This window comes from Enoplosus armatus, chromosome 9 (genome assembly GCF_043641665.1).
Source record: "Enoplosus armatus isolate fEnoArm2 chromosome 9, fEnoArm2.hap1, whole genome shotgun sequence".
Taxonomy (NCBI): Eukaryota; Metazoa; Chordata; class Actinopteri; order Centrarchiformes; family Enoplosidae; genus Enoplosus; species Enoplosus armatus.
The window spans coordinates 5,461,887-5,588,062 of NC_092188.1; the positions used below are offsets into that span (position 1 = coordinate 5,461,887).

At 40.6% G+C, this 126,176-nt stretch overlaps 7 protein-coding genes across 12 annotated transcripts; 4 read left to right on the forward strand and 3 right to left on the reverse strand.

The window, feature by feature from the left end:
- The first annotated feature begins 5,722 nt into the window (after positions 1 to 5,722).
- On the forward strand, positions 5,723 to 35,260 carry LOC139290743 (lamin-A-like). Of its 2 annotated transcripts, none has more exons than XM_070912598.1 (13): positions 5,723 to 5,801; positions 7,603 to 7,985; positions 26,092 to 26,248; positions 26,941 to 27,066; positions 27,739 to 27,909; positions 28,481 to 28,606; positions 28,949 to 29,169; positions 29,832 to 30,138; positions 30,252 to 30,359; positions 30,783 to 30,902; positions 30,998 to 31,057; positions 31,191 to 31,364; positions 33,066 to 35,260. In XM_070912598.1, the coding sequence occupies exons 2-13, from the start codon at positions 7,648 to 7,650 to the stop codon at positions 33,099 to 33,101; spliced, it is 1,944 nt and encodes a 647-aa protein (XP_070768699.1). In that variant the 5' UTR covers positions 5,723 to 5,801; positions 7,603 to 7,647; the 3' UTR covers positions 33,102 to 35,260. The 2 variants fall into 2 exon arrangements, with proteins under 2 accessions (XP_070768699.1, XP_070768700.1); XM_070912599.1 differs by lacking the exon at positions 5,723 to 5,801 and adding an exon at positions 5,865 to 5,928.
- A 2,326-nt stretch (positions 35,261 to 37,586) lies between these two features.
- Positions 37,587 to 61,180, reverse strand: pear1 (platelet endothelial aggregation receptor 1). The gene is made up of 22 exons (XM_070912597.1): positions 61,074 to 61,180; positions 59,400 to 59,501; positions 59,202 to 59,302; positions 55,520 to 55,612; positions 51,121 to 51,367; positions 48,925 to 49,027; positions 48,374 to 48,510; positions 47,865 to 48,077; positions 46,755 to 46,929; positions 46,495 to 46,615; positions 46,201 to 46,364; positions 45,387 to 45,489; positions 44,665 to 44,817; positions 44,409 to 44,540; positions 44,156 to 44,287; positions 43,430 to 43,552; positions 42,983 to 43,201; positions 41,634 to 41,743; positions 41,214 to 41,340; positions 40,416 to 40,478; positions 39,246 to 39,440; positions 37,587 to 37,726 (listed from the first exon to the last, which is right to left on the reverse strand). Exons 1-22 carry the CDS (start codon positions 61,178 to 61,180, stop codon positions 37,587 to 37,589), a joined length of 3,060 nt encoding a protein of 1,019 aa, XP_070768698.1.
- Positions 61,181 to 85,988: 24,808 nt separating this feature from the next.
- On the forward strand, positions 85,989 to 90,264 carry gpatch4 (G patch domain containing 4). The gene is made up of 8 exons (XM_070912284.1): positions 85,989 to 86,101; positions 87,298 to 87,376; positions 87,452 to 87,525; positions 87,643 to 87,735; positions 88,088 to 88,204; positions 88,512 to 88,627; positions 88,786 to 88,836; positions 88,923 to 90,264. The coding sequence occupies exons 2-8, from the start codon at positions 87,298 to 87,300 to the stop codon at positions 89,686 to 89,688; spliced, it is 1,296 nt and encodes a 431-aa protein (XP_070768385.1). The 5' UTR covers positions 85,989 to 86,101; the 3' UTR covers positions 89,689 to 90,264.
- Positions 90,265 to 91,856: 1,592 nt separating this feature from the next.
- On the reverse strand, positions 91,857 to 97,052 carry LOC139290089 (C-type lectin domain family 7 member A-like). The gene is made up of 8 exons (XM_070911783.1): positions 96,992 to 97,052; positions 96,360 to 96,425; positions 96,171 to 96,236; positions 95,679 to 95,777; positions 94,668 to 94,862; positions 94,218 to 94,372; positions 93,904 to 94,019; positions 91,857 to 92,022 (listed from the first exon to the last, which is right to left on the reverse strand). The coding sequence occupies exons 1-8, from the start codon at positions 97,050 to 97,052 to the stop codon at positions 91,857 to 91,859; spliced, it is 924 nt and encodes a 307-aa protein (XP_070767884.1).
- Positions 97,053 to 98,713: 1,661 nt separating this feature from the next.
- Positions 98,714 to 102,869, forward strand: tspan13a (tetraspanin 13a). The gene is made up of 6 exons (XM_070912032.1): positions 98,714 to 98,878; positions 100,712 to 100,879; positions 101,117 to 101,197; positions 101,345 to 101,458; positions 101,558 to 101,674; positions 101,812 to 102,869. Exons 1-6 carry the CDS (start codon positions 98,816 to 98,818, stop codon positions 101,884 to 101,886), a joined length of 618 nt encoding a protein of 205 aa, XP_070768133.1. The 5' UTR covers positions 98,714 to 98,815; the 3' UTR covers positions 101,887 to 102,869.
- A 3,723-nt stretch (positions 102,870 to 106,592) lies between these two features.
- bag6 (BCL2 associated athanogene 6) lies at positions 106,593 to 120,232 on the reverse strand. Of its 5 annotated transcripts, none has more exons than XM_070911279.1 (25): positions 120,122 to 120,232; positions 118,431 to 118,518; positions 118,211 to 118,328; positions 117,559 to 117,773; positions 116,922 to 116,993; positions 116,716 to 116,838; positions 116,418 to 116,617; positions 115,923 to 116,055; positions 115,152 to 115,352; positions 114,977 to 115,067; positions 114,528 to 114,578; positions 113,919 to 114,271; positions 113,752 to 113,824; positions 113,304 to 113,656; positions 112,824 to 113,085; positions 112,490 to 112,659; positions 112,194 to 112,247; positions 111,445 to 111,553; positions 111,094 to 111,218; positions 110,147 to 110,281; positions 109,699 to 109,764; positions 109,375 to 109,599; positions 108,568 to 108,675; positions 108,314 to 108,460; positions 106,593 to 107,174 (listed from the first exon to the last, which is right to left on the reverse strand). In XM_070911279.1, exons 2-25 carry the CDS (start codon positions 118,509 to 118,511, stop codon positions 107,079 to 107,081), a joined length of 3,561 nt encoding a protein of 1,186 aa, XP_070767380.1. In that variant the 5' UTR covers positions 118,512 to 118,518; positions 120,122 to 120,232; the 3' UTR covers positions 106,593 to 107,078. The 5 variants fall into 5 exon arrangements, with proteins under 5 accessions (XP_070767380.1, XP_070767378.1, XP_070767376.1 ...); XM_070911277.1 differs by having other exon boundaries at positions 109,708 to 109,764; positions 114,845 to 115,067; XM_070911275.1 differs by having other exon boundaries at positions 114,845 to 115,067.
- Positions 120,233 to 120,291: 59 nt separating this feature from the next.
- glrx3 (glutaredoxin 3) lies at positions 120,292 to 121,907 on the forward strand. Its single transcript, XM_070912238.1, has one exon. It carries the CDS (start codon positions 120,292 to 120,294, stop codon positions 121,267 to 121,269), a length of 978 nt encoding a protein of 325 aa, XP_070768339.1. The 3' UTR covers positions 121,270 to 121,907.
- The last annotated feature ends 4,269 nt before the right edge of the window (positions 121,908 to 126,176 follow it).

Here is a 126,176-nt window from a genome sequence, read left to right on the forward strand (position 1 = left end):
TTTTTTGTTTGTATTTAGAATGAGTTTGGGATCACAGGGAATTAAACTGACTGCACTATTCAGCCGGGCCATCTGTACAGCTTGATAGTGGCAGTCCTGCTGCTATAGTTGCCTTGAGGAATGGTTGTATGACACTTCCTGGCTGCCAGTTTAATTAAATTATCAATTCATGTGAAACCCAGCTCAGGTCAGCGTATCAATCATTGCCAAAGTGGGGTCCATGGAGTCCATGGAGGGGGCCCCTGAGGGCTCTCCAGGGGAGGTCCCCTGCGAAATGAATACCACTTTTATTGTATTCACTTCAAAGCACTGACAGCCAAGTGTATTGATAATTGTTGTGATAGCAGGTATCTGAATTGTGATGTGAAATAAACACATTTTCCTCAGGATCTGTGACGAATATATTTAGATTTCTGTAGCCTTGAGATTACTCATACTCCAAGGAATATATATTTATATATAATTTTCTACAAACTTCACCTGCCTTTAATGCAAATCCTCAGCAGCTAAAAATAATCTCAATACGAAGCGGACCAAAGCGTTAATTATGGTCGCCAGGTGGCGCCTATAGGCTGCATTGTAATTAGCAGAGATTGGCAGCCTAATCAAGTGTGTTGATTTGCAGGTGGCTGCTGGCTGCTGGCTCAGCTCAGAGGAGCTCGCCCTCACCGATTTGTTCAAAGAAAACCGGCCCACCGGATAATATCATGATTAACTGGACTGTCGACATTTTGAAAGGTCAATAGTGACCGTGGAAAGAGGAGGGGGGGCGTGTTTTGAACGACTGCAAAAACGCTTAATTCTTTCCCAAAGCGAGAAGGTAAGATTGAGTCTGTGTGTCGCAGTGTAACTTTAAGCTGGTTCATGTTGTGTTTCGGGTCCTCGTTGTTTTAAAGGGGACCGGCAGGCAGGGTGTCAGACCAGTTCGTGAACTCTGTGACCCGTGTTGAGAGATATCACCCACAAGTTTTCATTCAGCGTGTCAGCCAGTGGATGGCGCTTCGCATCTTCTCTGTGCTTTGTGAATGACTTGACGTGAGACTGTGCAGCCAGACAGACAGGGGGCGCCAGACAGGCACCGCGCGAGGGCTGCAGCATCAGTCACGAGGAGGCAGACAGTTTGTCAGGTACACCCAGCCGGTGGTGCTGAGTAACGAAGTATGTTTACTTATGTTTACTTTACTTGAGTGTTTCCATTTTCTGCCACAATTAACTTCTGCTCCAGAGTTCTCAGAGGCAATTCTTGTACTGTTTACTCCACTACATGTATTTGATAACACTGTGGTGTTACTGTTTTTACTTAAGTAAAATATCAGTACTTCTTCCACCACTGCACCCAGCTAAATATAAAGCAGTCTAATATACTAAATCAAACATTCCTGCAGTTTATAATGATGCATTTTTGTTGAAACTGATTTAGAGAAATGTTGATTCAACTTTCATATCAACAAAGGTAGTTTACTGAGTGTATAGAAGCTTATAAAGGGAAAAATGTAATTAAAATAATTTAATATTTAGCTTGTGTTTTCTCTTAGGGTAGTGGTTCCCACTTTTTTTTTAGTTCCCTGAGTAAGTTTAAATGATATGCTCACATGTTTTCAAGTATGCTCAGATGTACATTGAAAGAGTTATTGGTCCCTGTAATTGTCCCCATAGTCCCCAAAGCAATTTCAATGAAAGTGATGTGGGACAAACATTCCTTATTTTGTATAAAATATATTATTAACTTATTTTGAGGCTTCAGCAGCATGAGTTAGTCAGTTCAAGTGGTTATTTTTTCAAACCTACATTCTTTACTTTACTATTACTATCCTTTCTCTGCAGCTCAGCAAGGAAACAAAAAGAGGGACGTTTACTAAACAGACAGTAGCTTTGGAATAGATTTGCAGAAGCTTCACATCAGTTGAACTTTAAAATGCAGTTTTGCATGACTGTGAATCTTGTTCCTTATCTCTGTCATTGGAGACTCGTTATGAAGGGATCTCTGTCAGTGTTGCGTATTATATATTTTACAGTTGGATTATTATTGTTGATGCATGATCATGCAAGAAGCATTTTAGTGTAGCTTGCTGTAATCAACCAATCAAACTTTATTTGTGTAACACTGTTTCTACAGGTTAGTACATTTCAAAGTGCTTCACAGATTACTGGCAAACTGACAATAAGACAGTAAAACAACTGGAGACTAATGCACACGAGAAATAAAAATGATGAAAATGTAATAATAACAAACAATAGAATAGATAAAAATAGATTTTAAAAACACACGGAGCTAATTCTACCGATTTTATAAACATTGTTGGGTGGTTGAATTGATCATTTATATGCTCATATGTTTTTAAAATCTTAATCTGAAAAGTAGCTGTGAAATAAATGTAGTGGAGTAAAACATACAGTATTTTATCTCTGAAATATAGTAGAGTAGAAGTATCAAAAAAATTAAATATTTAGGTAAACTACAAGTACTTAATTGTTGAGGTAAATGAGTTACTGTCCACCACTGATGGCAGCCACACTCAGTATTTACTTTCTTGAGACAACGGACAAAAGGTGCTGGTGCAAACAGGTGTGGCTCCACAGGTGAGATTGTTCACCACTGCAACATCTCACAAATACAACTTTCTAACACCACAGTAGTTGAGGATTATTCGGCCTGGATGTGGATGTCCCATCTACAGTTTCCTCAATTTCCCCCTGGGACAGACTTCCTGCTGATTTGCTGATTGAAGTAATGAGACAAGCTTCTGATCCGTCATGGTTTATATATCTGTTTAGACCCACCCAAGAAAACATCAAAGATAACACATTGTGCTGCCTGTCTCAGCAATATTTATTCCACATTTCCTGCCCATTATGAAAAATTATGAAATGGATTTGCATAAGATTGAAGGCTGCCGTCATCATGTTGAGAATAATTTGCATGTTAAGCAAAACAAAGGCTCACAAAGCAAAAACTGTTTGACGTTATAGTGCATGTTATACATGTAGAAATGGACAGAATATCAAACTAATATTTAGCTTTACTTTGAAAAACCAAACAAACAAAGAAAACACACAAGTATTTGTAGTTGCTACCCTTAACTATTTCCAAAGCAAATCAGGCTCTTGTGCGTTGCACGGTGATATGGTAACAGCCTTTTATTAATGATTAATGCACATGGGTGAACAATGGTCTCCCGAACACCAGAGATAAGACAGTGAGAGACTGCTTTAGAATTATAGCTGCTGCTGAGGTACAAAGCAAACGCAGACTCAAGGACAGTTAACATGTTTCTGAGTAACTGACTGTGGTGGTGTGTCAAATGAAGAATTAATGCTTCTGTGAATTGTTAAATTATACAAGTTAGTCATGGTTGTTTCGCCACGTTATCTGAAGTAATCAAGACTTGAGATATACTCTACGCCTGCGCAGGAAATGGAGGAAGAAGGTGATACGGGATGAAAAAGAGGAGCTTTTATATGCACTGCAGTGCATGTGTGAGCTGTTCCTCAGGTTTTGAATCTGGTATGGTGCACAGTTTATAGTAGCCTACTTGCCTCTGAAAAATTCTTATGAGTTCCCTCCCTCACCAAAATGTTCTCATGCTGAAATTCTTGTTTGTCTCTTTTCGTTCCCAGGAGAGCAGCAAGTCAGTTTCTCCTAATGGAGAAATAAAACCTCTATTGCTCAACGGGCACGCCTTGTTTTGTTTTTTTATGCCGTGAGGGCAGAAAGAAAGAGAAAGACGAGGAAGACAGGAAATAAGCTGACTGCTAACGTATTGTTCAGTACTTGTCTTGTCTGGTGAGTTGCATCACAGTCTGTCATGCCTGCTCCTGTCTTAGCACTTGATGATTACATCTGGGATTCAGACATGCGGCTGAAGACTTGAATGCATTGGTTGTAGTTTACTGGTTTTTATTGGTAAATTTGCCACATCTCATCATTTAAAGCAACCTCCAAATAATCGAGAACAATTATTAACTATCTATTTCAAAAACCTTTTGAATGTTTTATTCAGTGTATGTAGGTCACTGAAAAGTATTCTGGTTACTAAGAGCAGAGATCCTAGTTTGAAATACATCACTGTGCAAATTGCTGGAAAAAGTGAGAGCTGAATTAATTAGTCATTCCACAGAAAATTAATCTATTTCTAACTATTCTTATAATCGTTTAATCCTTTTCAAGCAAAAATGCTGAACATTTGCTTGTTTTACTATCATTGTAAACTGAATATCTTTGGATTGTGGGCTGTTGGTCGGACAAAACGAGCAATTTGAATATGTCACGCTGGGTTCTGAGAAATTGTGTTCATGGTTTTTAAACATTTTCTGACAACAAAATCATTCATGAAAATGATCATTAGTTGCAGTCGCAGGAACTTTTTTTTTCTTCATTTTGCGAACAAAGTTTTCTTAGACTTGAAATGTTTTTCTCCGGTAGTCCCTTGCTTATAGACGTGATGTGATTTTAATTATTGTTTGTTCACGCAGACAGCACAGGAAGGAAAGAAGATTTGAAGAGTTGTAGAAAAGCTTGTTGAAGAGAGATGTTTGGGCTGCCAGCCAGGCTCTCTTGTCTTAGTGTAACTCCCATGGAAACACAAAATGAGAAGGAGAGAGAAAGGGGGAGAGGTAGAGAAGAGGCGGAGGTTGAACAAGTGAGCTGTTTGTATAGGGATGTGTGACTCAGAGAGGCAGCTTTGGTGTCTGACTGCTCCTTTCCACTGGAAGGCCACACTGAAGCCAGGATACTCCCTTAGCCACTGGGCCTGCCCCATGCCCAAAAACAGAGACACTGTCTTGCCCCTTGTTTAACCACATGCACATACACAGACACACACACATGAATGGACCTAACCTCCATTTCCATGGTGAGGAGATGCATACACACACTGACACACACACACAGAAAACGTCTTTTTCCCCTGCATCAGAACTTGATTGGACCTGTGATTCCATTAACTCCACCCCGACGAAACAAATATAAGACCAGAATCAACTTGGTTCTGACTGTCAGACCTGTAGACTTTCAAGATGACTTGTGGGGATTATTCTGTCATTCACTGGGAATATAATGCGAAAGGTTTGTGGACTTTTTCCTCCCTGGATTCAGTGGACAAGTTTGCTGACAGGTTATTTTTCTGCCATGGATAACGGCTGAATCCTGCTATGAGGTGATGAATGATTTCTATGTACTTTGGACGTATTTGATTACCTTGCGATGTTGTGTGTTTGTGTGTGCCAAGGTCATCTCTGTTTCCTGCTGAAGCAGAGAGGATTTTCTTTTTGCTCTCTGAAATTGAAACAGAAATTCTTCTTCTATGTATTTGCTGTCACAGCCCTTTTCAACCAGAGAAGTGGGTTAAGAATGTATTCTTCATAGCAGCAGGGAGGAGCGGGGTGAGATCCGCACATTCACACACTTTCACCCACCTGGGAGCTGTTCAGTATCATCAGTGTCACAGCGTTTTATTGACAGACCACTTGCACCAGTCGCTGGGGTCAGTCGGTCTGCGAGGGCTCTGTCTGAGTGAAATGAGAAAGGAAAAGATAGGGCCAGAGCAGAGAGAGATAAAGCTCAGCAGCTGCTTTGTGTGTCCACACACACACACACAGTCTGTCTACTCTGACTCCTCCTCATGGCCCCACCCTCCCCTCTCTCTGCCCCCGCCCCCTCTCTCCCTCTTCAGCAGTAGGTACATGTGCAGTGAGCGACAGCTAGGAGAGCAGTTCAGGGCACGAGCCAAAGGCGCACACACCCACTAGCAGAGAGCAAGACTGCATTATTCAACGGATCCTCTTCTCTACGCTCCTCTGGGGTACGGCACACACACTCACAGCAGCTCTCACACACTCAAACCAGCAGATAAACTTCTAGAAAGGTCCTGTACACTCACTTTTAGTCCCTTCAGCAGGCTGCAGTCGAAAGGTTCTCACACAACCGAGGTAAGGTTCAGAGAGTTTCCATTTTTGTCTCCCAGTGAGACTTTTTATGTGGGTTACACTGACAGACAGAGTCACTGTTGTGCAAGGTATATGGTGAAAACGTGGTGTTTGTTTAACTTGTTCAGTCAGTTCAAAGTTATTTTCATTTTGTCAGGGAAAATGAATAACTTCAACTTTTAAAAGTTGTATCTCATTTGACTGCCTGCTTTTATTGAAGAGTGGAACATCAGACAGCACCTGTTAATGCTCGCCACATTTTAAATGGATGCTTCATTTATTCAAAGTTAGTCCAGAGAGTACTTGTGAGTGTATGGGCTTGATCCTGTGGGTGGGCGTGTGCATGCGTGTGCGCGCCATTCCCGCCCACATGGGCGTGCGTGTCCTTGCGTGCACTTTTGGTAAAGAGGCGGTGAGGGGATGGATGGCAAAGTTTGGTGCGTCCACCCACTGCTGAACCAAATTGGAGTAGGCTTTCCCGCCATTCAGTGGGAAAGGGCTGTCAGGTTGTGAGTGGAGCAGCTGCTGAGAAATAAAATAGATCTTAAGTCTCACCTGTTTGGCCACTGTTGATGATGCAGTTGATAATAACAATACTGATGCATTTATTAATATTAGTGATTTGTATGATTTAAAATGTTACATTTGCTATGTTGGAAGCATTGCCAATTAAAGATTTCAAGAAGGCAAATTCTCTTTCCCCTCTCTCATTTTCAAATATACAATAACATTTGATATTAGAAAATGAAAAAGAAAATTCTGGATTGTATCTTCAGTAACAGGAACGCAGCGCTCTATTATTCATTTCACTGTTAGCACACATTCAAACAGTGGATTTATGTCCTTATCAGGGCATCCTGCAGTATTTGTTTATATTATGAGTCAACACTTTGGTATCATGATCGGTGCTGGTGCATGAACTTCTGGGCGAGACGATCACTGCAGAACAATTGGAAGCTTTTTTTGTGGTTTGCCTCCATTTTTAGCAAAAACTCTATGGAGAGTTTGCAATTATAAAAGTGTTTCATTGCCTTGTGTGTGAGCCGAAGGTTGGGGGTTGGTGTTCGTGGGAAATATGTTTGCTCAGGAGTGAACTGCAGAAAGTGTCTTAACTACTCCTACAACAGTTTAATGGAGCCGAAGAAGAGAACAGCAAGGCGTATGTTATGACAGTGTGTTACACTTTGCCGCGAAAATACGAGTGTGAATAAGGGGCGTTATCAGGAGTACTAAAAGCAGAAAAAGGGCAGAAAAACTGTAACAAGTTCTTTTATACAATAATAGTGGTTTTATCTTTTATCTGAAGTCTTAAAAATCAAGAACCAAGAAAAACAGATAACATGTTCCTGTGAACGAGCTCTGCCTCCGCAAATTACTTTTAACCCCACACAATGCAAACACAGTAGAAGATAGTTATTAAATGAAGTTTTATGGATGTGCTTACTGACTGCGGAAAAAAGGATCCTTATTATCATGCAGGACTGTGAGCAGACCCAGCACTGAAGGCAGGCTGCACAGACAAGGATCAGGGTTATGCAAGACTCAAGCATTTCTTCAGTTTAAACCACATCAAACGTGTGATTCAGCCCATGATTGCGTTTCCAGGGAAGGTAGCTCTGTAGATAAAGATACTGTAGTTTTCATTAACTCTTTTTCTTTCGCCCTCCTCCCCCACAGCCAGTGACTCACCCCTTCTGCACGTCTTGCTGAGCCATTATTACCATGGAAACCCCGAGCCAGAAACGCACCAGCCGTGGTGCCACCACCTCCCCGGCCCGCATCACCAGGCTGCAGGAGAAGGAGGACCTGTGCAACCTCAATGACCGGCTGGCTGTCTACATCGACAAGGTGCGCTCGCTGGAGTCGGAGAACGCCGTACTGCGACTGCGCATCACTGAGTCTGAGTCCTCGTCCAGCCGCGATGTGTCGGGCATGAAGGCGGCGTATGAGGCGGAGCTTGCCGATGCCCGCAAGACCCTGGACCAGGTGGCCAAGGAGCGAGCACGCCTGCAGCTGGAGCTGGGCAAGATCAGGGAGGAGCACAAGGAGCTCAAAGCCAGGTAAGAGGAGCACATGGGGGGCGGAGCTTGAAAGGGAGTGGCTTTGTTACAATGTGATGTCACAAAGTGGATGTGGCTACTCACACAGTACATTTTATCATATTTCTCATGCATAATAATAAAACAGGCTTTCATGCAGTTGTACTTCACCACCAGGAGCAACCCATAAATCTTTCACGTTGTGTTGCAGTATTGAAGACATTTATTTGCTGTTGTCTGATTCCTTTGTGGGGGAATTCCCTGCTCTTTTTGGCAAGATCCCACAGAGTCTTGGGAATATTCCCGTGGCTCTGATGCATGACAATGATGTGCTTTTCCCATTATAGACCAATAGTGTTTACTTTGTGGCACAGTACAATATGATAATTCAGATAAATCGTCCATTTGGGGAACAGAGTGAAGCCGCAAAGGTAAGATAAGAATATTATATGGGACATAATTTCTGGTTACATTATTATGGCCTTACATTATGTCCCTGTACTTGCTGCGGCACATCAGCTTTCTTTTTTTAATGTTAATGTGTTTCCAAGACAATCATAGCAGTAGTTAAGGTGGCCCTTCAGTCAATACAGCTGAATATGTGGATCTGAATGCTGTAATTGTACCTTTTGTTTGCCTTGTGCCTCCAGTTCACACCTGCTGGTCAGTACAACACCTTAATATCCTGCCAGGAATGCAGTGTTGAGCCATACCCAACATTAACACTTTAGATGACATTCCTGGTGGTTAAGTTTGTATGACTCGTCAGTTAGCAAGTACAGTTATGTCACTTTAAGCCCCCAGGGATGTTGGAAATTACACACCTCTAGCCGAACGGGCTCCACCTTTAACACACAGCCTGCTAGAATAACTGCCCAAATGACAGAGTGTCTTTCATTACAGTGTTTGACACAACTCAACTGGTTAAAGCTCTGTGTGATAACTTATATCGGCACTATGGACAGAAGCTTAGAAATTCACGTGTAGTCTGTTGCTCTTTAGAGTTGGAGTTGGATAATAAATAATTGGGCCCACGCAGTCTCACTCTTTAGTACCACAGATGTTTTATTTTTGATCCTTTGTTACATCCTGTTACATCCTGAGTCAATTGCATCAATAAAGTTAATATTTTACTAAGAAAAAGTCACATCAAAGTCATCTACACCATAAAGCAAATTTGGCGCTGAGGGTGTGTGCGCACTTGTTGAGGGTGATAAATGATTGACTTCAGGAATTGTGGATTGTGAGTTAGTGGCAGATAATCTCTTATTGAAATGCTTTTGGCTGTGATTTTAGCTATGTAGGTGAATGTCTGCAGAACAGACTACTGCCGTAGGCCAGCCAGTGAGGGCTGTCGAGGAATGTGTCAACGTCTTGGCAAAGTGCAGCTCGGGTTAGAGGGGTCGGAGAAAATGAAACTAAGTATTTGTACGCCCCCCAGTTCATTACTTACATGTCAGACTGCATGTGCTCCTCCACAGTCTGCATTTGTACTATAAAAAAACAAACAGAATTTCAACATGGCATATTTTCAGTGTTGAAACAGCAGTATGTGTGTGCACAATAGGAACACCCATGGCAGGGAGTGCTTTCCCCCAGTTAGCGCTATTGTGCTCTTTTGGCTAAGTTGACATTACTATTGTATGTGAACTGTGAAGCATGTCCATGTTAATGTACGCAAACCTCAGTGGGTGTGGCTCAGGGCTGCGTGTAGACAGATGAATAAAAATCTGGCTCATTTGTACTCTGTAGATGTGTATTTGGGTGTTGACCTTCATTGTGGTGACACTGTCCCAAGCTCATCAATCTATGGTTTGTAAATTTGCTCTCACTGTAGGTGGATGAGAATGTTGACTTTGTTGTGAGCTCCAGTTGAAAGGCCATGTGTTAACCAGTAAGTGTTGAGAGAACGGTGTTATTAAATTTCGTATTCCCCTCCACATGTGATTGTGCCTGTTGTAATTCTCCAGCTACTTGGCAAGAAAAGCAGCAACGGCTCCCGCAGATATATTGTTTTCCAAAGGAAGCAGATCTTTTGACGCATGTGTGGTGGAAAAGCCTGGGCCGGCTTTATCTTTTATACTTTAGCCTGGGTGTTTGGTATTTGGTTGCCATGGTGCTCTGGGAGTCTTGGCTGGGCCGTGTGACGGGGTGGTGACTCAGAGGTTTTTCATGGCCTCTGGAATGGGCTTACTGTGGGCTGACTGTAACGGGAAGTCAGGTTTATTAATACACACTGAGCTGAGCTTCAGGTGGCGACAGCAGCAGACGGCAGCGCAGCAAACACTGGACAGCTACGTCTCACAATATGTTGACTTTTTTTCTGTGTCCTTGGTTATTCCTCTCAAGTTTGACAGAAAACACGGCAACAGGTGGAGCCGTCACTGCAGTTCAGTTGACTGGGCACACCTGTTTAGCCCAAAGGCATGACGCTGCGTCTCTTCATACACACGTCTTTGTATGCAGAACTACTACAAGCAACACATGCCCCCCCCCCGGGGGAAAACCTCAAGCTGTCGGGCCAGAATGCCAACCGTCCTCCCTACAGCAGTATTTGATTTATAAATAATTCAAAACTGAGAAAAGCAGGTGTGGGTCGAATGTGGTGCTGTAAAATGAATTCTAAACCTTAAACTTGGGGCCAGGTATGCATGTTGAGAGGAAAGAAAAACAGGTCAGAAAACACTAGATATGAGCCCGTGAGCTACAAAAGGAGCTACAGAACTGTGTTCGTCAAGACCTGGTTGAGTCATCTTTGCTTTAATACTGAACTAGTGTGTCTGTCTGGTGTCTCGTGCCCAGTCTAACCTCCAGCTGTGCCGCTGGCTGTGAAACATGAGCCTGTGTGTGTGTGTGTGTGTGTGTGTGTGTGGGCGGGGGGGGGGGCTCATCAGTTTCACTGGCTGGACTCGTTCTCCAAATCATAAGGAAGCTTAACACTCCACTCAGGCAGATGAGTAGGGAGTGTTTTGTGTGGTGAGAATATAATCCTACCATAGACTGTATAAAAGAAGTGTACGTAGCCACCGTGATGTCACCCATTGGTTTTTGGACTGCCGCTTTGAAGCCTCGAGTTTGGCATTTTGGCTGTCGCCATCTTGGTTTTTTGGAACCAGAAGTGAGCATATTTAGACGAGAGGGTGGAGCTGCGGATCTGAGAACCCGAAGACAAGCTGCAGCCTACCTATACTGGCAGCCTGACTGCACCTGACTCCTGGCTACACCCCTGAGTCAAAAATGCCAAAATTCACTGCTTCCAGCTTCTCAAATGTAAATACTTGCTGGTTTTCTATAGATATTAAACTAAATGTGTTTGTCTTGTGGACAGCAGGCTGGACAAAACAAGCCATTAGAATATGTCAACTTGGGCCTAATGATTAATTGGTAATGAAAGTTGTTAGCTCTAGCCCTAATAAACTATATCAATGTTAATATAGTATTATCTGTGGCGTGCACGTGTTTGTATACCTGCTGCACACACTGTCTAAAATCAAAAGCCAACGGCCCTTTTTCATTGAACGGCTTTTGATCAAAGTCTGATGAGGATGAGATTCATCTGTAGAGTTGTAAAGTAAACAGCCCAGCCCTTCTCTGGGTCAGATCTACATTGAATACATAGAAGCAGGGATTTACCTCGGCTGAGTTTGCCTCACCTGTCGGCACAGTGTGGTTTAGGGTGTGGCAGATAGGTAGATGAAGAGCTCAGACATTTTCCTGCAGTCAGTCAGGCACAATGCTTTCAGAAGTGGATTAAATAAATGCTGTGGTAGACACAACGTGGCAGAACATGTCCAGGTGAAGCACAGACTGCAACGATATAATACAAAGATCTAGTGCAAAATTGCGTGTTCTTATACTGCGTTTGTGGACTGATATGCAGTGTTGAAGCCAACTTGTGGCTCTCACAACTATCAGAGGACACAGCAGGAAGTGCACTTATCAAATAGCACATTCCCATTTCCTATTTGCTTTCAGTATCAGTAGCCCCAATTAAATAGGACCCATGTGTTTTTGTTGTTTGGAAGCAATGTCACTTATTTGTTTGTGTTTCTATGCTACAAAGAAAACAGATCTCATATACTAAGCAACGCATGTTAAACAGAGGCTTTTTAATTAATAGTTTGGCCAACCTGTGTCATGTGAGTAAAAAGGGGAAGTAAAAGCGATGGAGTGGTTGCAGAGGTGGACGTCATAAGAAGTGGTCTAATATTAGTCATAGCTTGAGTTTTAGTGAGTAAAGTTTCTATATTTAACACGAGGGAAACTTAAGATGTGTAACACATTACTCATTTAAAGTTTAGGTAACACATTATACATCCGTGCTATTACTGGGCCTTGTTATGGATAACAGGAGGACTCACTCAAGCTGCTCATGTCAAGTTTGTTGAGATAAAATGTTTGCCTTCAAAGTCTCTTCCTAAAATGGACAAGAGCAAGCCTGCACTAAAAGTGAAGCTTTCTTTCAATAGTCTGGTGGCAACAGTACATCATTATATACCTCTGACTGCATGGGAAGCTGTCAGTGTACCGGAGTATCTCAGACTAACTGTGCCTGTCATTATACTGAATAAGAAATCAGTTTGATGCACATAACATTTTAATTAATTTAGAAAGCTAAATTATCAAAATAGTTGCTGATTAATTTTCTGTTGATCAATTTAATACATTTTTTTTGTTTCAGCTCTACAAGAAATAAGTAAATGTAAATAGAGCAGAGAAAATGTGGGGTTGCTTATACTGTACACATCTTCCTTCCAACATCTAAAAGACTGATTATGCAGACTTGGTAAAACATTAATGATTGTAACGTGCTGTTATTAGGTCAGTGTAATTAGTGGGATGAAAAACGAAGCTTGCCAGGATCTTATCGTCCTGGTGTATCATTGTTTAAATGTCAAATACCCACCATGACTCTTCCTTAACACTCACTTGTGGAAGCTCAAAGTCTGACCACTTCATTCATAATTGACTGCATCACAGTAATACAATGCCAGCAGCCATTAGAAAACATCTCCCTCAACTTCAATAATCATTGCACCAATGGATCTTTTTCACAGCAGACATTTTGACTTGTCTTGTCAAGAAAAGCACACGTAGACCTAATTAAATGAACAATGGCTTAACTTCCCTAAGTGCCAGCATGCGCAATACCAGGAGCCTGGAACTGCCTTCATTAATGCTGTTAATTACACCTGTGTTTCCCCCGTAATGAATCAAAATGTCTGCTGTGAAAAATGTCCTTTTTTTTTTTGTTTTTGTTTCTCATCATTGGCACCGTCTCAGATCAAAATTAATCAATTTGCTCTCCAGAATGTTAGCATTTTGTGGGTTAAATTCAAACTCGGCATCATGAGCCTCTTACCCCCCCCACCCCCCCCCCCGAGTCCAGAAACCAAACCACGATCCACCACCAGCGGCAGATTTCACCGTGCTGCTGTACATCTTTTCTCATGCCGTTTGATCACGTTCTCCTCTGTTCGTCTGGCTGCCTCGGGGGGAAACCTACGATGATCTCAGCTTGTATTGTGTGACAGCAGACAATTGTCTGTCACATTGAGTCATGCCAGGGCAGATAAGAGCTCCGAGAAGAGCCCGTGATTTTGGGTGTTCTCCAGCAGTGATGTAAATTGGATCACTTATCTCTTTTCGAAGCGTCAAAATATTATTGAATAACTTGTTCAAAAGTACAAAAAGGAATCTTCTCTTTTTTTTTTCATATGAGAGCGATAAATAATTTATACCTGGATTATCTTGAAGACATACATTAATCATTTTTCTTACGTTTCTCTACAGTGCTTTGCGACGTTACACAGCAACAGTAGCTGTAAATATGCTATACCTATTTAAAAAAATACTAAAAGTAATTGTATGAAAACTAAAGGAGTAATGCACATGTCTTTTTTCCACAATGTGACAAATAAGAAAGTGAAAATCCTAAAACTAATAATTATCTTCATTGCCAATTAATCTGTAGATTATTTTCTTGATTAATCGTTATGTTAGAAAATTGTGAAAAGATGCCCATCATAATTTCCCAGAGCCCAGTGTTGAACCTTCAGCTTACTCTCTAGAAGGCTCTAGAACAGATAATATTATTTTATAGAATTATTATTATACCTTTTTCACAGTTAATTAGTCACGTTGAGGTATTGTATCTTAAGGGGCACACAGTTTGTTTAATGATCTAACTGTGACTGTTCACAGCAGCACCAGAGTTTACAGGTTTTTTTGTAAATGTATCTTCCTTTTGAACAGATATCCTATAGTTAATGTCAGTAGGTGCTATAAGGCCTGGTGATAGTATGGCTGGCTGGTCTGGTGACTATTTGTTCTCTTACCCCCTAACAGAATACTTTGCAATGGAAAACAGATGTGGCAGGCCTGTAAATGTGCTGGATGGCTGCTGTATGGAGCCGTCTCTGTTGGGTTTATTGGTGTGCGAGTAATGAGAGAGCTGGTCTTGGACTTCAGCGGACCAGAACTTGGTACAGAGCGAAGGTTTTGGCAGGCTGCTGTATTGTGTGTGTGTGTGTGTGTGTGTGTGTGTGTGTGTGTGTGTGTGTGTGTGTGTGTGTGTGTGTGTGTGTGTGTGTGTGTGTGTGTGTGTGTGTGTGTGTGTGTGTGTGTGTGTTAGAGTGGAGTTTATAGAATTGCAGTTTCCATAGAGCCCTCAGAGCCAGCCAAGCCCTTGATGACTCACTCGCACATGGACAGGGTAAATCACTCTAAGATGGTGGGACTCCACAGAGTCTCCCTCTCGCTCTGTTTCTTTCTCTCACTTGCTCTTTCTGCCCAAGGATCTTCCCGTTGGGAAGGGGGCAAGGTGGGTGTACTGTAACCTCAACTGATCCTGTCCCATCTGGTTAGTTATGCAACAATTGTTCAGTTTCCAGATATGTAAAGGCTAATTTCCTCTGAAATAAATGTAAGTTGAACTGGATGTTTGGAGCCATATTATATAATCTAAACGGGGCAGTGAGTTTATAAAGGAGCTCTTTCAACTTTGAATCAGTCAGAGACGTCTCAGATGTTCTGCATTAACTGTTGCTCTTGTTTATGAGGATGGAGGAGCCAAGTTTTTACATATTGTGGTTCCCCCTCAGCTACAGCACTGTAGTCTTTAGTTTTACTTTGGTAAAATAATTGGAGATGCTGGTTAGTTTAATTTAAAATCTTTATCACCTGTAGTTTGTGAGTTGTGCTGTTTTACTGTTGTGTAAATGTGTTTGTTATGCACAACTGTAATGCTAGTTCCCTTTTTTAAAAAGCCACACACACACTCTCTTCTGGCTCAGCAAGTATTTGGAAAATACTTTGCATGTTTGTTTTTTTTACTTGTTGCCAGCTGGGTGGGGTTTGCCACAGAGAACAGTACACAGAGTGCCAGAGTTTAGACAATCGCATGAAAGCATTGTAAAGTCAACGCAGCGTCATTTCCAGTGTTTTACAGCTCATCTGACACCACGAGAATTGCCCTGATGCAAAACCCACATTTAGCTCTGGATGTGTGCTGTTTGTCTTTCTGTGTTTCCTGTATTCTGTATTCAATGCCAGTCCGTTTGGACTATGCGTGAGAGCACCCGATCGTCAGGCTCGTCCCACAACCACAGCTTGGTTACACTCCAAGCATCAAATCCTTTTTTCCTCATAGGCTTGCGCACGCTAAAGAATGCTGACCGAAACTTATCCCAGTCTCATAAACTCCACATGGGTTTTGTTTAGCTTAAAGCTAACATTAGCAGCACTCACAGTTTTCTACCCGTGGAGTTTTCATTGTAACTCAGTGCCGCTGGAAAGAGCGCTGTGCCTCATTGGAGGGGAGGCTAGAACACAGTCTGTTGTTATATGGAGCATAAGTGAGGGTGGTGATACACCAGGGAGATTTCTTCTTAATGCAAATGAGAATTAAACTCTAGGATTGCCAACTTAAGAAGGACAATTGATGTGCAGCACCACATACGTGCAGAACGTCGACACTTATTGGCACAAGTCCCTTCTGGCAAAAGTATTTGGGCAATGCAGTTGAACCTGTTATCAATTTTTTTTTTAACACCTGCAGGCTCAGCAAGGTGGCATTCAGAACATAATTAGAGATGATTTATGTTTAATTGTCAGAATTGTACTCATGGAGGTTTGTCAGGTCTGATCAAGATATTTTTTTTTTAAACTCGGAAACTCGTAGTGGACATAGTAACGACTAACAGTAACAATTTGTATCTGAGTTTATCACTAGCATTCCTTACTTCTGATCATGTGTACTCTCACCTGTTATGACATCGTAAAATGGAAACTGAAATGGGTGAAGTGGCTGCCTCTGAGTTCTTGCGCTGCCGATAATCTGATTCAGTACCAGTTGAAAGTAGTTTATAAACTAACACAAAGACAACCAGGCAACCGGCGTCTGACTCACTCTCTGATGAATCATCAACTAATCATGCAGGGAGGAACAAGGGGGTTGTTTCATGTGCCTTTTTAGTGTCTGTGGACACGCACACACACACACACACACACACACACACAACAGGCATTGTCAACGGGCGGTACACCTTTTCCTTTTTCACTGACTGACACTGTGTTTGAAGAACTGTTTTAACAAATGCAAATTTTTGCAGGCATGAATGGGACAAAGACTACATGTAATTCTTTTCAGTTTGCAGAGTTTGTTTTGGAGACATCTTAAACAAAAACCATGAGTTTGACATGAGAGAACATTGCCTGTCCTCTCTGTCTCCCCCTCCCTCTGTGGTCGTCTTGTCAGAAGTCGGCTCCCTGAAACCCATCAGACACGGTCGGCGTTCGCTTTAAGGCTGAAAACACTAGAAGCTCTGTTCCCATCTGCCACATGTGGATGTGTACGGGTGGCCTCTGGCAAAGGTTGCGTTGTTGCCGGTTTCTGGTGATTTATCTCACGCGCATATAAACACACAACACTGTTTTTGTGTTCTTTATCCCTGAAGAGACACAGGAAACAGTCATGTGCCAGCCTGTGATGTTTATTTTACTGCACATTTTTGTGAGTTGCACAACACACTTGGAAAAGCGCAGTTGACTTGAACTAGCTGGCCTAAATGGCTTTTGCAAAAATCATAGTTTTGCAGTCTTTCGTTTTGACACTCCTCACATGTCTGTTTATCTAAGAGTGTGTGGATCAACTCTTACCTACTACATGTGTATATCGTCATTTTGTTTTCAGTTAGTAGACAGACAGTGCATCTTAGAGGTTGTCTGCAGACCTCTAATACATGTTTTATCTATAGGTTAAAGTATGTCAGAGAAACTGAAATGAATTTACAGGGGCACCTATTATTAATCCCTATTATAAATAATTGTAACTGTTTTCTTCTTCCTCCTCTCCGCCTATTAAGCGATTAGATGCCTTTGGTTCTTGGACGATTGGTTGTACAAAACAAGCAATTTGAAGACGTCAATTTTTTTACTTGTATAGACAAAACGATTAATGGATGAATAGGAAAAATAATAGCAGGATTAAATTATATTTGAAAAAGATCATTAATTGCAGCCAGCATCAATAAGGTGTTTTATTGTAATGGCCCATTAACACAGTGTTTTACTGTGCTCCACCATGTTTTCCTGGTGCCAGTTCTATTTCTGGGTCCCTGTGTTTGTTTACTAAAACCCCACTATTCAACAGCCTTCCTCTTTGTCACCTTTTCCCTCCAGTGTTCTCCACATAAAGCAGCTCTGTGAATGGCTGAACTGAATGCAGGGAGGATGTAAAGAGGAAAGGTCGACTATAATTGGAGAAGGGAACATTTTAGACAATCTATGGGGAATTTGGGAGAAGCCCTTTTTTCCTCTCCTCAGTGTTTGAGCAGTGAGTCACCGGGAAACCCCACCCACACGTGCCCACACACGCTTGCCAGACGGGGTGTGTGTGTGTGTTTGTATAGTAACATAACATATGGATCAATGAACACTTGAATTGTTTGAATAGTACTACAGGAAATGAACAAGGTAATGTATTGTTTGTGACTATAGCGGCCCCTTGCAGAAAATCACTGGTTTAAACACTTTGGCAGGGAAAACCTCATGGGTGAGACAAATGGGATGCACCCCCCTGTTCTTCCACAGCTTCCGCAGATGTGCCCATGTGCCAAGCGCTGAACCCCCTATTGCTGCAGGGGAGCTGCTCTGTGGTAAACAGCACAAGGCTGCAGCTGTAGTGGGCAGCTCCCAGGTGTCAGTGTGTACATGTAGGTATCTCAATCCCTTGCAGCTACTATTACCTTCGATGCAGCTGCCATAAATGGGAATATGTTAGTTTTCTTAAAAGATAAAAATAAAAAATCTCACATATATCAGAAACAATTAGCTTTATTTGTCCAGGGCTTGATTTCTCCTGCCGTCCCAGTGAAATGTTGGTGAATTGAATTTCATTTGTAATGTTCACAACATTGAAAATGTTTAAGAAATCAGAAATATTGTCCTTTTCACTTTGAATAAGCCAGAGAGCATGCTATCAACAGTTCCTACTCGTCGCTATGAAAACGGCTGACAGTAATGGGGACACTGTCTCTGGAAAGATGTTAAATGCAGTTACAAATGAAACAAATTAACCACTCACCTCAGTTTTTATTGGGGTTGGCAGCAGAAATCTCAGAGACAATTATCTCAAAGGCTGAGCAAAAAAATCTAGCAAGCTATCTGTATGGCACAGAAGGAAATATGTTTTATCGTAACATCGGTGAACTAACCTTTTTAAAACGGGATCTGGTGCAGCCAAGATTATGTCAGAAACAATGTGATCTGTGCAGGACAGACTAGCACACTATGAGCATGGATTCTTTCCTGCAAAGTAGGAAAAACAAGGCTGTTCCAACAGTGCAAAGGCCAGACGGTGAAGCTGTATAATCTCAAGTGTTTTAAATTTGGAAGTCTGGTAAAGTCATGAAAACTATTCTGCGCACATATTTAACTTTTTCGAGACTGTAGTTGTTTTGTAGTTTGCTTTCTTCGGCTCTAAAATTACTAAAGTTACGTTTCAAATTGAGGTTTTGTTTTAGTTCCCGATGCTGATTAACTACTTGGCATCAGTGTTGACAAGGTCTCATAAAGCCCTTTTTCTGGCTGCAGTAATTCGTCTGCCATATCTTGTTCGATAAAAATTATAGGTTAGAATTTCCTTCAGGAGTGCACAAAAAGAAACACCCTCTCAGTCCTGAGATATTTTGAAACACCTTTTTATTCCATTGCGTCCACAGCGTGGTAGAAATGGCATACTAGCAGGCCTGACGACAAGGCCTTGGTTGTCACGGAAACGGCATAGCAAAACAGGGGGTGGGGGGGAGTGGGCTTTTTTCTCTCTTTCACTCCACGAGGCGGGGTTCGCTTCTCGTTACTGGGGTGGACAAAGATAGCTGTGAGTCATCCTTGAGGCTGGGAGCCGAGCCAACACATTCCTCCTCCTACTCCTCAGATTTCTCGTCTCTATTATTCCCCCTCTTTCTCTTTTTGTCTCTTTCTTTTCGCATTTCCATTTCACACCCCCACCCCACCAGCCTCTCCTCTAGTCCTCTCCCCCATCTCACACTGTCTCCGTCCAATAGCTCCCATTTTGTCTCTGTGCCTCAAAATGTGTCATTTACTCTATTTGCTCTGTAACAAAATGCCTTTAAAAAGCTTTGATATTGCAGCTGAAGAGGGAGGAATGATGTGTAAACCTTTATTATTTTTCTGTAATATATTTGAGTGCAGACATTTGTGTGTGGGAGGAAAGAAGGCATGACGAATAAGACAAGTGGTCTAGACTCAAAAAATGAAGTTACTCTTCTTTGTCTGTTTTTAATTCCTTCTTTCAGTGTAGAATATAAAACGTGCAGCGCTGCCCTTTTGGCACAAAGGTCTTACTCAGTTTGCAAGCTTAGAAACAACTCTGCTGCCCTGTTTTACTTGCAAGAGATTTCCCTTATCTTGATCAAACAGGCTAGTATTTTTTCGCTTTATTTACCTAATTTCCCAAATGGAATCTGTGTTTCCTTGCTCATCTGTTGGCTCTCAGCCATTGTCAGTACCACAGTTTGTTAGTCTCATGCTGACCGTGTATTGTATTGTAAATATTAATAGTGTGATTCTTAAAAAGTAAGTGGAGAGTGACTCCACACACGTGTTGTGAGCCGCTGGCTGCGAGGCTTCAGAGCTTTGATGGAACAGAATGTAAACATAAAGTCAGAGGATATTTGTGCTGAGGCTCTCTAATTACACAATTTGTGCTAGATTATATAAACAGGTAGTCCCAAGCAAACGCCTGCATGAAGAACTCACACACACTTTGCACTGGATTATGTAAATAGTATACATGCACACGTACTGCATGTGTTTCGGCATACACATTTCATAACGAATTAAGAGCTGATGCCATATAAAACATAACACACACACACACATTCAGTACACAGATGCACTTAACTTACATGGTGGTACACACAGCCAATACTCCCACACATGTACAGTGCAGACAACAGACTCAAATACACAAATACACCCACATTATACACATGTACTTAAGAGAAATACACACACACTGCGGATTTCCAAGGTCCTTCTGCCACACACATCCAGGAGCTGCATCCCGGAGAAGCAGAAATAAAGACAACATGTTAAAGAACAGTACAGACCACGATACCTCTCTGAATGTGGAGTGAATGAACTATGTTGAACTGAAGTCCCGTTATTGTAGCCGTTGGTCACTGTTGTGATGTTTTATCCACTAAATTAATTTAAAACCATGACATTTAAAATATCCAGTTTAATTTATCACTATGTGTCAACAGCTTAATCAGTGTAAATATCTGCTAACAGACCCGCCTGGGATATTGTATCCCAGTAGCCATCAAGGCTGAATGGTCCTAAACTAGTACCTGCAAATAACCATATATGTTTATTTTATTTATCACAATTTTTAAATTGTGGCTTCAAATCTGGCCCACATCCACCCTTCATCGGTGTTAAATCCAGAGAGCCTAGAAAAATAAATGTGGTCACATCAAAGGGAGTCATTTTACAAGCCATTCAGAGATTGAACCGGCTTTATCAGCCCTTGTTTGGTCAGAAAATGTATGTCGTGCTTTGGTATTCACTTGATTCCAAGCTACTGTTGCTGTTAATTTGCCACAGATTTTTTTTTTCCTTTTGAAAGCTCAACCTGTTGGCACAAAAATGCTGTAATAGCAAAGTGTTGTTGAGAGACAAAAATACTGCTAGAATTCCTCACAAGATTTTGAAAATCGCTAAGCTGCTTCCTGATATGTGAATTCACAGCAGTCTGCACCACCTCTTCAGAGCCTGAAGAGCAGCTATCCAAGGCTGCAACTATACTCTAAACTCTACTCTATTTTGGTGTATTCAAACAGAAAATAATCCACATTTGTGACCAAATTTGTGCTCAGTAGCTGCATTGTTTGCAGGCTAGCCAGCTGATCTTTTCTACATTTTTACACAACCTTGTTCAAAGCCCCTGATAACACTCTTCTCACAAGGTGAAAGCTGTTACATATGAGAAAAAGAAATGATATAAAGAGTTGCTCTCAAGCAACAACCGTAATACAAATAACTACACTGGTACTCAGAGGATTTATTTTTCATCCACACTTTTCTACAGTTAAGGTCTGAGGTCAGGTGAAACTATGTAATAATAGTCTCTGTACAGAACAGAACCACAATACCCTAGCTCATCATACTGTACCTCCCTGCTGTACATTACTGCTTTGTTTTGTTTTTAGATTTGTTTCATCCTTTTGCATTTTTAGCCTGCTAGCAGCGCGGCTGTGGGATGGCAGTGTTTGTTGTTGGTTTGTTGGTTTGTTGGTTCACTCCTCTGGTCGAGACTGAAGTATCTCAACAACTGTTCGATGGATTGCCATGAAATTTTGTACAGACATCCGTGGTCCCCGGGGGTTGAACCCTCACAACTTCAGTGGTCCCCTGACTTTTCCTGTAGCGCCACCAGCAGGTCACAGTTTTCACTTGGGCTGTGAAATATCTCAACATCTACCAGATGGATTGGCAGACACAATTTGGTACAGACATTCATGGTCCCCAGAGGACGATGTCTTATGACTTTGGTGGTCCGCTTACTTTTCCTCTTCTGCCAACATGAGGTTGACATTTAAGTGAAGTGAAATGTTTTGGCAACGATTGGATTGATTACCGTGGAACTTGGTACAGACATTAATGTATGAAAACTTTTCATCCAGTGCCATCATCAGGTCAAAATTTAATTTGTCCAATACTTTGATTTTTGATCAAATACCTGCAAAACTGACATTCCCATCTGCCTCTGCTTTACTTCGTGTTTAGTGCTAATTAGCAAATGTTAGCTTGCTAACATGTTAAACTAAGATGGCGAACATGATTAACATTATACTTGCTGAACGTCTGCGTATTAGCATTGTCTTTATGACGTTAGCATTTAGCTGAAAGCACCATTGTGTACAATCTTACAGCACTGCTAGAATTGCATGGTACAATCTTTTTTTTTCTCAAATTGTTACACTGCATGACGTTCTGTTGTAAGGAACCCTCTCTGTCTTGCCATCATATTTGTGTATGAAGAGAATACAAATAGTCAAGCAGCATGTCAATATACCAACCCCACTTCTGTCCATTAATTCACTGCTGGAGCTGATCCACTGGGCCCATTAGCACTAATGAACGTCACAGCAGCCACCTACACACACTCAAGCATTCATCTGCAGAATCAGACTGTTGAAATGTCATTGAAAAAAGTATTAACATCTAGACAAAGAGCTGTATAGTTTCAAGTAATGTTTATCTCAAGTTGCAGACAAATGTGAAAAATGTGTATGTGTGCACACATCACTAATGCATTTACACTTTACCACCCAGTTAAATAAAAAGAAAACACGTCTCTCTTTGTCTGTCTTTCATTACACATACCTGTTTGGGTTGATTTGGGTTTATTATTTAAGTCCATGATATGTTAATGAGCAGCACTGTGGTGAATTTAAAATTCAGCAGCAGCCTTGGAAAATTAGTTTTCATCACACCTAGAGTTTTACAAGCCTCAGGGAACCAGAGGTGGTTAAACTGCATTGTCTCGTCCTTTTTGCACCAAGATAATAGTCATTTAAAACATTTTACAGCAGCAACCACGTCTCGTTTTACCCCAGTTACTAATCTGTCCGTCTTGTAGGCGTCTTAACACTTGATGGCTGACAGGTTTGTGTGGGGCGACTGTGTTGCTGTAGGCTCCAGTCTTTGTAGGTTCGACAATTCAGGGAATGTTTGAGGTATGCATATGTGTGCGTGTGTGTTCTTGACACAGTCGTGTCTTTCCCTGTGTATTTATAGCGATAATTTCAAGCACTTGTACACCTGGGTCATAACTGCGGTCACATTCTTGCGTCTCCTTTTATGAGTTGAAGTATTACAACAAAAAAGAATTTCCCCCAGCTCTGTGATCTACTCAGAATTCCTCCAATGTTTTCAACTTGTATGTAGAGAGAGGTGTTTCTGTTATTTATCCTGCAATCATTGATGTAAATGGGGTGGACAAAATAATAGAAACACATGTCAGTATAACACAATACAACTCCAACAGCACCACAAACTACATCCTCCAAAATGACCGTACAATTGGATCAACATCTCTTTCAAGCAGTTTAAACAAAAAATCGAACATTATATGATGATTTCATGATTTATTGGAGGACTGTTGTATTAGATGGTATTAGTTAGCTAGGTGTACCTAATAAACTGGTGTTTGCTTCACATTGTTCACTGAAAGTCAGTCAAACAACCTGCACTTGAGCAAGGCTTTTACAGCCAGCTCTTAAATAGTAGAAGACTGTATTTGAGTTACTTGTAAAGTTTAGAAACATGAATTGGTGCATTGCTGCAAAACAAGGAATGTATGAACATCTGGTCCCAACATCTGGTCATTTACATTTGGTTAAGGGCTCTGGAAAAGGTCATTGAGTTACCATAGAATATATACACTTAGTTGCCAGTTTATTAGGTACACCTAGAAAAAGCCAATGCAGTGTAATATACTGAGGGTAAGGTAAACTAACTATTGGAAACACCTCTCAATATAACACATACAACTCAACAGCATCACAAACTACCTCCAAGTGACCACACAGTTGGCTCCACACCTCTCTGAAACCGCTTCAACAAAAACTTCACATGGGTTTATTGTTTTAGCTTGGTGTCCCTAATAAAGTGGCAACTGTTTGTATGTATTCCACTGTAACATTTGGAAAACATGTCTGATCAAGACTGTGTAGATTCACATACAGTACCGTGGGTGGGGTTTTTGCGTCACTGCCATACGGGAGATTGATGTAGGACGTCTGTCCCTCCTTCCCAGAGCTTCTTGTATGTGTGTGTGTGCTTGTGTGCATGGGTGGCCATGATGCTTATTTGATTTGGACCCACTCAAACACCGGGCCATGCCTCTTTTCTTTTTTTCTTTTTAAATCTGAACAATGAGCCGTCTGGGAGGCTTTTATATAATTACCCATTCAAATTCTCTAAGCTTGATTGTACATCTGTAACGCATCATGGATCTGTTTTCTCTGGATTTAATTTCAGACTTTTTCTGGACATAATAGACTCATTCATTTTTCAGATTTTTCCCCTTTCTGCTTTTTCTGTTTGTCTGCCTGCTGCAGGGATGTAGTGTACTTCTGCTTCTCTGCCACTTTACCTCGTCTCTTTGTCCTAGCTCTTTTCAGGAAGCAGAATTGCATTTTCAAGCTCTTCTGAAGCCTTATTGGTGTTTATTGAATTCAGTGACAAAAGATATTGATTGCTGTATCATAAACCAATAAATTACAGTTTCACTTTTGAGGCAGTAGCTTGTGAATGGACTCGATCTGTCCTGTACATGTGTTGAGTAAGTCTCGCTGTGAGCGTGTTTGTGCCAGAGTTCAATTTAAAGTATCTGTAGCTCACTCTGCCTGCTCGTCCTAACACCCGGCTGGCAGTGACCGGTCTGTGTGACCAGCCTGGAAGCCATCTCCCCCAGCAGATGGCCATTATTAGTGACAATGAAGACTAGCCTGCAGGGCCAAATAGAATAACAGGGAGCCCATTTCCTTCTTGGCTGTGTATGAACCACCTATACTGCTAACAACCTCTCTCTCTCCCCTCCACTCTCTTCTTCTGCTGGGAATGTATTGTTTTTCCATCGCTGTATCCAAGTTTTTTTTTTTGTTCCAGCCACAACTCTAAATTGTTTCCTGTAGAGATGTTAGAGGAGGGGCGGTGCACACATGCGCAAGCACATGCGTAACAAACGTGAATTCTCTTAATTCAACACAGGTTCCCTGGAGATGGCGTTTAATGGGCTCTTATTCAGTACAGAGGGCTAATAACAGTACGTTGATGTGTTGGCCTGAAGTTCAGTTCACATCAACAGTGGGCAACTGTTGCACTCACTGCACTGTACAATGATAGTTTGTATCGTCCATAACGTCTGTCACTGCAGCACAGTTATCCACCGCTTATCAAGTTTCACTTTAAGCAGAAATAAAGGAACATGTTCTCATTATTATTATTAGCGCAACTTAGCAGATTTGAGACATAATTGGAGCTAAAAGTAAATCACGACTCAAAGTTACCAATAAAAACGCATTAACTGGGTGAAGAGAATAGACTGTCATGTAAACCTGTCACAGAAAACAACGTTTGTGTACAACACTGTATTAATCACATGTAAAAACATGCATGCTTTCAAGGCAACTTAATTTGTATAGCACCGTTCAAACACAGAGTTCAATTCAAAGTGCTCAACACGAGGCAAATAAATGCTTTTGAATGAAAGAGGTGGGTCATCTCAGGTTTAATCCCACCCAGCAACATGTATCAGCTATAATAGAAGTCTAGAAGTCAGCACTTTGAGTTTTTAAAGCCACATGAGATGACTTACACAGGTCCAAAGTGTTCAAACTGCAAAGTAAAAAAGAGCAAAATGATGTCAAAGAGAACAGTCCTGAAAAACAGAGACAAGCTGCATTGCCATAGAGGAAGAGAGGCCACAATTGAAACCCACCGACAGGGATATGATGACGTAATGACACATACAGTGTCGAAGGGGCCGCAAACTAACGTCTACATCTTCTCTGTCTCGTGTCTTTTACAGGAACAGTAAAAAGGAGTCTGATCTGGAGGGGGCTCTAGTCAGGCTGCGGGACCTGGAGGCCCTGCTCAACTCTAAAGATGCTTCCCTCAACACTGTCTTGGGGGAGAAGCGAGCCCTGGAAGCTGAGGTGAAGGACCTCAAGGCCCAGTTGGCCAAGGTAAAAACATTTTTATTGGTACTGAAGTCTTACATGGTTGTTGTGAGCAGGAAAGGCACGTTTCATGGCTCAGAGCAAACACAAACCCATTCAGAAACCATGGAAAAATCAGAAATGCATTTTTATTTATACAGAGGACCACTTCCCCATGACACATCACTCTGAATTGTATCCAGAAAACATTGTGTTTTCAACATCCTGTTGCTGTTTACATCTGGTTAAAGACTTCCCTTGATTGTAACAGGGGCACAAGTTGTAAAATCTTTGGTTGCTACCTTGCAGTAGTTGGAGTTGCAGGGTTAAGTAAAGTTGCAGTGAATGTCATTTGAAATAATTGTCTCAGTGTGTTTCTCTGCCTCCTGTGTGCAGAAAGGCCTCAATGGAAGTTGTGACTTTACGTTAACTCTCCATGCAGTTGATTATGAATGACGACAAGGTGGTGAGGCAGACAAGGTTGCATTCTCTGCTCTTTTGTTTTATCAATGAATTTTTCCATAGGACTGACATATGTACAGTTGTGGCTCTGCTCCACCTACTGGCCACACTTACAAACTGCAGGTTTTCTCTTAAAAGAATAGTTCATAGCTCAAACAAAGCTGCACCTTGAGCTGCGTTTGAAACATTAAAGAACATTTTTCTCATCTCATTTCTCTCATCTTGTCTTCCTCTTTCCTCCTCCTCCTCCCTCCCAGTTGGACGGTAACTTAGCCGATGCCAAGAGGCAGCTGCAGGATGAGATGCTGAGGAGAGTCGACGCTGAGAACCGCCTGCAGACCGTGAAGGAGGAACTTGAGTTCCAGAAGAACATCTACAACGAGGTTCCCACTCTTCACCTTAACCTCTCTATTTTTATTCATCTGTCCTACTTTTCATCTTTTCCACAGGATATTGATTCGCTCCCAAACACCTGCTTGTTTGTTTTGCATTCCTGATGCAGATCTGTCTCGCAGATGCCCTTTTTTGCTTCTCTACTCTTTTATTTTAGTTTATTCTCACAGAAATTATATAACGGTGCAAGTAGAAATATTTACAAATTGTAAATTAAGTGCTTTGATTTAAGAGAAGTCACAATTTTCACAATATTCTGGTCCTGACCAACACTGGCCACAGATGTGTGTTTTCCAAATGTAAACATAATGATTAGGAGTTGCTCAAAGGTCACCAGGGAGGTAGATTTCTCTGCTGGAGCTCTGTACTTCTAAACAAGCAATTACTGCACAGGGACTGACTAATCAATGCAATTAAGCTCATTGACCAGAGCAGGTTTCTACATGTGGAGTCTCTTTCAATTGTTTGTAGTGCCTGAAAGAAAATAAACCAAACATCAATACAAATGACTCTTTTTGTAGTCCAATAAAGAGTTGAGAAAGTCAAATTAGCTTCTAATCAACACAAATCCAAGTTAGACTAGTCATGTGACAAAGGCTAATACAGGAAACTAAAAGTAAGTGCTTTATGAGGCTGATAACCATCAACCTGTCTGTCTGTAGGAGCAGCGTGAGTCCAAGCGCCGGCATGAGTCTCGCATGGTGGAGATAGACAGCGGGCGTCAGCTGGAGTTTGAGAGCAAGCTGGCCGACGCCCTGACCGAGCTGAGAGCCCAACACGAGGAACAGGTCCGCCTCTACAAGGAGGAGATCGAGAAGACCTACAACTCTAAGGTACGTCCAGATGCTGCAGGAGACTCTGTCGACACCGAGAGTCCAAGTAGACTGTTACTCAGTTGTCTTTAATAGTAGTTCAGCTTTGTGTTTGGATGTTAACTTTAACAAGCTACAAATAGTCCCTTTTTTTTTATCAGTGTAAACATCCTTTCGTTAGCTTGTCTCTTGCCTTTTATCTATATACAGGAGGGAAATTAATTTAACATATATAACCACTGTCTTGTGGGAATGTAGCAGCAGTTTTTGTCATTGGAATTTACTTGTAAATGAAACCATCGCTAAACCAGTCTTTGTTTTACCAGACCCCTTGAGAAAATCTATTATGGGAATCACTGTTTCTAAATAGGAATGAACTTAATAGGAAGGATTGCAAGAAGTAACAAGCTGAAGAGTTATTTCTGTTTTGGTCTCAAAAGAGCGTTAATTCATTAAATGATGACGTCACCTGAAATACAGTAAACACAACTCTGTGTTGATAATCTGTATTTCGAGCAGCACCATTTTTAATCCGGTGGTTCAGTGCAGTAAACCACTGCTGGTAGCTGACTCTGCCATCTCTCTCTGTCAGTTGGAGAACGCACGTCATTCAGCTGACAGGAACAGCCACATGATGGGAGCCGCCCATGAAGAGCTGCAGCAGACCCGTGTTCGAATGGAGGGCATGTCAAGCCAGCTCGGCCTGCTGCAGAAACAGGTACACACACTCACAATCAGAATCAGATTTATTGCCAAGTAGGTTTTCACATACAAATTTGTTTTGGTGCAAAACAATAAACATAGTAAGAGAAAAGAAAAAAGAAAAACTACACAAGTCTAGAAGTATAAATATAAAGTATATATATAAAGTGTAAAACTTACATAACGATAACATGAAAATATTATAAAATGTATGTCCAAGGATTCAGCCAGTCAGTAGTTTTTTAACTTCACCAAGCACCAGTGATTCATTTGATATTAAGCTTCACCTGATTGAACAGTGATTGAACAGACTGCTCTTAATTTACTAACCTTTGCATGTGTGTTCTCTCTAAATCAGCTGTCAGCGAGCGAGGCCAAGGTGCGAGAGCTGGAGGAGTCTCTGTCGAGGGAGCGGGACCTGATGCGGCGGCGTCTGGAGGATAAAGAGCAGGAGATGGCTGAGATCCGAGCTCGGCTGATGCTGCAGCTGGAAGAGTACCAGGAGCTGCTGGACATCAAACTGGCCCTGGACATGGAGATTAATGCTTACAGGAAGCTGCTGGAGGGAGAGGAGGAGAGGTGAGGTTGTTGTAAAACAGAAGACGATTGAAAAACAGCCACCTTGAGACAAAGGAAGCAAGGGAGGAATCACTCACGAGTCAGAATACAAACAGCAAAGTCATTAATCTCTCTACTGACTTTGCTAATCAAGCACAGATCAGATGAAATTAGCAAACAGTGTAGCGAATAACCACCAGCCGCAAATGTCTGCATGAAGGGTAAAGCTCAAGTTATACTTTGTCAGTGTGGCATTAATTTCATCATCTGATTAAATTTCATCCTACCTGCTCTTTTACAGCAACGCCCTGTTAAGTACAAAAATACAAACAAAATAACAGGAAGAAACAGAGTCAGTTAATATCACAGAAAACAAGGTTCAGGCTCAGTGAAAGCACTCACAGGCAGAGAGCGGTTATTATGAATGGTCTGAAAGTTACAAAGACGTGTTTTGATGCAGAGACTGCTACAGTAACATCAAAGGCAGTTCTTCCTAGACTGGTTCTGGTTTGGGGCTCTTGGAGCATCACCCAATCACTGGAGCAGGTTGGTTACAATAGCTATCGGTAAAAGTGTCCGAGCAGTAGGGATGAGATATAAAAAGGCACTTCTGTATCTGTACGCTACACTGATTGCTCCGGTCTATATCTACCATCTAAATCTCCTCCTCCCTCTTTCCTCAGGCTGCGTCTGTCACCCAGCCCCCCACCCACCAAGGTCACAGTGACACGGACCTCGGGCTCAGGCCACAGTCACACCAGCCGCCTGGTCCAGTCCGCCGCCACCGCCTCCAGCAGCCGCAACTCCTCTGGCACGGGCAGCACCAAGAAGCGCCGCCTCAACGACAATGACAGCGAGACCTCCAGCGTGATGGGGGGCACTGTGACCAAGACTCGCATTAGTCAGCACGCCTCGGCCAGCGGCCGCATCACAGTGGACGAGGTCGACCTGGAGGGCAAGTTCATCCGTCTCAGCAACAAGGCCGACGAGGTAAGTGACTCTGTCTAACAGCTGGCTTTTCAAACCCTTGTGACCTGGTTGAAGGTGATTTCACAGCACTTTTTTTTCTGTCCTCCATCTCTCTTCCCATTTCTCTCCTGCAGGACCAAAATCTGGGCAACTGGCAGGTGAAGGGACAAGTAGGAAATGCCACACCCATCGTTTACAAGTTCCCCCACAAGTTCACTCTGAAGGCTGGAGGAACTGTCACTGTAAGTTACACCGTGTTCCTTTTGTTAATTTCACTATTGTTTCTCTATTCATAAAGGTGCTCTATGAGTTTTTCCACCACTAGTATTGCTGTGGAGCAATAGTTTGTGGCTCCCTGATTTGTTTGTATTGTGTGCAATGCGCACGAGCATGCAGGTGACGTAATGCACATTCCTGCCAATTTCTTCACACTTTCTCACTGATCGACAGGTGGCAGTAATGCGTCAAGAAAATAATCAATGTGCCAAAATGCAGGGAAGAAGACTCCCAGCTATTAAATAGGGATATAAATATTTCAAAAATCCGCAACACACAACGCTTTTTGATGAGATACACTGAATGTAAACACGAAAAAACAAGAAAACGCCACCTTTTTTACATTTTTAATCCTTTGCTTTTTTGTCTGTATGTCTTGACCTTTGCAGATCTGGGCTGCATCTGGCGGTGGAACCCACAACCCCCCCACTGACCTGGTGTGGAAGAACCAGAACTCCTGGGGCACCGGCGAGCTCCTGCAGACCAGCCTCATCAATGCCAACGGAGAGGTCTGACTCCATCTGTATTTGTTTGAGCTTGTCTTACATTGTGGTTCCTTTCAACGGCAATAAATTAATAATTATATTACTTTATTCACCATCAGGAAATGGCCATGAGGAAAGTGACCCGCACCCTGTTCCATGATGATGACGATGATGATATGGTGAATTCCTCTTCTGTTTAGGCAACTCTTGAATAATCCAGGAAATCTGAAAACACAACAATTTAACTGTGACTGCAGCATCTCCCTGTCGAGAGTTTAAGTAACTCACCCTGTTGTGTGTTGCCCCCTGCAGGGAGCTCACAGCACGAGCGGCGCAGAGAACGAGTACAACCTGCGGAGCCGCAAGGTGATATGCGACTCCTGTGGGCAGCCGTCGGAGCGCGGCACAGGTGTTTGCAGCAGCGGGGGTCTACCTGAAGGCCTCGTTGGACATTCCTTTTTCATGGGCACCAACGAGCCCAGACAGGTGATTACACAGCATAAAGCAGGACAGCGTTGTATTATATTTTATGACAAAATATTACTTTATATTGTTTTATTACTGATTAAAATAGTTTGCAAGATGACATCACTAAGTGTTGTAGAACAAAGTATACAAGAAGAAGATTGGCTTAAGACCTCTGCAGTTCATTACAAATCAAATGCAGTTAAAAATACAAACCATCAAATCAAAACCAAACAATCTTGTGCGACCATCTAATCCAAGGATGCCAATACTTCGTCCGTCTTTGCGAGCGTTCTTGATCAAATTGTTCTTCACAGAGAAACTTTCCTCCACATCTATATGTAGAAATGCATGTGATGTACTGTGAAAATGAATAAATAAATAAAAAACAATAATATCAACGACCACAGCGGAAACAACAAAGCCACGTTGCGTAGCTTGCTATAGCAATACACAAACAAACGTATAAAGTTATTCGAGGAATCCCACAGCCATGAACTGTAAGTCTGAGAGAGATGAGCCCCCCAACAACAAACTGAAAACACCACAGAGCAGCTTCACCGGAGTTCAACCTAACAAGACACCAAATGAAACGTTGTGTTGAACACTGACGGAGTGTCAGTACTCCTGAGGTTTAGACCAGCTTGTGCCTCACACACCTCAAAGGATTAAATATGACAAAACGAGCTCCATATTTAACTCTGTGTGTAACGTATTTGCAGCAAAGAGAGCGAGGGACTGTGAGATGTTTGCACTGTTGGATAATATGCATCAGTCTTGCAGTAAACTTTGGGGGTGCCCTGTTTGCTTTGATTGGCTAAGTCACCATCTGATGCTTCCTCTGCTTTCTGCGTTTCTTCAGCGTTGATTTGATTTTTAACTACTAGGAGGACGGACAAACGGCTTGATTGCTTGGTGATATGAAATTACAGACCTCTGACCAGTCAAACCAGTATTAGAAACACTGGTAACGCTTTGTTTTACAGGTCTATAATTTCTTGAGGAAGTTTCCTGGAACGAAAATAACTGTTTAATTTGATATTAATTATGGGGAACATAAGATTTCCTGGAAAGAACTGGTCCATTCAAACCCCAAACAAATATTTAATTGTCACTCATCTATTACTGGAAACTTTATCCTCCATTTATGTTGAATTGTATGCTTTAGCTGTAGTGTTTTTTGCTTGTACGGCTGACCTGCTGCGCACTGTTGGCTGCAACAGCAACTAATTGAAATGAATTGTGAATAATTTGTGTACCAATTGAGCAGTTTTATTTTTGTGTATAATTAGCACCAAATTACATCAATATTTTCAGGAAACTTAGGAAATTATCACAATATTTATTTGAAAATTATGAATCTTTAGAATAAAGCGTTTCTAAAAAAACTATTAAAAATGCAGATAGCATAGCATTAGCAGTATTTTTTATACTTAACTTACTTACTCACATTAATGTTCATTTATAGAAACCAAGCAATCCCCTGTATTTAAATATTTAGCTATATTTAGACACCAACAAGAAATAAGTTGCACTTTTCTGTTTATTATATAGTGTGTTGGTTTACTGAGGGAGAAAAAGTTATTACATTAAAAACTAAATAGAACTGCTAACCAGTGACCACCTTACAAAAGTCATCTCATCATTAGCCCAGTTTATTTGTCTGGTTTTGTGTGTTAATGTCCAGTTTTCTTATTTTCTCTGTGTCACTTCCTCCATCAGGGCCGTGTGAAGCCGGAGAACTGCTCCATCATGTGAAAACCAGACCTCACCTGAACCCACCACCTCCTGTAGCCCACAAAGGAGAACCGTTTTCTACTGTTGGGATGTTTGTCTTTATTTTTTTATATATGATCTCGTCTTATTTTGTATTCAGATTAATCTGCAGTTTGCTTCGAGGTTTTGGCAAAGGGCTCAGGATTTTTTCATATTCAGCTTTTGAGTTTTTTTTTGTATATTCCAGTTATGCTATTGCATGTGTGCCGTCGTGCTAATGCTTATACTGCATCCTGCTCTCCTTGCGCACACACACACACACACACACACACACGCACACACACTCTCACACAGCTCCAGTGACCAGTGCTTCGATCCGAGCCGGGTCATCACTCAACACGCACAGCTAGTGAACCCTGTCAGGAATAAGTCTCTGCAGCCATACAGACGACAGGAGAGCGAATCCTGTGGGGTTTGTTAATCATGTTTATCGCCCATCAAATAGATCAAATCTTTATGTAAGATGTTGGTGAAATTTTTGTATTTGTGACCTTTATATGCTACAGAGAAAATAAATTTGATTTGTTAGATTAGATTTTTTACATCTATGTTGGAAAAGTCAAGAAAAAATGCCAAAGTTCTGTAAGCTCAGGTTTTTTTCACCTTAGCCTTAGACATGTCGTAGTACATTTTCTATGTGGATTTAGATGGCTGGGCAGCTGTGGTGCACACAGAGAAAATAATTATTTGAGATGAATATATTTTTTCCTACAATTCACAGCTCAACCCCAGAGAAGTGCATTTGGTTATGTTTTTGAACGTGTGTAGAAATAAGGAATTGTTCTTTGCTGGATAAGTTGAATGTACCCGGTTAAACGAGTCACATGTGTATCTCAGGTTGATGTACATGTAGATGTGTTGCCTTATTTGTTTTAATTCCAAAGATTTTTTGTCGTGATGATAGGAAAATATGGAATTTTCCACCTGGGGACATATCAGGAATGGGTACTATATTTGTAGTCTTGGTGCCATATAGTCAGTATATATTTATAGGATTTCTCAGCTTATTCAACCCAATCAACACTCTTCTAATAGAGAACTGTAGCTGCTATTTACAACAGTGCAACAGTAGTTTTTGGAAACATTTTAATGCGTCTTTTTTTTTTTACAGATTATAAACACAAATGTGCCTTTTAGAATGCAGAAAAAAGAACAACAATCACTGTTCTTCGAGCACATGACTCCTATCGCAGTCTTGTGACTGTCAGCTGTCCTCTGGTTTGTGTTGCTCCTAAGAACTGGTCATAAGGGCTTTCTTCCCTCCACCCTCTTTCCTCTAAGCTTACTGGCTTTGCAAATCCCCCGGCATGATTTTGGGATCGGAGTAGGATTGTGGGGTTTTGTATACTTTCTGACTTTGGCTTCATGTGCTGCTTTTATTGAGGGCCTCGCCAAATACGCACAGCAGGTAGATTTGTACTGTAGTGTGGCAGCTTAAGTCATTTATACTCTAGTGAAAAGCATATCAAAGCATTTACGGAAATTACTTGATAGCTGTTTTTGGTATTTTGTTTTTTGTTTCTGATGTACTTAATAGATCATTTTTAAGTAGATGTCAAGTAGATGAAGTTGACACTAAGATCCCTAAAGTGCCTTAAAAAGTCCATGACAATTGTTAGTTAAAGAAATGGCCAGCTCCAAAGATGTTTAGTATTTGGCCTCTATGACACAGATTTATAATTAGCAAAGACATAGCATTTATCTAATATGTACATGTAAATTAAAGAGACATGATTACTGTATGTAATTGTGTAATTTCTGCAACTATTAACTGAATCATCCCTCTCCGAACAGGTTTTTCAGAGGGCTGTCTGACTGATTATAAATTATGAACCTGTTGTAGTGTTTTCTTCAGAAAGGGACAGCTGCTCTTTGACATTTGTGTGCAATGTTAGTTCAACCCTTTCTGTAAAAGTCTTCATGGAGGCCTCATGAATCATTTGAAGGACTTGAGGATTTAAAATATTACTGAAAGGGATTTCTTGTTTTGAGTCTTTAATGCCAAAGATGTCATTTGGTTTAAGTTGTCTCATTTCTATCATAACGATGCTGTTAACGTTATGGAAAAGCCATGCATTCAGTCGATGTAATGAATTGTTTTCTTTTCTAAAACAATGTTGAGTAAAAGTCTTTTTTTCCAATGACTGACTGCAGTTATTTCCTTTAAATACAGAACATTGTCATTCAAAACCACTGACGAAAAGTGCAGCCATTTTTTATTTACATTATATACACATGTTCCCATGGTTACATTCAAAAATATTTGGCCATACGTTAAAAAAAGCTGAAGCTCTACCCAAAACTATAGCATTTAAAGCGCAATGTACATTCTTTCTGGTACTCAGGGTTTCTATTATCTAATTGACAGGACAGTTAACTTAATTTTATCCAAATTTGATACAAAACAAACACATTAAAGCATTTCTAAAATTATTTAGAGGCAACACAAGACTTTGGTTGACAAAAACAATTTAGAAATAATGACTAACTTAAAGGTTGGCCTACAGATTAATTCCTCACTGTTTTAAAACATTTTGAACAGTTTACATAGTTTTACACACATTTGGCAATTAAACAGTCAATTCATCCACATTACAAAGAAAACCTTTTATCACCTTTAGCAGTATCTAGTGCCTCCACGCCAATAAAATGGAAGTGAATGGAATTTCATTTGTGGTGCTCACAGCACTGAAAATTAAATTTTATTTTACAGCAACCAGAAACAGTATCCCTGTTACTGTGGATAATCACCAGAACACACTGTCAACAGTTTTCATACAAAGTAGTTTAAAACCACTTCATGGTGACATGGGGTTGACAGCAGAAATTGCAGAGACAGATATCAGCATGTCTACAATATATACAACTAGGATTTACACATCAAAGTCTGTTTACAGTTCTTGGAGAGTACTACTGCATATGCGAAAAAGATTGTATAAAACCTTTTGTGGCTCCAGAGGGAGCCTCAAGTGAGGCTCAGACTCAAGAGTTGAGTCAGCGGTGGTTGGGGTTGAAGACTACAAATTTGAAAATGACAAAAAAAATGTGGGGGTGTGGAGTTAGAAAGAACCTCTAGCAGCTTGAGGCTACATTAGCAGCTACTAGCATAACACACCCGAATCTCCAAACAAACTGCAAACGGCGGTCTAGTTGCATTGTGGGTAATGTAGGCACAAAGTTTAGACAAGGAAGAAGAACACATTGACTCAAAAAGATGGTATCTCTGGTTCTGCTGCATCGATTTTGATGTTTTTTTAACTGTACATTGTGAGTCCCACAATGTTGTAGAGCTGCAATGTTGAATCGGTGGAGTACTCTTTTGTGTTTTGGGTGAACCGGCCCTTTAAATACCACGCAAAGACAAAAGTTGCTGTCGTACACTGCATTGACATTCATGGCGCTGCTTTGATTTGGTTTGTAATCGCCCATTTGATGAAGGTTTATTTACGCTGTGCTTTTGGTATCTATTATTGAGCAAATGCATATCTTTGGTCACACAAACCCCTTAAAAACATGATCATCTTAAATTCGGGCTGTTCTTCTACATTACTGTGAAGCTAACAATATATTCATTTCTATATTTACAAAGTTTTCATCTGACAGCAGCAACGAGTGAGCCACAATCAGGGGATACGTGTATCATTGTGTATCTAAATGCCACATTTGGAGAAGACGGTGATATGAATTATCATGAAAAATGCTCTTCATCTTGGCTTTCATGTGGTAAACAACCTGACTTCTCCAGAGTCCGGAAACACATTTTTTTAATAATGTGTCTTAAACAAAAGACTCAAACGCTGGCAGGATTCTTTTGCAGTACTTAGATTGCTGTACAAAGTGAACTCATATCTTAAGAAGGTCCCATGACCTTTGTCCAGCTATAATGAGTTCATCCACAGCTGCCTGTTAGAAATTTGGATTTTGAACATGTAATATCCCTAAATTTAACCAAAAAAAAGCAAAATAAAAACCTAAAACAATGTCTCCATTAGTTACTTTTGATGATGGAGACAGAAGGGGCATTTTAAACATGCACACCAGCTGATCAGTAGCAAGCAAAATGTGTGGAAAACTTCAATTACAGCATGTTAAGATGAGTTCAAACACATAAACATTCCCAAGTTGCTGGTTTTAACCGTGAAGTCTTCTGGGGTGTTTTTCCCATGGGACGTGAATGCAGCTGAAGCCCCGCTGGCGTCGCCACAGTCCAGCCTTCCTCACCGCAGCCTGCTGGCTCCCCAGTCTGGATGACAAGTCTGTCACGGTGAAGCAAGTACCACTTTAGCCCACAGAGGGGCAGTGTTGAGTTGAAAGGGGGTCATCCACAGTAAACAATAGCTCCTCGGTGGGACAGGTGCCTCGCTGCTGCTCTGTGGGAGCGTAAAGTTTGACTCTGTCTTTGCGAGCCCAGGCTTGAAATCATCCCCAAAGTGAGGAGGAGGGAAACTTGCTCTGCTGTTGTGACTGTCACTGAGGTGTTCTCCTGGGGGAGGGGGGTCTGCGGACCGGCGGCAGGTCGTAGTGTCCCGGGATGTGGCTGTTCACGGGGAGGTCGTAGTGGCTTTGGGGGTCCTCGTGTGGAGCGTGACCGAGGGAACTCTGACGCTCTGGGACAAAAGATGATAATCAGACACTGAGAGGTGCAGTTTTTATACGTCTAAAGGCAATAACCCACCTCTTATTCCACCACATTTATTGAAAAAAGGTCTCCTGATCATCTTTTGGGTGTTTTGGTTTTAGACTGGGCAAAATGATGACTTTGAAATTATGAAATTTTATGTTTCAACAACTGGTTCATCTTTGATTCTTTTTCTTTTTGGCGGATTACATCTGTGTGTTGTGTAGTAATGGTACTGAGACTTCTTTGCACTGGTTAGTTTGATGTTGCAGGGTGGTACTAGTATGAAAGGATTTCACATGTTTTAATATACAGATTTATAGTAGAAGGAGTACAAAGTGACGCCTCAGAAAAATAAATGTAGACATACATATTTTCATATCATTTGTTCTGCATTTAAAAGCAAATATCCTCCTTCTCACACAACAAATAAATTTGATTATCCTAAAACTACGATGACACACATCTCCCATCATCGTTTATTAGTCTGACCTCGTGTTGATGTATTACTGGTGTCTACATTCAATAAATACAATAACACGCAGGACTAATAAAAGAACAGCCATCCTCTCTCCTGCTATTCCTCTTCCCCTCACGGTCTTTTCTTCATTTCCATGTAAACAGTCGTTCATCTATCAGGCGTTTTCACGAGGAAGCCCATCCTTCCCATCTGTCAGAGCTCAAATCCCGCTGTTTGACTGATCGGGACTCTAAAAGAAACTTAACGAGTTTTTCATGGTGACGAGAACATTCTTTCTCAGATGCGTCGACAAATGTGTAGTCTGATTGTGATTAACGGTGGAAGGATGAGGCATTTTTTCATGTTCTGCTGTTCAAAGGAATTGCACCAACTGACCTGACAGGGTTCAGAGTTGTTCAGTCTATTTATTGATTAGTCCATCGACAGAAAGATATTCAGCAACTATTTGATAAACAGTCATTTTTCAAGTCAAAATTCAAAACGTTCCCTTATACCTGCCTCTGAATTGACAGGATTTGCTGCTTTTCTTTCTTATGTGATAGTAAATTAAATAACTTTGGGTTTTGGACTGCTGGTTGGACAAAACAAGAAATTTAATGACAGCCCCCCGGCCTTTTGGAAATTCTGATGGGCATAACGAAAATAATTGTTAAGTTGTAGCCCTACGAGGGTGCTACAATTATGAAACTCAACAACACGTTATTACTGAGGGCATGTTAACTTTTGTCTTGTTTCACCTCTCGTCATCTCTTTAAATTCTTCCTCATCGTGCTTGAATATTATTCTTTCTTGAGTCTTTATTGAGGTAAAAGTCTTAGTCCTCATACCTCCTTACATGTGATTGACTCACAGGAATATGAAATGTGACCCTGACTCTTCCTAACAACCTTTTTCTTGTAACACTGATGATGTAGAGGTAGATTTTTATTTACAGGCAACAGTAAAAACTTTCTAATGTGCTGCAGCCTTCGTCCCCACATTATAACAACTTTTTACATCACTGTAGGAGGTCTTAAGTATTGCTCACCTCTGCGTAAGGTGGCCGTGTTGAACGGTGGCGGGCTGATCTCAGTGTACGCTCGCTCTCTGGGCACGGCTGACTTCATCTCCATGTAGCTGCTCTCTGGGGGGCAGAAGGGCAGGCCGGGCAGGTCTTTGATGGTGGCGTAAGGATTCTCGCTGTTCAGAGAGCTGCTGCTCACCGCCACCGTGTCCTTCAGCTCTGTCACCACACAGGAAGCAAAGAGAGAGAGAGAAGTTTAAGCACATGAACATTTGAAGTATGGATGGAGAGTCAGAACGCAGCACAACAGCAGAATCAAAGGTTAAAGTATAACTTTAAAGCATTTTCCTGCACATGTTTTTTATGAGTTATGAGTTCCTGACTGAGGAAAGTTTAAGACATTTTCGTTTTATGGGTTGAGATGATTTAAAGAAAGTCAAATTCCAGTCAAATATTCATTTTTATGAAACCCAAATGTTACTTTGGCTGGTTTCAAAGGTCACTTTTTTTTCTTTTTTTTTTACAAAAGTGATGCTCGTCAACTGTCAATTATGGTGAAACACAAGATTAAAAATGAGAAAAGCGACTGTGAGGCACAGCAGTGCTTTGAGCTAAATGCTAACATTAGCATGTTAGCATGCTGATGTTAAGCAGGTGTAATGTTTACCACATTCATGATCTTAGTTTAGCATGTTGTCATGCTAACATTAGCTAATTAGCACCAAACACCAAGTACAGCTGAGGCTGATGGGAATGTACTTTGTTTTGCAGGTATTTAGTTTGAAACCATCAAGTATTGGACACATTTTGAGCTGATGATAGTTAGATAGCTAGATGAAAAGTACAGAGATGACCAAATTACTATAACTCATTGCAATGTTTAATGTGTGCACCAAAGTTAATGGCAATCCATCCAATAGTTGTTGAAATATTTCAGTCTGGACCAAAGTGGTGGACCGGCCGACCGACTTACTGGCAGACCATCATTGCCATCCAAAGAGATATAATGATGGGTTATAGTTTCCTTTATGGGTGTATGTCAAAATAAATACATTTTAAAAAGCTCAAAATCTTACTTTTTGACAATTTACAAAGCTTTATGTAGCAGCCCCTCGCTGATGTTGTTTTAATGTCCCTACTTCTCTACAGTCGGCCATAGGAGAGGAAAAGGGTGAAAATAGGGTGATAAACTACCTTTGTTGTAATATTTTCCGAGGCTGGCACTGTAGCTGTAGCTCCGGTCGATTCCAAAAGCTCCTGTAAACAATAAAAGACAAATCTGGCGTCTTCATTTTCATTTATGGCAAACTAATCAAAAGCAGATATGCCGCTTCGGAAACCTGCAAAATCAATACCAGGTGAGTAAAAGCTGGCAATGCAACTATAGCTTTTTATGAAGTACTTATTGTTTTTATACTCTTATATTAAATGTGCATTGCTGACTAGAACAATAACCTGTCCAAAAGAAATGTGATGGTCGATAAATTTTGGTGTTGACTATATAAAAAAGAACTTTCTAAGTTTTCTCCTCAGCTGTTGCTCTCTCAACATTTACAGTCTTTCTGTAGTTTTGTTACATGTGGTTTTGAAGGCGTTTATCCATGCAGGTATTTTTTCACTGGAGCCACTGAAAGCTGATATTTTCTGCCTGGTTTTCAATGCCTTTAAGAATGATTATTTTATTGTTAAACACTGTTGTTCTGTGCAGGTGATAAAACTCTTCTTTCCTCTGGCACTCAGAATGAGGAAATCCTTTTAGGTGTGTTAGCAGGAGGTTACATTAGCAGTAAGTTGCAGGTTTAACAGATTATTTTTTATGCAGCTGTGGTCAGGAGGTCAGGAAACCAACTCCTTGCTTTTATTGGCTTGTAAATGTTAATCCACTCATTTCATTTTAATCTACTGCGGCAGGTCTCTCTGCATCAGTGTCTCCTCTGAATGGATAAATTATCCTGAATGTGAATCACACAGTGGAGAGTCACCCAGACGGACCTGAGTCTTTGCGGGGCTCGTGGTGTTTCCAGTCTGCAGGTAGAGTGGCGTTGCTCTCAACCCCAAACAGGCCCCGCCGCTCCCTCTCCATGTTCTTCACACTGCAGAACAGCTGGTTGTTGGTGTTCTGTATGACAGACAGAATAACAAAGCAAGTCAGAAATCATCAATGCAAAGAAAATTAAATTCAAACATGCTTTTGACATGGAGTAACGGCAATTAAATGCAGCACTAATGAGCTGTGACTCACTGGGGCAACATTTTATGGTTTATGATTTCATGGCTCTGAAAAAAACAGCCAGCTGTTGTTGACCGGATGAATTATATATCTGTCCCAGTACTATACTACAGTTGCTATGAGGCCTGAAAACTGCTCAAAGTATCAGATCACTGAGATGACGTGACAGAGTTGACATTCACCTTGATGGTGCGGTCATGGTTGTTGGGGAGGTGCGGCAGTGGAGGCCTGTTCTGGCTCAGTGTGTGGTAGCTGGGGTTGGAGTAGTAGTGGTGGTAACTGTGAGGAACATCTGCAGGCCAAAACAAACACATGGAATCACGTCTGCTGCAGTTAAATTACCTCAAGGTCAATAAAATGCATCTCTGTGGAACGTTAATTACAAAAACCCAACAGTGAGATACAACCAAAACCACATTATGACCAAGAACAACTATAAAAACATCAAAATATAATGATAATTTCTTTTGTAAATGCTAAATATCCCCTGAAGAAAATTAATTGTTACCTAACATTCACTGCTTGGCATTTGGCAAATGATTTCACTCTTTTACATGTATATCAATCGGCATATTACCATTTAACAGTGCAACTTGCATCACAAAATAAGTCAATAACTCTGAAATAGCACCATGCTTTTGTGAAGCAATGAGATTCATAGAAATTGTGATCCACAATTTGAGACACACAGGCACTAAAGACACCACACGATTTGCCATGGTTTAACTTGTTGTTACATCTAATTTGTCATTAATATATAATGATATTATTTCCAGTTATTAAATGCCAGCATTGTACCTTTAGTCTCCTGAACTCTCCTATATCAACCAGTGAGTTCATCGTTACAGATACAGGCTGTGCAGACAAGCCTAGTCTAAATCCTAATGACTTTTTCTCTAGTCTTTGAGTCATTTTGGCAGTCAAAAATAATGTCAACATGTAGTTTCACATAATTAAAAGTAAGTAAAAAGGTTTTTGGAGAAATATCACAAATGCTCATTTTCCTCTTCACTGCTGGACGGGCGTGTGGCAGGCTGAGCTCTGGCAGGGGAACCAGAGACAAAGTAAACAAACTCAGCTGTAGTTAACAAGTCAAGAGAGTGTGTTTCTAGCAGTGGTATTGAAGAGTAAGAAACACACCACCATCGAAACTGACTGAAGTGACATTTGCAGGTTTATAATGCTGTTTAATGTGCTGCAGCTGAGCAGCTAACACGCTATCTAGCCAGCAAACTGTTGATGTTAGCAGTGCACTTTTCCCCGATGAATGTTTGTTTGATTGCTCGCTGACGTGTGTTCATGTTTGTGGTTAGATAAGAAGGAGACCTAACGTGGCTCTTGTGTTGTGTAGCAGGCTGCTGTCTGGCTGTTAGTCAGTGCAACCGTTTGTCTGATGGAAAGGTAAACAATAAAAAACCTTTTGGTGGGATTTACAGAGCAGATATATACATACAGCATGACGTTGTATTTTTTCTAACATAATACGTACTTAACACTGTATGCCCTGATGGAAATATCCTGTGTACTGTACCTGGAACAGCGTATTCAGAGTTCACCGTGCGGCTGGTGGAGAAGGAGACGGTCGGCGTGTTGTTCTGCTTGTCCTTCTGCCTGCGGCGGTAGAGCAGCAGCAGAGCCAGCAGCAAGACCACCAGGATGACGAGCACCACGATGCCGCCGATGGCTCCCCACGACTCCCTCTCACCAGGAGGAAGAGGAACCATAACGCTCCCTGAACGCTCAGACGAGTCTGTCAAACAGGAGGTGGAAAGAGAAATCAGTTTCCACCTCTGAGGTGGAACAAGGACAGCCATAGAAGTCACACGTTCTACAAGCGGAATATCAAGGCAGTGAAATTAAGTTTTCTTCACTTTTCAAGAAAAAGGCCGACTTCAAAAGAAGAGAGGCAGATTGCTGTGCGCGGCCAGTGAAAGTCAGTGCTCCCATATTAATGGGAACAACCTGTTTGTGTCTATACCTTGTTTACAGTCATCTCCTCCACTTTCACACACACAGTCTCCAGTAAATCGGTCACAGATGAGGTTGGTCGGACAGGAGCAGGTCTGAGTACAGAACGGGCCAAAGCGTCCTGGACTGCAGGCTGGAAAACACAAGGTACGTATCACATCCGTGCATTAGACACATGTAACAAGTATCTAACTATGGTGCAAACATAATGAAGCTCCACTTGTGTGGTCATATTTCACCAGGTTTGGGATAAATAGTGGAAGTGGGTGCAACGTAATACAATCACAACTTGTTTCATCTGTCTACATGAATTTTGGTTCAAGTTCTGGAGAAATATTAGACCGTAGAGCTGCATTATACAATTAGTTGACAAACATTGCTTCAATCACTTCTCAAGCAAAAATACTACGCTCTAATTTCACCTTCTCCAATGTGAGGATTTGATGCTTTTCTTTGTCAACTGACGAAGAACAGATAAAATGATAAATTGAGAAAATAATCAGCAGTTTGATGGATCGAATAATCGTTAGTTGCAGCCTTGTCAGACTGTCAATATCTGGGTAATAACAAGTTGCTTTTGCACCAGTAAGTTAATAACATGAGAGGACCCTCTTGGATGTTATGTTGTGACTGATGCAGCCGTATTCCTCTCTCAGCAGTCACATTTCATGTTAGTCACTGGGACATTTCCTGCAGAAGAAGCACTTTTCTAGCTGCTCTATGAAGTTGCACTCACGTATGGAGCAGTCGGTAGCAGTCCAGCCAGGCAAACATTCACAGTGACCGTCCCGGTGGTCGCATGTAGAGTTGTTGGCACAGTTAACACACACTTCAGAACACTGTTTGCCGTAGTAGCCAGCTGGACAAACTGTAAAACACACAAATGTAAAAGGACCTTCACTAGCTTACACTGACATTGTATGTAGAGGAGTTATGTAACATCTATGCCATGTGCCTATGGGTGTATGATTATTGATGTTAATGCCAACCTTGATCGCAGTTGGCTCCAGTGTGTCCAGGTAGGCAATCACACTCTCCTGTCACATGGTGGCAGCGGTAGGACTGGCCACAGGATGGGCACGACATACTGCACTGGTCACCATACATACCAGCTCTGCATTCTGGGAGACAAAGAGATAAAGAGTGAGCCGAGCCAGATGTCAGACTGCGAATCCAGTACACTTCTGCTTTTGATGGGATCATATTTTTTTTGCTCTCTGTCAGCTGGCTGACAACAACACTTACTGTTCTGACAGGTGACTCCCCAGTAGCCTGGGCGACAAACACATGCTCCAGTCTCCCTCAAGCACGTGTCACTGTTGGGGCAATGCTTGAAACAGGTCTGGTTACAGTGGCGCCCCCACAGGCCCTCTGAACATGGCTGGTTACAGCGAGAACCTTGAGGGAAAAAAGGGAGAGTGGATGAAAGAAGCAGTGCAGGCCTGCTCTCAGTGTGTTATAAGAAGTATTCATATCCTTTATGTAAGTAAAAGTAGTCAATGTGAAGAGCGGTTCCTTTAAGCGTTTAAAGTATTGATTCAATAATCTGTAAGTGTTCTGAAAGAAGAAGAAGAAGAAGAAGAAGAAGAAGAAGAAGAAGAAGAAGAAGAGGTTTTGCATGTTTCATTCAAAAAAAAAAAACCAAAACATAAAAATACTGTCCCTATACGTATAAGTTTTAAAAATTAAAACTAATAGCTGCAGGGGAAGTAGAAAATCAGACCGTAACACCTGTGGTATAGTATAAAAAATGGTTGCCAGTAAAGTGAAGTATATGTGATTTGAAGTTAATGGGCAAAAATATGCAAAGTCACTGGTGTTTCCTTTAAGTCAGAGAACAGAACAGTCAGAATCAAAGACAGACAGAGTGGTTTAAAACCTGTGGCTCACTTAGTCCTGTTGGACCAGACTTATCTGTGGTGCCAAAGCCAAGCTGGCAGCGACACCAGGAGGACGTCATCACTTACCCCACCAGCCTGGCAGACAGTGGCACTCCCCTGTGGTAGCTTGGCAGCCGTTGGCATGAACACAATCACACCTCTTCAGGCAGCCTGGCCCAAACGTGCCCATCTGCACATGTGAACAAATGCCAACGGGCAAAGAATTGTCAGGGGAATCTCTTCAACGTTCGGCCAGCTCAGTCAGAGTCAGACAAAATACTACAGTGGCAATGTGTTGTCGTAGAGACAGCCTGGTGGGTTGGCATGGCAAAGACAAGAGGGGCTCACGTCCAAAACACAGATTAAAGCATACAGAGGGTGAAGTAAGGGATGAAAAGCTGGACCGCATTTCTACAGACTGTCCAATCAGAACTGACATGTTAACTGTATAATTATCATCCTAATGATTTGTATATCAGCCTTATCAAAGATAGCAGATCATTTGTCTACTCAGTTTGACATAGAATAAACGTAAAGTTCATTTTTCTTATCTTCTACAGTTAGTTTTATTTTAAGTGGCATGTGTTTTCATGTACTGCTGTGACTTGAGTCCAGGATATTTATTGTTGCTTTGGGAGACAAACGGAGAAGAAGTTAAATATATTGATTATTGTCTGTATTTGTTATTTGTGGTTGTTTGCAATCTACTCCCTTTGCAGAGTGATACGTATAGTACAATTAGTAGGTCTCTAGACATATATATTGTTTTGTATTTGTATTCAAGGTTCAAGGTTTGCGACTGGTTTGACATTATCTGATGTTTCAATATCAGTGTGCCCACCTCTTTACCACTTCATTAACGAATAAATCAAGCTTTACAGCCTCATATCCAGGCATTTACCGGGCACGGTTGGTCACAGCGCGCCCCCTGCCAGCCGGCTGTGCAGGTGCAGGATCCATCTGCAGGATTACATTTTGCCCTGTTGGCGCAGTGGCAGGTGGCGTTGCATCCTGGGCCCCAGGTTCCCTCAGAGCAGGGGGTGGAACAGTCCGGCGCTCGCCAGCCTGCAGTCACAGGTAGGACATGGTAACATGAGAACATGGTTGATAGAAAATTATTGCACCAATTTTGCTCCAGTCATGCATTCGCCAGTCTGTCAACAGGTCAAGCGCTGTCTCTGTGTGAATCTTTTACCCTCTTTGCAGAAGCAAGTCCCGTCAATTGGCGAGCAGTCGACAAAGTTTTTACAGGAGCACTCCAGGGAGCAGTTCTTGCCGTAGGTGCCACTTTTACATGGACTCTCACAGTGAACACCCTGCAATAATAAAACAGGTCATTAGATCTGAGAGCTCCTGCATACCAGCACAGAAAAGAAAATCAAATTGATTGATAAACTTGATTTAGGAATTCATCCACTGATTCCTAGATAAATCATGCTAAACTCCACCACTCACCGTGAACCCGGGGGCACACTGGCAACGGCCGGTGGCACTATCACACACCCCTCCATTCACACACAGGCACGGCTCCAGGCAACCGTGACCGAAGAAACCGTGAGCGCAGGTCTCGTTACAGAACAGTCCTGCCCACCCTGGCTGGCATGTGCATTCTCCTTTCATTGGGTGGCAGCTGGACAATGAAAATAGAGGGAAATATGATGAAATTGCCACAAAAATTCATAGAATTCGGTTGATAAAGATTTGTTCATACATGTACTGAACACTTCTAATACGTTGGGTGTTCCCTCATTATTATCATTATTATTAGGATATGTGTTTTCACTTCTACCACATATTTTTATAGTAATTTTTGACCGGCAGAGCTCTTCTGAAATCAGAAATAATCTCACTGGTTGGAAAAGACATCCCTTCTGGTGGAGCCAATGAATGTGAGGACAATTTGCACACCCACACAGGTGTTTTCAATTATTCTGGTTGATTGGAGAATGATAAAGGTGTGAATGTCCCCACTTTAACTACCTATTAGCCAATCTAGTTAGCTAGCCTGCTGGTCTTCTGTATGACGAAGGAATGAAAATAATCTTAGAAGTCAGCGCTAAGTTTGACCACATTTAGCAAACATTAGCCCTGTCCAGAAGGGGGAAAACCACCCAAGACTGCGGCCTTCAGCAGTCCTTTTTCCAGACACAGGTGGCAGCAACTATAGTTCATCAGCCCCACCAGCATGAGGTGTTGAGGACTTGAGAACACACTTACGAAGGTAAGATTTAAGCTTTATTGGAAGCATCTTCACACAGTGTGCTTCACATTTACAAGAGAAAAGTCTTGATGAGTAACTGAATTTGTAAAACACCTTCAATAAAAAGTAGCACCAATCTGAAACCCTACACCGTGTAAACCATCCAGGACTGGCTTCTCAGGAGTGGATGAGCTAAGGTCTAGATGGAGCTACCAGTAGCAGCTAACATGCCCCAAATTGGCTCTGCTCTCACTGAGGTTTAGCTCAACCACAATTGGATTATTTCTGCCTCCACACAAATGTTTGCATAGCTTACACCCCTTCTTCTTCTTCTTCTTCTTCTTCTTCTGAGAACACCCACTCACCTGAGAGTGTGTTTGTCCTGGCAGAGACAGCTGCGTTCACAGTGCATGCCGTATTTCCCGGGTGCACACATCCTGTCCCTGCAGTGTGGACCACTGAAGCCCGGCTCGCATAGGCAGCCTCCATCGATGTTGTAGCAGCGCGCTCCGTTAGCACAGTCACACACACCTTTACAGTCCTGACCATAAGAGCCTGCAGCACACTCCTCATTACACCTGCGGGCCGGAACACAGACGGTTGCATAGTTGGACAAAAGGAAAGTAATGCATAAGTCTGTTGTTGATTTGCACATGAACCACGAATCTAAACTTCCATTTTGTATTGTGGTTAGTCATGATGTTCACCAACCCAGCTAGTCTGTGATTCTTTAATACCAAACGAGGAGGACAAAATACATAAACAAGGTTTCTCCAGACCGAGCAGTCACTGTCCTTTGGCATGAATCGAGCTATATGACGGCCCTGTGCACAATGATAGTGAAATGCGGCCACAAACACTTGCACATACACACCTGTTGCCAGTGAAACCTTTCGCACACTGGCACTGTCCAGTTTCAGGGTCACATTTGCCCCTGTTGTGGCAGACACACTCCTCAGCACAGTTTGGTCCGAACCTTCCCTCTGGACATCGCTCCGTGCAAACTGCACCCTGCAGTGTAACCAGGGAAAAAAATGTTCATGAGGCAGAAAGTAAACGCAGATGCATCATTGCAAAAACTGGAATGAGACACTAACATTACGACTTAACAATTTATGCAGTTATTCAGAAAAGAATCGGTCAATTTGCTCTCGGATGGGATCACAATCATGTCCCCTCACATTCCAGAAACAAAGAAACCTCCATGATGGATTTTTCCCATAAGTGGAAAAGCTTGCATCTGCATGTCTCCAGAGATGACATGTTGTCTTGAAAATGTCTTTAGAAATAAGTCAGTGTTAAGAAATAGAGACTGCTTGTCCAAAGTTTGGAGCCAGCGGGAACACAACACAAGAGATCATTTCAAATCTGGCAACCACCACGGATAACATAAAGGTTAGTGTCAGTGCAAACTTGAAAACATACCGTCCATCCATGGGGACAAGCGCAGATCCCTTTGCCCCTACAGATACCACCATTCTGGCAGGGGCATCGTGCCTGGCACTTCCGGGGACACGCCTTCTCACAGCTGGGGGGGAAAGGACAGAGTCGTTGCTTAATAACAGCTTAAAAAGACACTCTATGGGTCCTGGGATGAAATTGATTATTCAAGCATCAGCACAAACAGTGGTGTAAAGCAACAAAGTACTGCACTTAAGTACTTCTACTTAACTTGAGTATTTCCTTTTTCTTCTACTTTATATTTTTACTCCACTACAATTCAGAGGTAAATATTGTACTTTTTACTCCACTATATTTATTTGATTACGTAACTTTACTGACTAGTTACTTTAATCAATCAATAAATTATGATATATTATTACAGATTAAATGATGCAGCAGTATACGTAATTATAATTTTACCAGCTGCAAGTGATTAACACATTAATACATCAATAATTATAATGCAATAATATATGATACATTATTTTAAAATGGGCCATTTTGCATAATGAGTACTTTGGTACTTTAAGTATATTTCGATGCTAATACATTATGAATGCAGGACTTTTACTTGTAACACAGTATATCTACATTATGGTATATTAAGTTAAAGATCTGAGTACTTCTTCCACCCCTGAACACAAATATTGACATACTGATGTCACTACTTTCATAGCTTAAAACTGTGTAAATCTTGTAACTCTGGAGCAGTTATATACAGACACACTCGCCATATTATATTCTCTAAAACTACTCTGAAGAAAACTAGTAGAAAAAAGAAGAGAGCAAGAAGAAAACCCAACAGTAGCTCCCAGATTACTATAAAACTTGGCATAACAACAGCTTTGTGGGAGTCATCAGCACGGTTGGAACGTGTCTGCGACCAATCAGATTACTTGGCTGAAACTACCTGTTGTCCAATGTTGGGATATTACATTTTCTAATACACCCTCGAGGTGAAATAACATGGGCAGACATCAAATATACACAATTCATCAAGGAGCTTTAGCCCATAATCAGTATTGCCAAGCCCCCTTTTTATTTAGCTCAGAGCGGTGTGTTGTGCTTTCACATTGGCAGTATGAGAGTTTCCACTAATATGTAGTGGGGAGGAATTTTCATTGCTTACTCATCCTCAGGGGCATCTGAAAAACAGGGTGTAACAGATGACTCACGGATTATAATATAGTACAGCAGGGTCTTTTTTCCATCTTAAAATTAAGTTGTGGAAACAAATAACGAACTGACAGATCTGTGTCTGAAAGACCTCCTGAGACAAATTAAGATAATGAAGTAAAGCGTAATGAAGCGATGTGTTATGAAGTGAGGTATCAAGTGTCTCCTGAATTAAATAATTAACTGTACATACTGTACGTGACTGTAGGGATGGCAATGTCGGTCTGTTGGTTTGGTTCAGACTTAAATATCTGAAAAACTACAAGATGGATGGCCATGAACTTTTGTACAGACGTTCATGGTCTCCAGAGGATGAATCCTACTGACTCTGATGGCCCCGTCTTTTCCACTTGCACCAGCAAGATGTTAACATTTTTGTTTTTTTGTAAAATATCTAAATAACTGTTGCCATGACATTTAGTACAAACATTCATGTTCCTCCCAGGGATGAATTGTAATAACCTTGGTGACTGCTTGGCTTTTCATCTAGCGCCATCATCAGGTCAAAATTTTAATTTCTCGGATACTTGACCAAATACCTGGAAAACTAATGGCATTCCCATCAGCCTCAGCCTTACTTTGTGTTTAGTGCTAATTAGCAGATGTTAGCATGCTAACACGCTAAACTACAGGTGAACATGGTAAACATTATACTTGCTATACATCAGCATGTTACATTGTCATTGTGAGAATGTTAGCATGCTGATGTTAGCATTTAGCTAAAAGCACCACTGTGTAAGAAAAGCCTCACAGAGCTGCTAGCGTAGCATGACTCTCAGATAAGATTGTGTGTTTGTAAACCCGCTTATCTCAAATAGGCTCTTTGAGGGATGAAGAAAGTACTCTGACTTTAATTGAAAATAATCTGTATGTAATTTCAATTTCAGAAATATTAAAACTGTGAAAAGGGGAGCCGTTCCAAAATGCTATATTTATCGTTATTAATGTTTATCAGTGTCTTTCTATATTTACAAAAACAATACAGAATCTTTGTGCACTTACAAAGTCCCAGTGAATCCGTCCCGACATAAGCACTCTCCGGTTGCTTTATCGCAGGATCCTCCCGTCCCACACTTGCACCTCTGCGGGCAGCCCTTCCCGAAGGTTCCTGGTGGACAGGACTCCTCGCAGTAGCGTCCTATGAACCCCGGAGGACACTGACACCCCCCCTTGACAGGATCGCAGAGGGCTCCGTTCTCACACTTGCACTGCTGACTGCAGGTTGGCCCCCAGTGTTTGTCATCACAGGCTGAAAGGTAACAGGACAAACTGTTTATTGATTATGAAGAATACTGATCCAGACTATGTTTAGCTAAGACGTTGACACATATCCTCTAATTCTTCTGGTTTATTTGTGATAAATTGTCTTTCAAGAACATGAATTGGGACTTTAGACTTTTGATTTATGTGATTTGCTTTGTGTGTTTGTTTAATCTCAATCTCCAAATTTGCTTTGCTTTACTGGATTCAGTTTAATCTCAGTGACTACCTACCTACCTGCGGAAAAATGGATCCAATGAAATTCCACCTGAATTTTTAAAACTTATTTGTTCAGATTTTTTTTTTTTCAGTGACGCCACTACTCCTGCAGTTAAACAGCTACACACATTCACACCAGGGAGGTTCTCACTTTCATTGCCCACATTTTCCAACGACTCAAACCAGTCAGCTTCCAGTAAAACGCCTGCCTCTCTAAACATTGGGTCAAAACTACTCTGCAATGCTGGAAATAAAAACACTGAAGCAAAATAAGATTACACATGATTTTAGTAACTTGCAGACAGTGTATGTATGATCATTTTGTGACAGTTTAGTTTTTCTTTAATTAAATATAATTCCCAGACACTGTGGTGTACACTTACACTAGTATATGATGTCACCAAAAACAAATAAACAGCAACAAATCTGGTTAAATTCAATGCGTTCAGCAGCACAGGGAAGAATAACAGGACAGAAACAAGAGAGGAAGAGTGCATGGGGGAAGTACTGACTCTTCCACACATTACTGTGTATCCCCCCCCCATGCCTCCACATCCAAATCCTCCCCTTTAGCCCAGGAGTGTTATATTACCAACAAATAATGTCAAATGGGCAGGGAGATTTGCATGGAGCTCACAGGACGGAGGAGTTTTAAATGGTTAATTTTACAGAAGCCTGAGGGTCGGCTCCGGGGGGGTTAGCGTGCAGTGGAGATTCACACAAGGTTTGGATTTCAATTCACGATGAAGAGATCTCAGTCCACTGGGTCGTGTTATGAGAGCCCAAATTGGTCAAGGATGCATTCTTCAAATTTCTCATCAATAACTTGAACTGTCTTGGACGCTGGACAACATCGAGAAACTGTGATATCCAATAGCACCGACGTAACACATGCATGGGCTTCAGTTATCTCCTCAAGCTCAAAACGATTCCAACGATTTCATGCTGACCCCTCTGAATCTTCCTTTATGAGAACAGCAGATATTCATGCACAGAATCAACTGGCCTGAGCTACATGTCTTAAGTGTCCATGTTCCCAGTTTCTACCTTTGCCTCTGCTGCACATTAGGCCCTGCCACAGCTTTGAAAAGTACAAGGACTGCTTTGACATTAATTACACAGAGGGTAGAGTAGAGCCAAATTTGGCCTGGAGCAAAGCGCGCTGCCATGGACTGCAGTGTTTATTGCACTAACTTGGAGCAGGACCCTTGCCTCTTTTGTTTAAAGGAATCATAACTTCACTTGTGTTCTGTGTGGGCATGGGAGAGGGGGTTCTGCCGCAGTGTGTCACATTGAGTAATGAGAAACTCAGCTGGAGCAGCGATTATGTTTACACAGACATTCTCCAGGACAGCAGGGGAGATTTACTGAAGGGTCTGCGGGGTTGATACATCCAGACAGTACACGAGTGAATGGGTGAAATTTACCAGATTGGACTTTTTAGCAAACCAGCTGGCAGAGTCCAAGCCCTCCACTGACAAATATCAAAACTCTTCCCATCTGTTTGTTTATCTGCATGTAAACATACATCCTCAAGTACAAGACTTTCTCTAACAGTGTTGCTGAGTTTGGCCGCCTTCATTAGAAACACATACCGAAGCTTAAGTGTGTCTAACTTTGATTTAATAATTGTAATGGCAAACACGGATCAAACCCAAATTGCCAGAAGTTTGACATTTGACATCAAAGGAGCATTCATGGCCAATTTTCCCTCTAAGTGTTCTGCATCTGTGCATGATAGTTCAGTGACGTGTTTGATTCATGTTTGATTATTTGTCACAGTGACACAACAAAACACAGTGGTACGGAAGTGCAAACCATGACATTTCAGAAAGCATGACCTCTCTGAAAACTCTTTTTATGTTTATTTTACATAAAAAAAATTGACTAAACAAAAAACCTAAGTGATAGAAAACGAAACAAAAGCATAAAACCCAACAGAATGTAAGATTGTATTCCAGATAGGATATAAAGATCAATTAAAGACCCTGAAAACCCGTTTTCTCAATTAGCTTCCTGCTACACTTCAGTATGAGCAATGAGCGTCCTACATGAACACACAGTTTCTGCCAAAGTAAGATCAGTTTAGGTTGTTACACGTCTGTATTTGTGTTTTTGTCTGTGCTCTTCTTGCTGGCTTAGAGTAACACAGGCTCAGTTGGAATAAATGTCATCTACTTCCTTGCTCCAATCAGGATTTAGCATTTCAGCCAAAAATCCACTGAGTCTTAATATTTAACACTTTTCTCAAAACTTTGACTTATTTGTATATATTATATATTTAGTGTTCTTTATAAAAACTGATTGACACACGCTTTAGAACTGGCATCTCTTGACTGTCCTGTATGAGGAATGCACACTGATATGGTGGGAAAATTCTTCCTTTTCCCCTGAGAATTGTCAAAGCGGCGGTTTGGGTTTTGCTTTGCGTCCAAAGTCCACATAATCTCTTGGACATCTAACCGACCTCCAGCTCTCCGGGTCCCTCTTTCAAAATCTGTTCTGAAACGAGGCTTATTTAACGCATAAAACACTTTGACATGACATTTTTTAGCTCCCAATGAGCCACATTCCTGCCTTTCTCTTACCTCAATCATTGTCACTACCACCATATTCCCATTTTTCCATCCCTCCTCTCTTTTTGTCACCTTCTTTCATGTATAGAGCGAAGAGTATTGAGTATACTTGTCCCTCCTCTCTTCTATTCTCCATATTCAGTCCTAAGAGTGTTCAGTATGGAAACCTCAGGCCCCTCTCCTCTTTCCCATAGCTAGATAGCTAAACACACAGGCATCCAGGAAGTGTCAGGGCTTATTCTGCCAAAAAAGACTATTGGACGATACAGTGGAGCCAAGGCCGGAGAGAGGAGGAGGAGGAGTGGAAGAAGAGAAAAGAGCAGAGTGAACAAGTGAAAACAAAGGAAAAAAATTAAGTAAGGGTTAGGGAGTGTAAGGAGAGACGGAGAAAACTGAGCCATGCAAGAGAAAGAGAGTGGGGTAACATTTTCCATTTCCCCTTCCCATCGTCCCCCTGTCAAGACGTCAACCGCTACCCGTTAGAGCTAATTCCTCCTCTCTGCAGAGGAAAATGGAGGAGGGCTGTGTACTATTGACCCAGCTGACTGCGATGAAACCAGCTGAAGGTAGTGGAAAACTTCATTTTAGTGAGGGCAACAGCAGCCCCGCAAAATGTGGTTCTGGTTTCACACTCCACGTTTGTTTGGACGATCAAATTTAAGGAGATTTCAGACAAGACAAACTGGGTTAGACTCACTGCTCTGAGTTGGTGCCTTGAATAACTGTTATATAACCATTTCTGCTGACTTCAGTTTTGTAAAATAAGTCATAACGAGTGGAAGGAGCAGGTTTAATGTCTCTGTCTTAACTCTGTTTTATTGACTATGGCAACTTTCAGTATATCATACAGTATTACAGTATAACTTATTGCTATTTTGTTTCATGTTTGTTGGAGTATAACTTTTATTACACATGATTGTTTTATCCTTTTTACTTTAGAGCACCAAATATTGCTCAAAATTAAAGATATTATTGTTACTATTACTATTATTAATTTTGAATAGTAACTGTGAGTGAGAGGTGGAGGTGCAGCTCGGTGTCCCTCTGGTCTAGTGAACTGGTTTCTGGACTGAGGCTGACATCAATGACTCATTGCTGTGCATGCGGTAATGCTCCCTTGCTGTTTCCAGTGGAAAGGCTTTCTGCGTGTGATGGATTGGAGCATGTGAAGATCAGCCACTTGACTAATGGCCAGTTGTCATTTCCTGTTGTGTATGTGAAGTTTATTTGTGTGTGCGCACCTGTAGAGACAGGGGAAAGAGAGAAAGCGATGGGAGGGAAAAAAGCAAATGAGAGAGTGAGAGTGAGGAAATGTCTGTGAGTGAGAGGAAAAGGCTGATTCATACCGCTGGAACAGTCGTCGCCTCGCCAGCCTCCCTCACACTGGCAACGGTCTGGAGCGACACATCGACCGTGGACGCACTCCTTGGTGCAGCGGGCTGTTGATGAGAATCACACTTTATTAACTGACCAAGCTTGGTGGAGAATAGTCAGCTGAACATAAGAGTGAGGCGTGCAGTCGTGTGAAGCTGCTGCACAGCATAGAGTGCAGATCAGATTGGATAGGACAGTGGTTGCCAACTTTTTCTGTCATAGCCCAATAAGATCATCAACACGCACAAATAATTATATAAAAGTGGATATTGTTACAATAATTGTTTTTCACACAAGACATAGTGATTTTTTTTGTCTTTTTTTCAACAAGCCCTCCATATTAAATGAAAAAATACGTCTGCCACTATCAGCAGGACGAATTCGTCTGTCTGTTCCTTCCAAAACTGTAACAAATCACTGGTGACGAACTGTTTTATGATGGTTAAGGTTTGGTTTAGGCACAAAAAAACAACTTTGGTTAAAATAAGTACTTTGTTAAGGTTAGGGAAACATTGTGATTTGGGTTAAAATAATGTCTTCGTTAAGGCTGGGGACCTTCGTCGTCACGGTTACAACAATAACCACGTGGTTAAGGTTAGGCAACAAACGTGGTTATGCTTAAAATGTTGACTGTGGGTTGGAAATGGGAAGCGAACAGCAGTCTCCCATATTAAAGTCCAGTGTTTCGGTGTTTTGATGGTATTACTACCACTTAGTCCAAATGCTTTTAGCTTTGTATTTTAACGTCTTTGTTCATGTGTTAACTAGTTTCCACACAATCTCAAATGCAGCACAAAGTGTTCAGGTGTTCCCTCAAGTTGGAGGAGGTCCTTTGCAACTGACCCTAGCGTAGCTGGTAGTTTATTTGTTATTGTGACAATAAATTTCACCAATTTGTAATCCTATTTTTGTTTTTTTTGTTTTTTTACCAAATCCTACTTGTTATTTATTTTTGATTAGCTGAGCTTCTCCACAATCTTTCCACATACACACTGGTATCTGCAGAAGTACCCACTGGTTGGGAATCACTGGTATTGGACATATAAAACTATTATCACAGACTATAACACTTTGACTAAACTTCTCCTTTTCTGATATATAGAACACCAACTGAAAACTCATCAGCCAGCCATTAAAATATAATACATATTAAATATTAAAAGTCTCCTTTTACACAAACTATGTGTGAAATGTGAAGCACTTTGTATGGAAAGAGTGCTACAGAAATGTTCATTATTATTATTATTGTTTTTATTATTATAGTTATTATTAAAGACCAAGCGCCTGTTAAATCTATTTCAAAAGTGCACTATTTCAAGGGTGTTTTGTATTCTATCAAAAATCTATTTTTCCCTCTAAATGTTTCCACCCATCATAAAGAGAGCGACAGCTGGGCTCAGCCGTACAATAGAAAGCACTTGTGTTTGATGCCATTCATACTGTCAAGGAGCTTCCTCTTAGAAAGAGTGTCTTTGAGTTGTGTGCTGCTATTAATTAAGTTAATTCAAACATGCATTTATGGCTGACGATTAATAATTCTGCCAGAGATCTCTTTTCATCTGTTACACTAGACAAGTGTTTTCTAACCACATGCCACTGAGAACTACTTGTTTTTTTCTTTCCATCCAAACACAATAAACAATAATTTCCCTGATTATTTTCCTCTCTAGTTGAAGGTGTGTGAGGAGTGGAGGCTGGAAATGTGGGGGGATCTAAGAAAGGACTAACATGTCATCAAATGAAGGAGGTAAGTGTAATTATATCTAATTATATGTATTTAAAAAATCAAAAAAACATTGTATGGAAAGTGGGTTTAGGAGAAGTCATAGATGACATGTTGGAAGCAGAGATATTTCAATTATAAAACTCAAAACAGCGATCAGTGGGCTCCAGTTTGGCTTTTCTGATGTCAGTCAGTAAAATCAAAGGCTTTTGTGTTTGACAAGAAAAGAAAACCTACACACACTCACACATAAATACACACACAAAGGCAGTGTTGCATGAGACTGCTGCGAAAGGTGGCTCAATAACAAGTGACCAAAAATGCATATTATCTCTGCCGAACGCCAAACATTTATCTCCAAAATGTCAGTTTTTCAAGCACAAAGCACAGAAACCTTGTTATTACCATCATGCATGTCTGAGTTCATCCACTGATGTATGAGACGGTTTGTAAAGCTATGAGGCCATGTATGGTTTCACTTTATTTATATATGTCACCGCTGACTGTCAGCAATAACAGTCTGTCAGTTCGGTATTTTCAAATCTATCTGTCGTTTATCTTAACTACTGCACCCATACATTTACTGTGACCATAAATTGACAATTAACTTTACCGTAAAATGCTAAAAGTTAAGATTAGGTTGATGATTACTTAAGTCACATAAAAAGCTGAGTTTGTTAGGCTGATATCATGGTAGCTGAATCATGAATCAAACCCATATGTAGGAATGCTTCAAACATATTTGATTTTGATTTATTTATGGATCTACAAAACATACTGAATTCAAAGGATAATATGTTAAAGTGAGGACATTTATTTTTTTTATTTCCAGCATGGGCCAAAGATATTAGAAGACAGACACAAAACATGCAATGTAAAATTAAACAAGAAAAATCTGAAGATCCAAAATGATATCAGTCCAAACTAAACCAAAACTAAATAAATATCCACATCAAAACACCTAAAATACTACACAAAACCCACTGATGATATCCTTCATATGATGCAGTTTCTGTTGATCGACCCTGAGCAGTACAGGCAGCCGTGCCACACCTCTGAATCAGTAACAGATGTTTAGGTGATGAAATAATAGTTGCTGAAATGATGTGAAATCCTTGAACTGAAATGAAAATGTTAATGTTACTAAGACGAAGGGTTTTCATAGTGAGAGAAACAAACACTTCACAGTTTTTAATTCCAGCTAGCACAGCCTGTATATATTGTACATTTCAGCACGAGAAGCGGGAACAGAACCCATAATTGTGGTAATTCCAATGAAATGTGATGATTATATTCTCTCGTTGCTTCAATTGCAAACAGCCATTTTGGTTACTGCCAATAGGGTCTCCTTCACATGTGCACCCATGGCTGCACTGTGCAGTACAGGGCTTCAACATCAAACCTGCAAATGGATTGTTTTATATCTCCTAACAAAGAGCCATGTTTTCATGGTTTACATGGAACCAGAATACTGCTGTAACTGGGAAATAATCAGATTAAAGAGGAATCAAACAGAAAAATGCATATATCTGCATATTTCTTGACTTCATCTATATATTTTTCTTATATTTTTTGAGATAGCCCTTCATGATTCTGTTTATACACAGTGTTAGTTTTCAGTGTACTACTGATTCTGGCTTAGAGGTATGTATTGACCATGTGTGGTTATAGCTACACCCATGGGTGGGACCAGGGCCGTAGCTACCATTGAGGTAACTGATTTCATGTCCTCTGTATTTTTTCTGGGATTTTGGGCAACCAAGGAGAAAAGTACATTCTATAAATAAAAAGTAAGACTTTGTGGATATTTCACAGGCTCATTCCAATAATTAAAACATCACACTTTCACTTTCAGATTTCCTGCTGTCTGTCTCACCAATAAAAAAGTATGCAGGCAAGTGGATTGTTAAAAGGACTCCATAATTACTTACGGACACATTTGTCTCTGCTCTCGTAATAGCCTGGGCAGCACTGGTACCTCTTCCGGTAGTCTGTCTTCACCGCCTGCCTGTAGGCTGTCTTGTAGGTGATCCTGAAAGAATAACACAGTCAAACAGGACGCTTTGACCCTCCACTGACAGGAACAGGAAGTCAGCCCAACAGGAAATGAGTCATCACGCCGCTGCTACCTGTGGCGCGTGCATCTGTAGGAGGTCCGAGGGTCCGAGCAGGGCTCCTCTGTCACGTGGTCGTAAGGATGCGAGTAGGACTCTTTCACTGAAGTGGTGAAGCTGAAAAGCAGAACAACGCACACACTATAAATCATTCACAGTCAGAGGAAAGACATATCCAGCTCTAAGAGAGTAGTTTAACTTTTGAACAAGGACCATGTTATTTGCCTGAAAAGGGGGATTTTTTTTTAGCCATGCTAGCGGTGTTGTTCAGTCTGGTCCACCACTTTGGTCCCACTGAAATATCCCAATACTATTAGGTGTGCCTAGATAGCTATGATATTTTGAATGAACAGCCATGGTCCAGATTAATGGCTCCTGTCAACAATTAGTCGACCTCTATTGCCTCTACTCTACTGTTGATCATTTTGGACATTTTTTAAGCAAAAATACTGAACCTTCTGTGGCTTCAGCTTCTCAACTGTGAGGATTTGATGCTCTTCTTTGTCATATATGATAGTAAACTGAATATATTTAGGTTTCATGCATAAAACAATTAATCGATTGATTGAGAAAAGAGTCAGTCATGACAATTATCGTTATTTGCAACCCTAGATGACTTTGGCGATCCCCTGACTTTCATCTAGTGCCACCGTGAGGTCGACATTCCTGGTTTTGAGTGAAATGTCTAAACAACTATTGGAGGGATTGTCATGACATGCGGTGCAGGCATTCATGTCCCCCTCAGGATGAACTGTAATAACTCTGGTGATCCTCTGACTTTCTATACAGCGCCATCATCAGGTCACAATTTAAACTTGACAAACACTTTGGTTTGTGAACAACTACTTCATAACGTTCCCATCAGCCTCAGCTGTACTTTACTAAATGTTAGCATGCTAACACACTAAACTAAGAAGGTGAACATGGTAAACATTATAGGGCCTACCTGCTAAACATCAGCATGCTAGCATTGTAGCATGTTAGCATGCAGTCTCACAGAGCTGCTAGCATGGCTGTAGTCTCTCAGTCTTATTTCAAAATACATTAGTTACAAAAGTTATATCAGTTGTACTTTCTTTGTCCACTTGTTAGGAATTATGCAAATTCAAAAACATTCATAAAATTGGCTCAGATGAAAGTAAAAACCCCATCAACGCTACTAAGACATGCTAAGACATGTCCTTCCACTTTTCTTGGATTTGAAAAGTGGATTTGTGAGCTGTTGCAAATGATTTGACAGGTATGGATTTATGTCAATAGCTATATATATATATATATCGGGTTGTAAAATAGCAATGGCCACTAGGTGAGTGCTTTTGAATTTAGACTTTGGTGGGTGTGATAGTTTACTCTGATAGGCAGGTAACCAACTATCAATATCTATTCTGCAAACCAATTTCCGTGGTAAAGCAGCAAAAGTGGCTGTTGAATTTTGCATAGAGGTGATAGAGAAAGTTAGTTTCCTGCCACTACAGAGAAAGTTCACACTCACATAAACACAGTGATGTTATGTCAGTGTGTTTGTTATGATAAATGAATGTCTTGACCAACTGCTGACCCTCGTGAATCCTGTTAAAACCATAAAGTAAACTTTCAGCAGTATGTATGCAGCACTGTATGAGAAAATATGTTTAATTGGATACAACAACAGCGACATTTATTTGTTTGTCACAGTCAAACAGGCCTCACCTCTCCCACAGGCTGCACACATTGGGGTCTCTTGGGTTCAGAGAGTAGCTCAGACCAATCAGGAAGCTAAAAAGCAGCAAGACGGCGGAGCTCTGCAGAGTCGGCATGGTCCTGAGGGAAAAAAAAGACAAGACATTTACAGAGGGATGCAAAAACCCAAACATTACAACAAGGACGGCACAGAACCAAAACATATTTCATATTGTTATCAGGGGAAACAAATACAGAAGGCGGACACAATAAAAGCAACATTTGTACAATGCAAAGCGGCCTGGTTCTGCAACAAATACGTAAGCTTTTGATGCTTTGTTTAACTCTATGGGCATTTCTGAGGTTGTTTAATTGGATTTCATTATATTGGAAATTATTAACAGTATTCTGTTAACCTCAGGTAGATTCATATGCCTTCATATATATGTTTTTTTCACTCCGTGACAAATCTTGGCAGCCTTGAAACACAGAATAACCTCAGTAGTGCTCTGTGAGGCAAACGCACAGTGGAAAATGTTGCACACACATATACAAAAAAGTTCCATTCAAGCTCTCAACTAGAGATTTACATTCATTGTTTTTGTTTTTCATTTACTATAATTAACATTTCCCAGCAGGGCGGATTGAAAGATTCATTGAAAACTGGTTCTCAGTACCTATAAATTGCGGTTAAGATTTAACCTCTGACTGTAAAAGAGTTCATTAAACGCTCAGCAGAGGTGAGGCAAAGAGCCAGACTTGAAGTGTAACACTGTCTGCTCCCCGCCAAGCTCCCCACCGTCTCAACAGGGTACATAAAACACAGGCATCAGGAGACAACCTGACAGCAGACAGGATAGATGCGGTAGAGTGAGAGCATAAGAAGGAAAGAAAACGACAAAGAGGAGGATCAGAGTCAAGAAATGTGACTCCCAACTTCATCCTGACCCCTATCAATCAGTGCTGCTGTGAAGCCTCCACGCTCCTCTGCTGTCCCCTTCCACACTCCAGCAGCATCTGGATCCGATCAGTGCATCGGCCCAAGAGAGCGGCACAGGGTCGGCACGGGGACCCTGTTGGGCTCTCAGGGAGCAAAAGGGAGGCCATTTTTCCCCCTTAAAAATATCCCATGGAAATGAACAGAAGTTCAGCAGACCAGTGGTGTGAGCCCTCTGGTAAAAGCATCGTGGGAACAGCATTTCTAGAAAACGGGAACGTCATGTTGACACAGGATCGGTCAGGCCTCTTCCCCTCTGTTTTCTCAACAAGTCCCGTCTGACAGAATTACTGTACCGCAGCTTCTCATGTCATCTCCACACGGCCTTAGGGAGATTTCTGATATGTTGGGACAGTGACATGGCAGCCACGGATCAAGATTATCTTCTTCTGTCAAGCGACTCGTGAAAAAACATCTCAGGTCTCAGAAGAATAAGTAACAACAAATGTCTCTTTTTGTTTCACAACACGTTTCACAGATTGTGTCTTCTGAGAATTGTATGATCACTGTCACTTGGCTGTCATCACATCTAAATTTAGGCAAAAGTAAGATACACTTCAACCTAACTCAGCAGTCTGCAGCCCTACTAGCAGCTCTGTGAGGCTGTTCTCAGGCACAGCAGCATTTTGAGCTAAATACTAAAGTCAGCATGCTAAATGCTCACAATTACAATGCTAAAATGCTGATGGTTAGCAGGTAATGTTCACCATGTTTGCCATCTTAGTTTAGCATGTAAGCTTGCTAATATTTTGTAATTAGCAGTAAACACAGAGTACAGCTGAGGCTGGTGGGAATGTCATTAGTTTGGCCGGAATTAGGTCACAACCCATAGTCTGTATATAGGACAGAATAAAATTTTGACCTGATGATGGTGCAAGACAAAAGCCCTATAAACGTCAGAGGATCACCAAAGTCAATAGGATTCATCCTCCATGAATGTCTGTACAAAATGTAATGGCAATCCATCCAATAGTAGCAGCTACAGACTAAGAATTAGGGGTTTAGTTAAGGGATCGTAAGATAAACTCAAAACTAAATAAAAAAACAAAATAACTATGATTTGTAGATTTGACCCTAGTTGCTGGCAGTAGTCGCATCACTCCGCTGCCAAACTACATCCCTTGCCTGTTTCCATTTGTGGTGGAGAAACGTATTCCTTGCATTGCATTTCAAGAGACGCTCATTTTGGGGAACAGAACCTGAAACAATTGTAGGACCATTTTCACCAGCTGTTGTCACATGAAAAGGTTAGTAAGAGTTAAGGTCAGGTGACTAAAACTTTGGTAAGAATCAGGATATGATTTTGGTCAAGGTTAAGTAAGACAAACTAAATCAAAAACTTTGAATGATTTAGAGATTTGACCCTGGTTCCTGGCTGTAGTTTTCACTCATCATTCCACTGTCAAACGATTTTCTAGCCCTGTCTCCTTCATGTCATCTATTTGTGGCGGAGAAACATATTTCTCTCACTTTTCATGCACATATTTGCATTTTAAGTCACTGTGCTTTGGGAAATTTGGGGAAATTTCCTGAGATGAGGAAAAGATTTGCCTGTGGTTTGGTGAATAATGCATGCCTCTAATACTGCCAAGGTCAGCGGTTCAATTCCCATCAGAGCCACTTCATGTATGTTTACAAAATGTGCTCTTTATAGTGCTTTGCAGAAGGAACAGAATAAGGATTATTTGATGCGTTTGTAGGAGCCGTCCACCATAAACACCTCTGCGATCAATCAGAAGCTCATTTAACAGATTTACATCGACATTAACTCTGTCCAGTGGCTGGTTATCACTGCTGGAGATTTGGCATGGTGAGGACAGCAGCATACATCAGTGTGAGTGCACAGATCTTCTGCTTCTGATAAACTGCCTCTCACTACTCTCCTACCCACTGTCAGGAGTTAATTCACTTGTTGGCACAAACGCTAACGCCTAAGAAATCGTGCCACAAAAACAGAATTTTATGAGAACAGGCATATGGCTTTTATTAAGAGGAGTCATCAACTTCACCAGCCACTTCATTGGACTGGGGGTAAATATTTTTCATTACCTTCTTTTCATTTTAATTGTGCTTCATTAGAGAAAGGCTTCAAACCGCATGGGAATTCTTAAACGCTGAGAAAGAGAGCTTAATGAGTGCAGACGGAGTTGTTTTGAAGTCGGGTGCAGCCGTAGTTTGCATTGCATGTTTGGGTTACCTACAGCGGGGGGGGGGGGGGGGGGGGGGGGGGGGGGCAGGTAGACGTCTGGGGCTCCAGGTGGTAGTGTCATCATCCGGATACTGGATCCCCTGATTTTTAGTAGAATAAAGGTGGGGGGGGGGGTACTCTAAACTAAAAACATGAAATACCACAACTGTGGACTGATTGATTCGTCCCCTTTCCTCCGTTTCACCTAATAGCCTTCTACTCCGTTACATTCAGCCCAAAGCTATCATTATTTCCTTTGAGCTTTTTCCAGACTGCAGCTCTGAAGCTTTTCTCTTGGACAAGCAGCAGAAAAGCACAAGTTGCCTGATCTGTATCGCAACAGTTTTTTCCATTCAGTTATAATGTTTAGCTAACAGCTAACTGGCAGTAATGTATGCACACCTCCACAGCTCACACCCACTGACCATAGAGGTAAAGTCTGGACCAAGATCAGTGAAAAACCACAACAGTAGAGGTTGCTCCAGCATATTTTGGTCTTGTTTGTAATGAAAAAAGCAGACAATCTCTTTCAGTGCAAAGAAACTTTCATGTGGCTCTATAAACCAATAGAAAATAAGCAATACACCACACACCCAGGCAAACGTACACACACACACACACACACACACAAACACACACACATAACGTCCACATGCGTGCACATGCACACTCCAACACAGTTTGTAACTCTTTCAAGGACTGATCATGTGTTTTCATGTTCTGGAGACATTACACACACACATCAAATGAGTCCCACACGCTGAAACGAGTTCAGAGAGAAAGTATTTTTAGTATCTGAGGACATTTTGCTAATTCACTGAGCTCTTGAGTCATACTGTCAAGGCCCAAAGCAGCGGCCCACGCGTACATGCATCGTACCAACTGTGGAATGTTTAAGGGCCCCACAATGCTCTTTCCAGAACCGCACAGGGGCTTCAGTGAAAACAAAGCCCAAATGAAAACAGATGCCCTGGTTTTATATTAATCTCGCTAGACACTCGTACCCATGTTATTACCATATTCTGTTTCAATCAAGGGTCCTTCAGGACGCATAAGTGCTGACAACTAAAAAATTATTTTGATTCGATTTCATGCAAGAGAGCCATTTTCTTGACAGATTAGTATTCCCATCGAACTGCATGTTCATATTAGTTAAACGGTCAGGACAGAGGCTACACCCATGTAGAAACAGGACCTCCTTCTTTAATGTGATTATCAATAGTAAGTAACAACAACCTGTCAGGGGAACCGTTTCTCATTTTGGGAAATAGGATTATTTACTTTCTTGCTGAGAGTCAGATGAAAAGATTGATACCGCTCTCATGTTTGTATATTAAATATGTAGCTGGAGCCAGGAGACGTTCAGCTTAGCTTAGCATAGCATAAAGACTGGAAACAGGGGGAAACAGCTAGCCTGGCTTTGTCCAAAGGTAACAAAATCCGCCAGCGAGCACATCTAACTTGACTAATAACAACACGTTGTGATTTTACAGGGGATTATGTGTGGGACTATTTCTTTGCCGAGTACAGTGACTTCTGGAATATTTTGACCTGTTGGTGGTGCTAGAGGAAAAGTCAGCGGATTAGTCAGTACAATTCATCCGCTGGGGACCATGAATGTTTGTACAACATTTCTTGGCAATCCATTTCATAGTTTAGTCCAGGTTCCATAGAAAATATCCTTTTTTTTCATTCTGGTGAAATTTTAAGCAAAGCACATGGCACTGATCAAACTGTTTGCTTCCTTTTTTATTTCCATCTAACCTCAAATTTCTGTCTCTCTATGTATTTCTATGCTGTTGCAGTGCTAATTGAGGTAGAAAATATTAGTCACCCACTGGAAGGGAAAGTCACAGGGAAAAGAAAAATAAAATAGACGGAATAACATATTGGCCGGGTTGTTCAGGCAGACAGCGAGAGAGAGCGTGAGAGACGGTCCTGCCAAATACGAGTTCATTTTCATGTCGAGGTGTTCTGATGTCAGTCAGACGGAGAAACTACAGAATATGCCTCCATTTTCCAGACTCTTTTTCTGCTTTTTCAAAGCTATTTCTGAGCTTCTCTTGGTGTTGCAGACTCCAGCGTATTCTTCCAGAATCAATATCATGAAAAATTTAAATGCCTTTTTGCTGTGCATTATTTTAAAACTCCAACCAAAGTCAATGAGGCTACCAAAGAAAGGCAACATTGGGAAATACTGTAGGTTTTCTTCCAGACTTTCTGCTCTTGAGTTATGACACATGATCCTGCAGGTGCAATGCATTCTTGTGTGTCGTAGAAGTGTGAATCAAACTGCAGATCATTTATGTCTTGTTTCATGCTACCCTGGTAATAAGTAACTCTAACGTCTGATGTAAAAAAGTTCATAACAAGGTCTGTAATAAAACAGACTAACTTGACAATGATGGATGCGAGGTTAGAGCAGAAAGCTTGTTTTCTGTTGAGAGATTATTTTAATAGAAAACAAAACTGGAACTGGATATTGTTGTATATTGTAGAATAAGATGCATTCAATTATAAATGTTTTGAAAAACATTAAAGGAATTCTTCTGGGAATACTTTAAAATAAAATCAAGAAACTTGGAAGGCCGTTTAAATGAAGGCAGGTGTTCTTTATAAAATTGTGTTTTAAACATGATATCAATTTCCTGAACTTCGTCATAGCAGCGCAAATAAAAAAGTTAAAAAATTAAATGACAGTAATCAGAATACTTTTTTGAGTTTTTGTAATCCCTTGGATTACTGATTACAGTTTTAATGAGGTAATTAGTCAAACGTAGCCTTCCCAACCAGTCAGCAAACTGCTGAACTTTAGGGAGTGATTTAATCGACCCAAAGGGAGGGATAAGGAGTGGTTAAACTCTATTATAATGCCATTAAAACAATGAGAGAGCTGAAATTAAGAATCATTGCTCTTGTATCAGATTTTACTCCAAAGTGCTCTGCCCACCCAAGGTGAGCTTGGTACTATGTCAAATCTTCTGTGCTCCCTGACACATTAAGGGTCCTTTAAGGGGCCCTTGACGTGAAAGAGTAGATGGGAAACCAGTGCAAAATTGTGAGCATTGTAAATTGGCAAAACCTCCAGCAACAGACAAAGAAAGGGAGACCAAAGGACAAACTCAACTCAAATGTTTCCTGGCAACAAGATGGTCACAATGCACATGATTAAAGCATTGCTGTGCACCATTACACTTAAAAGTTGGCCTATAAAGTTGCGGTGTGTATCACAGCCTTAAGGAGATTTAAATGGTCACCCTCTGATTGTGATCATCACGGGTATCAAACATACCCTCCATAGGAGACTGGAGCCAAAAGTTTGCATCGCAAATTTACAGTTCAGCTCTTAGAATAACAAATCTATAAAACTGCTCGAGGGCAGAAACTGACAGAAACTGGGATAAATTAGCCCGAGTCCTCCATGTGACACATCGACCGCAGTCCCCTCTCCCCCTCCTCCCCATCCCACCCTCACATTAAACCAGAGTTACTGTAAACTGAATATAAAACCCATAATCCTTTGCATCTGGGTTCTCGTCTTGGCGCGCAGGACGAGTTCGGCTGCTAGACCACAGTTGGCTGGCACACACTCCCCAGTTGCTGCTATGCCTCAAGTCGGGTGGGTGGCTGTTTTTTTTCGGGGAGGGGTGGGGGGGCTTGACAACACACTGGGGACTTGGAGAAACAATTACATGCCACACCCAAAAACGTAATGTGAGAACACGCGTTAAACTCCAGAAAAACTCACCCACGTTTCATGGTGTTCATCAATTTTGCCACATTATCAACCTTATCCTGTGAAACATCACAACGCCTACATCAACACGTTTCACTCTGTTTACAGTAAAGACATCATATACGGTAAAAGGTGGTACTCTGCCACAAAAGCTGAACCCCCACACTGGAAAAAGGCTTCTGAGTGGAAAACTCTTGGCATCTCAAATGTAGTTGACGGTTCTCTGGGGAGTTGCGTGACAAAAGGATGATCTAGCGAGGGAGAGAGGAGGGGGAGGCCTTGCACACAATCTGAATTTCGCTGAGTGCGCTCTGCAGTGTTTGCTATCTGCAAGATTGATGCAAGTGAGGTTAGAATTCTTGAATTTTTGACCTTTTGAACTTTAAGCAAATCTGCACACCTTTGGTTTTTTTGTCTCCTTGTTCAGACAGTAAAATTGTCTTAATTTGAGCCCTCACTGCAACTGTATCTTATAATTATGTCGGCAGATCTGCCCGACAGTTTTGCAAGAATTTCCAGTAATAACATGGGAATAAATAATTTGGATCCTCCTCAACAAAAGACCTCTTACCAACAGGCTCCTGAATACAACGACAGATGCCCAGTGCAGCCTGCCAATCTGTCCTTGGGTTCGAGTCATTCGAAAGCTCTGTCAATTAGCGGAGCTGCAATGGAAAAACTAATGAAATCACCTCATGTCAACTCTATGTCATCTCTACGGCAACGTCAGGCCAGCTTTCATTTGGCAAACTCAGGCATTGTGGTCTGGGATTTTTCGTTTTAACTGAGAAAAACAGGATACAGTCTGTGCCCCCCCTTCCTGGTCCCCCTGTTACATTCATTCAAGTTTAGGTTCCAGGAGGAACCAATGACTGTGAGGAGTGCAGCTTCATCAGGCAGCAGATCTGAGGTCAGTTAGCTGTCTTACACATCAACTCACTTCCCTCCATTTCACTAATTGTCCCTTCATGTCACCTCACAGAGGTCAATAAAAATAAAACTTAAGACATGCAATCAAAATGTAAAATGCATACTTACACCCAAAACCTAAAAACACAGCAGCCATCAAAAAACAACAGACCAAAGACTCAAGAGAGGAGACAAAAAGCGAAACATAACAACCTAAAAATGTACTTTAACTACATGAACTTGAAAGCAGAATCCGGTTTAAGATGATGGGATCCAAGAGGATGTAATGTGCGATGTCCACACCTTTTCCTGTAGTGGTCGATAGCTAGTAGTTTGATAGCTGGAGCTTGTGTGTGTGTGTGTGTGTGTGTGTGTGTGTGTGACTGTTTATGTTGGAGAGTGTCTTTATGAGTGAGGTCAGAAGGTACTGGAGCTCTGTTCCCGCGGTGATGGAGAGCAGAGCCTGTGGATAACAGTGGCTGGAGTGATAAGGTCACCATGGTAACGCTGTTGTTTTGGACCGCATGAGGACATCAACATGAGTTCAACATAGAGCAGAGGTCAGGCGGATTTTGTATTGACTCCTATATGCAGCCAGTGGGAACGACAACAACACTGACAGAACTTGAACTGAACATGTTTCTGTTGCAAAATACTGGAATACTTTTTAGCTTCACAAATCCAGTTTAAGACTAGAAATAACCCCAGTTAATTTTTTTCCTGATACATTCGTTAGAAAACATCCACCAAGAATCAACTGAGATGGAAGATGGGCCAATCGGTGAGCTATGGGGAGTGGTTTGGATAATGTATTGTATCTTTAATTTGAATTTAGTTTATTATTAGTCATCTCTGTACTTTTGAACCTTGTGATTAAAATATGACATCTTAAATTATGCATGATTCCGCAACAGCATTACCTAGTTTTCACCCAACAAGTCCTCTGAATTACATGAGAAAATACATTATTTGTATTCGGAACAACACATAGAAGCGTTTTCTGATTTGACGCCACAATTTGGCAGGAAGACATAATGTGTCTGAGCCTTCCAAAACCATTAAAAAATAAATCTGTTTTATGGTTATGGTTTGGTTAGGTTTACGCACATAAACAACTTGGTTAGGGAAAGATCATCGTTTGAGTAAGAATAAGTCCTTTGTTAAGGTTGGAGGACCCTCAATGTCATGGCTATGATAACAACCACAGGGTTAAAGTTAGGGTCGCGGTCCCGGTTTACAAAAAATGTCACTTTTAGTTGGAAACAGGAAATGAACAGCAGTCTCCTGATGTTTTGTTGACCCAACCATCCTCTTCATCCTCCTTCCTACTTCAACTTTGTCGCTCTATACTGTCACCTGGCTTCCTCCTTTGCTCCAGACGGACAAGAGTCATAATTCCTATGGCCACTTGAGGACTTGAACGTAAACAGATGCCGTTTTTTGGGGTAAACAACTGATTCTGTAGTTTTGCTTGGGAGGCCTCTTTTCACTATACGTTGTAATTAAAACAGTTTTGGTCGATAATTTATGTGAAATTTGACAATGTTTGCCAAACAGGTGTGAGATTTGTCTACATTTCAACTATTAGTAGCCTTTTCAATCATCTGTCATTTAGTTGAAGCTTCATCCAATCGCCTGCAGTTCAGGTCTGCACCCATTAATGATGCCCCCCACCCTAACAAATGCCTACTGATCCATGACAAACCACAGTTACAGAAGACAAATTAGTGGTCTTGCTTGCTCTTAGCATTTGTCACAAAAATGTCTTGTGATGCAGGTCACTAATACTTAGCACCATCCTCCATCAATGAGCAGTTGTAAAAGCTTGTAGTGGCTAGAAACAAAGTTCAAGACGGAAACAACAAGCCCACTTTATAACCTCCCCATAAAGCACACAAACTTATTTTGTGCTGTCCTGAATTACCAATGATACTTTTATATCCTTTCATACTCAAGAACAATGTTATGCATTAAATATTTAACATGATACAACAGTATAACTTTCCAGGGAATAAAATTAAAACAAATGTTGTAACTGCAATCTGTGGGGACATAGATGAAAACAAATAAATAATCCTTGTTTTCTTCTTTCACGAAATGTTTACTTTTTGCAGATGTGTGCGATCTGATGTGGTTTACAGTGAAATTCTCTTGTTGAGCCGGGCTTGCTGCCAGTTAGAGGCCTCTGCTCTCCCTGTTGTATTACTGTGACACGTTTTAGGCTCGTGCTCCCTCACACACAGACCCACAGTGCAAACTGCTGCCTGGTCCTCCACACTCCAGACCAAAACCACAGGCAGGATGGCTGTGGCTTCGATGGTCAGAGAAAGCCAAGGGGTCCACAAAAACAAACTTAAACACCACGACACTGTGATAAATACGCCAACTCACCTCTCAGGAGCAGAACAAACAAAAACACAGACTTAAACACCTTGGATTGAAATCATGTCTGGTGTCTTTCAACAAGCGTTTTATACAAACTTTAGTGAGTGAAATGGTGGAAAACCCAAAATGGAGGCCCTGGCTGAGGTTTCAGAGGGACATGACCATACAGCACTGTAATTATATGTGCTGTAATGCTTTGTGGATCATACTGGTGCAGAGACACATAGAGTTCTTATAAAAAAACACAGCTTTTCCACAAACCGTGACCAGAAAACATAGCTTTGCATTGTAAACTCTCACAGTAAGGACACAGGCGAAAAACCTCTCAGTCCACAACATTAGAAGGCTGCAGCTCGTAAGAAACGTAAGTAGCGTTTCAAAATTCACAGCATGTAGAATCACCAGAAAATAGTTTTATGTTCAGTCATTTGTCAATTGAACCATCTGCGGCCATACTGTGGCTTTATCACATGGTGACAGGATAGTAGGATAAAACTTGTGAATGTCACGCTACCAGATTCAGAAAAATATCCACAAGAATTTAGCATTTTTCTGCCTATTTACTGGTCATACCAAATTAAAATTTTGAACTGATGATGGCAGCAGATGAAAAGTGAAGGGATCACCAAAGTTATTACAACTCATCCTGACGGGTGCATAAATGTCAAATGATGCAAATTTATGGGAACCCATCTAATTGTTGTTGAGACATTTCACTCAAATCCACAAATGTCAACCTCATGGTGGCACTGGAAGAAAAGTCACCAAAATCAGAAGGATACGTTGTCTGGGGGCCATAAATGTCTCGACAAAATTTTGTGCCAATCCACCTTGCAGATGTTGAGATATTACGCTGAATTAAGTGAAAATGTGGCCTGTTGGCGCCACTGAAGGAAAAGATCCATCCTCAAGGCACCATGAACGTCTGCACCAAATTTCATGCCAATTCATCGAATAGTTGTTGAAATATGGGCTAAAGTGTTGGACCAACCAACGGATGTTGCTGCTAGCGTGGCTAAAAATAAGAGCCAAGTTGTAATGAACTGCATGTATCCCTAAATGAAAAACACATTGACAACATAATAGCACAAGAATTTCAAACCTCGCTGAATCATGTTGTCACTATTTGATAAGACTTCTGCAATGGTTCTATAAGCAGGATATTTCTAACGTCTGCGACACTCGATTGATCTGCTGGAATGTCCTCTGTGCCATTGTTTCAGCATGACTCTCAGGCCAGTTGTTGATTCAGACGCACACTTCCTCCTCATCTCTTCCTGTGCTTTACTGTCTAGCTGCTTCTCCCCTGCCAGTCAGGAGGCTCTCTACGCTCTGACTGTGAATGTTTCTGTGAGGAAGTTATTCTCTTGAATTTGCAATGTCATTGTGTTACTCTATGATGAGGCCATGATGCTGGTAATCTGACTAAAACAGTGCTATGATATTGTTTAATTACTTCATAATCTCTCTGTGTTTTTTATATGGCATGGGAGGAAAGGCTCCCATTTAGGGCAATTATTTCCATTATCTCAATTTATCAGTTAATTGTTTGGTTTACAAAACATCAGAAAACAGTGAAAAATCACATTATATGTCACTCAAAAGACTGCAGCTCTACTCCAATGGTGGTACTGCAACTAATGATTGTTTTGATTATCAATTAATCTGCCAATAATTCTCTTGATTAATCAGTTAATCGTTTGGCCTATAAAATGACAGGGAGAAATCACAATATCCCTGATCCCTAGGTGACTTCAAGCTTCAAGCATCTTGTTTTCATCGAAACAACAGTCAAAATTCTATTCTTCTATTCTATTTTCTCTAATGTCAGACCAAGAAAAGCAGCAAAGTCTCCCATTTGAAAACTTGGAACCATCAAATGTTCAGCATTTTTGCTTGAAAAATTACTTAAATGATTAATCGATTTTCAAAAATAGTTGCAGATTAATTTTCTGTCAGTTGTCTAATCAATTAATAGACAAATGGTTGCAGAACTAACCTCAATCTATCCTAGCAATACGTTAAATTACTTATCGAAAAGCGGGTATTTTGGAAGAAAGAACATTAAAACTAGTTGTTTGCTCTTGCTAGAAATGGACAATGCACAGTCAAACAACACATCTAAACTGTATTGTGTACAGCAACAAACACACAGTGAAGTTTTTAAGTAAAAATAAATCACATTTCTTTAACAGTTTGTATTAAAAATACCCAGAAACATCGCTCAGAAAGAGATGCAGCTGTACAGTGACATTTGAGCCTGTGGTCTGCCCTTCAGCATGTCAGTAACATTTAATTACACCATTGACCTCTCTGATGTTTTGGTCCTAATTCTTTTTACACATCAGAGCATCATCCTCATGCTCATTTTCCCACCATGACAAGCTAATTTCTTTAATCATAATGTCTCTCTTTCTCTTTCCTTAATATCGCCTTAAAAACAAATTATTTCTGTCCTCCTCTTTCAGGGTCAGAAAGTTGTGGGAAACGCTTAAAAAAAAGATTAATAATGAACTTTAGTCGCTGTGTCTTTAGCTGATCTTCCCAGGATAAAAGTATGCAAAGGCCAACACTTATTCATCCATATTTATTAGTACGCAGAGTTCCCGAAACACATACAGAACAGGCCACGAGGTCAAGAGCCTTTGAAATCTTCAGAGGAGTTTAAGAAAACAGAAACAACCTCCACAGAACTCTTACAACAATCACAAACCGTTGATGTTATTGTTGTCTTTGAGCAGAATAAAAGTCAGTAATTATATTAAGCAAGCGCTTAATTGAATTAGATGAAAGACCGTTTCTGCAGTCTTGGTTTGGTATTTTCTCTAACATTTATTTTGTCTTAGACGTGTATTGATCTGCAATAGCATATGGGCCCCTGCATTGATATTTAATTTATATTGTCCCCATTAATGCAAACAACATGACATCTCACCTGTAGAAACCTCTGTGTGCAATGCAGTTGTGCAGAGTTCATATGCAGCTAGATTAATGTCACTGTTCAGCCTGAAGAAACAAAAATCAGGACTTTTTACTAATAGAAACTGTTCATGCTGCAACTGTAGCTGTGGTTTATTCTCTGTCTTCTTTCATTATTTGTTTTCTTGTGTCAGAATAGGTCAAATCGATTTAAGTAATTCTAGTTTTGTTCTAAAATTGATCTCGAAACCCTCAGGAACTCTGTTTGGACCTGATTTGTTTTTGAAGTTGCTTGCAATGACCGTTTGTATCATAGCCAGGGGGAAACGTAATTCCTGTTGGCTGAGGGGTTTCTATCATATTTCTATCTGCAAAGTCTGGCAATATTCTGTAAGTTCCTTATTGTTAACAAATCCCATGAAAAAAACAAAACCAGCAATGAGCAGTGTTCTCAAAGCCTGATATACAGAGGCTTATTTCTCTGTTCCATAGAGCTCCATTGTTGTTCAAAAACTGTTAAAAACACACACTGAGCCACACTGTTGCTCTGGCTGACATGTCCCTTTATGATGATGAACACGGGGACTGTAGTTTATTTTGAGTCAGATCCACACACACCGTCGTGCTGTCATAAATACTCACTGGCGCACCAAATGTGTATTAATCTGCGGCTGAAAATAGTTCCCAACTAATGCATTATTTACTTTCTTGAGTAACATTTGCTAAAAACTACAATGCCCAGCTGTTTTTTTAAAAATGAAATTAAATGTTTTTAAAGATTTGTCTGGTGGTGAAGTCAGACAGGATTCAGAGATGGACTAACACGTTGTTGGTTTTGGTCTTTTCAAGGAGAAGAGAAATAATCCAGCAAATACTTCACTAACATAATCATTCAGTCACACTATGATTATATATTGACTCACTGGTGCAAAGACTCATATATATAATGGCTGTAGGGTGTCATATATGCATTGTGCACATCTGGATGTACTTCAAGTGTGGTGACATATGCAAAAACAATCTGAATCTATCTCACAGCTTTGCCAAACTTTACAGTGCGTCCCTCACAGGCCGGTCGATCACTGGTGTGCAGTTCTCCAAGCGCTTGTTTGACTTGTAGTTTCTTACGAGGGGAAACAGGCGATCAGACTGCAGCCACTAAAGGGGAAACGCTGTACCACTGCAGGCAGCCAAAACTGCCAAGTCATCACAAAACTCTGCATCGAACATCGACATAAACACAGATGTGCACTCATAGACCTTGCCTGTTCCATGTACCTCAACACACATACACACACACAGGCATGCTGCTTTTCTTTTCTTTCCATTACAACCTTTGTTTTGGCTAAAGACTGTGCAGATTGCTTACTCTTGTGGTCTTGACCCTCGTGGTAGGGGGGGGGGCTGCTGTCCAAACTCTGTTGCAGAGGTGTGAAATCAAACCCCATCTGCCTTGGCAAAACCTACCACCAGCACAGAAGCTGAATGTGCTACAGTGTCCGCAAAACCTAATTATAAACTTATTGTAAATAATTTATGCTGCATTTTCCTTTCTGAATTGAGCAAGGCCTACCGTGTAAAAACAGTCACAGCAATTCAGTGTTTTGTTGGTAAATGTTGGGTAAAATATGGGCTTCTTGGGGGGTCTATGGCGACTAACAACATTGTACTGATCGTTCTGAATGTCTGCGGTGTCTGAATAATCGCACGGGAAGCATCATCCTTTACTGAGACACAAGGTTTAAGAGAGACATATTTCATACTGCGGATAACGTTCCCATGCAACAGCTTTAATGTGAGTCTTTAAGTCATGGTTGTATGAAAGAGAGAGCAATTTACAGTAACAGACTTTAACCACGCTGCATCTGGTTTCGATTAAGACAACACTTCTAATGTGACTGGATGGCAACTTTTTTTTTTCTCTCTTTGCAGCTGCTACGACACAGCGAGCTGGGAACGATTTGAGCTGGTGTGGCCATCTTTTTCTGTTGTTGATGTTTTTCTGTCATTTTTTTGCAGGATTAACCTATAGTACCATTTCTTTCTCCGAGGAAAAACAATGTGACACCCGGGTGATTTACCTAAGACTCAAGTGCTGCTTCCTGCAGGGTGGTACAGACATTATGCGAGGAGAGTGGGAGCTGGACACTGGGAGACAGATGTGCTTCTCAATTAATGCCATGTGGTCAAGCGTCTGCTGTAACTGAGGTACCTAGACAACTAGGAAAGGCTTGGCAAAACATTAACATAAGCAGCAGCAGCAGCAGAGTACCAGCAAGGCAGGTAGAGTTCACCAGAATAGTTATCAGTCATTATCTCTATTGGCTTTCCTTCTCTATCTCTATTTTCAGGAAGTCCAGCCTAGGCCAGTAAATTCCTAAAAGTTAAACCCCATTGATTTACAGGCCTACCTCTGGCACATGGTGTGCTGCCTTTCTGGAGGACGAGGTGGAAACCTGCAACTTATTAAAGTGATCATTTTAGAGCTTTTTTCTTTCTTTTTTTTTTTAGCCCCAAAAGCTCCTTCTCCTTCCCTCTCTCCAGATGGGCCTCATCCTGCAAGCATCTGGAAGTTAAAGCCTTATTTTCTTCACTCAAAAACTTCGGCCACGTGTGCTACCCTGAAGGTGAACCCTCAGTGATGTTCCTTTACTTAGCCTCATTCTCTATGCTTTTCCCAGCAGTGTCACTAGACTGAAACAGTTTCTAACCCCAAAGGTGGTGCCATTAATTTGTTTGTTGGAGCGCCGTGTGGCTTAAGAAAGATAAAAGTAGGCCCTGCAGAATGTGGTCAAGTTAATTGAAGACCCTGGCATGGTCGTTTGCATTGCACAACACATTAGCCTCTAGGGGCTTTTTGGTTTGACACCTGCATATCTGTCCAGCACAACAGGAAGACAGGGGAGCAACGAGGAGACATGAGCCAGATACAAGTCACCACACAGGACATCCTGGGCAACACTGTGGGAGGGCAAACACTGTCGAGGGTAGAAGGGAGAGAAATGGGTCCAGGGGCCTGTCATCTTGTTTGGGTATGATGTTCCAATTCAAGGAAACCAAGTGGAGGGGAAACTGTTAATACTTCTCTTTTTCTGGATGCCCGGAGGCAAACAGAAGCAACGGGAAACACAGCAGGTCTTCTGTGAGTCATGGAGGAATATTTTTTTTTATCACAGTGAGGCTTCTTTTCAAAAACTGCTGCAAATTAGTTTGAACTATTTACCACTTAATGAGCAAGTAAGCAATTTTGTTGTTAACACATTGCACAAGTTACCACAGAGTATCTTGTCAGCACTTTATTGATGATGTCTTTGAAGATAACATGCTTTTCTCATTACTTTTTAATTGATTACAACTCCCTGGTTCATTATCGTCTGTGTCTGACATTTTAAGCTTTTCAGCTGAGTGTCTTTCAGTTTTTTTTACTACAGGGCAAAAGAAAAAAAAAGTCAAACCCTGTCCCCACAATCCTTCAGGTCCACGCTGTCTCCTCTGTCGTCACTCATCTTTGCAGAGCACCAGTGGAACGAAAACTGGGACAAACAATAGGAAGCCGATAGGAAACATCTTGCATGTACATCCAGGTCTGCATCTCAACATGCTCTTCCTCTGACATGTAAACAGAAGTGTGTTGGGAATAAAATCAGGCGCGTAAAAGGAAAAGTCCTTCAACGATGCCATCAAGCCTATACTCGCTCTACTACTCCCATTTTTTCCAACAGCAAACCTCTTTTTGGCTTCTGTGTCCATTTTAACAAAGAATCCCTTTTTCCAAACAGAGCTTGTGTTGTTTTGAGTAATGGGGACGCTGACAAATAGTGATGATCTGTCATCCTGCCTTTCCTGAGCCTACGTTTGTCTTTCAGAAGTGGCCAGGAAAATGGAATACAAAAAAAGAGAATAAGTCCTCTCATAAAATGCAAGATGGACGACTCCGAGAGTCATAGCTTAACACAGCTGGTGGAGTGGATCTGGATCTGAGCTCAAGAAAAACATCAAGAGTTCTAGCAGTTCATGGCTGCGTGGTGCCAAGCATGACACAAAGGCCATTTGTTTTTCACATGCAAGACTCACATCTTGTATGGTAAACTCATGATATTTCATCTCATAACTGACAAAATAAACATTATGTGCTCCATCTGCACTACCAATTTCACTTGGGCAAGTATTAAAAACAAACAAAAACATAAACATAACCCCATTTTCATCACAGAGATGGAAACAAAAAGCGAGAATCCCTCTGGGCCTTGACTTTGGTGCTGTATTTCCTCTAATTCTACATATCAGGTTTCACTTGGTTCCAGTCATCCTGCATAGACACCACAGCGAGACATAGACATCAGTGAAAGCCCCTGAAATCTTAATGAACAATGTCTCCACTGCTGCTCCACCCACCACCCCAAACACCACCCACCAACCACCAACATAAGCAACTTCAGGAAAGACCCTCACCACAGTACAAGTAGTCTGTGGTTACTTCATCAACCCGCCACTGGCTCCTCCTTCTGTTCCAGCCCCAAACCCCCCGACCTCTGCTTTTTACGATTGGTTATTTGAGCCAGAGCCCAATGAAACTGTACATGTTCCACAGCCAAAGCAGAGCAAGCGACCCAAAACCCCCGAGCTGGAGGGCTGCAGTCGAATCTGCTCCAAATTACTTGCGCGGCTGCAGAGCACATGGGGTTGAAAGACTTATATAAGCCTGTGGTAGGAATATTCATCCCGTGTCACCTTCTTTTGAATTCCCTGTGCTCTTTGTCTTTTTCATCACGACTGTTTTAGCATCAAAAATAGAAGCTTGGGGAGTAGACAAAGGTCATATTTTACATCTACTTAACTTTCATAAGGAAAACTTTGTCGCTGATGTATAAAAAGTGTGGGAGAAAATAAATTGAATTTCCAGTGACATTATGCAACATTTTACACATAAATAAGTCAATTTTCCTGTGTGCCACCCAGTACCTCCTGCATGATTGACAAGTAAAATGCAGAAACACTACTGCAATGAGCACCAAAAGTCACCAAAACTAAAAGAAAACAGACAAGACTGCAGCTCCCAGCTACCACCAATCCTACTAAACAGCTATACCCTACCATGTACCACACACTACAGGCTGCTGCTGTCCACCTACCACAATCTCATCATGCTGCTAAATGGAGCAGGTTGTAGCTTAAAATACAGGAAATGGTTATCAATATAACAGAGTTAATATAGCATTAGTTTTGCTGATGATCAAACTTTGATGTTGAAGCTGATGTTGCTCATTTTCCCTCATTCATCTGTTTGTTCACTGCTGGTGAAGAGGTGTAGCCTGTATCAGGGAACTCGGCTAATAGTACAATCAACTCCTGTCTGGTTTCCTTCACTTTAGTGTCTGTGGTTGCCACACGGCAAGCCGCGGCGGCAAGTTGGAAAAAGTCGAACCAAATTCCATGTCAATCCATCCAATAATTGTTGAGACATTTCACTCAAAACCTCAAATTTGAACCTCGTGGATGTTTAGAGGAAAAGTCAGGGATTCATGAAAGTCTTGAGGATTCATCCTCAGGGAACCATAAATGTCTGTACCAAATTTTGTGCCAAACCGTCTTGTAGATGTTGAGATATTTCACTGGATAAGTGAAAACTTTGACCTAAGGTGCTACATGAAAAGTCACAGCATCACCAAAGTCAGTAGGCTTCATCCTCTGGTGACCATGACTGTCTGTACAAAAGTTCATGGCCATCCATTAGATCAATAAATGTGTTGAGATGTTTCAGCCTGGACCAAAGTGGTGGATCATTTGAGCCCAAGCTTCAAAGGATAACACAAACAAAGACCTCAGGCTGTGATTTCACTTAAATAACACACAAATGGTGTGTGGCCATCGGGTATAAACTTGTCAAGAAGAATTGTGGCCTTCAAAAGACAACATGCAGACACTCTGGGTGCCCTGTATGGGTTACAGTAAACTTAAAAAAATGTCCAGGCACTAGGGGATCAAGTTAACACTAATGCCTCTTACCTCAGTTCTACTTTTTTCTACTTCTGTCTCATCTCTTTGTGTCTCTGGCCAGTGTCATCTCCAACCAAAACATATCCAATAGGTCGCCTGAGCACAAGTCCTCTCCTGGACAAAGAGACGGTAAGTCAGCCAGATCTCCAGCTGTCAGAGAGAGAGACAGGCTCGGTTGCCCGACCGGCCCAAAAAAAATGGATCACCATTGCACCACTGATAGCTGTAACAGTCTGGAGGAGGGCAGACACATTTTCAAGGGGGAGATGCTATTTTCCACTAATTAGGATCTCATAAGAAGACACTGAAGAAAAAGAAAGATGGTTTCAGGGAGGCACAGTTGTGTTACTTTTCACATGCAGAATTCAACTCATGAAATCAATATATGTATAAAAATGGCACAAAATGCTTTCAGGAATACTTGGAGACGGACAAAGGAAAGTTCAGTCTGCAGTCAGAGAGACTTCCTGGCGATTTTTGGTTGCCAGAGCAGATGTGAGGTCAGGAGTCCAAACCAGGTGGCTGAGATTTACTCTGAGAATTCATCATATCTTGCCTTCCTCACAGATGTTTTTTTTATGCCTTAAATGGTGCCAGAGTCTCCTTAATCAAAAAGCCTTCATTCACAAGTCACAGACAATAAGTTCAAAAGTGCAAACAAATGCTGAATTTATGGGGTGATTTTACAGCTCCCCTGAGGAAAAGATATGAGGAGTTTGTGTCCAAAACAGTACTCTTCGCTATTTATTATTTAATGGCTCTAAACTTACAGAGGATCAAGGCTGTAAAAGTGTCAGTCAGTTTGTCAACAAGTGACTCTGAACAAACTGGTGACCTGCAGTAATTTCTCTTAAATCTGGTGCTTCTATTCAATTTGTCTTTTTACCAAAACTCACACAGTCAGTTCATGAAAGCATTTTTAGTTTATCATATTCCCTTTCATCAGTGGACCCTTACGTCTTGTACACAGCGTCACACTCGGTCCTCGTATGTGCAAAACAAGCGTGAAAGCATCAACAGCCCACTGGAGCCTCTCATATTAAAGAAGAAAGCACTCAATCTCCATCTGCTTCACCTGATTAACTTCACTGACAGGACATGGAAGTCGAGTCACACCATCACACACTCAGGATGTCACACAGTTTTATAGCTGCAGTCACCTCCCTGCCACGTTTTATTGGCTTGAGTCACAGCTCCCCAGTGACCTGAACACTAAGACTAAGAGATGGATCCAGAACTTGGATTAAATGAACAATTTAATGAAAATCAAACACAACAGAGGCGGAGGAGGAGGAGGAGGAGGAGGTAAGTACTGAGGAAACAACAGAACTACTCCCAGCAACTTCCTCTGCCATGAATCGATAGAGGAGACATGCCAGAGGAGCACAGCTTTTCTGAGTCATGCTCTCTTGATAGTAGCAGGAGAAGTTTTCAGAGCAGAGCCAGAGATGCCAAAACACTCAGTCAGTGCATAAAGTGGTGACACGATGCCAGGAACGCACTTGAACAAGTGGTTTAATTCACTCACTGACAAATGTCGGGTGTTATGTGTTTGTGTGCTGACTTATAGTAGTCTGTTCGCTGGTTGATGAACAAACAGATGATTTTAATGTCAGAGTGTGTTAACTGGACACCAAACTGTGTTGAGAAATCTGCCAAAAATGGTAATAAAATGTGATCCACACACTTTCACTAAGCACATTTACTCAAGAACGGTGCCTAATTGTGAAATACTTTACTTTATTATTTCCATTGTATGCTGCTTACCTTGTTATAATATGAATACTACTGTAATATAACTGTTTCATAGGGGCCATTCTGCATAATGAGCTCTTTTACTGTTAATACTTGAAGTACGTTTTGCTGATAATACTTCTGTACTTTTACTTAAGCAGTGGTGGATGAAGTATTCAGATCCTTTAATTACAGAGACGTGGCCGGACTGCAATATAAAAACACTCCATTACAAGTACGAGGTGCATTGAAAATGTCACAATTAGATTATCATTACTGATGGACTAATGTGCAAGTAGCATTTTACTGTTGTGGCTGGAGCTCATTTGAACTACTTTCTATATTGATGAGTAGTTTGATCTTTAACAGCATCAGATTTCATGAGCTCAGATGTCAAAGTATGTTATTTCCCTCTGAATTGTAGTGCAATAGAAGTATAAAGTAGTATAAAATGGAAATAATGAAGTAAAGTTGTGTTTACAGAACTTGAATAAATATACGTATAGTTACTTTCGACCACTGCTCTTTGGTAAAATTATGAATGTAAGACTTTTACTACTGATGGAGTAGATTTTACATTGTACTTTTTACTTAATCTGAATACTTCTTCCACTATTGTTCACAACTACGTGCAAAAGAAAAACACATTTAAAAGAACTGTTCCTATAGAGCCAGTACCTTTTACATGGATATTAATGTCAGAAGACGCGTTTTAGAAAATTAAACCCATAGCACATGAAAGCAACATTCATAACAGTAACTATAAACTCATAATAGATGACTACAGTTGCAATATAAATCCCTAAAAGGGAATTTTTCACAATGGTCGAAGTTGCATCTTTCACCATCCTGGGGACAACATGCGGCACTATTTTCCATAACAGCACATTCCCATACAGTACGCGAAGGATTACACAATAAAATGCATCTGTCGAGCCTATTAACCACAAACATGTGTCATCTTAATTATCATAAATAAGTTTGGCTTTCAAATAAACCGTCAAAGGCTCCGTTAGAATCCCGTTTTGTTTTGTTTTGTTTTTACACATTGACAGGGTTTTACTCACCTTGCCGGCCAAGAACTCCCGCAGTATTTGTCGCTCTAATATTGCAGTTAGAAACCAACTTCCCAAGGACGAAACTGAGAAGATAAAGCGGCGTTTGTTTTAAGGACTCACACAAAAATCTTCAAGCGGTATAAACATTTAGAAGAGCGTAAAGAGAGAGAAAGAGACCAGTTGCATCCAACGGGGGAGGGTCCTGAAGTGGAGCCAAATAAACTGGAAAAACTGTGACAGCGAGGGGACTGGAGGAGGAGGAGGAGGAGGAGGGGGAGGGAGGAAGAGAGAAAAAAGGAGGGATGGAGCAGAGAGGAGATTTAGGGAGGTCATGGGGGAGATTGAGTGTTGTTTTTGTCTTCAGCAGGCCTGCAGACCTTGATCTGTAAGTGTGTGTTTAGGATTTTTTGGGGGGGATAAATGGTCCAGTGGGATAATACCTGATGGAAAACAGAGGAACTTTTGTCTGAGTTTTGCAGGTGGAAAAATATGGCCCATTTCATCTCTATGGAGATAGATAGATTCTCTGATGATGAATAGCTGCAACAAATTTAAAGACATAGTTTGAAATTGTGGGAAATGTGCTTAATCGCATTCTTACCAAAAAAAAAAGCGAATAAGCGTTTTGACATGTATGTCTGTGCAGTAAATATGAAGCTACAGCAAGCAGCTGGTTAGCTTAGCTTAGCACAAAGACTGGAAACAGGGGGAAACTGCAAGCCTGGCTCTGTCTAAAAGGTAACAAAATCCTCCTACTGTAGCAGCACCTCTGAAGCTCCAAAATTGACACCTTATATCTCGTTTGTTAAAATCATACAACAACTGAAGTGAAAAACAGCAATTTGTGGTGTATTTCTGGACTATTTCTCGGCCGGGGGCAATGACTTCCTGGGGTCTCTGCTGGTTGCCTGGCAACTGTAGCCCTATATTGAACGGACATGATATGAGATATGAGAGTGGTATCAATCTTCACATCTAACTCTCAGCAAGAAAATAAATAAGCGTATTTCCCAAGATGTTGAACTGTCCCTTTAATGGCGATCAAGGCGTTAGCTGTTGAAATAACTTTAATGCACCAAAGTGTTTGTGTTTCTAACCTGATGATGGGACAAAGATTCAGAACAAGATCATTAGGTATCATTAATATCTACCAAATTTCATTTAAGTCTAGCCAGTAGCTGTTAGAAATATTGGCCAACATCTGCACGTTATTACGTATTGTTACTTTTCTGCTATTCTTTTTTTTGGCCAAAGGTATGTGGACGCCAGAACTTTACACCCGTTTGTGATTGTTGAACATAACATAACCAAAACCATGCACATTAATCTGCTGCTATACCAGCCTTCACTCTTCTGGTTTCAGGCTTTCCACACGATTTTGGAACCTGGATGCAAGGATTTGCTCCCATTCAGCCACAAGAGCCACTGATGTTGGGCGATGAGACCTGGCTCACACTTCCAGTTCCAGTTCATCCCAAAGGTGTTGGGTGGGGTTGAGGTCGGGGCCCTCTGCAGGCCAGTCTAGTTCTTCCACACCTAATTCGTGAGCACATTTCTTTATGGATTCGGATTTATGCATGTTGAAACAGGAAAGGGCCTTCTTCTTCAAACCGTTGGAAGTACACCATTATCTAAAATAGTTGCATGCTGTAGCGTGAAGATTTACCTTGAGATAACTGTCAGTCAGCCTTTGCAGCCAGCAGTTGGAGGGCTTCCTCCCAAACAGTACGCCAGCTATGATAACCAGCAAGTTCAGAACGGGCACCCCCCCCAACAACCCCTGCTGAGTGCTGACACAGATAAACAACTCATGGATGGAGGCCTGGTGGAGCAAACATCCTCACTGCACGGAAACCAAGAGCGGGGGGAAATAAAATAGTTTCCTGCAGGCCACATAGGGCCGACCAGCAGTCCCATGCTGAGGACACAGAGCGGGGGTGCCATCATTTTAGTGTTGCTTTTAGTTGTCCTCATAAGGTCAGAAAAAGTATTCAGTGAACAATCCAGGATGTCACTTTTTCTTACACCCAAAGAAACATCAAATCTTGATTTCTTCAACCTGGAAACATCATTATCATTTGCAAGTCTATCGACTGATTTATGTCTGAAATGTGACTGACTGCTGGTTGAAATGTCAGATCCAGATAAGCAGATTCATGTAATAAGAAGTAAGTGTGTTAATGAGTTTTTGGGAGAGCCTGCCGACTGACTAAAAGGTTGAAAACATCATCTATAAAATATAAAAGCGGTTATATTAAATTACTAATAATGCATAATGTTTGCTTTTTGGATAATTGTTCTTGAATTGTTTGGGAAGTCTGAACCTTCTAGCTATTTGTTGAATAATGCATCCATCAGATATGTTGTGATCAGAGAGGAGTACAGCCATTAGACCAGTAAAACTCCCCTTATTAACGCTACTTTTTGCAAATGGCTCATTTAGTGTATTTTAAGAGCTCATGCCGTTGATGAAAACAGCACTTCATGTTTGCACCTTGGATATTTTTGAGATAATCACTTGAATATTCAATATATTTTATTTTTCTTGTGTGAAATACTGCCACCTACTGACATCCTGGTGTTTTATATCTACTATGTCCTCTCATCCACCACCACTCCCAAATGTAGTGGAGTCGAAGTATACAAGCTTAAAATGGAAATACTCAAGTAAAGTACAAGTACCTCAAAACTGCACTTAATTAGGCTACAGTAGTTAATTATATTTCACAACTGGCCTACAGCATAACCAGCTCTTCTTGTTTTTTAGTGAGAATAATTTCCCATTATCTCAACCGAAAATAAGGTCACTTATTAGGCCTATGTTATTACAGTGCACCAGGGGAATATTATATAAAGTATATAAAGGCTTCAAACAGGATTTAATTCATAGACTACGATTGTTTTGCTCCTTTTGTTCTATGGAGAGAAACCACCAACACTCCGGCTGTACGCATCTGCTCTGCTGCAAAATTACACCGAGAAGAAGAAAAAGTTGCCATAGTGACGTATTTCCGGTGTCATGTCAGCCTTCTGCTGAATCCGCATGGCTAGCAGCCCCAAGCTAGCGACGTTGCCGCATTTAAATATATGTTTTTTCCCCCCGTCTGGTGATTTTAGTGAAGAAGACGTCAAGAGGTATATGAGACTTTTTATTTCTGATGTGTTGGCGTTGTGTGTAAAGTGGCTTTTATGTTAGCTGTTAGCATCAACTCAGTCCTGTCAACGTTAGAGTAGACAGACCGGAGAGAATTAAATTTAAAAGAAATGCAAGTCAGCACAGTTAACATGGCAGTAACATGTGTACACAGATCTTTGACTTGGCTGTTTACATGAAAGTGTTCAGAACAGTGTGTCTGTTTTTGATGGCACTGCAAAGATTATTGGCCATGATCATAACTTGTTTAAAAGCTATTGAAAACTAAGCAGCAGCTTAAAAGATAAATACTCACTACCCGCACACCTCTGGACATTACGTTTGACTTAAAAGTCGAAATACAGAGGTATAGAGCTGGCAAAAGTAAACTTGATATTAATTTAGTTTAAATAAAAGAAGTACGAGTTACTTTATTTGTCAAATGCATGACCCACGAGTTTTTACAGGGCGATTGTTTTCATTTCAAATAACTCGCCAATTATTTTCTTTTTAATTAATTTATAATTTAGTCTTTAAAATGGAAAAACGCACAACACAAGATCCCATAGTCCAAGGCGATGCCATCAAATAGATTCTTTTGTCTGAGAAAGTCCAAAGATATTCAGATGAAGAACAGCAGCAAATCCTCACATTGTACTCAAAGAAATTTGATGTACTTTTCTTTAAGTCCTGCTTTGACTTTGCAGCTTTCGTTCTTTCCACTTTTTTTTCCAATTTTATCAGGTTCTCCCACTTGTTTGCGCAGCACTATAAGATGTTCTAGCGGTGGTTCTCAATCTTTTTGGCTTGTGACCTCTTAACTTACAGTCCTTCTCACAGGTTGCATCAAGTTTCAAGCTCTTTATTGTCATTTGCACAATTACAGTGAAGCAGTCGTTGGCAATGAAAATCTTTGTTCTTAGGCTCCTTCCAACAATTCTCATACAAAATGTATAAAAAAGAAACACGCGCAAGTAAAGAAACAACTGTCCAAACACATAGTCAGATGTCAGTGTGTACCATACTCATACTGTTATTAGTAAAATATAATTTCAGATCCAAATGCTCAGTTTCCTGCCAAAATGCCCCTTTTGGTTTCCACACATTTAAATATATCATTGTGTTTTTGTACAAGAAAAGAAGTAAATTCAGTTGTGAGTGGTCCTGCCTAACATTCTACAAACTGCCCTTCATACAGATGGCAGAAGTTGTACAAGAGAAAAGTCGTGGCTTGAAGTTTGCAGAGCAGCAACTCCTGCGTCACGGCTGGGAACACGGTAGGATACTCTGGATTTCTCTGACATGCGTCAGACTCGGGCGCAGATTTCTTAATCAGTACACTCTGTCCTCAGGTAAAGGACTGGGGAGACGGGAAAATGGCATATCAGAAGCTATCAAGGTCAAAGTGAAATGTGACAAAGGAGGAGTGAGTGACATTTTGTTTTATGCAGCATTTGCTCTCATTTTAATAGATTAATGGTGCGCAGCTGTAACTGTTTGAAAGTTGTTGTTTGTAGACTCACATGTTGCTCTTCTCTACCAGGTTGGCCATAAAGAGGGGGATCAGTTCACCTTCCACTGGTGGGATCATGTCTTCAATAAGGCCTCTTCTAGTCTGCAGGTGGAATCTGATCAGGTAAGTCCCACCTTCACGAGGGATGATATCACACATTTGCAAAGGTTACCAGCTGATTCATGACTGGGAAAACTTCTCACTGATTCACCTCCTCCACTTGGGAATGTAGCTGTATTCTGCTACTCTGTTGGGTCGATGTGTATTTTTAGGAGCCGTTTGGTGTCAATTAAAGCTATGTTTAGGGCCTTAAACTCTGAACTAAAATTACCTTTTAAAATAACTTTTCAGTCACTAAAAACAACAATGCTTCGGCAGCTGATCACACTGATTAGTTCGGCCTGTCTTGTTAATGAGTGAAATCAGCTGGTTTAGTCTTTGACAGAAGTGTTTTCTGATTTTCTGTGTGACCCAGAACGGTATTCAGTTGAAGAAGACGGTGGAGGAAGATGAAGAAGGTGGCATGATCTCCAATAAAAAGCCACGGAAAGCCACGCTGGCTAAAGCCAAACTTTATGGATGCTTTGTCAAGGTAACCTGTTTATTTGTTTCTTATTTATTGGGTAAATATCAATGGATATTTGACAGTAGAGGTCTACGGCACAGAGAAACAAGGAGGAAAATGCTTGTTAGTAGGATCATTGATGGTTTTGGTCTTTTCATGGACGTAAGTAGAACATCACCAGACATATCCTTTTGATAGTTAAAATAAACTGCTCCAAACATGCTGAAAGAACCTGCGCCAGCAAGACACATTTCAAGACAAATAATTGTATTTTCAAATATGACTGCGGTCTGAACTGATGCTGACTGCCACTGTGTTTTGTTTTTATTTCTAGTCCGCCACACTGCTGTCTGGTCAGGAGCAGCCAGAGCCAAAGTCTTCCAGCTCAGAAGACAGCAGTAGCTCAGATGAGGAGGAGGACCAGAAATTGGATCTTTCCAGCACCATAAAGTAAGAACTTCATCTGATGCAGCTTTTTTTTTTTTTTAATCAAAAGCTGCATAACATTTTATCACCGTCATGACTAGTTGCTGATGTAATTATTCATATGCTTTGATTTATCTGTAACAGTGCTTTACAATTTTGAGTTATTCATTGATACTCAACAGGCTTTCTGATGCTGATATCATGAAGGCTTGTGGAGGACGCACGGCTCACAAGTAAGTTCATTCATTACAAGTATTTTGTAACATAAGTAAAGTTTGGAAAAAAGGATTTCTGATCCATTTCTGTTGTGTTTCTCTAGAGGAGCCAGGCATGGCTTGACCATGAGCGCCAAGTTAGCCAGGCTAGAGCAGCAGGAGGCTGAGTTCATGGCCAAGTATGGCAAGAAGAGCAAAACAGCAAGTGCTTCACCAGTTTGTGTCACAGCGACTCCACAGACCCCCCAGCAGGACGACACGGCCGAGGACTCTCAGAGAAAAAAGAAGAAGAAGAGATCAACTAGGAGCATTAATGAGCCAAATGGTGTTGAAGTGTCTGAAAGTCCTGAAACAGATGTTAAACCCAAAAAGAAAAAGAAGAAAGTGAAAGCCAACGAGGACACTGAGGAAATAACTGATGCTGTTTCCTCTGATGGGGACGTGATCTGTGTCGAAAACAGTGAAGCAGACCATTCTCACAAAACAAAGAAGAAACATAAAAAGAAGAAAAACAGTGCAGAAGAAAGCGTGACATCACCTGCAGCAGAGAGCGAGAGTCTGGAGGAGACTGCGGAGTTGCACACTGACACAAAAGTGAGGAAGAAGAAGAAGAAATCCTCCAAACACCACAGCGAACCTGCTGAGAAAGTGAAGAGTAATGGCACAGAATCAGAGCCAGTCCAGGACTGTGTCCAGAAAACCAAAAAGAAAGAAGCTGCGGTGACTTTGGAGGAAGCAGAAGTTACAGAGGAGGAATCAACATTAAAGCAGACAAGGAAAAAGAGTAAAAAGGACAAACCATCAATAGATGGCAATATAAACAAGGAGGCACTTCCTCCAAAGAAGAAAAAGAAGAAGTCTAAAGAGTAGTTTGTTTTTTAATGCTTCGGACATCATTAAACAGGTTGTTCTTGGCTGACTGGGAAGTTGAATCAGCTCTAGTGAGTTATGTGCCGAACATGGACTTTATGTCATGGCTGTGCTCTCTGATTTGACGGACCTGAATATCTTTAATTAGTAATTCAGACCAGAGAATTCAACAGTTGTGCCTCTTCTGTCTGTTAAACAACCTCACTTGTTTTTTAATCAATATTGTCTGAGTTCTTGAATTTCCACGGAATCAAATGTCCAAACCCAGCTTTTCTAAACTGAGACTAAAAGTCAAGTCAGTGTAGGTTAGGACATGTTGTCATATAATTATAGCTGGAGCCAATTAATAAGCAAGTTGCCTGTGTTGACCACTTTATGTGAAATATGCATTTTATTGGAAAATGAATATGAATTCAGCGTAGTTTCTGCATCATGAATAACTCTTCTTGAAGATGTTTGACTGTCATTTTATTGAAAGGAGGCAAAACATGGATGTGCATATAAGAGAGATGAACCACCCGGTATTACATGAAATTCTGAACTTTATGTGCAAATTAAATGATGTGATGCGTCAAACTGCACTTGTGTGATTCTTTCAGATGTACAGATTTTACTTTTCTTATCCTCTCTGTTAGAGGGGATCAAAGAAATACTGAAATTCTTTAAGTGGCACCTATTTATTTAACTTTTTTTGCTCTCAAACACGATGAACTTTCCTGAATGAGTCTGAAATGTCCTTGAATGAATAATGTGTAAAAAGGTGTCTCCTGACTGTTTGTGGGGAAGCACACGTCACATTTGTAACTCTGTCCTTTAGTTGTTTCATCAGTTCATAATCCAACTCTTTTACACAGAAAATGCTGAATAATGTTCTGTGTTGTAGCTCCACATTTAAAATATAGATGATTACCTCAGATCCTTAGCTTTCCCTCACTTTGAACCTGAGTTGCATCTGATGATCTCAACTGATACAAATGGAGAAATGAAGTTTATGACAGGAAGGGCAGAAGGTCATGAACCAACAGTTTGACTCAACTGATGTATTAAATGCATGAACTGTTTCTGGCTGTAAAATAACCTCCTCACAACACATGTTCCCTAATAGTTTTTAGACTACAGACTGGTGTACTTCCAGCCTAAAGTGAAGTTTTAAACTCAGGTAGAGTGAAAATGTAACAGGAGAGTTGTGCAATACCACCATCAGGCAGAATAAATACAAACTTTTACTGCCTATTGTATCAGCAAAAAAGTAATGAAAATAGTAATTTCATTTATATAGCTCAATTCATGCCATAAATGTAGCTCAAAGTGTTTTACACAAAAAATACGGAAAAGTATAATAATAATATATTTAGTAATAAGAAGAATAAATGAACAAGAGCGACACACGGGATAAAAACAAAAATACTTAACATACAACAATATCAAAAGTGACTAAAACATAGGTGAAAATAAAATGTCAAGGAGCGTAAAAGTCCTCCAAGTCATGCACAATACATTTCAACACACTGGTCATTACGTAACACCGAGATCTTCTGCACTTGAGTCACACAATATGCAACAACTCGGCCACAGAAACAGAAATTTGTTGTATCAGTTTGCAAATATTTGGGATAGATCTCGCAAGTCCACATGTTTAAGGGATTTTGAAATTTGAAAAACTGAGCAGTGATCAGATGTTTCATTGACTTACATTCAATGATACTACATTGAACAACGTTGATATTTGGGTATAATGTACAGTATCTTCCAGGCAAAGGTCACTGATATTTAGTTGCCATAAGATAAGACAAGATGCCCTCAACAAATCATCTTCTTATATTGTGAATCCTAATCTCCAGTGAAAATCAGTAGCATTTACAGGCTTAGGCTGCTCTTGTGAGAGTGAATGCAAACAACTGTAGAGGATATTATCATTATATATCATTTCACCTTTTCACCTTCAGTCCAACTAGATATCTGTTCAGAAAGACACCAAAATGTAGCTAATGAAATACATAAAACACAGTGATGAGCATTTACAAATTAATCCATCCGAAGGCTAATTCAGCAACATTATTAATATATTATATATTTGTTTGAATTTTCTTATTTTGCGCACAACATGAAGAGAACATGAACAAGAATTCTTGCAAACAAACAAAGCGCTAACTAATTAGACCCCAAAATCAGAATTCTGATTCTGATTCTGATTTTCTGATCAGAGCTTCACTCTCACAGATGAATTTGCTCTGCATGACACAGCCTGCTGGGTCCCAGCTGGCTGTAGGTATCTTCCCGGGGATCACCAGTGCACATGAACCAGGACTACCAAGGTCCTCCTTGATCCAGTACCTTCAACAGGAATATCAGCACCTTTAGTAACATTTCTACAGATGCTGATACAACTGATAAACCAGAACAAACACAATGAGAATAACACACAATTTTCCTCAGCAGATTCAATTTGCCCACCTGTCATGGAATTAGATATAATTAGATATAATTAGGAAGGGCCAGAGCCGTCTCTATTTTCTGAGGCGGCTGAGGTCCTTCAACATCTGCTGAAGATGTTCTATAAGTCTGTGGTGGCCAGTGTTATCCTCTATGCTGTTGCATGCTGGGGCAGCAGGCTGAGGGTGTCGGACTCCAAGACTCAATAAACTGATCCGCAAGGCCAGTGATGTTGTGGGGGGGGATGCTGTCTAAGCTGCGGGTCATCTTGGACAATGTCTCACATCCTCTCCATGACGTACTGGTCGGACACAAGAGCAGCTTCAGTGGGAGACTCATTCCTCCCAAATGTACAACGGAGCGCCACAGGAAATCATTCCTGCCTGACAAATTTATGCAGCTTTCTACTCTTGAATGGGAGCACCGGTACTGTACAATTTCCCCCCGGGGATCAATAAAGTGTTTCCGATTCTGATTCTGAAATTGTCATTATTTCTGAGCATTTCAAGGACTTCTTGTCCATGTTGGCTTAAAGCTTGAGATTGAAAGGATAAATCTCAAAAAAAGTAATTAAATCACTAAAAGTAAGGCGGACGTGTTTGTGGCATCTATACAGAAAATATACAGTTGTGGAAGAAGTACTACTTAGGTAAACATAGTAATAACACAATGTAGACTCTGCAAGTAAAAGTCTTGCATTCAAAAAGTGAAACTTGTATATCATTAACATTTTCTTAACGTATCAAAGGTAAAAGTACCCATTATGAAAATGATATGCTATAAAGTGGATTATTGTGATTTATGCAATAACATGAAAGCAGAATTTTAATGATGTAGCTGGTTGAGGTGGAGCTAATTTTAACTACTTACTATACTCTTTGTAGTCTCATCTGTAGCAATGTATCCTATCGTATAACATGATTTTATATATAAAACTAACTAGTAACTATAGCGGACAGGTAAATGTATCGGGGTAAAAAGTATAGTATTTCCTTATGAGTAGAAAGTAGCAGAAAATGTCTACTGACAGTACTTGAGTAAATGTAGTTAAGTTATTTTCCGCCACTGGCTAAACATCAATTCACAGTTTTAGGGGGAGGTTATGTACCAGACTATTTCTTGACCGGGACCAGTAACTTCCTGGAGTCTAAAGTTAACCTTTGTTTCCAGTCTTTGTGCTAAGCTAAGTTAGTTGGATAGCTGCCTAGCTGTCGCTTCATATTGAGCTCACAAACATGAGAGTGGTATCGATCTTCTCATCTAGATCTCGGCAAGAAAGCAAATAAGCGCATTTCCCAAAATGTCAAACCATTCCTAAAGGGACACTTTTATTGGGACTCTGTGGTTTTGGAAGACATAAAACTTGTGTTTCCCTTTTTAAATTTAGTACAATAAATCAGTTTTAAACTTATATTTTAGTATGCACGTTGTTTTGTTCTGCGGTAGAAGTTGTCCTCATTTTAAAAACATACTCCACTTATGTGACAAGTTATTAACTGACTGCACCTTTATTCACACTTGCTATTTTTCAGCAAAGCTCTACTTCTCATAGACACAGTCCCACAGGTTGTAGGTAGTTCACTGCTTTGCTTAAAAGGGCGCCAAACTTCATGTTCCTGAACAGCCTTTCATGTATTCAAAGTGTCTAAAAAAAACCAAAACAGTCTTGTTGCAGAGCTAACAAAACTGGGTTCATCGTATGTTTGTTGTCAAGTGAGGCCTGCTGGATGCTCTGGAGGCTGAGATGAGTTCGTTAAAATAATAAAATAAAGGCTTGCTCACTTTAGAGTGTCATTACGTCCATCAACCCAGAGCCACTCGTCGTCAGTTTCGTGCAACCCGAACCAGAATCCATGGAAGTGGTCGTAGTAGTACTCAGTATGATTACTGATGAATTCCTGTAAGTCATACCGTGGCAGATCATCAAAAACATGCACACTTTCACACTTCTAGGCATTAAAAACACTACCGAATAAATAAATGCATAAAATAACAATAGCATTGCATGAGGTTGGAATGTGAATGTATTTTTTATTTCTGAATTGTAATAATTCTGTAAATCTGAATCGAAACACAACAAAAAAAACAACTCTCGCCTGCTCTTGTAGACTATCAATAACAACCAGATCTGCAGTTCTTTGTTGGCAATACTTCTGGCTATTTCCCCATGTCTTCCAAGGAGCTAATTCATTGTAAAACAGGTAGCACTTCTCCTGGAACAGAATCCAGTCTTTCTGACACGGCTGACACTCTGCGTTCGTGAAAAACAAACACAAATATTGTGAAGAAAAGAACAGGTTAAAGTCCCAATGACAGAACAGCTTTCTCTACATCCAGTATACCAATACTCACACCAATTAAAGTTTGAGTCACAATTAAACAAGCCTGTTATAGAAGCTGAGGTTTAACATACATGCAGGGGCACTGTACCCTTAATCATCCCTATGGACACTTCTTTAAAACACATATATCTATACACAGTAAGCTTATATTTGTGGGTTAACAACTAGACATACTGTATTGTCAACATAGCAAGACACACTCACTCTTTTCTGGGCAGTATTCAGTTACTGGAAAGGTATCAAATGTCAGGATGAAACTCAGCATCCACGTGAGATTGCTTGTGGCTCTGCTCAGCTCCTCTGTCTGTCTCTCTAAGATGCTCTTCTCCATGATGAGCTGCTGTTTTTCTGCTGTGAGGTCCCTGAGGTTTGCTTTCTGCTCCGTCATTACCACTCCGACTATGGTGAGAATGAGAAGGAGACGGCCGTCAGTTAATCAGTCAGTGGTTGTATTATTTATCCGTAAGCCCACATGCTTTAGTCCTGATGTTTTTTAGACTGATTTCCTACCTACAGTAACATTTTATTGTCATGTGGTAGCCTGACATACTGTAGCGGCCGTCTTAAAAGCAGCCAAAAATTAAAAGTCAGCTGCTGAACAGCATCCATGAGTTAGATTATGTTGTCAGAAAATAAAGGAGCAGATGTAGATTCGGACTACATGTAGTTCAGGTTAGTTTCTTGCTTTAAGAAGGTTGCTCTTTAGCAGCCAACTCTCAATTCTCTGATGTCAGATTGTCCTTAAACACAACAGCAGGAAGAGCTTTTGAAAAGGTTTCTGCTCACTGCTGCATTACCATATGATGATAACCAAACTTTAAGCAAAAAGGTGATGAACTGACACCGTGACTGATTGATTATCTGTCTTAAGCAACTTTTAAATTTCTCTGTAAGTTGATTTAAATAGGTTACTGCAATCTAAAAACTTATAGTATCCTTTAGAAAATGTTTAGAAAGAATGTATCCTACAATAGGCTATACATGGCTTGTAGTTAGTAGATTAAGCATGTCGTATCTCCATTAATGTCAAATTGGATCATAAAATGTACTTAACCAACCAAAAAGTCAACCAATCAAAACTACAAGAATAAAATACAGACTGACTCCTAAATGGCAGCAAGAAGGCACAAATCACAGAAAGCTGAACTCACGTTACGTAACAAGCTGCTCAGATTGTTCACTGAAATGTGCTCAGTGTGTTGAAATGAAACTCACTGTAGACGATGGCACTGACGCACACCACCAGGAGGACGCAGAATATCCCCAAACACACAGCCAACACGCGGAAGTCAGAGTGCACAGCTGCTTCAACATCTGCTTGTAATGAGAAAGCTCATATTCAAATCGTGATTGTGATTATAATCAAGTTGTCAACATTATCATGGATGCAAGGAAAATGTATTGTTGTTAAGTGTTAATATTTTTTTCCTTTGGGATTAGATGACTGAAATGAACCACTGAACAACTGTGACTTCTTCCTTGTGACCAATCTACGTTCTGACATGCGTTATTTGGTTTTGTTTTCTCCTTTGTGAAGCACTTTGTAACTTTTTTGTTTATATATATTCTTAAAATAATAATAATTAATCATTTTCATAGTGTGAATTTGCAATTTTTCCATAAGTAAAGCATATTGTATGGTTTAACATGCTGGATATCTTCACTGATGAAATTAAATTAGGACACTCCACAGATTTTTTAACTTACCTGTCAAAGTAGAAGAAGGACCTTCAGGTTTTAGTTTGGAAGAAATTGCCGGATCCCCTTTTTTCTCTGTACGACAATAATAACAACATGAGGAAATGATATGAGACAACTGGATTAATAGAGATGATGAGAAAGCTCATATTCATTGTAATTATAATGAAGTCATTCATTATCAGTGTTATTATGTACCTGTCACAGTAGAAGCAGGATCTTTAGATTTGACTTCTGAATAAATTGTCGGGTCCTCTTTTTTCTCTGGACGACAGAAATACCAACATGGGGAAATGATATGAGACGTCCGGATTAACAGAGATGAAACTTCACAATGTCACAATGCAAAGTGGGAGTTTGGTGTAGACCACTTTGTGTTGAAACAGGAAGGGATGTAACATGATTAACATTTATGTGGAGGTCCATAAGGGTTATTGGATGGGAAGTTCAGAAGAGTCAAATATTATGAGGGTTTTTGTTTTGATGACGTAATCATTTCTCTCATTACTTGGATGCACGTCTGCTAACTGTGTGATGCATTGATCACAACCTCAAATGCATTTTACTCAACTTTTAATGATTTCTGGTTCTCTCCACACAGTTCTCTGCACACAACCATCACATAAAAACACATGCACAACTGTGTATATTATATCATCAGTATAATGGTACATGAGAAGGGACACAGGTTTGTTAGCTGATGTTTTCCAATAATACAGAAGCAAATAGAGTAGGTAATGTAGGTGTAGGATTGTGTGACTAAATGGAGGGACAGCAGTTGAATTCCAGTGAAAACAATGTTTAATATTAAAAAAGCCAGAGTCACTTACCTTGTGGAGCTGCACCACCACTTTTAAAAACCAAAGTAGAATAATTGATTTCTTCCTCCATCCTTAAAAGTCATACATCGCCGTACTCGCGTCAGTGTGGAGAACGAGAGCAGGCTTCAACAGACGCTGGTGCTGATGCCGATACAACGGTGTGACTGAATCAAATATTACAGCACTACTTCATGGAGATCAAACAAGAAGTTCCTCTTCCTCCTGACACAGTGATGCTGAAGGTGGTGCTGTGTTAGTGTTCACTGATTACACAAGAAGTTTGTTTCCTCTGTCTCTGGAAGTACGTCTGCTTCTGTTATGTGCACGTTACTGTAAAAAAGAAGAAGTGGACAAGCATTATCTAATAAAGACCCTTTAACCTGTCATGTTTATTTCCAGTGGGTTAACTCACATTTCGATTTCTTAGTTGAGGATCAGTCAAGTTTGAACACACTATTTCAGGTGAACAATCATCATTGTTGTGACGACATTGGGGACTATTTTCAGTGGTGGATGAATACACATTTGGTGCACTAGAGAGTATTTATGGCAACAGGACCGTGTATGTGGAATTGCCTCAAAATAAGCTATAGTGCCCATGTTCCCTGTAACGAGAGAACCCAGGGCTCAATGATGTGTTTTATATGTAATAGTTGTAACGGTTTGCAACTACATTTATAGCAGAGCTGTTGTATTGCATTAGATTGTGTGCTTTCTTGTCTCATAGTACATTCAAACCTGCTATGTATAACTCAAAGGTGATGGTGTACTCTGCAACATTTGTAGAAATGGACACTTGCAATAAATTAGACAATTATCTTTAGTTGTGAATTCTCCTGGAAGTCACAGCCAAAAAACACTACCACACATAACCTCCCATACAATCACAACTCGTTGGTTTTACTCTTTGGTTTTTGTGAACTTTGTGAGGTGCTGGTAGGTGGATTTGTTACCTTTGCACAGAGCCATGCTTGCTGTTTACTGTTCCCAGTCTTTATGCTAAGCTAAGATAACTGTGTGAGCGTGTGAGTGGTATTGATCTTCTAATCTAACTCTCAGCAGGAACGCAAATATGCTTATTTCCCTGAAAGTAAACGGTTCCCTTAATCTTAATGTACAATTAGCTGTGTGTCAGTTGTTTTCTGACTAATTCCATGGTTACAGTTAACAAATAGACCAACCTTGCTTCCTCCATCTCAGCCATATTTGCTCCTTTTGGCAAAGTTTCTGTCTTTGGCGTTACTGAGGGGGATGGATAAATTAAATGCAGGATATAATACAGTTTATGAGGCATCTATAATATCTATATCCACAAGGGGGAACTATAGAGCACAGTCATACTGTGTGAAGAATGGTTTGATCTTGGGCTGTACTTTAATTTGGAAATCCATCTTTAATGAAGTAAACAAGTGAAGTAATGAAGTAAACACAAACACTTTGAAAGACATTCAAACTAATGTGAATACTTGTTATTCAGTTGTGTTGTGAAATTATTTGATATCCAGTGTTTTCACGTCTCGATCCAATTAATCTGTTATATTTATAATAAAAATGGAAAAAGTAGAATCAAAACGAAGACGTAATGTTACCTTTTACCTATACTGACCCAATGATCTGGGTTCATTGCTCTCTGATTATCAGCATGAAGAGCAATGAGTGAGTCATGTGTAACAAACAACTGACAAATCAGCGAGCAGGTTCAGTCCAGGAAACGCTCGCTGGTGTTTCTACCTGCAGACAAGAAGCCACGGAGCCGCAGCACCGACACCGTCTCACTGAACGGCTGCAGGAGTAGAAACACAGTTATTTTAAGGACCGTCCCGGCGAGCAGCGATGGTTTGCGGCGGATTTATTTGCACCAAGAACTCACTCTGCGCTCTCAACATCCTTTATGTTGTAAGTAGGAGTTTGCTGCTGTTGTAGCTGTGGAAACTTAACAGAGCTGTTTCTTAAAATAACAGTGGCAACAAGTAACTCCGCTTTCGTTTTGACTGCGACTCAGAAATGCGCCACATACCTGTTAGTTTAATAGGAAATGAGATAAAACATGTTTGGGCTGTTTTCTGACCAGTTTCCTGGCTGAGGAAATGCAACAGGCAGGTGTTGGTGGTAAATGATTAGGCCCAGTTTAAGGCAGCCAGTTGCTTTCGCCAGTGGTGGTATAATCGGTAGTTTTACTCACATAGATATATTAAAAAAAAATAAATAAATAAACGTATTTTTTTTTCAACTGTGGAGGGAAATGAATCCCTGAACAATCTCTGTAATCACAAATTGGTGGTTTGTCAAGTCTTTATTCTTTTTCTTTACTATACCGGTAATTCATTTAATTAATTTCTTATTATGACTTATGTTGTACAGTAACTCTGGAGCTTGTATGTATGTGCAGAGGTTTGTCTGTCATCCTCAGTTCTGCATGCTTTAATAAAGAAAATTAAATAAACATATAGATATTTAACGAAAAGGCTGACTTATAAATAATGAGCTCAGAGACAGATACGTTTTATAAAAGTCCTAAGCCAATAATAAGATTTGAAATGGATAGATTTGACTAGAGCTGCAACGATCAGTCAATTAATCGATTAGTGATTTGACAGAAAATCATTTTTGAATCATTTTTAAGCAAAAATGCCAAACGTGCTGGTTCCAGCTTCTCACTTGTGAGGGTTTGATGCTGTCCTTTGCCATACATGATAGTAAACTGAATATCTTTGGGGTTTGGACAAAACAACATTTGAAGACGTCACTAGGTATTTTTCACAATTTCTGTCCTTTCAAACCAAATTATTAATAGTGAAAATAATCGTTAGTCGCAGCCATAGATTTAATGTCATCTTTAGGTGGAGAAACAGCTCTTTAGTCCACTTATCCACTTCTAAATAGTGTTACTAAAAAACACATTTGTACACAATAACTTAGTTTTTCCTTTTTTTTTTTAGCTTAATCAAGGGCGCACTGGTTTGGTTTCAGTGGTGAGGACAATATGAAGTCAAAGGAAAAAAAACAAAGCAAGAAACAAGTGGATATATATATAAACATAAATCTAAAAAAAGAACAAAATATGATGAAATTAGTTATTGTGATTTCCACAATAGGAGCACAGAAAGAAATAGAAATGTTATGTAAATCTCTTGAATGTTGATGCACTAACCATACTTCAGTTTCCTTGATAGACACCTGACATTTTATGTTGAATAATTTTGTAATTTTTCTTTACATCTTTTTTTTTTTTTTACCCAATAAAAATGCAGAAGAAGTCAAAGTACTTTTTTCAGCCCGAGTGAAGCCTGCAGTTTTCTCTGCACACGGCCCAAACAAGCTCCACCATTAAGGAAAGGGAGCCTTCATGGAGCCGAGAGAGATTAGTAAAAAACTGAAACTGTAAATGTTGGGGGACTGTCACCAGCATTTTAAGATTTATACTCTCTGGAAAAGCAGTTTTTGTAATGTAATGTAATTTCAGTCTGGATGGCGGGCTGAAACGGAGAGATGTTTATAAATTTAACCGGCTTTGTGAGGACGTACTCTTTATTATCTCAGAGCATCAGTGATCAGCAACCATGTGCCATAGAGTGCAAAAAGGATGCCGTTTTTTTTACTCCAACCAGCTGTTATACAGTATTGTCCCTCCATGACATGCTTGCCCCTTGTGTGGAGACTTCCTTAACAAACGTTCATTGATTGTACTTCCTTCTTCTCTCATGCCAACATTGTTTTCCTCCTCCTCAGCTGGTGAGTCTGCTGCTGATTGGAGTGGCAGCCTGGGGGAAATGGTTCGGCCTGGTCTCCAGCATCAGGGTGGTGGCGGGGGTCATCGGCGTGGGCATCTTCCTGTTCCTGGTTGCCTTTGTGGGCCTGTGCGGCGCCCTGAAGCACCACCAGGTCCTGCTCTTCTTCGTATCCTTTGGTTTCTCTGTGTGGTTTGTTTGTAGGAGCGCAGGGAGTCGACCCACTCCTTCTGGTTGTTGTTGTGTGCCAAAGCAGAATGAAAAGTAAATAACACAAAGCTCTTGGAGGATTTCATTCCTCTGTTGCGCTTGTGTTTTAATGGTTCTTGTGTAGCAACAATACAGTGAGATTTCAGAATGTTCTCATGATTTTTAATCCAATGTAAACTTCCTTAACTTGGTCCAGTACATTATGATCCTGTTCATAGTGTTTGTTGTGCAGTTTTCTGTGTCCTGTGCTTGTCTGGCCTTGAATAAAGACCAACAGGTATGTATATTTTGGCCTGCGTACAATAATTTACCTCAGATTAACATGAATGGGCTCACATTTGTTTAGTGATCCTACCGGTGTAGATTTTATGCAGTTTTTTATTCATGTTGGACACAACCAGTCTGTGTGATTTCTCATTTACAGAATCATCTGCTGGAGGTTGGATGGAACAAATCTGAGGCCACTCAAAAGGACGTGGAGAAAACACTCGACTGTTGTGGCTTCACTTCTGTGAACTACAACGGCTCGTGTGCTGCTGTGAGTGAATCTTTTTCTTCTCAGCAGCAGGTTGATGTAGATCTGCATGATCACGTCTCTGGCAGTTATTGCATTTTCTCTCTTTCTCTCTTCCTCTAGAGATGCTTTCACATCCCTTCACCGTCTTGTGAGAAGTGCTCCAGCATCATCCAGCAGTATGCGGGAGAGGTGCTACAGTTTGTCGGTGGTATCGGACTCTTCTTCAGTTTTACAGAGGTCGGTAAAATGTCATGGCAACAAAGCTGTTTTTAGAAATGTGGAATTTGGTGCTGATATAGACATTAAGATATATTGCACTGGGATGAAGTTTACTGTAAATTCAGAAAACTGACACATTTATCTCTCCTTTTCAGATCCTTGGAGTTTGGCTCGCCCACAGATACAGAAATATCAAAGATCCTCGATCAAATCCTGGAGCCTTTCTATAACCTCTCACAATTTAATAAACCTAAATAATCGCACTGCTGAATAACAGTTTTTCCTCTTAACTTTTGTAAATCACACTTTTGTAAGGTGTAAAGCGAGACTGTAACTTTTCACTGTAGCCACAACACATTACAGGATAAAGATGGTAACATGTGGCTGACTCAGTAGTGTGTGTATTGAACTGAGCAAAGTTTGGTTTTATTGCTTATAAATTCAACTTTTTGTGTGTAAAAACAGTTATTTCATCTTTCAAAAGTTATCGTCTCGCTTTAATATTTGCTGCTCGATTGACTTTAATTGAAATGATGCGATATTTGCTGTTGTGAACATTAATATTGTCTCTTTTAAAGGAAAAGTTTAGGTATTTAGGAAATTGAGCTCATTCACAGAGTTAAATGAGACGATCGATACCACTGTCATGTCTATAAGGTAGATTTGAAGCTATAGCTGGCTGCCGGTTAGCTTATCTTAGCATAAAGAAGCAGGGGGAAACAGCTAACCTGGCTAAGTCCAAAGGTAACAAGATCCACCTACCAGAACATCTAAAAATTAACAAGTTTTTAAAGTATCGCCTCTTTAATTCTAATCCGTCTCAAAGTGATAGACGTTAACAGCAGCTGTGTATGCTCACCATGCATACACCTTATGCAAATAGTGGCTGGATGACTGTACTCACCACTCCCAGACCAGCTAGTCACGGGTGACCACACACTGTGTTTTGCAGGCAGTGTATTTGGGTGTTGGATGTCCTAACAGCAGGAAAAGGTTTAGATCAAATTTAAGTCAAGCCTGTTGCAGCTTGAGAGACATACTGTTATGAAACCAGGTTTGTTTTATATGTGTAGTTATTTGCTCTTTGTTTCCTGTTTAAAACACATCTGAATAATATGAATTCATCCTAAATCATGTTTCATTATGTTCATCCTCTCACAACTGTAGTCATTTTCCTTACTTGTCCAAAATAAACACGCAGCGTTGCAGCACATGTACGGAAAATGTTGTGTTTATGCTTTGCTTGTCAGATCCAGTGCTGATAGGGAGGCGTGTTTTCACTCAGGAGCAGATAACTTGGTGCCCCGTGACTCGCTCACATTCCTCACCCCAAACAGGATGCCAACCAGGAACTGCACTCGCTGTTCAGACTCCTCAGGCGGTCCAACCTGTTCACCAAGGTCACTGGGAACTCAAATAGCTCAGCTGCTGCGCTGCCAACTTGTAAAATAAAGTCATTGTCTGCACAGCATGTAATTTAAATGCAATCTATATTTAGCTCTATGTTAAGAGATAATTATGTACTATTCTAGCATTCATTAGCAGACTAGAGCCTATCACACGGCTGTATTTAGACACTGGGATTTGTCTATATTGAAAGACAAACGTATATGGATTGTAGTTTAATAAATAAAGATACATACAGTATGTTACAATTGCTTTGGCTCAGTTTTCACAACATAGTTTTAGTGTGAAAAACTCTTAATGCACCTCTTTTTTCAAGTTTTCAAGCTTATTACAAAGCGCACAGATCACTGAATCAATGCAATGTGTCTGTCATTGTTTTTACTTTAACAACATTACTCTGGCGAGCAGCATTGCAACATAATTGTTAATTACTTCACCACCACTGCCATACGTTCAAATGTGAGACATACGTGGAAAAGGAAAAAGGGAGGAAAAACAAACATATTGAGCGTCTGTTACACAGTAATATAAACTGTGTTTTAATGCTGTATGCTTTCCGGCATTATATCATTAATGTAGCTGACTGAATATCTAAAAGTGATTGAAACATGTATGTTGTGCTGTCTTGAAAAATGACACATTTTGTGGTCGATGCGTATTTCGAGGCTGTATTTCGGCACGGCTGTGCACGTTAACCACATCCATGGAGCTAACATACTTGCAATGACAATGCTAACATGATGATACTAAGCATAATGTTTACCATCTTAGTTTACCATTTGCTAATTAGCCGTACAGATAAAGTACAGCTAGCTAGGGCTGATGAGAATGTCATTAGTTATTAAGTACAGCCACAATAATCATTTTGTCTTGTATGAATGTAGGATTTTCTGTGGTGTCAAGTCAGTACAGTACAGTAATACAGCATGTTTAATAAATAAAGTTCTTAAAAGTTATTCTTACTCTACATCATTTCAGATACTGACTTCTGCATAGACATCTATTTGTATAATTGTAAGGAAGTGACCACTGCAGACTTGTTACTGTTTATAATAATAACAGTAAAGCCAGTGATTACAATGTGCTTTACAGACAATAACTCAAAAAAGCATTATTTGATTATTTTCATTTTATCTTAATATTCAGTATTGATCAAAATTCAGTGACGAACATATACAATGTTGTGATGCTCTAAGAAAACTCACTGCATGATGTATTACCTCATGCACTATGTGAGAGTCTCACATTTTGAAATTGAGCTAAAAGCATTTGTAAAATACTGTCATACCCACAGTTCTTGGAAGGAAAAGCTTGGAAGTACTTCCAGGGTCAAAGGTCATTTGGGGTGGAGAAGCAGAGAGGAAGCACATGGTGAGTGTGTTCACAAATGTAAAAGTTTGTAAATCATATAATGAATTATAGAGACCCCTGCTGACAGCAGTTAGGGGTGATTGATAATGAAATGAAATGAGCACAGATGGGAAAGGTGGAAGGTACTTCCAGGAGTTCACATGTAATATGTAGAATTCGACAGGCAAACTGGGTGCAGTCCAGCTTCATCACTGGAGGGATAAAGTGTCACTTACATCTCAAGAAGTCACTTTGATTTATGTCTTCTGTCTCCTTCTTCTTACACGTATTCTACAAGTATTTTATGTTCCACCAACCTCAAGTTTCTTTGTATTTGCCATATTAGCAAATATGGCAACCTCTTGTCAGAACACTTCAAATTGTGTCCCTCGGCTGATAGCTTCAAAGCCAAATCTTGTAGTATGCAAGACCATAATCTGCTTTAAGGCTGTTTTCAGAGAGGTTTTGGATGATGTCTGAAGCATGTGCAGCACTCTGAGGTTGTTATCTGGGGAGCTTTTATTTAAGTACAACTTTGATGTAATGTTTTCCTTTTTAAGCTACTTGATACTTCTAAATATTGTACTTTTTACTCCACTACATCTGTTTGACAGCTTTAGTTACTAGTTACTTTTCGGATTAGGATTTTACATAAAATACAACACATTGTTAAAAAACAGTGGTTCCCAACCTTTTTTAGGAGATCTCAGTGTCTAGTTTGGGCCCCACGTCACACTTCAGATGTGTATGAGTTGTTAGCAGTTACACCAAAGGGATTTTTACCCTCCAAACTCTCATTGAAATAGTTGTTTGAGGCCCAAAGTGGTAAAATCATCCAATATTTCAGAAAACAGCAAAGAAAAGTCTGAAAAATGAATTCAAATTTATAAAGCTTTTATTTATGATTTTTTCCTCTTTATCTCCCGTTAACTATCTCACGACCCTTCACGTCTTGAGACTCTTTGGAAGGGCCCGACCCTTAGGTTGAGAACCACTGGACTAAACTACCGAACTGTACATAAAGTAGTTAAACGTGTAGTAGTAACATGCTGCGTACACATTGATGCATCAGTATTAATAATGTGTCTAATCTATCAGTCACAGGGGCCGGTTTTCTGCAAAATGAGTAAATTTAGCTGATAATACTTCTTTTCTTCTACTTAAGTACAATTTTATATGCAGGACTTTTACTTGTAATGCAGTATTTTTACATTGTAGTGAATTGATCCTGCATTTCCATTTTTCCCGTTTAGTACCAAGTGATGAGAAGCAGAGAAGAAGCAAAGGGAGCTTCACAATCAAGGTTAGTCGACATCGACTGGGAAATAACTTTTAAAAAGGTAGAAGTGTAGAAATAAATGTTGCTTTGAGAAATTCACCTTCACCCTGCTTTATTTGGCTACCAAAGCACTCTTACCAGAGATGCAAATCCAGTTTCTTTGTCTGTCATAAAATTTAATGTTTTCACTATCAGTCACGTTTATGTACTAAAGGGTGGCCACTGACTTGTAGTGCCACAGCAATCCCAAGTCTCGTGTTTCTGTATGTTGTATTAAAATGATTCCAATGAGCTCTACGCAGTGTGGAATAGATTTTAAATTTGGTATCAGCTGGAAACCCTGAGTTGAGTGATAGGAATCGGCATCCCTAATCGTTACTCCATGTAAAGTGGCAAAATTATGTTTATGTTTGATGTTTGTTTAAAGCCAACAGCAGAGCGATATGATGACTTTATAGGTGGAGATGATTCTTCATAACTAGAACTAAAAACATGTTTGAAATGTCAGAGGCTGCACAGTTCCTCAAGATGTAATCCTGTTTATACATATTTTTCTGATGTTGTGAAAACAGATTCCTTTTCCACTTTCAACTAGAGCCTGACGAATTATCGCAACTTTTAGTTTAACATAAACATGACAAACCATTTGGATTAGGATCCCTTAAATTTGCTGTGAATTACAAAAACTTGTCAGTGCTCTCTGGTGGACAAACTATGTAACAGCAGTGTAATAGCACTGTTTCTAAATGACCACATACTGTACGTTTGTCATTTTTATACTGAAATTTCTTGTTACTTATCATCAGACATATACGCCAATACTGACACCAGAGATAAGCTAATATCTGCTGATAATATGGGTTCTGGGTTCAACCCCTCTCAAAGCCAAAAAGAGTGCTCTTGTATTGTATCAAGATTTTTATTAAGCTTACTGTACAGTCATGTACCAAACAGCATGTTCATCACATGAAAGTATACTCTTGCGCTTGAGAGGAAGCAAAAGTCCACTAAATAATGAGAATTCAGGCTCCATATTAACAAAGCAACACGAGGATAAGAGGGAAAAGAAAAAAAGACGTGTATCCAAGCAGAAGTAAAGTGACCTGATTTAGTCAAACTTAAAATCTGATACCATACCCTTTTAACAAGGAACATTCTCTCAGCAAAAGTTGGACCAAAATTAACACAGAAATAAATAGGCACTGGGGAAGTAGTCACATTAGCATTAGGCAATTAGTCAAGAGAGCCGCTAACTGCTTAAAAGGCATGAAGACAGTTTTGGGGGTGAAGCTGCATGGAGTGGTAGTCGAATGAAGATCCAAGAAATAATAAAGACGAAGATGGAAACGGCTAGAGTCTTGCAGGTTTCTTATCAGTTGAACTTGATTACGAGTCTGATGAGAAAGCTCTGTGTGCGTTGGGGAACTGCTGGGAGTTGATGTCCGGGTCTTCCCTCACCCGTTTCTTGATGTCTGCTTTAACCTGAGAGGAAAAAGATATGATTGTTGTCATGGTCGGACGTACAAGTAGTATGTCAGAAGGTGAGTTAGTGGTTAGAGAGGCAGTCGTGTGACCATTGGTTTGTTCCCTGCGACTGTCAAAAGAGAGACGAAGTGAGACAATCCCACTGACGTTTGTAACTACGCTAATAACTAAAAATCCAGCCTTGGAACAGCCTCTCTGTCTGTCGAGTCACTCGCTTCATATGTTTAGAGAAGGACTGTAGTTTTTTGAAAAACCATCTAATATGTTGTTTATTTGATATTTCTGTTTTTCAGCTGTCAACGAACACCATTTCCTATAAGACCTTAAGGTTTAACATCACGGCTCGACAGTCTATGGACATGCTGCCGCTCTTATAAACTTAAAATCACAAAGGCTTCGACTTCTAAAAGCAAGTGCTGTAGTGGATGCCAATTTGTCGTAGAATATGGAAAATAAACGTTAGGAACATGCTACATTTTTTCTGAAATACAGAAGTGAGTGTAACAGAAACTAGCCAGGATCAAGATGACGTCTTCAAATGTCTCATTTTGTCTGACCAACAGTCCAAAACCCAAAGACATTCACAATTAAGAAGCTATAACTACTGATATTTTCTGCATTTTTGCTTGAAAAAGTCATTATCAAAATAGCTGCTGATTATCTTTCTGTTGAATGACTAATTGATTTGTTTCAGCTCCACAATTATCTTGCCTACTTGTATGAAAGTGAAAATAAAAGATAATAAACTTTAGATGAACATACCAGATACGTGTAAAAACTGCTCGTACTCATAACTACATTAAGTTTGGTTCAAATATGTACCGATGTATATTTATGTATATATATATGTATATTTTCAAAATTGAATCGAGATTTGATGTTCACCTTTGTCTTCACTTTCAAACAATGTTTTAGATGTTAAGATGAATTGGTTAATACAGACTTGTTTGTAACTTGTCTGACCACTTGTGTTTTTAAGATACAGCTAGCAGTGTAACCATGTGTCTCTGCTATAAAGATGGAGAGAAAATGTTATGCTAACCAATAAATCATGGTTAAAACTGTGGTCATTATTAGCCTAAATGATCTGTACTGTGTCCCTGGTTTGTTCTAATGTGCATGTAAGGTTTAGTTACCTGTTCTGCATACGCTTCCTTCAGCTCCTGGGTCTCCAGATCGTCTTGTAACTGCTCAGCAGAAGTGATGGGCTTCACTCCTGCTGCCCTGGCTGCTTGACTCACTGCATCGGAGAGAGAGAGGAGGCTTCCACCACCCAGTCCTGTCTGGAAACACACACACACACACACACATATATATATATATACCTTGAAAAAGGTGAGGACAAGTGACATTCATACGTAATAAGTAAAGTTATAGCTGATCTGATTACCTTCCTGCGTTTAGCTGGCATGCCATGCAAATAGGCATCAGACAACGGAGGCTGAGCCTTCATCTTCCTCTGGGTGATCATATCGCACCTGATGATGGGAACCCATTCCTACAACACACACAGTAAATAAACAGGGAAGATAGGAAGTATGAGTTACCAGGAGTATATTTTAAAGGATAGGTTCACATTTGAGTTTCAGTCTGTCTTAAGACAATACTCAAAACCTCTTTGTGTTACTGTTCCTCCACTGCAGCTCAGCAGGGAACTTTGGAGGACACCTGCTTGATTCGACTAACTCAGACTGCAGAAGCCTCATATTAACTTTGACTAAAAGTTTAAGATGCGTTTTTGCACAAAACGATGACTAGATTTTGTTTCTTATCTCCTACACTGGAATTGCTTTGGGTAGGGATCTTCCAGTATGGACACAATTGCAGCAAAAACTGTTTCCATGGAGATGTGAGTATTGTTTTAAGACAGACTTGTAAAACTTTTAACCTGTCCTTTAAAGTACTAGTGAGAAGATCATAAAAATGACTGACTGATAAAGATCTAATTTGTGGCACTCACAGCATTAAAATTTAAGTTTAAATCAACATCTGTGTGTCTTTCCAGAAACAATGTCCCATTAACTCTGGATAATCCACAGACTTCAGTTTGAACAGTTTGTTCATTGGATTATCCAGAGTAATGAAAACACTGTAAATGTGAAGCAGGGCGGTGCTACAAAAGGAGTCATGAAAACCCTTCCCTGGACAAACAAATAAACAAATGTTAAAACAGTAAACAAACTGTGGGGGCTCTTACAGGGGGAACAGCAGCCGCCCAGGCCTCTGTCTCTCGAGGAGACTCCTCACTCCCTCCCTCAGCTCCCGCTGCTGCCATGTCGCCACCTAATGGTGCAGCTCCTCCCGAGGCTCCGAGGTCCCCAGGCAACACCCTTGGTTCCCGTGATGACGCCCTCGTGTCGAGTGACACCGACATGGCCTCCTCTGCTGTGGTGGCTGCAGCTGGTGAGAGGGTGTCCCCAATCTTTGAAAGTGGAGAATAGCGAAATGAGGGAACTAAAAAGGCAAAGCAGTACCTAAAATGTCAAACTGAGTTTATCTGAAAAGGACATCAAAGACACACCATGCTTACCGTTGCACTTTGTGCTCGTTCAGGCTCTTGTGTGCCAGCTGCAGAAGACTGATCTCTCTGTGAAAGAATGTCATCTAATATTTATTAGCCATTTCAGACGTGCCGTCCAAAGTAACACGATATTTAACAGCCTCTCAGATAAGACGGACTGCTTTCTCTGCATGTAACTTGTTACGTATGCATGTGCATTCTGTTTTGCAGAAACTGATAGTTTTCAGATGTAAAACTGAGAAAGTAAGACACAATTTGGGGAAAAGAAACAGATTTTAAGTTCCTGAATGTAATTGACAGCCTCAGACGTGAGCGGCTACATCGTCAGGTTTGATTTACTTCAATTGCCAACGTGTGTCCATCCATATTCTGGGAAGGAGCCATAGATACTAAGATAAAATGCAATACCAGTTTTGACAAAAAAAGAGGCATACAGCTGCTCCGTTACCTGTGTGTGAACTATGTAGTTCTGGATCTGCTCCTGTGTGATGGGGATGTGCTCCAGAATGACCTGCAGCCTCATCGTCATCATGCTGGTCATCCAGTTGACCAGGCTGGGGCTTATGTCACTGGACATCCTCCGCTGGAACAACAACAGAAAATAAAACTTTTACTTTACAGGCACAACAGCTGTTTCTTCTGTATTTTGTCTTTTTGGAAACATTCCTCTCTTTGGATTGTTAAAATGTTTAGTGGTTTTTGTTTCATCTCCTATGTGACCGTTCAGTAGGTGACTGCTGCAATCTTTTTGCTTGTACATTTTAAGTCACTCCAAATAAGCGTGTCAGTTAAAAATTACAATGTAATGTCTTCTCTACTGCGAATAAAGTTGGCTTTAATTATCCATTAAATCTTGTCTTGTCTTTCTGACTCACTGGTTGTAAAATTTGGATTGTTTTCTGTACAAACTTGTCAGCAACACTACGATTTAAAATATGAACATAAACTGAAATTTGTAACACATGAAAAGAGGGTTACAGGTGGATTAAATGGAGGGGGAAAGGAGAAATAAACAGTGACTGAGTAGCTGTAAGGGAAAGGTAGTGTACTCCAAAATGTGTTGTTTTTGGAAGGGCATAATAGCGACTTTGTGACCAAAACAAAGCTTCACAGGCTTTGTTTGCTGCAGGCTGGTTAGGCAAAACAATAGAAGTTTTTGCACAGCCACTTTCCCCGCATAAACTGTTGCCTTCAACTGGTCGAAATTTTTGTTTGGCTGGTTCTTCTTTTTCGTTTCCTACCATAAGCACTCAAAAGCGCCGCCCACTGCAAGTAGACTCACGTGTACTTGCATTTGCACAAAGAACTGAACGCCAAATTCAGTATCATCTGCTGAACAGAGAGCAGTGTCCAAGCAGAAACAAACAGTGAGTGAATTAAAGATTGTATACTGACTATTCGGTGGTTGATGACTGCAGTGAGGGCCCTCTGGTCTCCTCTCAAGCAGTGCAGGTTGAGGGCAAGACACTCAAACAGTGCCTGGTTACACATCTGTAGCAGCCGGGGCCCAAATGAGTCATCTGGATGAGAAAAATATTGATATTAGATAATTACCAAAATAAATACAATACTACAAATCCTACAGGGACTACTACTTCACCTCACAGCAGTACACCTGATAAACAATCCAAATATGATACCCTCTAGTGCTGCAACCTCCACTGATTACCAACACAAATGGAGTCTAAACTGGAACCAAAACATCCACAAGACCAATTGATTTAGACTGCTGTTCTTAAAGTTTACCAGTGCAACGCAGAATATGTGTGGCAATGTGCATCAGCTGCTGCCTGAAGAAGGACATGTTGGTCTGAGTGACGTCAACACCCTCCAACACTGTGACTGAAGACTCTCTCTGTGGGAGTTGAATAAAGAGGCACTGTCAATACATTTAACAACTACACAGGTAGCACAGCATTTCCACAGTTAATAGGTAAACCAACTTAAAACTAAACTGGCTTTAAAAGTTCAACGCCTTAATTCATGGTCTTCATTTTTGGCAAAATCTGCTGTCTATTGATGTGCATTCACTTGTGTTCAAGTTTCCACATAAAATTGTTGTCGGCTTGGCCTAGTGAGAATTATCTACCTGATACAGCGGGTTCAAATTATACTTAAGGCACACAAAAGTGGTTAACAAATTATGATCACTACCAGGTCATCCAAGCACCAACTACCATCAACTAATGTGATCTGGATCTAATTCATTGTGCAACATCACAGGCCTGAACAGTATCCAATATTGTCGGTTGATTTTCTGCTGACACACTAAATATACCATGTAATGAATAGTGACACAGCCTTAGTTGTTATAGATGTCATGTTTTGGCTTTGGTAAATTAATATCTTATTGAGTAAATAAATGTTGTGGTAACATTTAATTAGGCTGTCCCTGAATCATGATTTTCAGAGTCAAGGGCAACCCTATATTTGATCAAAAACTGTTTTGTATTTTAGCGATATGGGAGGAGGAGGAGTGGACTTCAAGGACTTACAAAGCTCTCAGTGATATACTCCTCCAGTTCGTTGACAAGACTGTCAGCCGCAGCCTGGGCGATGGAAACAGAGGAAAAACAAGAGAGTGACGGCACATAGAGAGAGAAGAGGACAAAAATCCAACGGTTATTGGTCAATTACGCAAAAAGGATAAAAAAGACAAACCATCAAACATGGGATCAATAATGAAAAGTAAATTAGCTCTATCTATGCTTGAGTATTAAAAGATGGAAAATACATCTGAAAAACAATTCAGTATGTTCAATAATATATTCAACTGGTGAGTGGTACTGACAGCAATGTTCTCATCCGTGGGCTCTCTGCCGCTGAGGTAGTTCTGGGTGAAGAACTGGGACAGTTGAGGCTGGATGCGGCCAAGGGGCTGGTGCTGGCCATGAAGCAGCATCACCAGGTCTGACATGGTGAACGTCTGGCACACCAACATCAGCAGCTCCCCAAAAAACCCTGAGAACAAAAAAAACAAAAAAACACAATTAAATCAATAAATCAAGAGGGGTGACATTTAAATGAATCCTTTTCTGATATGCTCCTTGACAGAATGACATCATGGTCTGTTACCCCCAGCTGCTCTATTGAAAACTTAATGTACTTATATGTTTGTTCTTTACCGGTAGGATCCTCAGGGCTGATGAAGATGTTGGTTGCCTGTGACAGCCTCTGCATGAACTGGGCGATGCTCTCTGTGTCGTTCTGGGCCTGGCCCAGAGAGCCCATCATGGTGCCCAGGACGCCACGGACAATGCCCGTGAACAGCTCCGGGTTGAGGACTTCGGCTGCTCCGGGGGGGTTGGGCATGGGGTTGGGCCCTGCAGCCTGAGCAGGAGTGGTACCAGAGGGAGGTGGGGGTGGAGAGAAGATGGGTTGGGAGGCCTAGAAATTAAATGGAAATGGGAGTGAGGGTTTGTTAACATTACGTTGCTTTACTTGAAATCTATTTATATCATAATTAGATCTGTATCTATTTGATGTGACATTTTTACTGATGCAATCCTCTCACATGAGCAGGTAATACAGAATTACTCATATCCAAATGCATGTGGAATTTTCTGTTTAAGAAGTGCACTCAAGTGGAACATTCAAACACTGACCTGCTGCATGAATTCACTCACTCCCTGGATGAAGGCTGGGACACCAGATGTGGTGACAGTAATTGAAGGGGCCCCTACAGGGCTCGCACCGGCCCCACCGGCTACCCCCAGGAGAGAACCCAGAAGCTGGCTGAGGTCTGGGGGCATCTCCTGAGAATGGGGCTCACTGGTGTTGGTCTCAGGTTGGCTCTGTGTGCTGGTTGTGTTTGCAGTAGGTGGAGGTGTTGGACCCGAGGTGGAGAAAGAAAAGGAGGAGGGGGATGAGGAGGTTTGAGAGGAGGAAAAGGAAGAAAAGGAAGAAGAGGAGGACGTAGACGTGGACGAGGAGGAGGAGGATGTGACTGTTTGACCAGCTGGAAAAAAACAGATCGATACATCACTGATTGACAGCTTGAAATGTAAAAAATATTGGTCAAGGATTGCTATCATAATTACGTAAAAAGCGTACCCATTTGTCCTGGCAGCAAAAGCTGTCCAACCAGTCCACTAATCATCTGGTTGAGAGCAGCAGGGTTGAAAGCCTGTGGAGCAAGATTCTTTAATTAGTCTCAAATGTTGATCGTGTTGACAATCAGCCTCAAAAACAGGAACTAAATCAGAAAACATTATTCCCACCTGTCCTGGCTGCTGGCCTGGCATGGCAGCCCTCACATTGATGGTGGTTCCCCGGGTGCCGAAGGCTGGAGGGGGCATGTTGGGTGCAAAGGGGGGTCGGGTGAACACAACCCTGGCCTGGGGCTGCGGGCCTGTATGGGGAGGTGGTGGGGGAGCAGTAGGTGTGGTGGTGGGTGTGTTAGGACCCGTGGTGGTAGTTGAGGAGTTGGCTGTGGAGCCGTAGCCAGGAGGGGTGGGCTGGGGTGGGACTGGTTGGCCAGTGGCAGTGGCGGTAGCCGTGCTAGTAGCTACTGCAGCAGCATATTGGCTGATCTGTTGCATGAGATTCCGCATAAAGTCAGGGGGTAGGGCACCTGCAAAGAGGAAACAGACACTAATGAATTAGAGTACCATGAGTTACCTGTGTTATCAGCAGCAAATGACAAGGATTTTCAGGAGTTAGAAAGAGAAGACTCCATTTTCTGATCCAAACTAATATACACAGTATTTCATTGAACTTTACTGTTGCAAGTCAGAAAAAAAGATGAACTGGACTTAAAGGGGTTTTACATGACCAGACTGTGTTATGTAAAATGTAGTATGCCAAATGTACTACCAACTGGCCTTTACCTGGTTGTCCAGGCATTTGCTGTCCAGCTGCAGCAGGGTTTGCACCTGGGCCTGCACATACACACAAAAACAACAACACACACACAGTTTGAAGTATATTTGCCAGTATATTACTTTCCACAGAAGTGCATTTGCAATAACACAGCCATCATTCGACAAACATTGGGGGAAAAAAATCGTATGACTCAATAAATACTTGTGGTGCATAGAGGATGCAGTAGTGCGGTTTGTGTACACACTGCTGCCCAGTAATGTGACACACAAACAGCTTTGATATAGTGGAGCATTCAATCAGTGGCGGGTAGGGGACAACACACCGTCCGCGTTCATCTGCATCATGACCACCGGGACTGCCTGGTGGCTGATCCTGATGACCCGGGGGCCAGCTTGTCCCTGTCCAGCCTGCTGATTGGACGGGGAAGTCTGTGAAGGGAGGGTCTGTCCCTGACCTGCCTGCTCCGATTGGTTGGTCGACTGGGTAGGTGGGGCTTGTCCTTCAGTGCTGTTAGCCGCAACAGTCACTGTGGCACCCAGGTTCATCTGTTGGTGAAGATGCAAGCACAGTCAGTCTGATGAAAGTTCACATTAATAGATTTTAACCCCAGAATGCTTGCATTCACTTACTTGCACTGGGATGTGGTGGTGCACAGCTCCAGGCAGAGTGACTGGGGTGGCATAGTGGGAAAATGGCCGGACCACATGTAGGTGGCGTGGCACAGGGCTCATGAGGTTCAATCGCAGGTCACTAAGGGCCACAAGGGCGTTGCCAAGGAGACGGAGACACTCCCACGTCATGATGAGAGTGCGTTGGTCCTCCTCTCTCTCCTGTGGAAAAAAGAAACCTGCTAAGCACCTCTAAAACTCACTAATTGACACATATCTCATAGTTTAATCCTTACAAACGACTAGCAAAGTTACTGTCCTGTAAAATAACGGTGAACCTTTCCTTTAAAAGATAACAGAAATAGACTATAAACAAGCAAGGGTTATACATATATTTAGAGTAGAGTATTATTATTTGTACTTTTAGTATTATTTGACTGTATATCAAGACAAAACCTTGCTAACTGCTGATTTATTCCATACATCCTTTCGGTTCAAACATCTTTTTTTTGTCAGGTATAAAATCATTTGATTGTTTGTATGAAATAAATCCGGTAGCATGTAGTCAATTACTGCATTTTTAATAATCCTATTAATACAAAATAATCACCTGATATTTAAGTTATTGTTGCCCTTGAACCCTTACGAATTTAACAACTGAGGATGTGATCTTGGAATTTTTTTAAGATATGAAACATTTTAATAGATGTCCTAGAGTCCTGATAAAAAGCACATGTTCAGAAATATACCAAAGACCACTAGTTAATTGTTATGTGGCTGTTTAAATCCTACTCTATTATTGTTGTATTCTGCGGTGGTGGCTGTCTCCAGGATAGTGTGAGCTCTCTGAATGAAGGGCTGCAGTCTCTCCTCCACCCTCCGCAACTCAGACAACATCTCCGCCAACTCAGCTGGGCTGGGATGACTAGGGGGAGAAAGGAGAGGAAAGTCGATTACAATCAAACAAAACAACTGTTCACAAAATTAGTCAGTGGTCATGACAGTGACACAGAGTTACAGCATCACCACATATAAGGACGGAAAGATATTGACATGTTAGTTCAATAAAAGATAGTAGAAATGACTGCTGTGAACCCTATGATCTGCTTTATATTTGTAAAAATTCAGGAATTATCTTCATTAATTCTATACTAAATTATTTCGTTTGTTCAAATTCGCCTGACTTAAAAAGGTTTGGAGCAAAAAAAAAGAAGTCTCAATTGCTGTGAATTCTCAGGTATGTGGCATAAATAACGATCGGAGTCACTGAGAGAGAGGATGTCTCACTTGGGTCCAGGTTGGGGTGTTGGTCCCTCAGATTGTGCTGAAGAGGTGGGTGGAGGTGGGGGAGTTGTTGGAGGTGGGGAGGTGTCCATGGGCTGGGCAGAGGGAGAGGGAGTGGAGGTGGTAGATGAAGATGAGGGAGGAGGGGGAGCAGAAGCAGCAGAAGTTGTCTCTGTTTGGGAGGATGAGTCGCTCGGCCGACCCTGAAAAAAGACACAAGATAGCAGGCGAATTTGTTACTGATAAGGCAGTGATTTCTCTGGAGACTCGCTACTTGCTAATTTGAAGGTCGAGTTCTCACCTCCATTCTGTGGATAACATCATTGACGTCCCTCAGCAGGTTCTCAGCCAGCACCAGCCTCAGCCTAGGCTCACTCTGCACTGGTTGGTCCATATCAATGTGCACATTCACGGACCCATTGCTCTGAAATAGAAAAGGTGACAATCAACAAAACACTTGATAATGTTATGCGGGTTTGTATGCTATCAACAGATAGAGTGTCTTACCCCAGAGCTGGTTGTGACTCTGGCATTCCTGGCATTCTCTCCCATGCCGGACACCATCTGCTGAACTGACATCTAAACGAGAAGAACACCGGCACAGAAGTAATGCGTCTTTGGAAGACAAACTGACGGCCATGAAATGAAACATGATTAAGACTGGGCAACATACTGCATATTGAATATATATTAAATTAAACAAATCATAGGACTGTCTTCCACTACATATGTGTTACGGTATCTGTTCAGGAATAGATTACACAACTACAGCTTTTCATGTTGCTGTTCATCATACTGGACAGCTTGAAAGAACTCAAACTACCTTTTGTTATAAGCATGCTCGGGTATGTCAGAAATCATTGGGAGATCACTGGGAGAAATCTGACTGAGCAATTGTTTTGTTGTATGTTGGAATTTCCATCTATCCATCCATAACCACTTATGCTTAGAGGGTCGCTGGGGGTTAGATGGGGGCTATATTATCATTATGGTAGGACTCAATAATAATAAAGGGCACCAGAACCAGAGATGTCATCTTTTTTATTCCACACATTCTTCTTCCTGGTCAAAACCTGGCACCTACATTACCCACAATGCAACATAACTACCGAGATTCCCTACACAAGTAACAAAGCAGATCTACCTGTATCTGCTGTGGGTCCATGATGTTGACAGGGAGGTTGAAGGTGCCAAGCATTACGTAGCTGTTAGCGTTGCGATCATGTGGAGGCACTTGTGAAGTTCCCTGGGAGGATGAGGAGGGCCCACTGTCTGCTGAAGTCCCTCCTGACCCTGAACCAGGCTGGGAGGGTGGAGGAGGCGCCCGCTCCACGAGGTGTATCACTTTGCCACCCACATCTGGGACAACAACAGAGAACTATGGTTACATCTGTACACATGATAGTGTGTTGACTTCACACTTTTGTTTTTGAGAAATGAGAAATTCTAGCTATATTCTACATTGCTGAAAGCCGTAAAACTTGACAGCTGTCATGACTTTCTCCAACAATAGTGGTCACCTACAACAGCAAAATAACACCAAAGTAACAGAAAATCTTCCAATAAAATAACGGCATCCCTAAACGTAAATTCCTGCTTACCTACTTACTCAGTGTGTGTATCCCAAATGTTAAGAATCAATGTGCACATAATGATAAATAAATAAGAAAACATTTTTATGAAGCTGCACCTGTAGTATTATACTTGAAATCACAAAACAGGAAGGAGTACAAAAACTAATCTAAAATTGCCCTTGAAACATTCAATAACAAAATCGAGTTCCTTTTATTACTTACTGTAGTCTGCCAGAGTCCTTTCATCCTGTAAGACTCTGCCCTGGTAGATCAGCCGCTGTTTGTCCACAGGGATACCCACTGAAGGAGCAATGTGCTCCTTGAACTCTTTCACTGTCAGCTACAGAAAAACGACGGAACAGAAATGAGTCGGACTACCACAAAGGCAGACTGAAAATAAAGAATCCACTCCAGAATTTGCAGTATGAACGGATGAATTTACCTGGGCACCAACAGTGTAGGTTCTGCTTTGGGAGTCTAATGTTTTGACTGTCACCTCTATGTCTGCAGTTTGTTCTTCCATGGTGTTCCTGTATCATAAAACAATGTGTTCCAGTAATTATAGCCCAACTGATACTGGATTCTTGAGGCCGACACCAATATCAATATTTGAGAGTTTTACATTTTTGATAACATCATATCAGCTGGTATTCATTTAACATAAACAACCCTTTTTGATTAAATATGTAATAACAGATTTAAATCTAATAACAGATTTGAATCTGTTATTAAAGAATTGTGACCAAGACTGAGTGGGACATTTTACAGTTGAAAAATACTCCTCAGTGCTTTCTGGTGGACACACAATGTAATGAAGGCATTGTTTATAAATAACCTTTTGATATTTAACTATTTAAATCTGTAATTGATTTCTTTCTATCTGATTTCTGAATCAATTGAATGATCCCAGTGGTGTATTCATATTGCTAGTTTTTTTATGACAGTTCAACACCCCAAAAGATTCACTTTACAAAAATATATAGAAGAGAAAAGCAGCAATTAAGAGAAACTTAGATCAATGGATGTTTGGCATTTTTGCTTAACAGAAAAATAAAAATTAATACTTACTGTTTATCAAAATCTTGTTGTTTTATTCTGATAAATAAGACTAGATTTGTCTTGAATTCAGTACTTCTGCACACCTACACAAAAAAAGGTAGTGCTTATAATTAATCTATTACTTCTAAAATGATTTGTCAACTAATGTGATCGACTAACCGTTCAAGTCACTTATGAAGGAAACTTCCAGACATTCACTGGTTCCAGATATTTAAGTGAGAGGATTTGCTTCTCTTATGTCTTTTATATCGCTGTAAATGATGTCTTTTGGTTTTGGACTCCACTCGGACAAAACAGGCAGTTTTCACTTCTTTCTGAAATTTTACAGCATAAACAACTATGTAATTAATTGAAAAAAATGATTGACAGATTAATTGATAATGAAAATAATTGTTAGATAATGAAAATAACAACGAGCACCCTTAAGACACACCTTACATGTATAAACAAATCTGCACCTTCAAACAAACTTCAGTATCACAAACAATATACACAACAATAAAATATACACAGAAATTAACTACATCTTTACGGAACTGGTCAATTGTTGCTTACTTAATACAAGTAATAATAACAAATATAACAGATCAAGGAAATAAACTTTGTTAACAAAAACCATATAGGTAAAACAGAAGAAAGTAGCAGAGACTGAGAAGCTAACTTTGGCTTCCGCTTGCTAGGTAGCATCATAATGTTAACGTAATTAACTAACAGCTAAAAGGGGTTACCGTTAGCTAAGTTAAGTTAGCGTAGGCTAGCTGCATCCTGCTGGGCCAGTCAACGGTAAGGTTAGTTTAGATCTTTACATTAATTTAACTATTTGAGCAGTGACATATAGTATAACGGCAATTGCGGATTACGTTAGCCAGCAGTCGTTAGTTAGCATTGACTTGCTAGTAGGATTTAGCTTAATTTGGATACCAGGCAAACGTTTGCAATGAAGCTAACTTTGACTAGCTATGCTAACTAGTAAGGAGGCTAAGCTAATGCTAAATAAACTAAACGTTACAATAAGCTTATATCAGAGGCAATAAGGTATTTCATAAAAAACACAGTGTGTTATTTAACGGTTACCTTAAAAGTCACACTATCCTTTCAACTTATCCAGTGTATGCAGCTGTTTCTTATCATCAAATAACATGCAAATGATTTCCTAGTACAAGCTCTGGTACTTGCTAGAAGCTACCAGGCTGCACGGATGTGACGTCTGGCCGACACCGGAACCGCTGGAAGGGGAAAGAAAAATGGCGAATCTCGTGGAAGCAACAACCCGCCAGCAGTTTGAAGATTTCTTAGCCAAAGCTGGAAAATGTCTGACCGTAGTGCACTTCCAGGCGGCTTGGGCTCCTCAGTGCGAACACATGAACGAAGTGATGGCCGAGCTGGCCAAGGAATACACGCACACCACGTTTGTCAAGCTAGAGGCGGAAGCCTTGCCGGAGGTGTCGGAGAAATATGAAATCGCCTCTGTCCCCACTTTCCTTTTCTTCAAGGGAGGAGAAAAAGTGGACCACCTGGACGGGGCCCATGCCCCGCAGCTGACCAATAAGGTAAAGCACTTGGCAGTCACCGGCAGTCCGAGTGGAGCTGCGAAAAGTAGCACCACAGACCTGAACCAGCGGCTAAAGAAGCTGGTCAACGCGGCCCCCTGCATGCTCTTCATGAAGGGATCCTCGCAGGAGCCCCGATGCGGCTTCAGCCGGCAGATAGTGGCCTTATTGAAGGAGCACAACATCCAGTTCAGCAGCTTCGACATCCTGTCCGACGAGGAGGTCCGACAGGAGCTGAAGACCTACTCCAACTGGCCCACCTACCCTCAGCTGTATGCGAACGGAGAGCTGGTGGGAGGACTGGACATAGTGAAGGAGCTGGCCGAGTCTGGAGAGCTGGAGAACACCTGCCCGAAGGCTGTCACCTTGGAGCACCGTCTGAAGACCATCATCAACCAGAACCCAGTCATGCTGTTCATGAAGGGCAACAAGGAGGCTGCGAGATGTGGCTTCAGCAGGCAGACACTGGAGATTCTGAACGCCGCCGGGGTGGATTATGACACCTTCGATATTCTGCAAGATGAAGAGGTGCGTCAGGGGCTCAAGACATATTCTAACTGGCCAACCTACCCCCAGCTCTACGTGAAAGGAGAGCTGATCGGAGGTTTGGACATACTCAAGGAGCTGAAGGAGAGTGGAGACCTGGTGTCAGTGCTGAAGGGGCAGTCATAGGTAGAGCGCCATGCTATCAGTGAGGGGGAACAAGAAACTACGCACATACCCAGATCGGCCCTCTGTCACTGATGTAACATTACACAAGGGCCAAGCAGTGAAAGAAAGAATATATGAAGATAAATTAGATTAAATAATAAAGTTGTTCATTAGTAGCATTTGGATAAGTTCACATTTTGTTTAAAGTAAAATTAAAACTGCAGTTTTGTGAGAATTGACTTTTGGTTTTCAGTCTGAAATTTTCATAGCGTTACTTGAAAGTTTTGCTCTGAAGTAGTTTTTGAAAATACATCTTAGGAAATGGTTATGGTGAAAGTTAAGCAATGCCTGTGCTTGGCCTAAATCCCTGTCTGACTCTGAGAAAATATATAGAGAACAGCTGATTATCTAGTGTCTGCATTTTTGGGTTACATCTGTCCTTCCAGTATTCACAGTGTCGCACTTAAGAACTGGTTTACATTCAGTTAACCATTATTTACCTGGGTTGTGCCGTCCTGTCCAGCTCCTGGCCACACTTTCCTTCCTGTCCACTTGTCTTGAAAGACAGAAAACCTGTATTTATCTATATCCAAGAATCACTCTAAATGCTTAAAACTAATTATATGTGGCACTTATTGATACTTTGTTCATCAACACGATTAAACAATAAAAAATACTTAAGATATGCTGTTGTTTTTGGTGCTATTTCCATGAACTAGCTAATATGTGTGAAAATCATTTTTTAGAATTCATGGGAAAACAAACAAATCACATATTCAAAAACAGGAATACAACAAAGGACTTCTAACCTCATAGGTAACAGGGAAAGTTGTTGAAATTAAGAAAATTTGCTGTGTCTGTAACCATAAATATAGCACATCCATAATTCTTAGCTGTAATTCAACGGCCCTTAAATTCAAAGTTTGCAAACTGGTAGTAAACAAACCAACAGGTACACACAACAAAATATGTGCTTTCTAATACCACAGCACTGCAAACTATCGCATCAAAAATTTAAGTGGGGTTAAATCAACAGCTCTCAGACAAAGTCTCAACAATAATCAAATATAAAGTTCACAAAGGTAGTAATTCTCTGCACACCATAGTGTTGTGGTGTGTATGTCAGGAGGGAAAAGGGTTGTCTTGCTCACTTCATTTTAATAAAATACTTTAGGATTAGGTGTGCAGGAACTAGAAGTAGTCCAATACATGGAGGAACAGACTGCAACAAAACAGAAATTTAACTATGATTTTACACAGCATCATATGCATAATCTGTGTCTGTGATGTAAGTTTCCATCAAGATAGCAACAAAAACATTTGCAGATGTGATTTATTTGGATACAGTCCTATTATGTGGATATGTGTAGTTCAGTGGGTTTGATGTAGGAAGTCCTTGTCATCAAAATGTGTGATTTCTGTTTAGTTTATAGAGGTATAATGTGTGCAAACAAGCTTGTTGTCTGACTCCACCTAGTGGAAGTAAGTACAACCTGATCTCAGTCTCAATACGTATGAGCTGAAACGATAAGTCGATTAATCAGTTAGTCAATCAAAATAAAATGAAATCAGCAACTAATTTGATAATTGAGTAAGTAATTTTAAGCAAAAATGCCAGAAATCTACAGGTTTCAGTTCTCCGAGTGAATTTTGCTGGTTTTCTATAATATTAAACTAAATATCTTTGGACTGTTGGTCAGACAAAACAAGTAAGTAATTTGAGTCTGTCAACTTGTGCTGTGTGAAATATTTATACTTTTCTGACATTTAATGGACCAAAAGATTGAGAGATTAACTGAAAAATAATAATCAACATATTGTGTCAGCAATTCTGTTTATCAAAACCACATTAAGACAGACAAACACTAGTGTAGGATGATAAAAGTCACGGTTAACTTCAAACAAGTAGTTAATGATTCCTAGCAGATGTATGTTGACACAGAGTGTGCGGGACAGACCGAACTCAAACAAATTAGCAATGCTCTTTTTTTTTTTTGAAACAGGCACTTGAGGTTGAATGTTAGTTAACTTTCCAATAGTAAGAACATTTTTATAATTAACCGTTTCTTTGTTGAAGTTGTTTAAAAGAAACCACCACCCCCTACATCATGATGATGACTCAAAAGGCCTCATGAAGAGTGCTTGTAAGTCGGTTTCTCCTTTGAGCAGATTTTTGGAACATGAGTAAGGCTTGCTGTATGAAAGAATGATTCATTTTACTATAAATATGTTAATCCTAAAGCTGAGAATTTACATTAAAGGACAGGGACTCCCCATATGTGACCCATTGTTCACGTCCTTTAAAGATCAAGGGTATTGCAGCTATACATGTTAATAATTTACCTACACCCACTCTTTTAATGTTGAAATGTTACACAAATTCAGAGTGTCCTGAGGATGAACAGACATTTGGATCAGGTTCATTGTCAAGTATTAGCTCTTAGGTTGCAGTTATGTTGAATGAAGTGTTGTCACATTTTCTTTATTTATATAGTTTGTTGTATCAGGCCATTGTTCCTTGCTCATTTCCTGATCTGTTGCCGGCCAACACTGTCCACCGTCAGCAGGTGAGAAACAAAAATCTGATTTTCTGTTTATCAAAATAAAAAAGGTACAGTGTGAATACATTTGATTACTGGCACTTAGTTTTGGATGTTCCAGGGAAACAGAATTTTATGACACATTTTGTAATTTGTGATAGATGTATTTCAGCTAATTTTAGTAGTCTTAATACATACCCTCTGGTGTGTGTGTGTCATGTTAATAAGTAATGCACTGGCATTTCACAATTAATGCAAATACAGAGATATTTACTGAGACAAATATATGATGCGGTCACACAGACGCACTTGCCACCCCCTCTGTTCTTTCTATCTGTCGGTCTGTGGGCTTATATTTTAAAATAGGTTCAGTTCCTGTACTGTTGATGGCCCCACACTTTGATGCCACCTCTCTGTGTCTCCGTGTGCTTTAGTATCTGGGGAAATGGTACTTTAAAGCAGCAGTCAGTCACAGAGAGGCTGACATCCAGAAGTTCAAAGCACTGGACAACATTTGGTTCACCATGGAGGAGACCGCCAATGACACACTGCTGCTGACCGGACATATGCGCATGTGAGGCAGTAAATACAGGCTCACTACCTGATAGGGAATAAATCCCAACATCTGAAAGTATAAACAAGAAGAAATGAAAGTAAAAGGAAGTTCAAATGTTTCTTAACTCACATCATGAGGTCAAAGAACCCTTCTCCAAAACTAGTACGAGATGTAGCAAGAATATTATAATGTACAAAAATATGAAGCAGCTTCTCTCTAGAGTTGAGGTTTTATGATGGGGGATAACTGATCTGAACTACTATGTTAGTAATAAGTCAATACAGTAAAGTGTAAATGTTTATTATGTCTCAGCACTTTTTGCCTTTTTCAGAGGTAGTTTGCTTTAATTATAAACTGTTTTATAATGTACATTTTATGTGACTGTTTGAACTCACATTAGTAACATGTTTAAGTTTGGATTGGGTCATAATCTTATTAATTTACAATATCCAGGGGTGGAAAAACTACTTAGATTATTTACTTAAGTAACATGGGATACACCATTACAAGTAAAAGCCTTGCATTTAAAATCCTTTACTCAGTAAAAACAACAAACTGGCGGTCTCCTATTGAGATCAACCACTACAAAGGGGATGCATGGCTCTTACCAACTGAGATGTGGCCAAAGTCACCAATTACATGCACCAGTACTTACCTTAAACTCACAGACAAAGAACAAATGGGCTTGCAAACTAATCAAATTGGGGGCTAATGCTACTCCCTTCAAATATCCACCGAAAATCCACAAAACCAAAGTAACGAGTCTAAACAACAGAACAAAAAACCTTGCGTGATACTCTCCAAAATATTACCCACAATGCTGAATGTCAGCTGTACCTCACTTCTAAAAAACACCTAAACTCAACAAACCACATGGTTAACAAACCAAACTGGGTTTAGTTTGATCTTTCTGTTAATGAACCGGATTGTCTTACAGGATAGGACCGTCATGGGTTTTCATCTGGGTATCCAGCAGGCACATAGTGGCACACTGATAGAAACCAAAGACGTGTCGTTTGTGAATGTTAGTCTTAATTGTTTTATAGTGTGTGTATTATGTTTGTTATTACCTTAATTTATGTGCAAAAAACTATGTTGTTATGAGTTGTAAGAGCTCTGTCTCCCTCATGTCCTCGTGTGTCTCATACAAAGTGCCTTAAGAAATCTCTCTCTCTCTCTCTCTCTCCATATACAGTATATATATATATATATATATATATATATATATATAGACATACACACACACACACCCACACACACACACATGAATGAAACTGCTTTATATTTAAAACAAGGCAGGGTCATGAGAAAGAAACAGAAAGAAGAAAACCCAAGACCATAAATAGACACCAGAATTAGGGAAGTGATGTTCAGAAAGTGTAAAAGATGTGAATGTTTCTCTTATTATGTTATTATATAATGAAATATAAAACTGCTTCATGCTAAATGTGTGTGTATTTTTAACATTTCTTTTAGGGGAGATAACTGCATAAACCAGACCTGGACCTATCATGTGCATCCTGAGAGGGATGATTTGGAACTGGAGGGTAACAACAGTACCATCTGCATTCACAGATGCTCAAAACACACATACACATGCACACAGAAGAGATGAATAGGTATGGGTTTCTGAAGGCCCAAGCCAATTTTATTTTTAAACGTTGCAGATGGAAATTTTGTGCCTGCGTTGAAAGAAAAAGTAAAGCAACTTCTCATCAAGACATTACAGCGATTCAGTAATTTTCCCAGAATTGTATTTTTAGCAGGGTGGGAAAACCCCTGAGCATCTCCATTAGACCATCAGTAACTCCATAGCTCACCACTGAAATTAC

Excerpts from the sequence above, each read along its gene's own strand:
- bag6 (XM_070911275.1), bottom strand. The coding sequence starts at position 118,511 with ATGGAAGAACAAACTGCAGACATAGAGGTGACAGTCAAAACATTAGAC. Across the intron at positions 116,839-116,921 it reads GAGTCACAACCAGCTCTGGG|AGCAATGGGTCCGTGAATGT; the intron begins GTAAGACACTCT and ends TTTCTATTTCAG. Across the intron at positions 113,825-113,918 it reads CAGGCCAGCAGCCAGGACAG|GCTTTCAACCCTGCTGCTCT; the intron begins GTGGGAATAATG and ends CTTGCTCCACAG.
- tspan13a (XM_070912032.1), top strand. The coding sequence starts at position 98,816 with ATGGTTTGCGGCGGATTTATTTGCACCAAGAACTCACTCTGCGCTCTC. Across the intron at positions 98,879-100,711 it reads CTCTCAACATCCTTTATGTT|CTGGTGAGTCTGCTGCTGAT; the intron begins GTAAGTAGGAGT and ends CCTCCTCCTCAG. Across the intron at positions 101,459-101,557 it reads ACAACGGCTCGTGTGCTGCT|AGATGCTTTCACATCCCTTC; the intron begins GTGAGTGAATCT and ends CTCTTCCTCTAG.
- LOC139290743 (XM_070912598.1), top strand. The coding sequence starts at position 7,648 with ATGGAAACCCCGAGCCAGAAACGCACCAGCCGTGGTGCCACCACCTCC. Across the intron at positions 27,067-27,738 it reads AGAAGAACATCTACAACGAG|GAGCAGCGTGAGTCCAAGCG; the intron begins GTTCCCACTCTT and ends GTCTGTCTGTAG. Across the intron at positions 31,365-33,065 it reads GCACCAACGAGCCCAGACAG|GGCCGTGTGAAGCCGGAGAA; the intron begins GTGATTACACAG and ends TTCCTCCATCAG.
- LOC139290089 (XM_070911783.1), bottom strand. The coding sequence starts at position 97,052 with ATGGAGGAAGAAATCAATTATTCTACTTTGGTTTTTAAAAGTGGTGGT. Across the intron at positions 94,020-94,217 it reads TTGATAGTCTACAAGAGCAG|GAATTCATCAGTAATCATAC; the intron begins GCGAGAGTTGTT and ends TATGACTTACAG. Across the intron at positions 92,023-93,903 it reads GGACGTAATGACACTCTAAA|GTACTGGATCAAGGAGGACC; the intron begins GTGAGCAAGCCT and ends TTCCTGTTGAAG.
- gpatch4 (XM_070912284.1), top strand. The coding sequence starts at position 87,298 with ATGGCAGAAGTTGTACAAGAGAAAAGTCGTGGCTTGAAGTTTGCAGAG. Across the intron at positions 87,377-87,451 it reads GCGTCACGGCTGGGAACACG|GTAAAGGACTGGGGAGACGG; the intron begins GTAGGATACTCT and ends CTCTGTCCTCAG. Across the intron at positions 88,837-88,922 it reads GGAGGACGCACGGCTCACAA|AGGAGCCAGGCATGGCTTGA; the intron begins GTAAGTTCATTC and ends GTGTTTCTCTAG.
- glrx3 (XM_070912238.1), top strand. The coding sequence starts at position 120,292 with ATGGCGAATCTCGTGGAAGCAACAACCCGCCAGCAGTTTGAAGATTTC.
- pear1 (XM_070912597.1), bottom strand. The coding sequence starts at position 61,180 with ATGCCGACTCTGCAGAGCTCCGCCGTCTTGCTGCTTTTTAGCTTCCTG. Across the intron at positions 55,613-59,201 it reads GAGCAGAGACAAATGTGTCC|CCCGCTGCACCAAGGAGTGC; the intron begins GTAAGTAATTAT and ends TCTCATCAACAG. Across the intron at positions 46,365-46,494 it reads GACTTGCTTCTGCAAAGAGG|GCTGGCGAGCGCCGGACTGT; the intron begins GTAAAAGATTCA and ends CTGTGACTGCAG.